The sequence below is a fragment of the Salvia splendens genome, chromosome 21, assembly GCF_004379255.2.
Source record: "Salvia splendens isolate huo1 chromosome 21, SspV2, whole genome shotgun sequence".
In the NCBI taxonomy this organism is placed as follows: domain Eukaryota; kingdom Viridiplantae; phylum Streptophyta; class Magnoliopsida; order Lamiales; family Lamiaceae; genus Salvia; species Salvia splendens.
Genome location: NC_056052.1, coordinates 26,256,945 through 26,357,992, shown reverse-complemented (window position 1 = coordinate 26,357,992; position 101,048 = coordinate 26,256,945). Strand labels below are relative to the sequence as shown.

At 39.4% G+C, this 101,048-nt stretch overlaps 12 protein-coding genes across 24 annotated transcripts; 5 read left to right on the top strand and 7 right to left on the bottom strand.

Annotated features, from left to right (window-relative positions):
* Window positions 1-11,693: 11,693 nt before the first annotated feature.
* LOC121785494 (receptor kinase-like protein Xa21) lies at window positions 11,694-16,463 on the top strand. Its single transcript, XM_042183943.1, has 5 exons — window positions 11,694-11,743; window positions 12,417-12,883; window positions 13,086-15,104; window positions 15,171-15,572; window positions 15,891-16,463. The coding sequence occupies exons 2-5, from the start codon at window positions 12,469-12,471 to the stop codon at window positions 16,286-16,288; spliced, it is 3,234 nt and encodes a 1,077-aa protein (XP_042039877.1). The 5' UTR covers window positions 11,694-11,743; window positions 12,417-12,468; the 3' UTR covers window positions 16,289-16,463.
* Window positions 16,464-19,051: 2,588 nt separating this feature from the next.
* Window positions 19,052-41,246, top strand: LOC121784714 (putative late blight resistance protein homolog R1A-10). Of its 6 annotated transcripts, XR_006046768.1 has the most exons (7): window positions 19,052-21,833; window positions 22,397-22,469; window positions 23,086-23,208; window positions 30,384-30,466; window positions 30,580-30,625; window positions 30,705-30,916; window positions 41,035-41,246. XR_006046768.1 is itself a non-coding variant. In XM_042182927.1 (2 exons), exon 1 carries the CDS (start codon window positions 19,265-19,267, stop codon window positions 21,815-21,817), a length of 2,553 nt encoding a protein of 850 aa, XP_042038861.1. In that variant the 5' UTR covers window positions 19,052-19,264; the 3' UTR covers window positions 21,818-21,833; window positions 22,397-22,713. The 6 variants fall into 6 exon arrangements, 1 of the variants encoding a protein (XP_042038861.1); XR_006046770.1 differs by lacking the exon at window positions 41,035-41,246 and having other exon boundaries at window positions 22,397-22,455; window positions 30,705-31,084; XR_006046767.1 differs by lacking the exon at window positions 41,035-41,246 and having other exon boundaries at window positions 30,705-31,084.
* On the bottom strand, window positions 23,447-27,136 carry LOC121784713 (putative late blight resistance protein homolog R1A-3). Its single transcript, XM_042182926.1, has 2 exons — window positions 23,818-27,136; window positions 23,447-23,712 (listed from the first exon to the last, which is right to left on the bottom strand). Exon 1 carries the CDS (start codon window positions 26,851-26,853, stop codon window positions 23,842-23,844), a length of 3,012 nt encoding a protein of 1,003 aa, XP_042038860.1. The 5' UTR covers window positions 26,854-27,136; the 3' UTR covers window positions 23,447-23,712; window positions 23,818-23,841.
* On the bottom strand, window positions 30,631-34,524 carry LOC121784443 (putative late blight resistance protein homolog R1A-10). Its single transcript, XM_042182578.1, has 2 exons — window positions 30,759-34,524; window positions 30,631-30,723 (listed from the first exon to the last, which is right to left on the bottom strand). The coding sequence occupies exon 1, from the start codon at window positions 34,522-34,524 to the stop codon at window positions 31,534-31,536; it is 2,991 nt and encodes a 996-aa protein (XP_042038512.1). The 3' UTR covers window positions 30,631-30,723; window positions 30,759-31,533.
* An 8,067-nt stretch (window positions 41,247-49,313) lies between the features above and the next one.
* Window positions 49,314-53,465, top strand: LOC121784813 (putative late blight resistance protein homolog R1B-16). Its single transcript, XM_042183051.1, has 3 exons — window positions 49,314-49,831; window positions 50,793-53,020; window positions 53,215-53,465. The coding sequence occupies exons 1-2, from the start codon at window positions 49,418-49,420 to the stop codon at window positions 53,001-53,003; spliced, it is 2,625 nt and encodes an 874-aa protein (XP_042038985.1). The 5' UTR covers window positions 49,314-49,417; the 3' UTR covers window positions 53,004-53,020; window positions 53,215-53,465.
* A 4,289-nt stretch (window positions 53,466-57,754) lies between these two features.
* On the top strand, window positions 57,755-59,270 carry LOC121785409 (putative late blight resistance protein homolog R1A-3). The gene is made up of 2 exons (XM_042183826.1): window positions 57,755-58,333; window positions 58,479-59,270. The coding sequence occupies exons 1-2, from the start codon at window positions 58,144-58,146 to the stop codon at window positions 58,898-58,900; spliced, it is 612 nt and encodes a 203-aa protein (XP_042039760.1). The 5' UTR covers window positions 57,755-58,143; the 3' UTR covers window positions 58,901-59,270.
* A 2,445-nt stretch (window positions 59,271-61,715) lies between these two features.
* Window positions 61,716-65,524, bottom strand: LOC121784581. Of its 5 annotated transcripts, XR_006046735.1 has the most exons (4): window positions 65,378-65,524; window positions 62,479-64,910; window positions 62,320-62,392; window positions 61,716-62,146 (listed from the first exon to the last, which is right to left on the bottom strand). XR_006046735.1 is itself a non-coding variant. In XM_042182750.1 (3 exons), exons 1-2 carry the CDS (start codon window positions 65,400-65,402, stop codon window positions 62,509-62,511), a joined length of 2,427 nt encoding a protein of 808 aa, XP_042038684.1. In that variant the 5' UTR covers window positions 65,403-65,524; the 3' UTR covers window positions 61,716-62,392; window positions 62,479-62,508. The 5 variants fall into 5 exon arrangements, 3 of the variants coding, with proteins under 3 accessions (XP_042038684.1, XP_042038683.1, XP_042038682.1); XR_006046734.1 differs by having other exon boundaries at window positions 62,320-64,910; XM_042182750.1 differs by having other exon boundaries at window positions 61,716-62,392.
* Window positions 65,525-66,522: 998 nt separating this feature from the next.
* Window positions 66,523-70,647, bottom strand: LOC121784876. Of its 3 annotated transcripts, none has more exons than XR_006046846.1 (9): window positions 70,039-70,647; window positions 68,970-69,493; window positions 68,053-68,103; window positions 67,876-67,983; window positions 67,539-67,634; window positions 67,336-67,434; window positions 67,209-67,268; window positions 66,962-67,113; window positions 66,523-66,867 (listed from the first exon to the last, which is right to left on the bottom strand). XR_006046846.1 is itself a non-coding variant. In XM_042183135.1 (9 exons), exons 1-8 carry the CDS (start codon window positions 70,523-70,525, stop codon window positions 67,048-67,050), a joined length of 1,491 nt encoding a protein of 496 aa, XP_042039069.1. In that variant the 5' UTR covers window positions 70,526-70,647; the 3' UTR covers window positions 66,523-66,867; window positions 67,045-67,047. The 3 variants fall into 3 exon arrangements, 2 of the variants coding, with proteins under 2 accessions (XP_042039069.1, XP_042039068.1); XM_042183135.1 differs by having other exon boundaries at window positions 67,045-67,113; XM_042183134.1 differs by having other exon boundaries at window positions 66,523-67,113.
* A 932-nt stretch (window positions 70,648-71,579) lies between these two features.
* On the bottom strand, window positions 71,580-76,362 carry LOC121785407 (splicing factor U2AF-associated protein 2-like). Its single transcript, XM_042183823.1, has 14 exons — window positions 76,224-76,362; window positions 75,845-75,925; window positions 75,427-75,552; window positions 75,144-75,346; window positions 74,640-74,849; window positions 74,401-74,493; window positions 74,264-74,302; window positions 73,664-73,753; window positions 73,445-73,547; window positions 73,250-73,330; window positions 72,881-72,957; window positions 72,444-72,524; window positions 72,238-72,329; window positions 71,580-72,007 (listed from the first exon to the last, which is right to left on the bottom strand). Exons 1-14 carry the CDS (start codon window positions 76,246-76,248, stop codon window positions 71,884-71,886), a joined length of 1,425 nt encoding a protein of 474 aa, XP_042039757.1. The 5' UTR covers window positions 76,249-76,362; the 3' UTR covers window positions 71,580-71,883.
* Window positions 76,363-78,489: 2,127 nt separating this feature from the next.
* Window positions 78,490-79,245, top strand: LOC121783744. Its single transcript, XM_042181913.1, has one exon. It carries the CDS (start codon window positions 78,551-78,553, stop codon window positions 79,121-79,123), a length of 573 nt encoding a protein of 190 aa, XP_042037847.1. The 5' UTR covers window positions 78,490-78,550; the 3' UTR covers window positions 79,124-79,245.
* Window positions 79,246-79,651: 406 nt separating this feature from the next.
* Window positions 79,652-83,210, bottom strand: LOC121783426 (stearoyl-[acyl-carrier-protein] 9-desaturase, chloroplastic-like). 2 transcript variants are annotated; one of them, XM_042181493.1, is made up of 4 exons: window positions 83,038-83,210; window positions 82,801-82,947; window positions 80,434-80,938; window positions 79,652-80,337 (listed from the first exon to the last, which is right to left on the bottom strand). In XM_042181493.1, exons 2-4 carry the CDS (start codon window positions 82,911-82,913, stop codon window positions 79,777-79,779), a joined length of 1,179 nt encoding a protein of 392 aa, XP_042037427.1. In that variant the 5' UTR covers window positions 82,914-82,947; window positions 83,038-83,210; the 3' UTR covers window positions 79,652-79,776. The 2 variants fall into 2 exon arrangements, with proteins under 2 accessions (XP_042037427.1, XP_042037428.1); XM_042181494.1 differs by lacking the exon at window positions 83,038-83,210 and having other exon boundaries at window positions 82,801-83,030.
* Window positions 83,211-85,762: 2,552 nt separating this feature from the next.
* Window positions 85,763-91,038, bottom strand: LOC121783880 (chromatin assembly factor 1 subunit FAS1-like). Its single transcript, XM_042182064.1, has 12 exons — window positions 90,160-91,038; window positions 89,400-89,499; window positions 88,974-89,121; window positions 88,763-88,886; window positions 88,212-88,576; window positions 87,811-88,128; window positions 87,577-87,658; window positions 87,364-87,501; window positions 86,780-87,190; window positions 86,557-86,694; window positions 86,375-86,420; window positions 85,763-86,294 (listed from the first exon to the last, which is right to left on the bottom strand). Exons 1-12 carry the CDS (start codon window positions 90,655-90,657, stop codon window positions 86,125-86,127), a joined length of 2,538 nt encoding a protein of 845 aa, XP_042037998.1. The 5' UTR covers window positions 90,658-91,038; the 3' UTR covers window positions 85,763-86,124.
* Between the last annotated feature and the right edge of the window lie 10,010 nt (window positions 91,039-101,048).

Genomic DNA, 101,048 nt, shown 5'->3' with positions numbered 1-101,048 from the left:
CAAATTATCCTTTGAACAATATTAATTCAATAGCATACCAACAATCAAACACTCCTAAACTATGTTAAAGAGACAATAGCAAAGGAAATCACAACTATACATTATTAGCCAAAAACGTAGTGAATAACATTAAGCACATTGTTGGAAACAAACATATGAATTCAATGGTGTAAAAAATATTCATACAAAGCCTAGATTACAACTTGGAGCAACATAGAGAGCTTAGCCTAAATACATGGTGATATTCACAATAAAAACCATAGGAAGCATGCTCTCGTTGAGTGGAATTGGGATTTGGAGACGGATCGTCGGAATGTTGGCCGGAACTTCTTCCTCCTCTTCTTCCTTTTCTATCTTTTTTCCTCTCTGCTTTTTCGTCCCCTCGTTTGATTATTTTTCCCTCTTTTAATTCTTCAACCGCGAGTAAACTGCCAATTAGCGGTTGAGGCTCCGAAACGCCCGACCAGGCGAAATTACAAAGGAAATTCGCCCGACCGGGCGAACAGCTACTGGGGGCGTTCCGAGACATGAAATCGCCCGACCGGGCGATAAAACTGGACTCTCGCTGCCTTCAGAAAATCACCCGGCCGGGTGTATTATTGGGCATGAAATTCACCCGGCCGGGTGGCCAAGTTTGAGAGCTTTCTGCACAACTTTTTCACCATCCGAGCTTCATTCCTTGTTTCACCATTCATTCCTCTTCCTACACCATAAAACATATTGATGAATCCGCGAATTATTGATGATGATGAATGCTCGTAAAAATAAATTACGACACGGTGAATTTACGTGGTTCGATTTACTGAGGTAAATCTACGTCCACGGGAAGAAGGGAGGGCAAGATTGTATTGCTTGATCTGGGATTACAGCTTACAACACAGACTTGCTATATGATTTTATCTCTAGAGAGCTTAACCCTTTTCTATCTGATCTAAGTTCTATTTATACATTGAACTAGGATCGTGGTTTGCAGCCCCACTAACAAGATCGTGGGTGAGCAATAACTGCTCAATAACTACTTCGTACCACTAAATAGATCGTGGGTATAGCGGAGGTCGTGGAGGCCTTTCATGAGTCCACCAACTCCTAGTTCGGTCGAATGCTGAGACCGAACTGCTGGACTTTACCGATCAGCTCTTGCCGATCTGAGAGGAGAGCTTGACTGGTCGGCTTTTACCGAGCTGTAGGCTGAGTCCGAACTCTTTGGTCGTGCCGAACTCTTTGGTGCCGAACAGATACTCTTTCTTGGGCTCTGGGCTGATGGGCCGTCACTGTTATTGGGCTTGCCATTAGGGTTTAGTTCGTACCCCATCACTACCCCCCCCGAAAAGCGAAGTGAATCACTTCGGCGAGGTGAGTCACTTCGGCATTCTGGATAATGGTAAGGGGGAGGCTGACGTCAGGGGACGTGCCTTGCGCGTGCCTGCATTAAATGCGACAGTAAAATCCGGCCGTTGAATCCTGAAAAGGTGGGATTCGAAACGGCGCAACGATCTCGAAATCTTTCCCGAATCTGATAAATATGCTCCTTTTTCCTCATTTGAACACCTTTGCTGTTGCGTCTTCTATACTCTCTCTTTCTCGAGAAATTTTCTTCCGCTTTCAAGAGCTTCTTCAGACTTTCTTCACCTTCAAAAAGTAAGAAAAATGTCTTCTTCTTCTTCGGAGTCGGGTAGCGGTAGGAAAGGGGATAAGGGGTCTTCTGGCCGGAAAGAGTCCGGGGAGAAGACCGTAGAGTATTTCCATAGTATTTTGAGTAAGGATACTGTGATATCCCTACCCGAAAAATACTTTTTTCCTGGGGGGAAGGCGGTGGTACCTGACGGTGATCATAGGGCTGACTCCCCGCCGGAGGGGTACGCCACCGTGTACGAGGCCTGCTTAGAATGCGGGCTTCGTTTCCCCCTCCCTTCTGCCTTTATAGATTTACTAGATTTTTTTCAGCTTCCCTTAGGCCAAGTGACTCCGAACTCTTGGAGGCACTTGTCGGCCTTCGCTGCCGAACTCCGTAGGTTAGGAAGGGATTTGTCTTTGAAGGCGATCCTTAAATTCTTTCAATTTAAGAGGAAGGGGTCTTGGTTTTACTTGATCCCTTTACAGCCCTTTAGAGCCTTTTGTAAAACGAAGTGGCCGAAGTGGCAAAATCGCTTCTTCTACTATGATAGGACCGCGGCTCCTAGTTTTCCCTGGAGAGGGCCGGAGTCCGTTATCCGTCACCCTCGGCCTGAACCGTTGGACGAGCTCGATGGCGAGCTCAACAAGATTCCCATAGTTAGGAAACAATACCCGGAGTCTGAGCTCGTCAAGGGCGACGTCGTGTTCGACATCTCGTCTTCGGACGAAGAGGCCGAGGGTGAGGATTTCTCTTTATCTTTATGCTCTACTGCTTTAACGAAGAAAACCTGACTTTGCTTTCTTGCTTTTTGGCAGTGTACATGCTGAGTAAGGCTACCCGAAAATCTTCGGAGTCCAAGGAGCCGGAGAGGCCGAAAACCACCAGCTCGGCGTCTGATGCCGAGAGGACTCCGAAAAGGCAAAAAACCTCTTCGGATCCGAAGAAGCCGGAGTCAACTTCGGCAAAGGGGAGGGGGAAGGCCCAGAAGCCCCCGAGAGCGCCAGAGAAAGACGTGGTCTTGGCGCCTCCTTCGGAACATATCTGTGAGCCGTTTTTATGGCCCACGGACTTCGCCGAGGTGAATTCTCTTCTTGATTTTCTGGCCTTGCTTTTTTCCTGTATTTTTTGTGGCCCCTTTGTTGACTTTTTTCTTTATCCATTTTCAGAGGAACGATATGCTCTCCAAGCTCGTCACCGTCGAACTCTCCAAAGCGTCCAATGACTATGCTGAGATGCAGAGGAAGTTGGCGGCTGCTTGTCATCGGGCCGAACAGGCTGAGGCTAACTTTGAGAAAGCCAGAGCTGCTAGGATTTCGGCCCAGGATGAAGCTCAGTTTGCCAAAAACCAGCTCGTCATCCAGCGAGAGCAGACGAAACGGAGGGATGCTGCCGCCGTGGCTGCCCAGGGGGAGGCTTTCCGTGTTTACACGGAGAAACTCTTTTTGAGCAGCCAGTTCTCGGCCTTTGTCGGTAGTCTGGTAAGGCTAATTGCCGATAAGGGCGAGCAGGGGGCCGACGTCGTGCTGCCTCTGTACAGCCGAGAAATAGCAGCTCGGCTTCAGAATCTGCCGCTCCTTGAGGAGCTCGCTTCATCTTCGGTCCTGCTTTCTGCAGACCGAGTCCGGAGTTGCCGAGCTGATCGGGACGAGAACCTGGAGGCTATCTTTGCCTCCGTGGGACCCGTTTCACCCGCTTCGACTTATAACGGAGAGGGTGAGGCCGAGCCGCCGGAGCTGGAGGCCGAAGTCGAGCGGGCCGGGCATCCGGAGAAGGAGGCCGATCAGGAGGCGGAGGCGAGGCCGGCAGGAGGCGAGGCCGAGGCTGAGGTAGCTCAGGAGAAAGAAGCTGAACCAGACCAAGGAGCCGGAGACGAAGCTGGTGGAGTATGATTTCGTCTCCCTTCTCTTAGTCTAGTTTCTTCCTTGTAAAATGGCCTTGAAGCCCTCCTAGTGTAAAAAATTTTCCTTGTGAATGAAAAATTCTCTACACTTGTCTTCGTATAGCTTTTCGTACTCGCCTTTACTCCTGTTGCATTTTACTATCTGCTCGGTACAGCTGCCGAACTAATATAGTTGCTTTGTACTCAAGGAGATGGAGATACTTCACTGGAAACGGCTGTACTCTTCGGCTTTAGACGAAGCTGAGAAAAGAGCTATAGCCGATCAGACGAAGAATGACGAGCTTCTGGCTCGTTTAGTGAAGCTGGAGGCCGATATCAAAGACTTAGAGTCCGATAAGAAAGATCTGGAGGCCGAGCTGAATACGGCCATTGCTGAGAGGACTGCGTATGAGGATTACATCCGTGTGCGCGGGGGAATGACCATATCAGATGTTCAGAGTCGAGTTGACGAACTGTGGGAGGAATATCATGTACTCCGTATGAACAATGTGCTGGAGAGCCCGGCTTGCCAACAAGTTGTGACATCACTGCGGCGTTGGGCTTCTCGGTACAACATTGTTCTTTCTCGGCGCCCCTCCATAGAAAGATTCCTTCGGCATATCGCGCCAACAGATGCTCGCACTCCAGATCAAACCTCTGGTTCCCTTGTTCAAAATCCTACTCCCAGCCAACAACGAACTCCGGAACAGCCGGAAACGTCAAGACGAGAACGGGCTCAGGAGCAACCGGAATCGTCAAGACAGGGACGGACTGAAATTCGCCGAGGAGTTGTGACTATGAGCGAGCAAGATCAGCAGATGCTTATTGCAGAGACTCTTCATCGCCGAGGTGTTAGGACTTCTCGGGCTCGGGGAAGAGGCGTTGGATCGAGGATAGCATCTCGTCGACCTGCTTATTCTTCATCTGCTCGGAACAACCGAACTCGGCTTCCAGAGGATTTTGCAGATAGGTGGCTTAACTTCAGCAACTCTGGACAGTAGAATAGTCCTTTGTAATAGCGTAACGCCATTTTGTAGGGTAGCTGAGTTGTATGCCGAACAAGATTTGAAAAATGAAATTTTGTTTTCGCTTCTAACACTGTATTTACAGCTTAGCGAAAAAATTTCATCGTACTCGTCCTCGGTCTTATGAAGTAAACTTCTTTGACCGGACTTGGTCCTTGGTCTTATGAAGTAAACTTCTTTGACCGGACTTGGTCCTTGGTCTGATGAAATAAACATCTTTGACCGGACTCGTCTTTGGTCTGATGAAATAAACATCTTTGACCGGACTCGTCTTTGGTCCGATGAAATAAACATCTTTGACCGGACTTGGTTTGTGTTCTAATTTGGCGATTTTTGTCGCCGGGATCGAACTTTCCCTTGTCCTAATTCGGCGAGTTTTATCGCGTGGATCGGACTTTCCCAGTTAACCGAAGTGGTCTTATGCAGTAAACCCCTTTGACTAGACGTGGTCGTCCCCGGTCTTATGAGGTAAACTTCTTTGACCGAACTTGGTCGTCCTAATTCGGCGAGGTTTATCGCGTGGATCGGACTTTCCCTTATTGCAGTTCGTTTCAGACGAAGTGCTTATTAAGCTGAATTGCGGTCTTGTATCCTCCTTGGAAGCTTGGACTCACAATCGTTGGCTTATTGCAGTTCGTTTCAGACGGACTGCTTGTTAAGCTGAATTGTGGTCTTATATCCTCCTTAGAAGCTTGGACTCACAATAGTCTTTAATAATCGATCTAAAAAGGGGATCAGTCTTTAAAGAACGATATACCTTGGTACCATTTGTAAGAGACGACAAGCACATAGAGACAAAACACATAGAGAAAAAATGAAAAAGACGAAAGAAAAAACTTTAAACTTTTTAAAAAACGACAAGTAAAAGGTACAAGTAAAAACAAACAAATAAAAACATGTACCCCTATGACCGAACTAGACACAAGACAGACTGACCGGACTTTGTCTCTTACAAGTGGAACTTCTTGAGGTTGGAGACGTGCCATGTTCGGGGTACTTGTTCTCCTGACATGTGAGTCAATTTATAAGACCCTTTGCCGAGGACCTCTGACACCCGATATGGACCCTCCCATGTGGGTTCGAGTTTGCCCAGCTTTTCTGCTCGGCTTACTTCGTTGTTTCTCAAGACGAGATCTCCCACTTGAAATTGAAGCTTTTTCACCCTTTGGTTATAATACCGGGCTACTTGCTCCTTATACTTGGCTGCTTTTATGCACGCCAATTCTCTTCTTTCTTCGGCGAGATCTAGTTCTGCTCTCAGTCCGTCGTCATTCATTTCTGAGGAGAAATTTAGAGTTCGGGGACTGGGTACGCCGATCTCCACCGGAATTACGGCTTCAGTGCCGTACACCAGACTATACGGAGTTTCACCGTTGGAGGTTTTGGGTGTAGTTCGATAGGACCATAGGACTTGAGGGAGATTTTCTACCCATTGTCCTTTGGCTTGTTCTAACCGAGCTTTTAACCCTTTCACCAGAATCCGGTTCGTTACTTCCGTTTGTCCGTTTGCTTGGGGATGGGAGACCGAAGTGAACCGCTGTTGAATGTTCAGCTCTTGGCACCAATTCTTGAACGTCTTGTCGGTGAACTGAGTCCCATTATCCGAGATGAGGATGTGGGGTATGCCAAATCGGCACACTATGTTCTTCCAGACGAAGTCCAATGCCTTTGAGCTCGTTATCGTAGCTAATGGTTCAGCCTCCACCCACTTCGTGAAGTAGTCCACGGCAACGATAAGGAATTTCATTTGCCGAGGAGCTTGAGGAAGTGGTCCCACTATGTCTATGCCCCATTGCATGAAAGGCCAAGGGCTTTGCATAGTGCATAGATCGGTCTGCGGCATCCTTGGGACATTTGCATGAATTTGGCACTTCGTACACTTCTTGACGAGCTGCACTGCCTCTTGTACCATGGTTGGCCAATAATACCCCCATCTCAGAACTTTTTTAGCTAAAGCTCTGGCTCCGATGTGGCTACCGCACGATCCTTCATGAACTTCTCTGAGGATGTAGTCCGTCTCTTCTGGTCCTACGCACCGCAATAACGGCTGGAGGTAAGACTTTCTAAAGAGGACTCCTTCATGAAGTTCGTACCGAAGTGCTCGGCACGTAATCTTCCGAGCTTCTCTCTTATCCTCAGGCAATTGTCCTTGATCCAGATACTGCAAGATCGGCGTCATCCAGTTCGGCGAGCTGGATACTGAATGTACCTCGGCTTCATCAATGCTTCGATGCATTAATTCTTCCGCCTTTGAGCTCGGATCTGAGGCCAACTTACTTAAGGTATCTGCTCGGCTATTTTCCGCTCTGGGAATACGGATTATCCGAAAATAGGAGAAACTTCGGCTGATGCTTTGCGCTTTGTCCAAATACTTCTTCATTCTCTCGTCACGGGCTTCACTTGTACCCAACATGTGATTTACTATGACTTGTGAATCACAATGGACTTTGAGAGATTTGACGAGCAGACTTTGCGCTAACTGGAGTCCGGCCAGGAGGGCTTCGTACTCGGCTTCATTATTAGTAGTGGGGAATAGGAACCGAAGTGAGTAGGTTACCTCGTGTCCGTCGGGAGCGACAAGTAAAATACCAGCTCCACTTCCCATCTTGTTTGAAGCTCCATCTACGAATCCGCTCCAGCAGTCCGGCGGCTCTATTTCGGATTCCAAGGGCTGTGCTAGTTCGGCATTGGCAGAATTCTTCTGTTCGGCAATAACAGGAATTGCTTGATCGAACTTTGCTTCTGCAAGAAAATCTGCCAAGGCTTGTCCCTTGATGGCTTTCCGAGGTAGGTATTCAATTGTGTGCTCTCCCAACTCTATAGCCCACTTGGCGATTCTGCCTGATGCTTCTGGTTTGGTCAACACTTGCCGAAGTGGCAGATCAGTTAAGACGCATACCTTGTGAGCATAGAAGTATGGCCGCAGTCTCCTTGCTGCATTTACTAATGCCAGAGCAATTTTTTCCAGAGGTTGATACCTTGTTTCTGGACCTCTTAATGCTCGGCTTGTAAAGTAGATGGGAAGCTGCTTTAGGCCTTCTTCTCGTACAAGCACCGCGCTGATGGTTTGATCCGATGCCGCTAAGTATAAGAATATTACTTCGGCTTCGGTTGGAGCAGAGAGAATAGGAAGCTCGGCTAGATAACTTTTGAGCTCGTCAAAGGCCTTTTTCTGCTCGGCTCCCCACTCGAACTTTGGTGCCTTTTTCAACACCTTGAAGAACGGCAGTTGCTTTTCGGCTGCTTGGGAAAGGAATCGATTCAGTGCGGCTAGACATCCGGTTAGCCTTTGCACGTCATGTATGGACTTCGGCATTGCCATGTTCTGAACGATTTGAACTTTTGAGGGGTTTGCCTTGAGTCCGTCCTTTGAAACCCAACAACCCAGAAACTTTCCCGAATCTACCAAAAAGGTACACTTTTGGGGATTAAGTTTGAGGTTGGCTTTCTTGAGCACGTTGAGAGTGGACTTGAGGTTGTGCTCGTACTCCGAAGTGCTTTTGCTTTTGACGACTATATCGTCAACATACACTTCGACCTCCTTTCCAATCAGGTGCCGAAAAAGCTTGTCTACCATCCTTTGATAAGTGGCTCCGGCATTCTTTAAACCGAATGGCATCTTTTTATAAGCGAAAATGCCGAAATCAGTAATGAAGGCCGTTTTTGAAGCGTCAATCTCATCCATTAAAACTTGATGGTATCCTTTGTACAGATCAAGAAAACAAAAAATTTCAAAGCCTATCAAAGCTTCTACTTTTTTATCTATGTTCGGAAGGGGATAGCAATCTTTGGGACAGTGCTTATTTAGATCGGTGAAATCTATGCACATCCGCCATCCTCCTTCCTTTTTCTTGATCATGACAGGATTGGCCACCCACGAAGGATACTTCACTTCGAATAACACATCCGCCTTCAATAATTGACGGACTTCGTCATGGATGACTTGACTTCGTTCTGCCGCAAAGAGTCTTTGCTTCTGTTTTATCGGCCGGACTGAAGGATCAATATTTAACCGATGAGTGATTACCTCGGGGGGCACTCCGGTCATGTCCAACGGAGACCATGCAAAGACGTCTTTATACTCCTTGAGGAGCTGGATGGTTTTTTCCCGAAGTAGGGGCGTTCCCGCGAAACCGATCTTAACCGTTCTGGATGGATCGTCTTCGTACAGCTGAACTGTCATCGAGTTCGGCTCCGGTATGACTTCGGTCATCGCCTCTGACTCCGGCTGCTGTGATTGCTATGCTTGGTGGTGCCGATCTGACTGCTCGGCACTTCTAAGCGCAATTTGCAGACATTCCTTTGCTCTCTTTTGGTCACCTCGGATGACCGCTATCCCTCCTTTAGTAGGGATCTTGATGGTGAGGTGATAGGTGGAGCAAACGGCCCGAACTGTGTTGAGCCAGTCTCTTCCCAGGATGACGTTGTACGGGGACCGAGCTTTCACCACGAAAAACTCAATCATCGTACTGGAGCTAGTAGGCGCTTTCCCCACCGTGATCGGAAGGCTGATAATACCTTCAGGGCGGGTGTCCTCCTGGGTGAAGCTCTTCAGGGGAAGCGGAGCCGGACTGAGCCGAGCTGGGTCCACTTCTAGTTTGTCGAAGCACTCTTTAAAAAGAATGCTAACCGACGCTCCTGTATCCACAAACACCCTGTGGATCAGTTTGTTTGCCACTCCGGCTTGGATGACAATGGCGTCTTGGTGAGGAGAGATGGCCGGGACGGGATCAGCAGCCGAGAACGTAATCACTTCGTCCTGCTTCAGCCTTTTATGCGTTGGCTCCTCTCGATTGGAGCCTCTGCGTTCTGACTTTAGGGACGACTTGGTCTTCCCGGCAGGAAGCGCATCAATAGTCTGGATTACTCCATCATATTGCGGCTCGTCATCGTCTTCGGGATCCGGCTGCCTTTTCGGATCCTGAGGAGCGCAGTTCGCACCACTCTGCTTTTTATTCTTCTTTGACTGCTTGCTTTGGTATTTTTTCAATGTCCCTGCCCTCACAAGAACATCGATACCTGCAGCCAAGTTTCTGCACTCCTCGGTATCGTGACCGTGGTCTTGATGGTAGGAGCAGTAGTTATCCTGGGGTCGGCGCGCGGCTGATTTCGTCATCCGCTTTGGCTTTTCGAACAGGTCAGAGTGCAGTTCGAAAATTTCCGCTCTCGGCTTGTTCAGCGGTACGAACTGAGCGGGCGACTTCTCGGGATTGAGACGAGGTCCCAATCTGTCTTGCACCGGAGCCCTTTGAATTCTTTCAAATGGAGTCCGGCGAGGATGCCCCTGATCGCTATGATCGGGCTTCCTTCTGTCTCCTCGGGTCGATGAGCTGTCTAACGACCGTTTGCGACGGTCTGCCTCATCGGCCCGGGAGTACTGGTCCGCAATGTCCCACATTTCCTGAGCTGTCTGCGGACCGCACTCAACGAGCTTCCTGTAGAGAGCTCCGGGCAAGATTCCATTTTGGAATGCCGAGATGACAAGCAGATCGTTGAGATCGTCTACTTGCAGGCATTCCTTGTGGAATCTTGTCATAAAGTCGCTGATTTTTTCGTCGCGACCTTGACGAATGGAAAGCAGCTGAGCCGAAGTGATTCGGGCTTCCGCTTTCTGAAAGAACCTCCTGTGGAAGGCATCCATTAGATCTCGGTAAGATCTGATGCTGCCCTGGGGGAGGCTATCGAACCACCTTCTCGCGTTCCCGATGAGCAGCTCGGGAAACAGCTTGCACATGTGGACCTCGTTGAGACCCTGGTTCGCCATGTTATATTGATAGCGCCCCAAGAAATCGTGAGGGTCCACGAGCCCGTCGTAAGTCATCGACGGAGTTCGGTAGTTCTGTGGTAGGGGAGTTCAGGTGATGTCGTCCGAGAACGGAGTCTTCAGTGCTCCGTACACGGCGAATCCGATATCTCGTCGGTATGGAGGAGATTGAGTTCTCCTGTGATTCCGGTACCGAGGAGGAACAGGAATATGTCGGGGTTGAGGATTCTTTCTCCTGGGAGATGCGACACTACTGCAGTAGTGACTTTCTTGTGCGGAGGGAGAAGGAGAATCCGTCGTTTTCGTCTCCGGCTGCTTTTGGCTTTTTCGCAGGAAGGTTAAGAATTCCTCCTGCTTTTCAGCCAAAAACTGCTTGACAGCCTCATTCAAATCGGGCTGCTGGGAAGACTCAGTGGGACGATTTTTGGAGCGGCTTGTTCCTTCGCCATGAGAACTGGTGGTGGATTTATCCCTAGGCTGTTTTCCCGACCTATGGGATGGATTGGCTTCCTCCTGGTTCTCACGGGCTGGAATACGGGTATTCTGCGATCTGGTATGCATTTTTTGGGTGGAAAAAATGGATCAAAAATTCGCTTTATCACAAATTTTGTTCTCTGTTTCCCACAGACGGCGCCAGTGATGAATCCGCGAATTATTGATGATGATGAATGCTCGTAAAAATAAATTACGACACGGTGAATTTACGTGGTTCGATTTACTGAGGTAAATCTACGTCCACGGGAAGAAGGGAGGGCAAGATTGTATTGCTTGATCTGGGATTACAGCTTACAACACAGACTTGCTATATGATTTTATCTCTAGAGGGCTTAACCCTTTTCTATCTGATCTAAGTTCTATTTATACATTGAACTAGGATCGTGGTTTGCAGCCCCACTAACAAGATCGTGGGTGAGCAATAACTGCTCAATAACTGCTTCGTACCACTAAATAGATCGTGGGTATAGCGGAGGTCGTGGAGGCCTTTCATGAGTCCACCAACTCCTAGTTCGGTCGAATGCTGAGACCGAACTGCTGGACTTTACCGATCAGCTCTTGCCGATCTGAGAGGAGAGCTTGACTGGTCGGCTTTTACCGAGCTGTAGGCTGAGTCCGAACTCTTTGGTCGTGCCGAACTCTTTGGTGCCGAACAGATACTCTTTCTTGGGCTCTGGGCTGATGGGCCGTCACTGTTATTGGGCTTGCCATTAGGGTTTAGTTCGTACCCCATCACATATTTTTGCAAGCATCAAACTATATAAATCATCTAAAGTTAGGGGAATAAAAATGTACAATTTGGTTCGCATCAGTAGTTAATTAATGATAATTGATACGTACATTTTTACTCACAATGCTTGATGTTGGGTTAGGAATGGATGATGTTGCGGATAAGGTGCTCGATGATTTGTGTCAAAGAATTCCTTCGTTGCTATCAGAAATGGATCAGCTGGGAACGCCATAAGGTAACTGTTGTGGTTGCAACAGCGAACATATAGTCATTTATATAAATTTGATTTATTAGCTGCGACCATCACGGTGAATTTTTTAACTATTCAGCTCATTGAGTTTTCAATTTTCAATATTTGAAAAATAGCTAGTAGCACTTCGATATTTAGATCTGTATCACTGTATGAATCATACAAAGGCAACACTATAGAGGAATACACCATGCTGCGGTTAGGACAATCATCAAAATAGGTATTCTGTTTTCTTGGCTTTCAAGTTTAAACTTTTATTTTTACATTTGAAATGTGGTGCCAATTCATTTATTGAACGCCAATGACTAGTGATTAATGCATTACTTTGAATATGTGTGTGAGTGCCAATTCATTTATTGAACGCCAATGACTCTTTTGAGTGGTCAATATGCTTTAGAAAATATCACTTTTCCTTTTTCCTTCTCTTTAGTCCATTAATCATATTATCAGTGTCGTCGTTGACGTTGGCAGCTGCTCAGGTCTCCTGGCACTCTCTCCCATCTTAACAAATGGAGAAAAAAACCAAAATTCTAATGTTTTTGGGAATATTTACCCTGAGAATCCGCTTTGCTACATCTGCATTTGTTAACATGTCCGCTGTGGATGAATTGAGTCTCCTTTCCATAAAAGCTAACATAAATTCCGATATTCTGGCTAGGAACTGGTCCAAGGAGACCTCTTTCTGCACTTGGACTGGCATCACTTGTGGAATGGAGCTTCCACACAGAGTAACAGCCATCAATCTTCGAAATATGGGGTTTGAGGGAACCATTGCTAAGGAAATCGGGAACCTCACATTTCTGAGATTCGTGGATATGAGCAACAACAGCATCAGCGGCCCGATTCCTGCTGAAGTTGGGAACTTGAGACAGCTTCGTGTACTGAACATGGAGTCCAATCAGCTCACTGAAGGCATTCCCCAGAGCCTTGGACTGCTGAGGAAGCTGCAGGGGTTGAACCTTTCAAATAACAACTTGATCGGAGTAACTCCGATTAGTTTATCAGGTTGCGTTGAACTGAGGAAGTTGGATTTGTCTCATAACAATCTCAGTGGATATGTTCCTGCAGGATTTTGGAACTGGTCACAACTTGAGGAGCTCTCTTTGAGTAGGAATTATTTGACAGGTATTGTTCATGATAGCCTGCCTTTTGTAGTTTGATTCAACGACATTATGATTTCTCTTGTTAGTGCTGTTTTATTACGACTAGTTTATTTTAGTTCACAATTGGAACAAATCACATTTCAGCCAGCTTGAAAAAAATAGTTCCTTAAATTATTTGAAACATCTTTTTCTCAAACACAGATTCTTCTCTGGGGGATTTACAGGTACAGTTCCAGCATCGATTGGCAATTTGTCGAATTTGGAGGTATTCGATATCAGCAGGAACAGTTTTTATGGGACGGTTGTTTCAGAACTGGGACAACTGTCCAGCTTGAGAATATTGAATCTTCAAGCTAACAATCTAAGTGATGAAGTACCTCAAGCTATCTTCAATATCTCCATGTTAAGATTCCTTTCCCTTAGAGAAAACAACCTGTCTGGCAGTCTTCCATTTTCTATTGACAAAGGCCTTCCAAACATTGAACATATTCTTATAGGCAATATTGAACGGAGGTTCAATCTTCGAGCTAATCAGTTCTATGGAAAAATTCCAAATTCAGTCTCAAATCTTTCCAAACTCATCACACTCGATCTCTCTGATAACTCGTTCACTCATATACCAATAGATCTTGGTAGTTTACATCAACTTCAGAAGCTGAACTTGCAAGCAAATCAGTTGATGAATAACTTGTCTGACCCCGGACAAGACTTCTTATCTTCCTTGGTAGCTTGTAAGAATCTCAAGTCTATACAGATCTCGTTTAATCCTATTACTGGTGTTCTTCCAAAATCCTTAGGCTCGAGTAATCTGTCTACCTCCCTTGAAACCTTGAAGGCTTTCTCTTGCAGATTGTCATATCCAATCCCTGATGAGATAGGGAACTTAAGCAACTTGTGGTGGTTAGACCTTGGGTATAATCACTTAACTGGAGCTATTCCCTCAACACTAGGACAATTAAGAAGCTTGAGGAATTTGAGAATCTGTGGCAATAGGTTTCACGGATCCATCTCCCCTGTCTTGTGCAATTTCAAACATCTCTACTCATTAAATGTAGCCATAAACAGTCTATCTGGACAGCTACCAAGCTGTTTTGTTAACCTTTCTTCGTTGAGAGAAGTCTATATGTCAGATAATGAATTCAATGGTAGCATTGCTTCAATTCCATGGTTTCTTAAGAATGTTAGCAATGTGAAAAACCTGGTAGCATTGGATCTGTCTAGAAATCAGCTTTCTGGAGAAATTCCAAACACCATTTCACAGCTTGAGAATCTAGTTAGACTATCATTGTCAAGTAACAAACTGAAAGGCCCCATACTTGAATCGCTTACGGTTTTGAAGGATCTGCAATACTTGGATTTGTCCCACAACAATCTCTCTGGTTTGATTCCTAAGTCTTTGGAGGCACTTTCGCATCTTCATTACTTTGATGTCTCGTTTAATGAGCTTAGCGGTGAAATTCCAGACAGAGGGTGTTTTGTCAACTTCACATCGGATTTTTTCATTGGTAATAATGGTTTGTGTGGATCACCTCGATTTGAAGTGAAGAAATGCCAATCCTTAAGTACGAGAAAAAGTTTATCATATTTATCATTTTTTATAGTCCTTGTTATTGGCCTTATTTTTGTCCTGATGTGGAAATTTTCTGCAAGAAAGCCATCTCCTTTGTCTGATGAAGTTGGACAGGATATGTTTAGGGGGATTTCACACCAAGCAATCGTTTGTGCCACAGACAACTTTGATGATAGAAACTTGATTGGTAAGGGTGGCATTGGCTCAGTGTACATGGGAAGATTTTCTGATAAAAATGTTTACGCTATTAAAGTTTATGATTTAGATGTACAAGATGCATTGAGGAGCTTCCACACAGAGTGCAGAATATTTGGCAAAGTACGCCACAGAAATATTGTCAAGATTATCGGTTGTTGTTCCCAGATTGATTTTATGGCCTTGGTGATGGAATACATGCCCAACGGCGACCTAGAACACTGGCTCTACTCATCCAGCTGTTCCTTAGGCTTATTTACAAGATTGAGAATAATGACAGAAGTAGCATGTGCGATACAGTATTTACATGAATGCTCTACAGTCCCCATTGTCCATTGTGACTTAAACCCGAAAAACATCTTTCTTGGAGAAGATTTGGTCGTACATGTAGGTGACTTTGGGATTTCCAAGTTCTTGAGTGAAGAAGAGAGAATGCTACGTTCGAGGACCTTGGGTACTGTTGGATATGTTGCACCAGGTAAGAAAGTCTTGTCCAAGAGTACTCTGAAGTTCATTATCTAAGTAAGTTTATTTGTCTTTTTAGAGTATGGATCACAAGGATTAATCACGACCACAGTGGACATTTATAGCTACGGGGTTTTGCTGATGGAAATGCTTTCAAGAAGAAAGCCGACAGATGAGATGTTTTCAGGAGAGTTATCCTTGAGGAGATGGATCTCTGAAGCATTCCCTAATTCAGTATTGCAAATTTTGGATAATGAGATGCTGGACAAAGTCGATGAAGAAGCTAGAGTTGTCTTCAGACCTTTCTTGACATCAGCTATTGAATTGGCGCTAGAATGCACAGCAGATTTGCCCGAGGAGAGGCCTAGTATCACATATGTTCTAAACAGGATAACAGATGTTCTAAGCAGTATGAGAAAGATCCTGATCCAGTTTAAAAACCTAGGAATGTCTATCTCTCTTATTGATTCTGATCAAGCAGGTAACTGTCTATTGTCGTCTTAATGTTTATGTGTGATTGTGTGCTTCAAATACAAGTTTTGATGATGGTAATAATAACAAAGAGTGATATAGTAACAGCAGATCATAAGATTTCAATTGCAATTCACTCTTGATACTTCAGTAAGTATAGGCTGTCAGTTTACTTATTCCTTCCTGGGATGCTTTATTCAGCCGTAGCTCATCAATATTGCATACTAAATGAATGTATATTATTTCCTGAAGTAAAATCTGTCTTACTATCATAATACAAAAGAAAGCAGAATAATGGTTAACTGCCCCTTTGAAATTACTGTCGCAGGACCTTCATCCAGGTCTGATAGAACTCCAAAGTTGTGGCTGCAAATTGAGGAAAATGATACGCAGTTGGCAGCAGTATTTTCTTCAACTTACAGGCACATGCCTCCAGATATGAGGAAGTGTTTCTTGTATATGGCAAGCTTCCCTGAAGATTATGAGATCCATGTTTCGGAACTCATCAAACTTTGGGTAGCTAAAGGCTTTTTGGAATGTCAAAATGAACATAAAAGCTTAGAAGACAAGGGGAAATATGTTTTGAAGCTGCTAGTCCAGAAAGGTCTAGTTTCAGTCATTAGGAGTGATGACAAAATCATAAGTTGCAGGCTCCATAGAGTAGTGTGGAACTTTTGCCAAAGACAGGCTAAGGAAGATAAGTTCTTTCTTCCTGTTGTGGATTAGTTACCTTGCCTAGTCCCTTCTTGATAAGGCATTTTCTTCCATAATTACATACCATGTATTTTCTTCCACAACAGAATGGATCCATTATCCACCTTTTTTGCTTGTGTTCCCATTACTAGATATGCTATCAAAGTTTTTCTGAAATTATATTCGCTGATAGTACTGAATTTTGTAATACTGAGGCAGTTGGGCCTTTGAATTTTGGGATGGATTTGGAAAAAGGATCCCCGAAAGGTTCCATAGAGTAGTGTGGAACTTTTTCCAAAGAGAGGCTAAGGAAGATAAGTTCTTTCTTAGCCGGTCTTTGGCGTGTTTAAACGTCGAATGAATTGGTGTTTCTAAACACGACAATTCAATTGACATTTTTCAGGTATTGTATATAAATATTTGTGTTGCCACATTAACAATCTGATCTGATAGCTCAGTGCATGTGATGGATCTTCGAAACCTTTATTCCGAATTCAAAAGAAAAACCTGGGAACCCTTTTTCCAAATCCACCCCAAAACCGAATTTTACCGAATTTTGGGTGACTCTTTCTAATATTTAAAAAACTGCACTTGAAGTTTCATGTTGTTAGTATGACACAATAATTGTACTGCCTCCGTCCTTAGGTAGATGTCACACTTAGGTGATGACACGAGATTTTAGGAGATGATGTTTTTTGTGTTAAATGGAGACAAAATATATTTTTATATTATTGTGAGAGATGACTTTTTCTGATAAAGGAAATGTTAAAATAAAAAGAAAAGTGTGACATCTACCTTGGAAGTTGGGACTGAGGAAGTATTTTTTTAAGAAGTACTCCCTCCGTCCCGCACTACTTGCACTTATTTTCTTTCTGGGCGTCCCAAGTTATTTGCACTCTTTCCATTTTTAGTAACAATTTATACTTACAGCCGTAATTGTTGACTTTGTCTATCACTCATTCCTTAATCTCCGTGCCCAAAAGGAAAGGTGCGAGTAGTGCGGGACAGAGGGAGTACTACATTAAAGAAAAGTAGCTCTAACATTCATTGAAGTTTTGTCTAAATTCCTTGGGTCATAGAGCAAATTCCTTAGTGGTGAGTTAGTATAAGTGTAGTTCAAAAATACCTACAAATCTTTTAGAATGTGTAGTACTCCCTCCGTCCCATGTTACTTGCACTTATTTCCTTTCTGGGCGTCCCAAGTTATTTGCACTCTTTCCATTTTTAGTAAAAATTATCAACTACAGCCGTAATATTTGACTTTGCTATACACTCATTCCTTAATCTCCGTGCCGAAAAGGAAACGTGCGAGTAGTGCGGGACGGAGGGAGTAATAATGAAAGGCAAAATTTAGTGGTTGGCATGTGGAAGTGGACTAACCTTTTAGTAAATGATTGTAGGCCACAATAATGTCCTTTTGAAGTTCATCGTCAGTTTTATAAAATATCTCTGTATCTACCTGATGTGTAATTTTCGAGTTCAAAAATTGTATGCAAGATCACTCAAGTTTACTAAAATAACTCTAATATTACAACGACACTGCAAGAATACAGGGTCGAATGTAGTACTTTGAGTGTCGATCCACAGGGAAGGTAAAGATTAATTAACTCTTAAACATAGAAAACACATGCTAATGAGGTATTTTGATTTGAAGATTTTGATTAAAAGATTATGCAAAAACAATTACAAAAGATTAAACAAGCAAGACGAAATAAGAGAAGAACGTGTTACTCCAAACATTCACGGATAAAACGATGATTTATTCTAATATCCAACTCTATCTTATGAATTACGGGACTTCAAAATCAATTCACAATGCTAGCACTAAACATGCTTGACATACGAAAGCTTAAGAATAGTTGAACACATATTCAATAAACCACTCTTCATTAATCTATGGATCCCACGGGAGCGCGAGACTCCAAAGATCAATTACTATTAGCACATGAAATCCATTATCAAATTATCATTTGAACAAATCTAATTGATAATTAATTACCACAATGTTCCAACTTATTCAAAGTTAAAGAGACATTCAAATAAGCCTAAAGATCTACTACAAAAGGTGCACCAAAAGTAATAGATTCAAACACTAAAATTGTGACAACGACGATCATAAGATGAAGGAGAACATTGAATAAATCATACGAACAAATTATCCGTTTACATGGTTGGAGCAACACTAGATTTTTAGCCAATCATTGTTAAACTATGAAATATGAATAAGAGATCTGAAACCATAGATATCAGGAAGGAATTGATGATGAAATATTTGAATAATCTTGCAAGCACCAATCAACAATTATTTCTTCAACAATGCTTTCATCCACCGTCAACTTCTCTTCCCAATTTCCTTTTCAAATCCCTGACACCTTTTCCAAATCTCCTCACTTTTTCGTCCCCTCTCTCCTTACTTTTTGCAGCCTTCTCTTTCTTCCCTCCTTTAACTGCAATATTGCACTTATAATTGATCCACCCGGCCGGGTAGATTATTGGGCATAAAATTCACCCGGCCGGGTGACCAATTTTGAGTAATTGCTGGAATTTTCGTGTTCTAGCCGGGTATTTTATTAGGCATAAAATACACTCGGCCGGGTACCTCATTTTTAGAGCTTTCTGGACTCACGACGCAAACTGGGCAGTCTGTCATATTGGGCAGTCTTGCACAACTTTTTCACCATCCGAGCTTCATTCCTACACCATAAAACATACTTTTGCAAGCATCAAACAATATAAATCATGTAAAGTTAGGGGAATAAAAATGTACAATTTGATTCATATCACTACCTACCTACCTATCTATCTATCCATCTATTTATCTTGCGCTCATTTTTCCATCTATCTATAATCTATCTATCTATCTATCTTGTGCTCAGTTTTCCAGCTTGGTTTATCTTGATCTGCAAAAATCTTGTCACATAAACTTCTTAATCTTGATCACTAGTTTTTCCAACGTGGTTTAGTTTGAGTTGCAAAATCTTCTCAACCTCTTAACTGTGATCAGCAAAAATGGCTTATGCGGCTGTTCTTTCCCTTGCCCAAACTGCAGGAAAAATGATCTTGGATCAAGATAGATACCCCATTTCTCGTAATAAGAAACAGCAAATCCGATCTATCTATGAACCATTTATATTCTTGCAAGAGTTTCTTGAAGATTTTCCAGAGAAGGCCAACATTTTGGATTGGCGAATCCGAGATCTAGCATACGAAGCAGAAGGTGTTCTTGAGTCTTTCATCCTGGGGGAAGCTAAATCACATTGGACAGTTTTGGCTTCCAAATCCAAGTTTAAACACCAAATGGGAAAGATCAGAGCAGAAGCAGATTCAATCACAAGGGAAGTGATGGCCATGAAGAATAATAGCTCAGATGCAGCGCAACATGGTGATTCTTCCGTACCAGGTTCGCCTTCTAGACTTGCTCCAGTTACCAAGATTGACGATGTGGTTGGTTTACATGAAGATTTGGAGGAAATAAAGTCACAACTCTGTGGAGAATCATCCAATTTACAAGTTATTACAATCGTTGGAATGGGGGGCATTGGTAAAACCACTCTCGCAAAGTGTGCGTACGATGATCCACTTACGGTGCAGCATTTTGACATTCGTGCTTGGGTCACAGTATCACAAGATTACAATGCAGAGGCAATCTTTTCAAGCCTCCTAGCTTCCATGGAAGAATTCAACACAGAAAGATCTGAGCGGAGTAGTGAAAATGTGTTCAAAATCTTGAAATACAGGAGGTATCTCATTGTAATGGATGATATTTGGAGTACAGGGGCTTGGGATGATGTAAGATGTATACTTCCCAATGATGGTAATGGAAGCAGAGTCATGTTAACGACTAGAGAAACTGATGTGGCTGCTTATGCTGATCGTTTGAGCCCTCTTCACGAGATGCGTTTGATGGATGAGGGTCAAAGCTGGAATCTGCTTCGACAGATGGTGTTTGCACATCAAGATTGTCCTCCCGAATTGGAGAATATTGGGAAAGAGGTTGCGAGGTGCTGCAAAGGGCTGCCCCTCACAATTGTGGTGGTTGCTGGGATACTATCCACGATGGGCAGCAATCTAGCTTCATGGAAGGAAATTGCACAAAATGTGAGTTCTGTTACCGTAGGAGGAGGACAATGTGAAAAGATATTGTCTTTGAGTTACACACAATTGCCTCATTATCTGAGGTCATGCTTCTTGTACATGGGAGGCTTTCCAGAAGATTATGAGGTCTCTGCCTCAAAACTGATCAAATTATGGGTAGCTGAGGGGTTCTTGAGATGTCCGAAGGGATCTAAAACCTTGGAAGAAGAGGCCGAAGAGTGTTTGGAGGATCTTGTCAAGAGAAATCTTGTTTTGGTTACCAAGAGAAAGTGTGATGGAAGGATCAAAAGCTGCAGCCTCCATGATCTGATGCGAGATTTGTGCATAAAGAAAGCACATGAAGAGAAGTTTCTTATGAATTTCAGTAGCCGGATTGTGACAAACCTCATTTCAGTAGAGGCCAAACACAATCAGCGCCGTGTAAGTCTAACTCCTTCGGGTCTACCATACTTTTCAAAAATATACTGTTTAAGTACCATCCATACGATTTTGTGCTTCCATGGCATTTCAGTAGCAAGAGCGTTGGAAAGATTTAGATTATTGAGGGTGTTAGATGCAAGAGATGTTTATGTTTCATCATTACCAGATGAAATATTCGACCTGTTTCATCTGGTATACCTTGCTATCTACTATCGTCTAAGTCTTCCCTCAGCAATTTCAAAGCTTCGTAGTCTTCAAACTTTACACCTTCGTGCAAAGAACGAATGGAAGCTTTTTAAATCCCATTGTGTCTGTTTGCCACCGGAAATTTGGATGATGCCACAGTTAAGACATCTTGTCTTCAATGGCAGGTTACCTGATCCAGAAGGAAGAACAACTACTGTTCTAGATAACCTCCAAACACTTTCTATAGTGTCACATTCCATGTGTAGTGAAAGGATTTTGAGAATGATCAGAAACCTAAAGAAATTAGAGATTGATTGCATGGATAGTCGTCCAGGTGACATTTATCTTAACAATTTAGTACATCTTCGTAGACTTGAAGATTTGAAGTTACGTTCATCCTTTGGTGGTGAATTTTGCCAAAAGGATATATTTACCTTTCCTAGGATGCTTAAAAGGCTGACCTTAAGTCGTATGGCATTTCCTTGGGACAAGATGACAATTGTTGGTTCGTTGCCAAATCTTCGAGTGCTGAAACTAACTCATCAGGCTTGCAAAGGCAACAGATGGGAAACAACTGAAGGAGAGTTCCCTCTTTTGGAACATCTGCTAATAGAAAAGTCAGATCTCTCGCTCTGGATAACTGAAAGTAGCCACTTCCCGATGCTGAAGCGCCTGGTGCTCAATGACTGTTGGCAGCTTGCTGAGATACCTGAAGATATCGGAGAAATTTCAACCCTTGAGCTGATTGAGGTGAAGGGAAAAGCAGTGATGTCACTTGTGGATTCAGTCAAGCAGATTCTAGAGATACAACGAGGATGGGGAAATGACGCCCTTCAAGTTCGTTGCATGACTCATCGCTGAATCTGCTGGTGATCAGGTACTTTCACATCCCTTATTTTTTAAGTGTTACATTGTAAATCTCTTTGTTCATTGAAAAGTATGCAATCAAATTTGATGGACTAGTCCTTACATTGAATACATTCTCAAAATGACTGTTTTGGCTTCTGTTTGATTTGTAGTAGTTGCATTTGTCATCTGAGTTGGTCAGAACCATGATCATTTTCACTCATTGTTTTCCTGAAGGATTCATTTTCTAGTTGCCTCTTTTGTTAGTTTCAATTATTGCTGCAATGTATGATCCATATGCACCAACAACAACCTTGTTTCAGTTGCTTCTACTTCTGTTTTTTTTTGTTGAGAAGAGCAAGTGTGGCAAAAGCTTTAGGTATCATGAATGCACTCATGTGTACAACGTAGTTGTAGCTTTAGAGCTTTTTTTAGTTAGTGTTGGTTATGAAGAACATATGAAAGCTGATAATTCTTGCCCAAAGAAGTGAGGGTGGAATATGGGAAGAAGTGTGTTGAGCTGGGACGATGCTAAGATTTATAAGAATCGACTGTTGTGTTATAACTTAAGAGGACTCTTAAAAACTGTTGCAGGTCCTTAAAACAAGAGACTGCATCAACGGGAAGAGAGGGATCCATTTGGTGATGTAACCGTAAGACTTCGGAGGTGATGAAATCCGATTTCTAAACCTTATAGTTTTCAGGAACATATTCAAGAACGGATGAGAATTCTGGACTGCAGGAGCTCAGGCTTAATCAATCTGTTCTCTCTCTGTCTGATTTATTTGTTTGTGGCAACTACATTCATTCTTCCCATGTGATGCTTTCAGTAGATTGTTTTAACTAAAGTTAAATGAGCAATTTTTATGATGTCTTTAGAAAAAAATCATATTTTTAATCATTTTTATCCATTCTATTGTCTTTTTTATTTTAGTATTATTTTTACTTGATTCATAGACATCAGTTCACTACAAAATAAAATGTCTTAATTAGATTGGAACGAATGGAGTAGATTTTTGTTGAAGAGACTTAGAAGGAAGAGGTATTTCCACTCGCATCAATCTAATCATTTTTGTATCACTCAAGGATCGTTACTTGGTGATGTTTATTAAAGCAAGATTCATGATTCTTCTACTTTTTTTCAATCTTCAGATAAATCAAAATGTTATTTGTGTTGTAATGCTCTGTGACGTATTTCCAGTAGTTAAATTGAGGTGGATTCAATCACCATTCTTGTGATACAAATTCTTTATGATTTGTGAAACGAATTCTACTGTGGTCAGGTGTTCGAGAAAATGCCAGAAAAATAAGTGCCCAGCAGGTGTTCGAGGAATTGCCACCAAGTCAAAGGACAGAGAGGAGGAACATGAATGTTTGGGGATTGAAATTAGCTCACTCCTCCCCAGGTTAGATCTTCGTAATATTCTATAAACCTAAAACCACAAATGATTTCTGTGCAACATATTTGAATAGAATGAGATTACAACGTATATACTATGTTTCCTGACTATGGTTCTATTTAGTGTTTGGTTTCTTGTACAATGAGATTACTCTTTTGATGATTTGGAAATGTCAACATTCATTCATAGCTTCATACAAATATTAGCATTAGAAAGCTCACTAGGAAAGGATGTAGTATGGTACTTCCACACAATAATAGAACATATTCATATAACACACCATATTAACATTCAAGTACAGAACGATTAAACAAATTGAAACAAGTTCCATAACACACAGTCTTAGAAAACCTCTTCAGTAAAGTCTCACTGATAAAGCTTTAACACACACTTAACACATTTCCATCCTCTGACCCATTTGAATTTGAACCATGAGGGTGGTACATCATCCTCGTCATAGTCATCTTCATCATCATAGACGCCTTCATCATCAAAACTCCTGAAAAGTGGCTGAAAAACAAGGTCTACATGTGAATTTCAAGCACACGCCTTAGAAAAACAAATGCTCCGATAATGTCATATATAAGTAAACTGTAAAAAGGGATCCAAAAATACCTCATATGAATAATAACTTCGTTGTCAAGACGACTTAGGAATGCAGACAACTTGAAGGGTGTCATTTCCCATTTCTTCCTGTTCCTCTCTTATCAGTTCAACTGACTCCAATAAAGATTTCTTCACATTACCCTTAACCTCAATCAGTTGAAGACTTGAAATTTCTCCAATATCAGTTGGAATCTCGTTGAGATCCCAACAAGAATGAAGTAGCAGGCGTTTGAGCATGGGGAAATGGCCACATTCAGTTTTCCAGTTCTTAAACCCGGACTGTCCAACCAGAAGAACTTCCAAAGCTGGAAATGTTCCTTCAGTTGTTTCCCATGTTCCACCACTCCAAGTGCAACCTTTCAGTTTAAGCACTTGAAGATTTGGCAAGGAACCAACAATAATCATGTTGTTTTGAGTAAGATTCAAATCCCTCAGAGTCAACTTTTTGAGCATCTCCGGAAAAGTAATATTGTAGCTATTGGGCCGAGATTCAACCCAACAACCAGCATATACTTCCAAACACTCAAGTCGATGCAGATGTACCAGATCATTCAGGCGACCTGCATCTCGACCCTGAGAACAATCAATCATCAGTTTTTTAAGGTTTGGGATCTTTTTCAGGATCTGCTCGCTACAACATGTACTGTTAACATACGAAACCGTTTGCAAATTTTCCAGTGGACAAGTTGTTTCTTCAGGATCATCAAAGTAAATCTCCCCCTGAAAGTAAACATGTCTTAGTTGTTGCATGCCCCATGGCACCAACATCCCACAAGCTACTCCAACTCCTAACTTGTCTCTCTTCTCTGCACGAATGATTAAGGTTTGCAGATTTTGAAGGTTTGATAAGATTCTAGGGATACTATGACTATATCTAACAGCAAGGTATCTCAAATGAAATAGCTCAAATAATTGAGATGGCAAGTACTCCACATCAGCAGCTTCAGCATCCAACACCCTAACCAATCTAACTCCTTCGACAAAGTCCAGTTCTACTATATGATACTTGAAGCATTTAATGGAATGGATAGTCGATCCACCATAGCTAGAAAAGAAACTTAGTTTAGAGGTACTTACCCGACGCTGATTTTTTATGCTATCCATAAAATTCTCCTTTTCAGCATCCTCATCCATCAAATTCAGAAAAAACTTACTTTCATGAGCTTTCCTTATGCACAGCTCCCGTATCAGATCATGGAGGCTGCAACTTTTAACTCTCCCATCAGATTTCCTTTTTGTTACAAAAACAAGGTTTCTCTTCACAAGTTCCTCTAAACACTCTTCAGCCACTTCTTCAAAGCTCTTGGTGTTGATCGGAAATTTGAGAAAGCCCTCACCTATCCATAATCTAATGAGTTTCGAGGTATATATCTCTTGATCTTCAGGAAATGAACCCATGTACAAGAAACATGGCCTCAATAATTGAGGTAATTCCACATAGCTCAAAGATAGTATCTCTTCAATATGCCCTTGCTCTGCTGTTTTTGCAGACTTCACCATTTCTGCAATCTCCAGCCACGAAGCTGGATTCTTAGTGACTGTAGATAAAAGTCCTGCAATCACTACGATAGCGAGGGGCAACCCTTTGCAGCTTCTTGCAATATCCTTCCCAATATTCTCCAAATCGGAAGGACAATCTTGATCTGCGAACACCTTCTCCTTAAGTAAGCTCCAACTCTGAACTTCATCCAGTAAACCCAACTCATAAGGCTTGATTGACGGACCAGGATAAGAAGCCACATCGTACAACCTTGTAGTTAGCATGATACGGCTTCCGTTACCATTATCAGGAAACACATTCCTAACAATATCCCATGCCTCGCTTCTCCAGATGTCATCCATCACGACTAAATATTTCCTGCCTATTAAAATTTGGTACACCTTTATGTCAGCTCTTTCTTTCTTTCCACTTTGGTTGTTGTATTCCTTAAGGGACTCCAGAAGGTCTGAAAGAATTCTCTGTGCACTGTAATCCTGTGATACTGTAACCCAAACACGAATGGCGAAATTCTCCTTAATCAGCTTATCGTCATAAACATTTCTGGCGAGGGTAGTTTTTCCGATGCCCCCCATACCACATACCGGTATGACCTGGAGCATGGATGGATTTCCACAGAGCCGGTCCTTGATGTTCATCACGTGATCTTCAAATCCAACCATGGAATTTTTGTGGATGGGTGGAGTAGTTGATGAAGAACTGAGGGTCAATGAATCTGAAGCTTCTAGAGAAGAAGAATCAGCACCTCGTTGAACTTCTTTGTTGCTGGAACTAACCTTTATGTTCTTCACTTTTTCAGCAATCAAAGCAATCTCGTCCGTAACTTTTTCCAGCTGGAGCTCATGCATTGCACTTCGATGGCATTTAGACGCATCAGCCTCATCTAGAAGGAAGCCAACAATATCATCAACTGGTGCAAGTGTAGAAGATGAAGTTTCTTCATTGCTAGCATTCTTGATGGACATCACTTCCTCCATGATCGAATCAATATCATTTCTTGTCTTGTTCAAGTGGTGTATAACCTGGATTTTAGAGTTCAACTTGGCCAACTCTGCTGGTAACAATCTCCACTTTTCTCTAAAATGACGATGAGTTTTCTCCCATTTGTAAAAGTCGTAGATATCTTTCAGTTCAATTTCTATCTCCCCGATTCGTCCTTTTAAACTGTTAGCTTTAGCATCATCTGGGAATTCTTCCACGATCTCGGCCACTGTCTCCAGCTTCGAATAAGCCTCATTGACTACTTTTTTCAGGTCGAGTCTGTGGTTTCCACTTGGATGGGATTCAGACTCCTCTTTACTAGGCAAAAAAACCTTTTCCAACACAAGATATTCTAGAATATCTTCTGCTGCATCAGCCAGCTCCCTCATTTGCCCGTCCCAGCTCTTGGATTCGTCTGGAAATACTTCGAGAAGGTCCCGAATGGGAGTAACATACTGGAGCAGAGATGTAATTTGTTGTTTTTCTTCAACAGAGATGGAGAATAGATTATGATTCAGGAATCGATATATGGTGTTTTCAAGAGAGACAAGAGCAGCATAAGCCATCTCTGGCTATGCTGATGAGCAAAAATTTTCTTCTGTTTTTAGCCTATTGTGAGTATCAGATGAAGAAAGATTAGCATGTGCTTGATCAAAAGCTAAGAAAGAAAGAACATCTTTTTATGAAAGTGGTATGATTTCTATGTAAAAGGGGTGCTCAACTTTGGATGAATAAAGAAATCTTGCATAGTGCAGAATCCACTATGCGTCTATGCCAAAGGTGAAAGAGCGTAGTAGAGCTTACAACAGGCAATAATGTAATGTTACAACTTTTTTCATTGTCCATAATTTAAAATGGTCACTAATAGTATATTCCAAATAGGATGGCACTATATAATATTAGTGACTCACCAAAGTAGATTGTTTCCTAGCATTGGTATGGTGGGCCCATTAATTTGGTGACAGCCCATATCTCTGCCAACTTTCGGCCTTTTAGATTGAAGATCCTTTTATGGGGGCCCATCTATATAAAGAAGAGAACAATGATATATGTCTTCAATTATATGATCAAGTGGCCGACAAAAACTGATTTCTCTTTCATTCAATAAATATTATCAACATCTTTAAAAAATAAATATTAATTTTATAATTGGTTTGTCCATTAAAATTACAAAAATTCTATTTTAGAAAAAAAAATTCACTAATAAAATTAGATTTATTCTTCATTGCCAATATTTTAAAAATAGAATTATTTCTATTTTGATTCATCCAATAAAATTAAAAAAATTAATTTTAAATTTTCTCTCTAATAAAATGTGATTCATTCTCGATTAACAATACTTCAATTACATTTTAATAATATATGTATTTTACTTTACCAATTATATATTAAAATTTGTGTTATTTTAAATAATTTTATTTTCTAAAAGACGAGGTAGTGCTATCTCGTCCATCAAAAAATAATTATAGTAGATGATTCTATTTTTCACTAACACACTTTTTTCTTTCTCTTTCTTACTTTATCAATTTTGCATTAAAACTTGTGTGTTTTTAAAAGTTTCTATTTTTAAGGGACAAAGGGATTAACTTTTTAAAGTTGAATATAAATTATAAATAACTTTTAAAAAATTCCATGGTCTTATAATAATTAAAATGGAAAATACTCCAATACTTTCTCCATCTCTTAATAATAAAAACTTTAGAGATAACATGAATTTTAATACAAAATTATAAAGTACAATAAATATAGAAAAAAATTATTAGAGTAGTTAGTGTATTAAAATTAGTAAAGTACAATAAATACCGAAAAAAATGATTAGAGTAGTGATGTGTAATTTTAGAGATTAAACATTATATGCAAGATCAATCAAGTTTAATTAATTAGCTCTAATATTACAGCAATACTGCAAGAATACATTGTCGATTGAAATACTTCGAGTGTCGATCCACAGGGATGGAATTGATTACTTAACTCTAAAACAAAGGAAAGACGTACAAAAAGATGATTTGTTTTGAAGGTTTGATTTTCAAAAGCTAAAGACAAAACAGAGCTACTAATTAACTAAAGAAAGACTATTCAAATGGGAAAGATATGCCACTCCAAGTTGCTCACTAGGTTTGTATGGTTCTACACCTATATCAAAAGCACATATTTGGGATTAATTAATCAACCTAATCGCTTGCACTGAACATGTTTGCGACGTATAGTTCATAGTCAGCTGAACACTTGTTCCATAAACTAATCTTCAATGTTTATAAACTCCTACGGAAGCGCTAGAGAAATAAGCATCTACTATAATCACATACTTAATCCACTATCAAATTATCTTTTGAACAATTCTAATTCAATAGCAATCCAACAATCAATCAATCCTAAACTATGTTAAAGAGACAATAGCAAAGGACAAAACTACACTACATTATTAGCCAAAAAACATAGTGAATAATATTAAGCACATTGTTGGAAACAAACACATGAGTTCAATGGTGTAAAAACATCCATACAAATCCTAGATTACAACTTGGAGCAACATAAAGAGCTTAGCCTAAAACCATGGTGATATTAACAATAAAAACCATAGAAAGCATGCTCTCGTTGAGTGGAATGGGGATTTGGAGACGGATCGTCGGAATGTTGGCCGGAACTTCTTCCTTTTCTTCTTCCTCCTCTCTTTCTCACTTTTCTCTTTTTTTCCCGTCTAAAATCGTCCCCCCCTGTCGTGCCCCCTTCTGATTTCGTCCTCTTTAATCCCTTCAATTGCTGAATTAACCACCAAATAGCAGTTGTACGACTAAAACGTCCGACCGGGTGAATTTAAAAGAGAGAAACGCCCGACCGGGCGAAAGGCTTCTGGGCTATCGCGGTGAAACGCCCGACCGGGCGTTCCGAGCCATGAAAATCGCCCGACCGGGCGATAAATCTGTCCTCTCGCTGCCTTCCGGAAATCACCCGGCCGGGTGGATTATTTGGCATGAAAATCGCCCGGCCGGGTGGCCAATTTTTATAGCTTCCTACGTAGATTTTCACCATCCGAGCTTCCTTCTTTGTTTCACCATTTATTCCTCTTCCTACACTACAAAACATCCTTTTGCAAGCATCAAACTATATAAATCATGTAAAGTTAGGGTAATAAGAATGTACAATTTGATTCACATCAAGTAGTCAGTGGCGAATGAGGCTGCCTTCATAAAGAGAAAAACTCCTAAAAATTAAAAGTGATTAATTTTGATGAATAGATCAAAATAAAAAATAGAGATTATTAGTTGAGAACCGAGGGGTATAACACAATCAACTAGGAGTATTAGTTAATTTATATTTTAATTTCAAAAAATGAAAGTAACTAAAATTAATAAAAATTTAGGATTTTTATGATAATTTTTTTCTAAATGTTAATAACATTTCAGAGATCACATTAGAGCATCCACGATAGAACGGACTAGCGGCCGGACTAGCTAAAAACACCTCATGCCACGTCACTAGGACTAGCCACTGCATTACCACGTCACTAGGACATCCCACTGCACAGTAGTGGATTAGCACTAGGACATCCCAACAAACAAAATCACAAATACGGAATTAAAATTTCGATATGAATACGTGGGAAATGCAACAATTTAATATTAATTAAAAAAATCAAAAAATCGCTAGCCCGTGCACTCGTCCATCGAGAGCCACAATAGCGGACTAGCGCCATATGCGATGGACGAGAGGTCGGCCGTCAGCCGCTAGCCGGTCGCAATAGTGGACTAGCGGCTCGCCGGTCGCTAGTCCGCTATTGTGGATGCTCTTAGTACTTACAATTAAGGAAGAATCGCGAAGGAAAATATGAGGGAAGAAGCGTTTTCAGAAACGAGTTATCTCTGGCACGCCAGCTCACCTCAGCCATGTCAGTAAGTTAGTTACCATCGGTTAGGAACTGAATTAGCAGCAAAGTATATAGCTTAGCTTCCATTAATAGTAGTTATCTTATATTCTTTGTAAATTGGATTAAGAGATCACTTAAAGAGTTCCTGTGAGTTCTGAAGTCAGATTAGTGCTATACAGTTTTGAATTTCTGTTTTTGATGATCTACTTGATCAAATATACAACTGTTCAGATAATCAAGGCATACAGTTGAAGGAAGAGGTATTTTCGCTGGCGTCAATCTATATATTTCATTCAACGGTCGTTATTTGTGTGGTAATGCTCTATCATCATCATCATCATCATCATCATCATCATGTATTTCAAACATTTGAATGTGGTGTATTAACCTATAGCCTAGTTTGTGATACGAATTCAATTGACGCCAGGTGTTCGAGAAAATGCCAGATAAGGAGTTGAGGCTCCGTGTACCCAGTAGGTGTTTTTTTTTTTTTTTTTTTTTTTTTTTAACTCCTATATAAGGAGGAAGGGTGAAATTGTTTGCGTCTACCAGGGGTCGAACACGCGACCACCTGGGAAAGGGACACGGATATCCAGCGGCGACCACCTGGGAAAGGGACACGGATATCCAGCGCTGGTTGCCACTAGAGCAACTTGGCTTGGATTCCGTGTACCCAGTAGGTGTTGGAGGAATTGCATTGAGTTAAAGGACACAGAGGAGGAACATGAATGTTTGGGGATTGATATGAGCTCACTCCTCCCCAGGTTAGAACTTCGTAATATCCTATGAACCTAAAACCACAAATGATTTCTGCTCCACGAATTTAATATAGTAGTAACTTACTATTTCATAGAATGATATTGCAACATAAATACTATCTTTCCTGACTATGGGTCTATTTAGTGTTTTCATGTAAAATGAGATTAGTTTTATGATGTTTTGGAAAAGTAGCATTAGAAAGTACACTATGCTAACACTCTTCGAGGAAAGGATGTAGTATGGTACTTCTAAACAATAATAAGAACATATTAATATAACACACCATATTAACATTCAATCACAGAACGATTAAACAAATTGAAACAAGTTCCATAACACATAATCTTAGAAAACCTCTTCAGTAAAGTCTCTTGGATAAAGCTTTAACACACTTGACACATTTCCATCCTCTGACCCATTTGAATTTTAATCATGAGGAAGGTCCATCACCGTCGCCATAGTCATCCTCCTCCTCATCATAGTCTCCTGACAAGGGGCTATAAGACAAGGTCTACATGTAAATTTCAAGCACATGCCTTAGAAAAACAAATGCTCCGATAATGTCATGATATATAACTTAACTATAAAAGGGATCGAAAAATACCTCATTGGAATAATAACTTCAATGTGTAGACGACTTAGCAATGCAGACAACTTGAAGGGTGTTGTTTCCCATTTCTTCTTGTTCCTCTCTTATCTGTTCAACTGACTCCAATAAAGACTTCTTCACACTACCCTTAACCTCAATCAGTTGAAGAGTTGGAATATCTCCAATATCTGTTGGAATCTCGTTGAGATCCCAACAAGAATGAAGTAGCAGGCGTTTGAGCATGGGGAAATGGCCACATTCAGTTTTCCAGTTCTTGAACCCTGAGCGTTCAACTAGAAGAACTTCCAACACTGGAAATGTACCTTCAGTTGTTTCCCATGTGCCACCACTGCAAGCGCAATCATTCAGCTTAAGCACTTGAAGATTTGGCAATGAACCAACAACAATCATGTCATTCCAAGAATGTTTTAAATCCCTCAGAGTCAACTTTTTGAGCATCTCCGGAAAAGTAATATTGTAGCTCTTGGGCCAAGATCCAACCCAACGACCAGCATATACTTCCAAACACTCAAGTCGATGCAGATGTACCAGATCATTCAGGCAACCTGCATCTCGACCCCGAGAACAATCAATCTTCAGCTTTTTAAGGTTTGGGATCTTTTTCAGGATCTGCTCGCTACAACATGTACTGTTAACAAACGAAACCGTGCGCAAATTTTCTAGTGAACAGGTTGTTTCTTTGGGATCATCAAAGTAAATCTCCCCCTGAAAGTAAACATGTCGTAGTTGTTGCATGCACCATGGCACCAACATCCCACAAGATACTGCAACTCCAAACTTGTCTCTCTTCTCTGCACGAATGATTAAGGTTTGCAGATTTTGAAGGTTTGATAAGATTCTAGGGATACTATGACTATATCTAACAGCAAGGTATCTCAAATGAAATAGCTCAAATAATTGAGATGGCAAGTACTCCACATCAGCAGCTTCAGCATCCAACACCCTAACCAATCTAACTCCTTCGACAAAGTCCAGTTCTACTATATGATACTTGAAGCATTTAATGGAATGGATAGTCGATCCACCATAGCTAGAAAAGAAACTTAGATTATAAGTACTTACCTGACGCTGATTTTTTATGCTATCCATAAACTTCTCCTTTTCAGCATCCTCATCCATCAAATTCAGAAAAAACTTACTTTCATGAGCTTTCCTTATACACAGCTCCCGTATCAAATCATGGAGGCTGCAACTTTTAACTCTCCCATCACATTTCCTTTTTGTTACAAAAACAAGGTTTCTCTTCACAAGTTCCTCTAAACACTCTTCAGCCACTTCTTCAAAACTCTTGGTGTTGATCGGAAATTTGAGAAAGCCCTCACCTATCCATAATCTAATGAGTTTCGAGGTATATATCTCTTGATCTTCAGGAAATGAACCCATGTACAAGAAACATGGCCTCAATAACTGAGGTAATTCCACATAGCTCAAAGATAGTATATCTTCAATATGCTCTTGCTCTGCTGTTTTTGCAGACTTCACCATTTCCGCAATCTCCATCCACGAAGCTGGATTCTTAGTGACTGTAGATAAAAGTCCTGCAATCACTACGATTGCGAGGGGCAACCCTTTGCAGCTTCTTGCAATATCCTTCCCAATATTCTCCAAATCGGAAGGACAAACTTGATTTGCAAACACCTTCTCCTTAAGTAAGCTCCAACTCTGAACTTCATCCAGTAAACCCAACTCATAAGGCTTGATTGACGGACCAGGATAAGAAGCCACATCGTACAACCTTGTAGTTAGCATGATACGGCTTCCGTTACCATTATCAGGAAACACATTCCTAACAATATCCCATGCCTCGCTTCTCCAGATGTCATCCATCACGACTAAATATTTCCTGCCTATTAAAATTTGGTACACCTTTATGTCAGCGCTTTCTTTCTTTCCACTTTGGTTGTTGTATTCCTTAAGGGACTCCAGAAGGTTTGAAAGAATTCTCTGTGCACTGTAATCCTGTGATACTGTAACCCAAACACGAATGGTGAAATTCTCCTTAATCAGCTTATCGTCATAAACATTTCTGGCGAGGGTAGTTTTTCCGATGCCCCCCATACCACACACCGGTATGACCTGGAGCTTGGATGGATTTCCACAGAGCCGGTCCTTGATGTTCATCATGTGATCATCAAAACCGACCATGGAACTTTTGTGGATGGGTGGAGCAGTTGATGAAGGACTGAGAGTCGAATAATTTGGAGAATGTTGAACTTCTTTGCTTCTGGAAATAACCTTTGTATTCTTCAGTTTTGCAGAAATCAAAGCAATCTCCTCCGTAACTTTTTCCAGCTGGAGCTCATGTTTTGCACTTTGATGGCTCTTCGAGCCATCAACATCATCATGATGGAAGCCAACTAAATCATCAACTGGTGTAGTTGATGAAGTGGTTGCATTGCTATCATTCTTGATGGCCTTCACCTCCTCCATGATCGAATCAATCTCATCCCTTCTCTTGTTCAAGTGGTGTATAAACTGGAGTTTGGACTCGAATTTGGCAAGCTCTGCTGGTAAAAATCTCCACTTGTCTCGAAAACGAGTGTGAGTTTTCTCCCAGCTGTAAAGCTTTCGGATATCTCCCACTTCATTTGTTATGTCCCTGATTCGGTCTTTCAATCTGTCAGCTTTGGCTTTGTCTGAGGAATCTTTCGGAAACTCTTCCCTCACTTCGTCCAGCTTCAAACAAGTCTCGTCGATAGCATTTTCCAGCTCGAGTTTGTATTTTCCAGTATACATGGATTCAAACTCATTATCGCAAGGCAAAAAAACTTTTTCCAGAACAAGATATTCTAGAATATCTTTTGCTGCATTGGCCAGCTCCCTCATTTGCTCATCCCAACTCTTGGATTCGTCTGGAAATACTTCGAGAAAGTCTCGAATGGGAGTGACATACTCGCGCAGAGATGTGATTTGTTGCTCTTCTTCAACGGAGATGGAAAACATATCAGAGTTCAGGAATCGGAGTATGGTGTTTTCAAGTGAGACAAGAGCAGCATAAGCCATCTCTGGCTATGCTGATGAACAATTTTTTTTCTTTCGTTTCAACCTTTTTTTGGGATTATCAGATGAACAAAGATGGTGGTTCAGCTATCAAGAACATAATCCAAAGCTAAGTAAGAAAGCACATCTTTGTGTGAAAAGTGTTACACTTTCAAAGTGTTCAACTATGGACCAATGTAAAATATAGCACTATATGAAAGTGTGAGTCATAACACAAGAAAGGTGAAAAGCATAATGAATTTTCCAGTCTATAATTCCAAAATGGTCTCTAATAAATTTAATTTAAATCAGAATTATTATCTTTTGGCACTGTCAGTAGTGACTCACTAAAGTATATTGTTTGTGTAATAATGGAGTGCTCATTTCAGTTGGAAGAAGAAGAGAAGAAGAAGGAAGCTCGGCTTTGAGCTCGGCTTTGAGTTCGGCTTTGAGCCGAGAAGACAGTTGGTCTTGAGCCGAGAAGCAAAGGAGTTCGGTTTGTGTACCGAGAAAGGAGTTCGGTTTGTGAACCGAGAAGGGAGCTCGGTTGTGAGCCGAAGTGAGTGCTCGGTTGTGAGCCGAAAAGAAAGTTCGGTCTTGAGTCAAGAATAGAGTTCGTCTTGAGCCGAGAAAGAAGAAGCAACAGTTCGGTCTTGAACCGAGAAGGAAGTTCGGCCTAGAGAAACTAGCCGTTGGAGCAGCAGTTAGTTAGCCGAGATGTAGCAGTTATTCTTCTTGTTTTCTTGATTCTTCTTGTAGTTAGTTAGTAGCAGTTGCTACTTGATTGTAGAGCTTTAAATAGCTCAAAACCATGTACGTAGTGAGTAGTGAAAATCAATAAAGAGTTTTCAAGTTTTCTCTCCAAGATTACCATCTTCGATACTCTAAGTGTGAGTGTGTGTTCTTCTGCATTGTGAGTTATCATACAACTGTGAGTGTGTGTGTGATTCACCTGAGTGTGTGAAAGTCTTGTGCGTATTGAATCCCAACAAGTGGCGCCGTCTGTGGGAAGGGGATATTGAAGCTGATTTGCAGAGGATCAAACGGTTTCATAGATGGCAGCAAGGCTTGATGCAGAAAAGTTCACAGGCAAGAATGATTATAGCCTGTGGAAGATGAAGATGAAGGCGGTCTTGATTCAACAAGGCTTGGCCGCAGTTCTTGCAAATACTGAAGAGAAAGGAAAGGCTCCAATGCTTGATGATAAAGCTCAGGCAAAGATGGAGGAGATGCAGCTCAAGGCACATTCTGCAGTGATTCTGTGCCTTGGAGATAAGGTCTTGAGGGAAGTTCAAGAAGCCAAGACTGCGGTGGAGATCTTGAACAGGTTAGATGAAGTTTACCTGGCAAAATCTTTGGCTAACCGGCTGTATCTCAAGAAGAGGCTCTATGCCTATAGTTTTTCTGGTGAAAAATCTATCATAGAGCAGTTGGAGGAGTTCAATAAGATCATTGATGATCTGGGCTCTGTGGATGTTAAAATTTCAGATGAAGACAAGGCCATTCTTACATTGAATGCCTTGCCTAGCTCGTATGACCAGTTGAGTGATGCAATTATCTATGGCAGAGATAAGCCTATCACCTATGCAGAAGTCTACTCGGCCTTGATGGCTAAGGAACTCCAGAAGACTACCAGCAGAGGCTCTGCAAGCTCCAATGTTCAAGCTGCAGAGGCCTTGAATGTGAAGAAGTTCAAAAAGCAGAACTTCAAGAAAAAGTTTGAGGGCTCTAAACCCTCCAGTTCTGATGCTCAGAAGGAAACCAGAGCATGTTTTTGGTGCAAGAAACCAGGGCACTTGAAGAAGGACTGCCATGCCTGGAAGAGAAAACTAGCCTCTGAGGGCCACAACACTTCTGATTGTGTAGAGAGTACTGATCCCCCTGCTCAACTCATGAATGTCAGTGAAAATGGGATCAGTCACAGGTGGATAATGGACTCAGGGTGCAGCTTCCATATGTGCCCCAACAAATCTTGGTTTCATGATCTTCAGGAAGCATCAGGGACTGTAGTTCTTGGAAATAACCATGTGTGTCAGATCAAAGGGATAGGGAAAGTGAAGCTAAGTTTGCAAGATGGCTCTATAAAGATCCTAACTGGGGTGAGGTATATTCCGGAAGTGAAAAGAAATCTCATCTCATTGGGAATGCTGGAGGAGAAAGGGTTCACCATATTGATGAGTCAGGGAAAGATGCTTGTGAAATCTGGGAATGCAGTGATGATGGAGGCTGACAGAGAGCACATTCTCTATTATCTGAAGGCTAAGGCTGTTGATGGAGAAAGCAATGCAGTGTCAGATGATTCCATAATGCTATGGCACAAGAGATTGGGCCATCCAGCAGAAGGAAGCTTGAAAGAACTCATCAAGAAGGGCCTGATCTCTGGAGATTTCAACAAGATGGACCCCTGTGAGCAGTGTATACTTGGAAAAGCAAAGAAGGCACCCTATCCTACAGGTATTCACTCTTCTACAGCCCCATTAGACTACATACACAGTGATCTCTGGGGCCCTTCACCTGTAAGCTCAATTGGTGGTGGGAAATACTACCTTGCTATTATTGATGACTACACTAGGAAACTGTGGGTGTACATACTGAAAGAAAAATCAGAGACATTCACAAAATTCAAGATATGGTGTAAAGAGGTGGAGCTAGAGAAGGGAAGGAGTGTTAAATGCCTAAGAACTGACAATGGCTTGGAATTCTTGTCTACTGAGTTTGATCTGTTTTGCAAAGAGAAGGGTATGAAGAGGCACCGCACTGTTCCTGGTAACCCCCAGCAAAATGGTGTTGTGGAGAGGATGAATAGGACTATCCTAGAGAGAGTAAGGTGCTTGTTACACAGTTCTGGTCTGAGCAACAGATTTTGGGGAGAGGCTGTGTATACAGCAGCCTATCTCATCAATAAGTGTCCATCTACTGCCCTTAAGTCTGAGACTCCTGATTACATGTGGTATGGAGCCCATAGTGACTACTCAAAATACAAGGTGTTTGGGTGCGCAGCCTATGCTCATGCTAGGCAAAGTAAGCTTGAGGCTAGGGCTCTGAAATGCATATTGCTGGGGTATCAGAGGGGTGTTAAGGGGTATAGGCTCTGGTGCATTGAGCCTGGTAGGCAGAAGGTGGTGGTGAGTAGGGATGTTGTGTTCTTGGAGGATCAGATGCCATACTTAAATAGGAAGCTGGACTCCAATGAAGTTGAGAGTGATTTCCTCAAGGTGGAGCCAGTGGGACTTTGCCAAGGAGCAGGTGGAGCCTCTGACTCAGAAAGTGAGTCTGAACCAGAGGATGATGGTGCTCTAGCTCGAGGTAGAAAAATTGATGAGCCTACAGCAGATTCTGCCAGAGAGTACCAGATAGCAAGAGATAGAGGCAGAAGAAATACAAGACCACCTGAAAGGTTTTCTGATGTGGTCTACTATGCACTTTGTGCTGCTGAGAGCATTGATATTGCAGATCCTCTCACATATAAAGAAGCCATGAAGAGTAAAGACAGAGAAAGGTGGATTGAAGCCATGAATGAGGAAATGGAATCTTTACTCAAGAACAAAACATGGATTTTGGTGGATAAATCCAGACTGACTACAGATGGAAAAGAAAGGAGGCTGATCAGTTGTAAGTGGTTGTTTAAGAAAAAGATTGAGACCACTGATAAAGATAGAATCAGATTCAAGGCAAGGCTGGTGGCTAGGGGCTTCACACAGCAAGAAGGAATTGATTTCAATGAAGTATTTGCTCCAGTTGTTAAGCACACTTCGATTAGGATCTTGTTGGCAGTTGTGAACCAGCTAGACTGGGAGCTACAACAGCTTGATGTGAAGACAGCCTTCCTCAATGGGGATCTAGAGGAGACTATCTTTATGGAACAGCCAGAGGGCTATGTGAAGACTGGAGAAGAAGGCAAGGTGTGCCTGTTACAGAAAAGTCTTTATGGACTTAAGCAAAGTCCTAGACAGTGGAATAAGAAGTTTGATGCACAGATGAAGAAGATTGGCTTCTCCAAGTCAGAATATGATGATTGTATTTACATCAAGAAGGCAGGCAGGACTCCCATTGCCTACCTATTACTCTATGTGGATGATATGCTACTTGCAGGCCCTTCTATGACAGAAATTCAGAAAGTTAAACAAGATCTGAAGTCGAGCTTTGAAATGAAGGATCTAGGAGAGTCAAGGAAGATCCTAGGCATACATATTCAGAGAGATAGAGGCTGCAAGAAGCTGTGGATGCTGCAAACTGATTATATTGACAAAGTTATGCAGAGATTCAGAATGGAGAATGCTAAACCTGCCTCAACACCCTTGTCCCAGAGTTTCAGATTATCAAAGGAACAGGCACCTAAAACTAAGCAAGAGGCTGATGAGATGGAGGCTATCCCTTATGCTAGTGTTGTTGGGAGTATCATGTACACTATGATTTGTACAAGACCAGATCTTGCTCATGCTATCTCAGTGACTAGCAGATACATGGCAGACCCGGGGAAGGAGCATTGGAATGCTCTTAAATGGATATTGAGGTACATGAAGTCAACTAAGGACTGGGGGATTGTGTTCAATGGCTGGGAAGGTGGATCTGAGGAGGTTGTGCAGGGGTATTGTGATGCAGACTATGCTGCAAATCTGGACACCAGAAAGTCTCAAACAGGTTATTTGTTCACCATGTTTGGAACTGTGATCAGTTGGAAATCAGGTCTGCAGAGTGTAGTTGCTCTCTCAACTACAGAATCAGAGTATATAGCTCTCACTGCAGCTGTACAGGAGAGCTTTTGGATCCAGGGAGTGATTTCTGATTTTGGTTTTGACCAAGAAACAATGGTGATTCATTGTGACAGCAGCTCAGCTATATGCTTGGCTAAACATCCGGGTTTCCATGAAAGGAGCAAGCATATAGACATAAAGTTGCACTTTATTAGAGATGAGATTGAAAGAGGAAGGGTGAAGGTGGTTAAGATTAACACCATGCACAATCCGGCAGATATGCTAACTAAATCTCTAAGTAGAGACAAGTTTGATCATTGCAAGAAGTTGATCAATGTTTGTGCGAAAACTGAGATGAGCCCTCAGGTGGAGAATTGTAATAATGGAGTGCTCATTTCAGTTGGAAGAAGAAGAGAAGAAGAAGGAAGCTCGGCTTTGAGCTCGGCTTTGAGTTCGGCTTTGAGCCGAGAAGACAGTTGGTCTTGAGCCGAGAAGCAAAGGAGTTCGGTTTGTGTACCGAGAAAGGAGTTCGGTTTGTGAACCGAGAAGGGAGCTCGGTTGTGAGCCGAAGTGAGTGCTCGGTTGTGAGCCGAAAAGAAAGTTCGGTCTTGAGTCAAGAATAGAGTTCGTCTTGAGCCGAGAAAGAAGAAGCAACAGTTCGGTCTTGAACCGAGAAGGAAGTTCGGCCTAGAGAAACTAGCCGTTGGAGCAGCAGTTAGTTAGCCGAGATGTAGCAGTTATTCTTCTTGCTTTCTTGATTCTTCTTGTAGTTAGTTAGTAGCAGTTGCTACTTGATTGTAGAGCTTTAAATAGCTCAAAACCATGTACGTAGTGAGTAGTGAAAATCAATAAAGAGTTTTCAAGTTTTCTCTCCAAGATTACCATCTTCGATACTCTAAGTGTGAGTGTGTGTTCTTCTGCATTGTGAGTTATCATACAACTGTGAGTGTGTGTGTGATTCACCTGAGTGTGTGAAAGTCTTGTGCGTATTGAATCCCAACAGTTTGGTAGCAATCGCATGGGCCAATTAATTGGTGACAGCCCATACCTCTGCCAACTTTAGGCCTTTTAGATTGAAGATCACATAAATGGGGGTCATCTATAAAATGAAGCGAATAATGTGTAAATATGCCAATTAAATTACTATCCTATTGAGATTATTGCTTTCAATTATATGATATAGTGGCCGACTAAACTAAAGAAAGAATCACTGAGAATTATTAAAGGATAATAGCCAATTTATTTACATAATTTGATCAAATTTTCATAAGTTTGGTGATGTTTCAATTTTTCAATTGTGTAGTCTAGATACAAAATTACATATTTGGTGATGCTCAAAATGATATTATTTGAATAATTTAAGTACTCCATCCGTTCCTAAGCTACTTTTATTATATTCTATTTTGAATCGTCCCAAGCTAAATGCACGATTTCATATTCTGACAAAAACTTTACCTTTTGATTTGCTATCATCTTTTACTATCTTTTCACTAAATATTTAAATATCAATTTCTTAAATTTTATAATCAAAAGAAATACTTGAGATGGATGAACTATTTTTTTCTCTGTCTTTTCCTTTCCTTTTTATTTATTTATTTATTATAATTAAACAATACTCCTCATTTTAAGTATCACTAAAATATCGTTTTATACACGGGTGAAACAATTGAAAAAAATTAAAAGTCCATAACTTTTGTTTTCTGATTCTTCTATTTTTTAAAATTCAAACTTCAAATAAATGTTAATGTTAATTGTGTTGTAATTTTCCATGCTACTGGTTGAACGATGACCTGATGCAGTTCAAACTTTTTCTTATGTTTTGCACTTGGATGGCATTTAGACGCATCAGCATCATCTAGAGGGAAGCCAACAATATCATCAACTGGTTCAAGTGTATAAGATGAAGTGGCTTCATTGCTAGCATTCTTGAATCAATATCATTTCTTGTCTTGTTCAAGTGGTGTATAAACTGTATTTTAGACTTCCAACTTGGCCAACTCTGCTGGTAACAATCTCCACTTTTTCTCTAAAATGACGATGAGTTTTCTCCCATTTGTAAAACTCGTAGATATCTTTCAGTTCAATTACTATCTCCCTGAGTCGTCCTTTCAAACTGTTAGCTTTAGCATCATCTGGCAATTCTTCCACAAACTCGTCCACTTTGTTCAGCTTCAAACAAGTCTCTTTGACAACTTTTTTACTGGCGGAGTCTGTGGTTTCCACTTGGATGGGATGGGATTCAGACTCCTCTTTACCAAGCCAAAAAAACCTTGGAGAAATTCCCGGATGGGAGTAACATACTCAAGCAGAGATGTGATTTGTTGCTCTTCTTCAACAGAGATGGAAAACAGATCAAAATTCAGGAATCGGTGTATGGTGCTTTCAAGAGAGACAGGAGCAGCATAAGCCATCTCTGGCTATGCTGATCAACAAACTTTTTCTTCTGTTTTTAGCCTATTGTGAATATCAGATGAAGAAAGATTAGCATGTGCTTGATCAAAAAGCTAAGAAAGAAAGAACATCTTTGTATGAAAATGGTATGATTTCTATGTAAAAAAAAAAAAGAAATCTTGCATAGTGCAGTGTTAAACGAAGGGATTGGTAATGTTTATCATTCTCATTCAATCTGCTTTGGACGATAATACATTACATAGATATATAGGCTATACTATATCTACAAAAGGTAAACCTAATTTACATTAATTGTTCCTCTATTTTAGGCTAAATATACTCTCATATCTTCTCTTGATATCTTCTAATTAGTATCCAATATTCTTGATATCTTCCAACACTCCCCCTCAAGTTATGTAACGGGATTGCCGATACTTAGCTTGTACAATGCATCTTGGAATGATTTTGAGTTCACTGCCTTCGTCAGTATGTCAGCCAGTTGATCTTCAGATTTTACATAGGGCATTTCCACCACCTTTGCCTCGAGGTTCTCTTTTATGAAGTGTCGGTCTACCTCCACGTGTTTCGTCCTGTCATGTTGCACTGGGTTCTCCGAGATACTAATGGCTGCCTTGTTGTCACAAAAAAGCTTGCACGGATAGGTCGTCCGCAGGCCTAGTTCTGTCATCACTCTCCTTAGCCATAATATCTCTGTCGGTCCACTTTTAATTCCTCTAAATTCTGCCTCGGCACTTGAGAGGGCTACTACCTTCTGTTTCTTGCTCCTCCACGATACAAGATTTCCTCCCACAAAGGTAAAGTACCCGGCAGTCAATTTCCGGTCATTCGGGTTGCCTGCCCAGTCTGCATCAGTAAAACCATGTATCTCCATGTGTCCGTGTTTCTCGAACATAAGCCCATGTTCCGCGGTTCCTTTCAAGTATCGAACAATCCTTAGAACTGCTTCCCAGTGTTCTTCCTGTGGTGCATACATAAATTGGCTTACCACCCCGACTGAGTAAGCGATATCTGGTCTAGTATGAGAGAGATATATTAACTTCCCAACTAACCGCTGGTACCTCCCCCTGTCTGTCAGCTTCGCTCCTTCCTTCATTTGCAATCCATGGTTCTGAACCATAGGAGTGTCTGCTGGCTTACAATCGATCATCCCAATTTCTGCCAATAAGTCTAGTATATACTTCCTCTGGTTTATAAAGATTCACTTCTTCGATCTGAGCACCTCTATTCCCAAGAAGTATTTGAGAAGACCAAGATCCTTCATTTCAAACTCCTTAAAAAGATTCTTCCTCAATTCGGCTATCTCATTCTCGTCATCTCCCGTGATGATCATGTCGTCTACATAGATAATCAAACAGGTGATCTTCCCATTTTTCTTCTTCAGGAAGAGAGTATGGTCTGAATTACTCTGGGTATAGTCATACTTTTTCATCACTTCAGTAAATCTCCCAAACCATGCTCTAGGAGACTGCTTCAGTCCGTATAGTGTCTTCTTAAGTCGGCAGACCTCCCATGCACCAAACTCACCAGAAAACCCAAGTGGGGGTTCCATGTAAACAGGTTTTGGCAGCTCCCCATGTAGAAAGGCATTCGTCACGTCGAACTGATGTAGTGGCCAATCTTTGTTTGCCGCAACTGAAAATAATACTCTCACAGTGTTGATCTTCGCCACTGGTGAGAAGGTCTCAGCGTAGTCGACTCCATACGTTTGAGTGTATCCCTTTGCCACTAGTCGTGCTTTGTACCGTTCAACTGTGCCATCTGGTTTCTTCTTGATCGTGAATACCCATCTGCATCCGACCGTCCTCACTCCTTCTGGTAGTTTCTCTTTTTCCCATGTATTGTTCTTCATAAGTGCCTTCATCTCGGTAAGCATTGCTTCTCTCCACTTTCTGTGTTTCATTGCCTCTTCTGCTGACTGTGGAATTTCTTCTTCCTCATACAGCGCAGCCTCAAACGCCCGTGCCATTTTAGTCAAATTCCCTTGCACAAAATTTGCGACCCCATAGCGGCTTTTCTTCCCAATCTTCTCAGGGGAGTATCATTTTGGAGGAACTCCCCTTGTAGTCCGATGGGGAAGTACATACTGCCCCGTGTCACCGTCAATTGTGTTGTCCTCGCTTACAAGTTCTGTATCGACAGGATCAGTAGAATTCTCAACTAGACTTGGTTCGGGAATTACCTCGGATATCGTCGGAGTTGGATTACCTGAGCTTGGATGAGATGACTCTTGTGGTGAGACGGGCTCGGCGGTAGTGACTATCTCTGGTTCTGTTAGGTCCTCAATCGAGGAGCTTGGCACTGGCACAACCCAACTTAGGTAGTCCATCGTACTACCTGGATCACTCTCCCCCTGACTACTAAGGTGGGTATGATAGAAAAACTCGGTTTCCAAAAAGTTGCAATTCATGGTCGTGGTAATTTTCTTGGTAAGTGGATCGAAGCAGCGATAACCTCTCTGGTTTACCCCGTATCCTACGAACACACACTTGGTCGCACAGGGTGAAAGTTTGGTTCTCTCATGTCTCGGGATATGGGTGTAAACAGTGCACCCAAAAACTCTAGGTTGAAGGTTCAAATGTTCGGGAATGTTGGCTTGTTTGGACAGTATATCAAGAGGGGTTTTCATGTGAAGAATTTTAGAGGGTAGACGGTTGATGAGGTAGACAGAGGAGGCGATTGCTTCTGGCCAAAAGTGTTTGGGAACTTTGGATTCGATCATGAGGGCCCGGGTCATTTCTAGAATAGTTATATTTTTTCTCTCAGCTACCCCATTTTGTTTTGGTGTATATGCACAAGAAGTTTGATGGATTATACTGTTATCTCTACAGAATTGGTTCATGGTATTGTTCACAAATTCTCTCCCATTATCTGACCTAAGGGTTTTGATAGTGGTATGAAATTGTGTTTGGATAAGTTTAAAGAAAGCGGTAAATCTATCAAATACTTCAGATTTATGTTTCAAGAAATAAATTCACGTCATTCTAGTGCAGTCATCAATAAAAGTCACAAAATAGCGAAAACCATTCCCCCCAACGATAGGTGTCGGTCCCCATACATCAGAATGTACCAAAGAAAACATGGATTTCATACGAGTGTTTGTCGGTTTAAAAGATTGTCTGTGGCTTTTGGCCAAAACACAAGTTTCACAAGAAAAATTAAGCGGAATAGAAAGGTTCGGAAAAAGCAATTTAAAGTAACCAGGAGAGGGGTGTCCTAGTCTTCGGTGCCAAAGCCAAGTTTCCTGTTTCGTGGACCCGTGAGCCAGCATTGCACTACCATGTTGAGCTATCTCATCCACGTAGTAGAGTCCTTCTTTCTCAGTGCCACGCCCAAGTATCCTCCTCGTCTGAATATCCTGTAAAATACAAAAATCGGGATGCATCAGTAGAGTGCAATTCAACTCCTTAGTCACGTGACTAATAGACATCAGCCTTTGAGATAAAGTGGGCACGTATAAACAGTTCGTAAGTCGCAGAGTTGGAGATATCTGAATTGTCCCCGCCCCAACAACAGTAATCAATTCCCCATTAGCTGTCTTTATATATGTTTTTGTCACCTCACTAAACTCAATAAAGTCATCCTTTTCCGGTGTCATGGTATCAGTTGCTCCACAGTCAAAAATCCAACCCTTCGATTTTTTATCAGATACATGTTGAACATGGAATGCAGCAGAAATTAAGGGGGCAAACTGATTTCTAGATACAAATTTCGGGTCAATTTGGGAAATTTCGGAAGTTCTGGGCTCAATTTTGGATATGTGATAATCTGGGGGCCGACATGAAATGAGGTGGGGTCTTTTTTTATATTTCCTATTTTCATGTGGGGCAAAATAATAATAGTGAGAGTTGTGGGAGTTAGGGTTTGATTTTAAATCAAACCCTTTACCTCTACCATCTGCACCGCCTAGCCCCTCTGTCCGTTCTGCGAAGTTTCCGGCGCCTCGCACGTTGCCGCCGGCCGGTTGGCCCTCCAATCGGACTCCGGTACTCTGTCCACTGGTTTCCCCGTCGGTTTTCCGCGGGATTCCTTCGCCGCCTCTTCCGATGGCCAATTTCGCCTGGCCTGTCGTTGACCTTGCTTTCTGTCGCTCCTCCCACCATTCTGGGTATCCCACCCGCTTGAAGCACGTCTCCCACGTATGCTTTTGCTTCCCACAGTGGGAGCACCACAATTTCGAGGTGTCCGGTCGGTTTCCCAAGCGGCTGGTAGCGGCGGGGCACGACGGTGGAGGTCCGCTTCGATTCGGAGGGCGCTGGCTTTGGGCGGCGAACCCGTGTCCGATCTCCCCCCCAAGTGATGGTTCGGTTGTTCCCGGAGCTCCTCCGGTTGGTGGAGAGGACGCAGGTGGCATGATTTTCAATCGAGCCGCCTCCTTCTTCACCATTCTGTAGGCAGCCTCGACTGATGGGGTCGGGTCTTCTTTCAGGATCTCCCGCCTGATTGAATCGTATTCTTGGTTGAGTCCCGTAAGGAACTTGATTAGTTCCTCCAGGTTTGTTATATGTTCTGTGGTTGGTTTTGGTTCTTCTGGGTCTGACATTTCGATGCACGGGTTCTGTTTTCGGATTGATTTTGGCTGAAAAAAAAGGTCGGGAAAGGTATAATCGGCTATGATGAAACGTTTCTGAGCCAAGGATCGATCTGCTCTGTTACCATGTTAAACGAAGGGATTGGTAATGTTTATCATTCTCATTCAATCTGCTTTGGACGATAATACATTACATAGATATATAGGCTATACTATATCTACAAAAGGTATACCTAATTTACATTAATTGTTCCTCTATTTTAGGCTAAATATACTCCCATATCTTCTCTTGATATCTTCTAATTAGTATCCAATATTCTTGATATCTTCCAACCTGCAGAATCCACTATGCGTTTATGCCAAAGGTGAAATAGCATAAACAACTTTTTCATTATCCAGAATTTAAAAATGGTCCCAAATACTATATTCCAAATAGGATGGCACTATATATAATAGTGACTCACCAAAGTAGATTGTTTCCTAGCACTGGTATGGGCCCATTAATTTGGTGACAGCCCATCTCTCTGACAAAGCTATCTGGCTTCAATTATAGAAGTATGAGACCATCCACAACGCGTCTCGCGCCGGGCTCGCGTCTCGTCTCGGAGAGACGAGACCCCCGCGAGACGCATTGCAGCGCCCATCTCGTCTCCAGCTCGCGACCGTCTCGTCGCGTAGCTCGTCTCGGAGAGACACGAGACGAGCTGTCTCGCCACGCGCCAGGGACACGTGGCACGTCCCCATGCGTGCGTGACGCCCACTCGCTGGCCCGCGAGTGGGCGTCGTCACTGATGACGCAATAATTCATTTTTTTTAAAAAAAATCGATTTTTAATAAAAAAATTTTTTTTTTTCAAACGGTAATATTACCGTTAAATATTTATTTTCATTTTTTAAATTTTTTATTTTTTTACTCTATAAATAATTCTATTCCATACTCATTTCAAACACAAACACACATCTATTCCTCTCAAATCCTCTCTATCACTCCAATTTCCATCTTCAATCAACTCAAACAAATGAATCCTTTTGAGCAAATGCGCCAATTAATGGAACAATCACTCGAAGAAGATCGACGACGAGAGGCGGAGGAAGCCGCACCACCCCCACGACGCTCCCGGAAGTACATCACACACCCCCAAGCCGCACCACCCCCACGACGCACCACCCCCACGACGCTCCCGGAAGAAGATGGAAAAAAAATTATAAATTAAATTGAATGAATAGTAATTAAGAGACGGTATAGAGACGGTTAAGAGACGGAGCGTTGCAGGTTCCGTCTCTTAGTTAAGAGATGGAGGAAAAAAGGACAGTGGGGCCCTCAAATAGTGCTCAAATAGTAGTTAAGAGACGGTTTAAGAGACTGTATAGAGACAGCGTTGTGGATGGCCTGATCTGTTTCATACAATAACCATAAATATTAGGAGTATTAACATCTTTTAATACCATCCACAATAAAAATAGCTCAGCAATAGCCCAGCCATAGCCTAGCCACTGCCACATCATCAGCACTAAAAATCCTCCTGTCACATCATCAAAACAAGCAAATAGCCCAGCAATAGCCCAGTCATAACCTAGCCACATAATATCCACATCACTATTAACAAATATATACAAAATGAAATAATTAACAATCACACAATATACGAAATTTAATTTACGAGACATATACGGGAAAAGTTTAATAATAATATTAAAATTTTAAAAAGTACAATAATTTTAAAAAATACATTAATTTAAAAAAAATACAATAATAAAAAGGAGTGCCAATTCACTCCTCGTCTCCGTCGTAGCCGGAGACGAGGAAAGCGCGTATATATAGTGTTTCGGGAAATGAAAATGACGAGCAAAACGCGTATATATAGTGTTTCGGGAAAAAAAAAATTTTAATTTCGCGCTAGGCGGTGCGCTGGGCGATCCGGGCTCTGCAATAGCGCCGAGCGGACCGCCCAGCGCCGGCGCTCGGTTGGGCGGTCGGCTGGTCGGCATTGTGGATGGTCTAAAAATAAAATTATTTTTTATTTTGATTTATCCATTAAAATTACAAAATTCTCTAGTTTGATTTTTCCATTAAAATTACAAAAAATTCTATTTTAGAAAAAAAAAATTCTTTATAGTAAGGTGAGATTCATTATTTATTAACAATACTTTAAACATGTTTAGTAGGGTAGATGACTCATCTATTAAAATTTCAAAAATTCAATTTTAGGAAACAAAATCTCACTCTAATAAGATGATATCCATCTCTATTAACAATATTTCATTTTTTTGCTTACTGATTTTAAATTAAAGCTTATGTTGCTTAAAAAAAATTATTTTTTAAAAGACGGATGTAGGACTATTTTGGTCCGTCAAAAATAATTATGATAGTGGATGACTTTGCCTTAATGAATTAAATAAAAAATTGATAAAATAAGATATAGATAAAAAAATAATTGAAATATTATTAATAGAAAATAAAAGTCACCTCTCTAGAATGAAAAATTACTACTAGTGTTAAAAAAATATGCTAGCGATAAATAAAGATAGTGTAAGATGTGGGATTTTGAATATCAAATAAAAAATAAAAATTTCAGCAAAGTTAAAAGTATCTTGAACATTATAATATTAACAAATTTTAAATTATAAATTCAGAGCATGATAAATAATCATCTCTTCACTCTCATTTCCATTTATGCAACTCAAAGTCATCAAAGTCATACTCTCTCCCTCCCTTAAATAGCGTCATAGTTTGACCGGATCTCGAATTTTAAAATTTTTATAAAAAGTGGATCGAAAAAGTTGGTAGGACGTGAGTCCTATTTTTGAAGTACTAGTTTTATGAAATAATAAAATGCGAGTAAGAATAGATTATAGAGATATGAGGCACTGATAAATTTTGGGGAATTGATTCAAACTAAAAAATACTCTCTCCGTCCCGCACTACTCGCACTTATTTCCTTTTTGGGCGTCCCAAGTTACTTGCACTCTTTTCATTTTTAGTAAAAAATTTCACCTACAGCCGTCATTTTTTACTTTCCTATACACTCATTCCTTAATCTCCGAGCCGAAAAGGAAATGAGCGAATAGCCTGAGACGGAGGGAGTATAACAACATTTTTGGGACGGAGGGAGTAGGGGGCGATGCTGTTAAAAGATTTTAACGGAGGTTATAAAAAAGTCGATTCAATCAGCCAATTTTTCTACCGGATTAACGATACAAGACTGGTTAACGATTTTCATATCAATAATGGATTGAAGTTGACTCAGTAGCTAGAGAGAGAGAGAGTGAGAAGGGAGAGAGATATGGCGGATGCAGCAGTGGAATTTCTGCTGAACAATCTCAAAGAGCTACTGCTCTACCACTCGAAGCTAATCACCGAAACCAGAAGCCAGATCGTGAGCCTCGACAAGGATCTCCGCGTCTTCAAAGCCTTCCTCAAAGACTCGGTGAAGAAGCGGAGAGAGGACGAGCACACCAAGGCTCTGGTGCAGAACATCCGCGACGTCGTCTACGAGGTCGAAGATGTCGTCGATCTCTTCGTCACCAAAGCCATCGAGAAGAAGGCCAAAGGCACTTCTCTCAAATTCTGGAAGCCTTCCTACGATCTCCACACCATCGGCGGGAAGGTCGAGGAGGTTAAGAAGAAGGTGGAGCGAGCGAGGATGGATTTCGCCAACCTCACAATCGATCACGAAAACAGATCTGAAAAACCGCAGGTCAGTAATCTCAAGTTCATTTATCTTCTGCTGCTTGCTGAATTGATTCATCTTTGATTTTTCCGATTCGAGTTAGATATAATTGTGTTTATTTCCTGCTTGCTGAATTGATTCATCTTTGATTTTTCCGATTCGAGTTAGATAGAATTGTGTTTATTTCCTGCTTGCCTAATTGATTCATCTTTGATTTTTCCAAATCGAGAGAGACTTTGGTCTTTGCCTCTTTGGGGATGACTCGAGTTTTATGCAAAAATTAGTGTAATACTTATATTTTAAAAAATAGAAATGGATTTATGCTGTGAGATAAAAGCAAGTAAGAAAGGGGATTACTTGTTTGGGACAAAGGGAATAACAAAATATTGAAGTATAAAAAAGATTAAAAAATGGTTTTTAAGTATTTTAATTGTTAGTATTTAGAATGGAAAATGAGGGAAAAGTAATTTGTGATGTTATTCAATACAATATGATGTAATACCTGGTTCCCAAAAAATAGTTATCTTTTTCATTCTATGTTGTACATTAAAATTAGTTTATTTAGTGTCTCTCTATTTTACTACCGATTTTTGCATTAAAACTCGTCGTCTATTATCAAGACTATTTTCATAGATGGAGGTAGTAATATTCTAAACTTGGATGTTTGCTTTCTATTTTGCTTTTGTAGTAGTGGTGAGCAATGTCGTATACAATGGTCATAAGCGACTTTGAACTTATAAACATGGTGAAATTGTACCAAAACAACTACAACAATCCTTATATTTCAGGATATAAAAAAATTAAGGTTCAGACTTGTTTAAAACTAAATTAAAGTTGTCATTGGAACAACTAACAGTGAAAACTATGTGAAAAGTTTCCCATATGATTTCAAATTTAACATTCCTTTTAATTTTCGTGCAAAATAAGCGTGCCTATTTTTTTTTCTAGCAACTGGATTCGGAGTGGTATGCTAAATATTTTTTAACAGATTTGGCCATTACGGGAAAGAGATGTGGTGGGCTTCGTAGACGTGACAAACGACCTAATACATCGGCTGACTCAAGTAACTGACTATTTGGATGTCGTTTCTCTGACTGGCATGTTTGGCCTTGGCAAGACGACAGTGGCGAGGAAGATCTTCAATGACCCAGCAATCATCTATGAGTTCCCTATCCGCATATGGCTTCATATTTCTCAAGAGTTCTCAAACAAGGATGTTTTTCTAGCCATTATCAAAGCGTTCACCGCCATAACTGAGGACATACGTCAAAAAGATGAGGAAGACCTACGTCGAGATGTTGCTGATCGTCTAGAGAAAGTATGCTTTCTAATTGTGATGGATGATGTTTGGAATACAGCTGATTGGGACAGACTTCGCTTTGCCCTCCCTGAGATAAATAAAAACGGTAAAATCTTGATCACCAGTCGCAACGAGGATGTTGGCAGCTATGCTAGTTGCCCAAGACCTCCCAAGAAGTTGCGCTTCTTTAATCAAGATGAAAGTTGGGAGCTCCTCCGGTTGGAGGCACTTCGTGGCCAGGACTGCCCTTCTGACTTGGAAAGTGTCGGGCAAATAATTGCAAGAGATTGTCATGGATTGCCTCTTTCAGTAGTAGTCATAGGTGGAATCCTTGCCACAAAGTATTCGGCCTTGGACAAAAGTGTAACTAAAAAAGCATGGGAGGAAATGTCCACACAAGTGAGTGGATTTCTTAAAGAAGATCCCACCAATCGCGTGAACAAATTTATATCTTTGAGTTATGATAAACTGCCTTATAACTTGCGTGCATGCTTTCTCTATCTGGGGGTATTTCCAGAGGACTATGAGATTCCAGTGTCGAGATTGATTCGCATGTGGATTGGGGAAGGATTCATACAACAAAGTAATGATTCTAGCTTGGAGGAAACTGCGGAGAAGTACTTAAAGGATCTTATTAACAGAAACTTGGTCACAGTCGACAAGTTTAAGCCGGATGGTAAGGTCAAGACATGCAGGATTCATGATACATTGCGTGAATTCTGTCGGACTGAAGCTGCAAATGAGAATGAAAACTTTTTCCAAGAAATCAAGTCTAGAAATGGAACTTTTGATCCGAATTTAGAGCAGTATCGCCGTATTTCTATTCATACCAATTGCTTGAAGTTTATCCGTTCAAAACCTGCTGGCCATCGTGTTCGGTCATTTGTTTGTTTTTCCAAAGATGGATTCATCTTGCCCCCAGAGAGCGTTCCACACATGCTTGGAGCTTTTGAATTGCTCAGGGTTTTAGATGTCAAACCCATCAAACTCACCAAAATTACCAGTCACATGTATGAATTGATTCATGTGAGGTACATTGCCTTGTCATTGGACATGCCAACTCTTCCTTCAAAATTCAGCGAGCTTTGGAACATACAAACACTTATAGTTGACACCACATTGCGTGAGCTTGCAGTGAAAGCGGATATATGGAAATTGTCTCGGCTTAGGCATTTCAAGACTAATGCATCAGCTACTTTGCCCAAGCCGGGCAAAGACAGCAAACACGGTGCAGAGCTTCAAACACTTGGCACGATTTCTGTGAAGAATTGCAATACAGAGATATTTGATAGGGCTTGCAATTTAAAGAAATTGGGCATTCGTGGGGAGCTAGCCTTGCTTTTGGAAAGAAAGATGGAATCATTTGATGCCATTGGAAAACTGAAGTATCTTGAAAAGCTTAAGCTAATGAATGACGTGTATCCTAGACCAGCTTCTGAAGGCGGACTGGATTGCCTTCCTCAACCTTATCAATTCCCGTCTACACTTAAGAGCCTCACACTGATCTCCACGTTCCTCCGTTGGGATTCCATGCATATCCTTGGGTTGCTAGAGAACCTTGAGATTCTCAAGTTGAAAGATAAGGCGTTCATTGGGGACATATGGAAGGCGGTTGATGGAGGTTTTCGCCATCTTGAATTCTTGCAAATTGAAGAGACGGATTTAGTTTGTTGGGAGGCTTCATCCCATCACTTCCCTAGATTGAGAAGCCTTGTGCTCAAGAACTGTGATAAGCTTATCAAGATTCCAATTGCACTGGCCGAAGTAGAAACACTTCAAATGTTGGAGATGTACGTCTGTAAATCTGCTGCTGCATCTGCTAAGGACATTCAGGTGAAGAGAAGTGCACAACCTGAAGGCTTTACATTCAAGCTCTCAATTTTCCCGCCTCCCGAATGAATGATCATTCTTGACAGGTAACTTATCTTTCCAATTTTAAGCTTCTTAATTATGAGGTCTGTTTTTCTGCATGTTGTGATTGCATAACAGTTTTAGCAAATTTGTAGTCTAGTTCATCGAGTTATATTAGTCTCGAGTGGTAGACATTTGTACTATGGAACGGAGAGGTCTCGGAATCAAACGCCACTGCTGCTAATGTTGATATTTGCAGGGGCTTGCTTGAAGAACTGCTGCCACAGTTCTACTGCAAAATGTTGCATCTTTTGGAGTAATAAGTGGTGGGAATACTTGATTATATATATATATGATGTATGCTATGCTAAACTGAAACCATTGCATGGTTGTAATATAATTTGTTTGTCAGTAAATGTGAATACATTTTCCTTTCCTATTGAAGTTGATTGAAGATTGTTTTGTAATTTATTTGAATACAAACCGAATGATTTGATCTTCTTGTTTTCATGCTTCCTGAGTATAGTAGGGAAAGTAAAATTTTGTATGGTGATTTCTTAGACCATCTCCAACCATTTACATCAAATTCAAAATTTACACTATTTTTGAGTTTTTTTCTTACAAATTTTTTGCAGTAATACTATATTTGGTGTATGGTTGGAGAAGATTTTTACATCAAAACTTATTTTTGGAGTATAGTTGGAGATGTTCTCAGTAGCAAATCACTAAAAATCATTTCCAGATTAAAAAAAAGGTGCCCAAAAAACTGGAAAAAAAACGAAAATAGAAGCTGAAAAAAGTTGAATCGTGATTGTCTCTATAAATGAGGGACGAGAGAGAAAAGAACAGTGTGGAAGATAAGATAGAAGACCATATCATTTCTTATTCAACTAGTCAATCGCGCCAAAATTAAAAATGTCAAAAGCTTACCTAAAATTCATTTTTCTCTGTGATTATCAACTCTCTCTCTCTCTCTCTCTCTCTCTCTCTCTAAAGTTATCGCTTCTTTTGATCGGCTATGATGGTTTATGCTGCTTGATGGGTTGGCGAATTTTTAATGGTGATGAATGCAGGAAAATACAGATCACGACACAGAGATTTACGTGGTTCGATTTACTGAGGTAAATCTACGTCCACGGGAAGAAAAGAGGGCAGAGTTGTATTGCTTGATCTGTTTTCTACAGCTTACAATACAGACTTGCTATTTGATATCTTATCTCTAGAGAACTTCTTTAGAACTTAACCCTTTTCTATCTGATCTAAGTTCTATTTATACATTGAACTAAGATCGTGGCTTGCATCACCACTAATGATGGTTGTGGATGTCGTGGAGGTCATGGAGATCCTGCATGGGTCCACTATCTTGCATGAGATCCTGCATGAGTCCACTATCTCTGTACTTGGTCCACTATCCTGCATGTGATCCTGCATGAGTTGACTATCTTTCAGTTCGGTCGAATACTGAGACCGAACTGCTGAACTATTGCCGAGCAGCTTTAGCCGATCTGAGAGTAGAGCTTGACTGGTCGGCTTTTACCGAGCTGTAGGCTGGAGCCGAACTCTTTGGTAATGCCGAACTGATACTCTTCCTTGGGCTTTGGGCTGATGGGCCGTCACTGCTGTTGGGCTTGTTTAGTCCGTACCCCATCACTACCCCCCCGAAAAACGAAGTGAATCACTTCGGCGAAGCGAGTCACTTCGGCATTCTGGATAAAGGTACGGGGTAAGTTGATGTTTGTCCTCGGTCTTATGAAGTAAACTCTTCTTTGACCGGACTTGGTTTGTGTCCTAATTTGGCGAGTTTTATCGCTCGGATCGGACTTTCCGTTGTCCTAATTTGGGGATCGGACTTTCCCTTGTCCTAATTCGGCGAGTTTTATCGCGTGGATCGGACTTTCCCTTGTCCTAATTCAGGCAAGTTTTATCGCGTGAATCGGACTTTTGTTGCAGTTCGTTTCAGACGAAGTGCTTGATTCTTAAGCTGAATTGTGGTCTTGTATCCTCTTTAGAAGCTTGGACTTCACAATCGTTGGCTTATTGCAGTTCGTTTCAGACGAACTGCTTGTTTAAGCTGAATTGTGGTCTTGTATCCTCTTTAGAAGCTTTGACTTCACAATCGTTGGCTTATTGCAGTTCGTTTCAGACGAACTGCTTATTTAAGCTGAATTGTGGTCTTGTATCCTCTTTAGAAGCTTTGACTCACAATCGTTGGCTTGTATATGTTCTAAGAAGGGGATCAGCCTTCGAAGAACAAGATACCTCAGTAACATTTGTAAGAGACGACACGCACAGAGACAGACAAAACACACAGACAAAACGCACAGAGACAAACAAAGACCAAGCAAACCAAAGAAAGCACATTGACCGAACAGGACTCAAGACTGACTGACCGGACTGTCTCTTACAAATGGAACTTTTTGAGGTTGGAAACGTACCATGTTCGGGGTACTTGTGCTCCTGACACGTGAGTCAATTTGTAAGACCCTTTGCCGAGGACTTCTGACACCCGATATGGACCTTCCCATGTGGGTTCGAGTTCGCCCAGCTTTTCTGCTCGGCTTACTTCGTTGTTTCTCAAGACGAGATCTCCCACTTGAAATTGCAGCTTTTTCACCCTTTGGTTATAATACCGGGCTACTTGCTCCTTGTACTTGGCTGCTTTTATGCAGGCCAATTCTCTTCTTTCTTCGGCCAGATCTAGTTTGGCTCTCAGTCCGTCATCATTTATTTCTGAGGAGAAATTTAGAGTTCGGGGACTGGGTACGCCGATCTCAACCGGAATCACGGCTTCAGTGCCGTACACCATGGAGTTCGGCTCCGGTGTGACTTCGGTCATTTCGCCTGCCTCTGACTCCGGCTGCTGTGATTGCTATGCTTGATGGTGCCGAGCTGATTGTTCGGCACTTTTAAGCGCAATCTGCAAACATTCTTTCTCTTTTTTGATCACCTCGGATGACCGCTATCCCTCCTTTAGTGGGGAAGGAGTTCGGCGAGGAAGCCTCTGATCGCTATGATCGGGCTTCTTTTTGTCTTCTCTAGATGAGCTGTCTAAAGACCGTTTTCGACGGCCTGCCTCATCGGCACGAGAAATCTGGTCCGCAATGTCCCACATTTCTTGAGCTGTTTGCGGACCGCACTCCACGAGCTTTCTGTAGAGAGCTCCGGGCAGGATTCCATTTTGGAATGCCGAAATGACAAGTAGATCATTGAGATTATCTACTTGTAGGCATTCCTTATGGAATCTCGTCAGGAAGTCGCTGATCTTTTCGTCGCGACCTTGACGTATAGAAAGCAGCTGAGCCGAAGTGATTCGGGCTTCCGCTTTCTGAAAGAACCTCCTGTGGAAAGCATCCATTAGATCTCGGTAAGATCTAATGCTGCCTTGGGGGAGGCTATCGAACCACCTTCTCGCGTTCCCGATAAGCAGCTCGGGGAACAGCTTGCACATATGGACCTCATTGAGACCCTGGTTCGCCATATTATACTGATAGCGTCCCAGGAAGTCATGAGGATCCACCAACCCGTCATAAGTCATCGACGGAGTTCGGTAGTTCTGTGGAAGGGGAGTTCGGGTGATATCGTCCGAGAACGGAGTCTTCAATGCTCCGTACATGGCGAACCCGAAATCTCTTCGGTATGGAGGAGATGGAGTTCTCCTGTGATTCCGGTACCGAGGAGGAATAGGAACATGTCGGGGTTGAGGATTCTTCTTCCTGGAAGACACGGCACTACTGCGGTAGTGACTTTCAAGTCTGGAGGAGGAGGGAGAATCCACCGTTTTCGTCTTCGGCTGTTGGCTCTTTTGCAGGAAGGCTAAGAACTCATCCTGCTTCTCAGCCAAGAACAGCTTGACAGCCTCATTCAAATCAGGCTGCTGGGAAGACTCGGTGTGTGGACCTTTTGAGCGGCTTGTTCCTTCATCGTGAAAACTGGAAGTAGCTGTCTCCCGAGGCTGTTTTCCGGACCTGCGGGCTGGACTAGCTTCCTCATGGTTTTCACGAACGGTATTACGGGTAGTGTGTGATCTGGTATGCATTTTTTTGGGGTGGAAAAAGGGTCAAAAATTCGCTTTATCACAAATTTGGTTCTCTGTTTCCCACAGACGGCGCCAGTGATGGGTTGGCGAATTTTTGATGGTGATGAATGCAGGAAAATACAGATCACGACACAGAGATTTACGTGGTTCGATTTACTGAGGTAAATCTACGTCCACGGGAAGAAAAGAGGGCAGAGTTGTATTGCTTGATCTGTTTTCTACAGCTTACAATACAGACTTGCTATTTGATATCTTATCTCTAGAGAACTTCTTTAGAACTTAACCCTTTTCTATCTGATCTAAGTTCTATTTATACATTGAACTAAGATCGTGGCTTGCATCACCACTAATGATGGTTGTGGATGTCGTGGAGGTCATGGAGATCCTGCATGGGTCCACTATCTTGCATGAGATCCTGCATGAGTCCACTATCTCTGTACTTGGTCCACTATCCTGCATGTGATCCTGCATGAGTTGACTATCTTTCAGTTCGGTCGAATACTGAGACCGAACTGCTGAACTATTGCCGAGCAGCTTTAGCCGATCTGAGAGTAGAGCTTGACTGGTCGGCTTTTACCGAGCTGTAGGCTGGAGCCGAACTCTTTGGTAATGCCGAACTGATACTCTTCCTTGGGCTTTGGGCTGATGGGCCGTCACTGCTGTTGGGCTTGTTTAGTCCGTACCCCATCACTGCTCTTGTTTCCCTTAGAAAAACTATTGAAAAGATCAGCATGAATCCAGAGCAGTATTCCAGTGCCCTTCATCAATTTAATCAAATTAGATGCATCAATGAACTATTTCTTCTGCTGGAGTTCACTGACTTTCCTCAGAGAGAAGCGAGAATCAGGGATGCAGCAATTGAAGTGCAACAAATTCTCGAGCTTCTCATTTCGAAGCAGAGCCGATCGCGATTCGGATTGAACAAGTATAACCGCTTTCTCGCCAAATTCTGGCGCAGTGCTAGGTTTCAGCACCAGATTGAGAGAATAAGAGAATTAATTGATGCAATCGCAAGGGAGATGATAGAGTTGGAGAAGGATAGTGAAGATCAATTGCAGCTCAGTGACTCTCCTTCAGCAATTGAAGTCAGTGACTCCTGCAGATTCTCTTGCAGTAAACTCGTCGGCGTCGGCATCGGCTTCAGCAGTGTTGATGAATAGCCTTGAAATCGAAGATGAAATGCAACTCGGTGATTTTCCTGCTGCTAACTCGTCGTCTTTAATGGCAGTCGCTAGCAGGATCGGTGATGTGGTTGGATTGGAAGATGATACGCTAGCAATAAAGACTCGGCTTTGTGGAGAATCCCCAAAACTACAAGTCATTCCAATAGTTGGAATGAGAGGTATCGACAAAACCACACTTTCTATAACTGTTTATAATGATCTGCTTACAATTGAATATTTTGATATCCGTGTTTGGATCACTCTGTCACAAGATTATTCTACACAAAAAATTGTTGCAATGCTCATGGATTCATTTTGTCATAGAGAAATCTGGACAGAGGGATGAAGAAACTGTGTACAAGAGTTTAAAGGGTAGAAGATATCTTATTGTTATGGATGATATGTGGAGCACGGAGCCTTGGGATGATGTGAGAGATGTGTTTCCTGTTGATCATAATGGAAGTCGGATCATATTAACCACAAGGCTGTTGGATGTGGCTACTTATGTTTCTAGAGTTAGCCCACTTCAAGAGATGCGCTTCATGGATATTGAACAGAGTTGGGAATTGCTTATGCAGAGGGTGTTTGGCGATGAAGATTGCTCTCCTGAATTGGAGAGCATTGGATTGAAGATTGCAAGAAGTTGCGGAGGACTGCCACTTGCAGTTTCTGTGATTGGAGGACTCTTATCCATGGTTGAAAGGAATCCGGTTTCATGGTTGGAAATCGCAGATAATGTGGGTTAGGTTTTTGTCAAGGAAGATGGCCCTATTGATGAGATACTATCTTTGAGCTATGCTCACTTGCCTCATCACTTGAGGGATTGTTTCTTGTATATGGGAGGTTTTCCGGAAGATCATAAGATTCGTCTCTCAAAATTGGTTAGATTATGGGTAGCTGAGGGTTTTGGAAGATGAGGCTGAAGAGTGTTTGGAGGATCTTGCCAGTAGAAGCCTTGTTTTGGTTATAGAGAGAGAGTATAATGGCAGAATCAAAAGATGTAGTCTCCATGATCTAGTCCGGGACTTGTGCATAAGAAAAGCCAAAGAGAAAAACTTTTTTGTAAATATTATGGATGGATATGTTGAAAAGAAGCATTTCTTAGACAGCATAAAACTTCAGACTCGTATAAGTGTTCGACCTACTAGCCTATGGTACATTTCCGGACGTTCTTGCTCCACCATCCGTACTATTATGTCCTTCCCAAGGTATTGGGGGGGACTATGTTCCAATTTTATTGGACTTCTCGAAGAGTGTTAGTAGGGATGTCAATGTGGCCCGTAACCCGTGGGCTGGGAAATTTATAGGGTTAGGGCTAGAAATTTCTAGCCCGATAAAACTAAAACCCGCTTAGCTCTCACCCGATTAATCCGCAATCCGTTAGGATCAGACCCGAAAACCCGATAAAAATTCTATATTCTTTTTTTTGGCTCTTAATTCGACACTTAATTGATTAATTTTATAATATAGATAACTAAAAAATGACTTTCAATTTTATATTAAATATATAAATTATATATTAAATTTTTATTAATATAATAATTGATAAATAAATTAAAAACTTTAAATTTACTAAAAAAATATTTAAATTTCTAAAATATGCATAAAAGTTTCATGAAATATGTCAAATATTAGTATTTTATATGTTTATGATTAAGTTTGAGCATATATCTCTAATTTATCATAATTAAATATTTTACACTTTATGAATATAGCTAATTTTCATCATTATTTATTGGATTGATAGCATGTTAATCTTATCGGTAGTAATCCGATTAACCCGTTGGGCTAGCCCGAAACCCGAGCTTTTAGGGTTAGGGTTGAACTTTAATAACCCGAAAGAAATCACAACCCGATTGGCCCACACCGATTAACCCGCAACCCTAGTAGGGCCGGCCCAATTGACATCCCTAAGTGTTAGATTACTTAGAGTATTTGATGCAGAAAATGATTATGTTGGACCGCTCCCTGATGCACTATATAAACTATTTGCTTTAAGATATCTTGCTACAAATACTATGCACAATTTCAGGATTCCTGCAGTGATATCAAAGCTTCAGAATCTTCAAACCTTAATCATCGATGCACGTCATAGCCCGGACGTAGGGAGGCCTAATATCAACTCTTTGCCGCAAGAAATCTGGCTGATGCCGCAGTTAAGACATCTCATCTGCTATGGTAGGTTTCCTTGTCCAAAAGAACCAACTTGTACTCTCAAAAACTTGCAAACACTCTCCTTAGTGTTGCATGATATGTGTGTTGTGGAGATACTGGAAAATATTCCAAACATAAAAAAGTTAGGAGTTGATTGTTCTTATTATGACTATGGCACTCACCTTAATAATTTGGAGTACTTGCATCAACTTCAGAGTTTGGAACTTAGGTGTGCGGACTGGCGAAAAGATAGTATATCTTTTCGTAAGATGTTGAGGAAGTTGATCTTGTGTAACATGTCACTTCCTTGGAGTGAAATGAGCATCGTTGGTTCGTTGCCAAATCTTGAGGTGCTTAAGTTGAAAAAATTTGCTTGCATTGGCAGCACATGGGAGACATCAGAAGGAGAATTTCTTCAGCTGCAATAGCTTCTAATTAGCAATTCAAAGCTGCAGTATTGGATAGCTGAAGAGTGCCACTTTCCAAGGCTAAAATTCTTGCTGCTTCATGAATGTTGGTATTTGAATGAGATTCCAGAAGGTATAGGTGAAATTGCAACGCTCGAACGGATTGATGTTCGAAGCTGCAACTTGTTGCCTGAGTCTCTTGTAGAATCGGCCAAACGTATACAAGAGGCACAACAGAGTTTGGGAAATGATGCCCTTCATGTTCACTAACCACAAAGGTGACATTCTCCACCTAACTGATCTGTGACTCTTTCTAATCACTTGCTCACCACATTTGTCTTGTAATGTTGAAAAAAATTGACTGGCTGCTTTGTATTTTGTTGTCTTACTCTGTGTAAATGTGTTATCCTTTCCGATTGAAGTTGATTGAAGAATGTTTTGAGTATATGCCTACTTGAGATTGAGAAAATGGTGATTTCTTAGTTGCAAATTACTAGAAATGATCTTCCAGATTTCTGCTAGCAAGAATGATTAAGGTTTGAAGATTCTGCAGTTTTCACTTTGCCTCCAGGAATCCTATTAAATGATAGAGCTCAAATAGTTGATGTGTTATTACCATGCCATAACCTCAAACCTAAAGCCCATATGCTAGATCTGCTAACTTAATTTGGTTCCATTTAGTGTTTGGCTTCAAATGCATAAACTCACAATTGAGTTTTTTACTATCAAATGTTTGTTTAATTCTCTTTGGTGTAGCCTAGCTCAATCCCCCAATCAAGATTATTTGTATTGTTTTTAGTAGCTTGATATATTCACACACCTATTTGGTGAATTGCATGTACTATGATTTAAGGAGTGGATAACCAATACTTTGAGAACAAAAACTAGTTTAGTTCAAACCTTTTGGAAACTTGAATCAAGAATAACATTCTTCATGAGAAGGTAAGTGATTAATAGAAGTTACAGGGGGGGGGGGGAAGGGAAATAGAAGCTAATGGCGTCCAAAAAAGAGGTGATTGTTTCTTCAATTTTCACTAAAATCCAGATAAAAAGGTTGAGACAATCACCAACTGTTATGAGACCTCAGAAATCCTAGCATAGCACTCCATTACAAACACATTAAAGCAAATGCAATTGCTCCTTGTTTATATGAAGTGAGGCATAACATCAAAGACAAGAACCTCTTCATAACCTAAATTTACAAACTACAGATAATTCCATACATCCCTCTACACAACATTGTAATAGCAGGGTCAAGTCATTCGCGTCAAGAAAGATGATGGATCTCAAGTAATAGTATCTGGAAGCATTTTATCAATCAACTATTCAAAACGAAGGCAAGTGGTTCGAGTGATGCTCACTTTGCTCGATCCAGAGAGTTACAGCTTGACCATCCCAAATAGCCCGAGATAAAATATTTCTTTGATAAACCTGGGGAATTGGACAAACGAGATTATCATATCAGACACAACAAAGTGCAATAAGAATGGTGCAATTTATCAAATTTAAGCAACTACAGAATTCGTTCGTTGCAAACTCGTTAGGCATCACATCAAGTGCATTCAAATGCGTTGAGAAACTAAGAAAAAGTGTGAAAATCATACCGATTACAGTAGATACAATTCAACTACAGTTCAGCCAAACTTTTCTTTGAACGACTTTGGGAGTTTCAATCAGCTAACGAAAGACAGAAGAGGAAAATATGAACAGTGAAATAGAATGACGATGTAGATACTGTATATCATATAATTCCTCTCATTTACCGCATTTAAAGCCTTGAAGACAGCCTTCAGTCACAGAGGGGATTCCTTGCAATGGCGGGAAGCTCTTGGCTGATCTGTTTTACGGACTCGGGCTCTTTTGTATCGACTACGTGGACGAGGAATTAACTGTGAAGTAGAACATGTCAATGTCCAGTCCGGCGTGCCCCAATAATCTTCGTGCCTTAGTGGCCTGAACCCGTCATTATATTGCTGTGACCACACTTCTTTACTATACAACTTATCAACAAGCTCAAGTATGTCATCGCCTTTGTCCCTGGCCACTGCCAGGGCATGCGAACAAGGCAATCTCCATATTTGCCACTTTCTACAGGTGCATTTTCCTTTAAAATATTTGACTGTATGAGTATTTTCTCCTTTTCCTCCAACAGGCTGCAATGAACTAACCTCGTATATTCCCTGTGGTAAGTCGCATTCTTTAACACGATGTAGTTGGGCATCCGCATCATTCTTGCTCAATTTCTTATGCGCCCACGGTGTCAACACAGTTTCACAATTTTGAATTTCTAGCGTTCTATCTACAAACCACTTCACTGTATTCCAAAACGTCCTGTCAATGCAAGCCTTGATTGGTATGTCTCTTGCACCTTTCAACACATTATTGTAACACTCCACCATTTTCGTAGTTGTCTCTCCCCATCTTCGACATTTGTCATATGCCAAGGTCCATTTACTTTTCTCCAACACTTCTAGGTACCTCACAGCCTCATCACTAACATGATTAAGTTCACGCCATCTTCGGATATATTCATGTTTCTGTGTGGCGATTCCCATCGCCCATACCAAAATTTTAACCTTTATATCCTGGTGAGTTTGTAAGACATTTTTTCTAACATGTGCCAAACAGAAACGATGATGTCCTTGTGGTGCTTCTTGCCATACACTAGAGTTCATAGCATTTATGATTCCGTTATGTCTATCAGATATTATGCACAACTCTCTATTTCTAACGGCTACATGATTTTTGATAAGACAAATAAACCAGTTCCAACTTTCACTTGTTTCATCATCTACAATGGCAAATGCAACTGGCAAACACTTCTTATTAGAATCGAACCCCACAGCAATTAAAAGTTTACCTTTATGTCTTCCTCGTAGTTGAGTTCCATCAATGGTTAACACAGGTTTGCATAATTGAAAGGCAGACAAAGCTGGTCGAAATGCCCAAAACACATACTTAAATACCTTGGTAGTCCCACGGCTTAATCTTTCATCATGCAACCACTCAACAACAGTGCCTGGATTTGCTTTTTGCATTTCTTGCATATAACTTGGCAAATCTTGAAAGGAGGACTCCCAACCACCAAACACAAGCTCAATAGCTTTCTTATGAGCATGCCATGCTTTTTTATAGCTAATTTCCACGTGGTATTTATCATTAACATCTTTCATAATTGCTGATGGATTATAATGAACATCATTTTCAATTTGATCTCTAACACATAAAGCAACCATTGAAGAAGAAAGATTTGCACATTCTCTCGAATTATAATGTCCCATACATGTGTGACCATTTTTCCATGTTCTAATTACCCAATGTCCATCGTGTTTTCTCGTTGTTGCTAGGATCTCCCACATACATGCAACGCTAGTCTCATGTCCTTTTGCACCATACGGAAATTTGCACATGGCATGCCATCTTTTACTTTTGCTTTCAACCACCGTGTATTGTCGCATAGCTGAAAGATGCCACAAAGCTATTGCAGTCTTCAAATACAGCTTGGTGGGAAATTTTGTTCCTAACCCAATATGGGTAGGGTTATTCTCATCCCAGTATGAGAGATCTTCATTACAACCATATTTGCGTGTATAGTAACTTTTTCCCTCTTCATCCTTTAGAAAACGAACATACTCTCGGCCATAGTGTGGAGCTGGTTTTGGCTTAGCAATTACCTCATCATCAGATACATTATCATCAGAAGATGCATCACTCAAATCCTCTTCCCGGTCAGATAACTCTGCGCCACTTTCATAATCAGAGTCTTGTACAAGTACTTCTATGTTTTCATCAGCACCTAATTGCTCACCAATGTCTCTCTCAGACGTCCCAACATCATGAACCATCGTCGGTAGTGCCTGTGGTTGCTCATCCTTTTCAACCTCAATAAACAATACAATATTCCTTGCTTCAATCGCCTCTCTAAACATCAACTCCATGCATTGTTCACTAAGTCGAGTGCCTATATGATGATATCCTTTTCCGAGAAAAATAGCGCGTCTCCATACTATCACAACTTTGTTCTTATTCATGTTTATTCCAATTCTTTCACATATCATATCAACAAGCTCATCATATGAGACTATTCCATCCAACATTACAAAACCATCAGAAATAGCTGGCTCATAGTCGATACCAGTAAGACCTTGAACTATTTTCCCACCCCAATACAAATTCACGCACACCGAATTCATTCCTGCAATAAATTTACATAAGATATCTCAAAATTAGTAAGAAATTTCAAAACCCTTGATTCAAAAGACGGTTTCTCCAATATAACAAATTTCAAACTCAGCATTAAACAACTTGTGATATATCTTCCATAAATACAAAAGTAGTTACCTCAAAATACAACAACCAACAAAAAAACGCAAAAAAACGTCAATCTAGCTCAATATGCTGTCAATATACTTTAAAAAATCGAAATCCAGTGATAATGAACAAGTGAGGAGGAGTATAAAATAAAGAAAAGCCCCCAATAAAACAGAATCCACTATACAAATACAATCGCAATACGATTCCAGTAAAATGAGAACTTCACCCTTGATACCTCAATGAACTTATTTCTTTTCATTATCAACCCAAAAAATTTGCTGAATACGAGACGTGTCGAAAATTGAAAGAATGGAAATGCATAAATTCGTTGAAGTAGTAATCACCGACCAGGAATTTGCGGTTTCGACGACATTGGACAGATGTTGTTCTGGTAGCTTCGGCTTCGCTTCTTCTTCTAGCTCATTTTTTAGTTCTTCTCTCTCTGTAAAATCAGTGGCAAAAATTAGGGATATCCGTTGGGCTTTGCTTGTTTGAGCAAAGTATTGGGATTCCCGCTTTTTTGAGTGTGATTCACTATACACTTAAATTTAATTTTGTTCCCTTATATTTGCTTTAAAAAAAATTTAGTCTTAAGTTATAATCTTTTGGTCTCTACCATATTGTTTTAATATTTTTTTATCCCAAATATGTTGTTTTAGTCTACAATGACCAATTTCTATTAAAATTAACAGTCAAAATGTTTGATCAATTTAATAAATTAATTATAATCTAGGACTAAAGTCCAATTTTAGTGCTGTATATTTTCCATAAAATTCTTTTCGAGTCTCATACATTAAGTTTGTGACCTTATTTGAGACAAAAATGTACCAAAACAATATATTTGGGACGAAAAAGAATTTTAAGGCAAAGGTAAGGAACCAAAATTGAACTTTAGTCTTCGTTAAAATATAGGAGTAAGTTATTTTCTTTTCTATCAAATCATTTTTCGTTTCAATCATGAATTTATTTCAATAATTTCCGTATTTTAATTGAGAAAAATACTAGTAGTAGCTCAATCCTCAATCAAAATCTTTTGCATTGTTTTTAGCAACTTGCTATACATCCCCACACACCTATTTGGTGAATTGTTATGAATTCATTATCCAAAGGACCAAAGAGTGTGATGCGGATGTCGTCCTATCTTCGTCACTTGGACCCCAAAGCAGCTTTGCGTCATCCGAATTCACATCATCTTCTCCTTCTGTATAAAAGGATTTGTCCTCAAACTCAATTCTTCTTTTCAAAAAGCTAACTCAAAAACGAAAAAAAAGACTATTTTACAAGAACAAGAATTTGACGTTGATACCAAATTATGCGAATTTCGTCCGGTCTTCCATCTCTTTGCCCCCAAAAGCAGCTTAGTAGTGGTGTATGTAAAAATAGTAGCTAGAGGTGTCCAAAAAAGATTTGATTGTTTGCTTAATTTTATATCAAATCCAGGTATAAAAAAGGTTGATTTAGTGTATAATATTTGCAAGAAGACAACCACCAACTCAGTAAATCCATTACAAATCCATTAAAGCAAATGAAACAGCTCCTACTACTTTATATGAAGTGTGAACCAATATTCAAAATAATAACATCTTCATAACCTAAAATACGAATTACATATCATTCCATACATCTCCTCCTCTCTACGCATTGTAATTGTAGGGTCATGTCATTTGCATCAAGAAAGATGATGGGTCTCGAGCAATTTTATTAATCTACGATTCAAAACGAAGGCAAGTGGTTCGAGCGATGCTCACTTTGCTCGATCCAGAAAGTTACAGCTTGGCCGTCCCTAATAGCCCGAGAGATTAATCTATCAATGACAAAACTGCTTCTTTGACAAACCTCTGAGGAATTGGACAAACGAGATAATCATATCAGGCACAACGAGTTCAATGAAAATAGTGCAATTAATCAAATTTAAGCACTACGAAGTCCTACACGGGTCCTTCGCGAACTCATTAGGCATCACATCTAAGTGCATTCAAATGTGTTCCCACCAAGAAAAAAAGGTCAAATCATACCCATCACAGTAGATATGATTCAACCACAGTTCGGCCAAACTTTTCTTGAACGTCTTTGGGAGTTTCAATCTACAAACAAAGGAAAGAGGAGTAGGTAAGGATAAGCAACTGTGAAATACAACATCAATTTAGATACTGTATAGCATATAATTCCTCTCATTTACCGCATTTAAAGCCTTGAAGACAGCCTTCACAGTGTTATGGGGATTCCTTGAGCCAACAACCTACAGGAGTTTTTTAATCAGGACAAAGTTTGAAAAGAGAAAACATATTCCTCGAACCAGTTCATACCTTTGATTTCACATTCTTGAAACCAGCTAAGCAAAGAATTATCTCCACGGTTCTGCCTGCCTTCATCCCTGCTTGTGTAGGAGCTGGCCAAAGATACACCTACAAGTACTTCAAAATTTCAGGCCAAAATCTCTAAAGAAGAGAAACAGTTTCCATAAACTTCAACCATCAATAAAGATATACAGCTAGAGATTTGACGATACCTTAGTCTTTTTATACGATGTCTGAATTGCATGTGCAATTGTATGATCTTCATGCCGCTCTACATAGTGCAGATTCTGAAAGCACTTCTCATATGCCTGTGGCAATAGGTCATTCACATCCTAAACTGTAAGTAACAGTGACGGATTGTTTCTATAAATGCAACCTTTTCTTATTTGAACAGACAATCTGATGCCCCTTTAGAGTTGACTCAGCACACTCTTAGACGATAGTATAGATTTGAATGCATGTCTAGTTCTCAAGCCATATATTTACACACATATGCAGCAAAAGAAGCATGATGGTGTATGGATTTGAATGCATGTCCAGTTCTGATACCTTTTGAAGTGCAATCGGAACTGCAGGTGCCTTTGCTTTAGCAAAACCAATAACACCACTGTAGTTCCCACAAGCTAACATTGCAGTGTATTTGATAACTTGTCCACCCTGTTTCATTTATCAGTCATAATTGTGAAAAAATTGGCTACTGAATAGTAAAAGAGGAGGCTATATTACCTTTGTAACTTTACATGTTCTATTCACATCGACCAGCCTTACATCAAAACCCTGCACACAATAAGACACCCAGTTTAACATATTGATCTGATGTTTAAATGACTACCAGAAGCTATAATCCAATTGATCCAGGAAACGAAAATGGTAAGAATTTGATCAAACGTGAAGAATACCATCATACGATTCCATAGAGGTCGTAAATAACCAATGCATTTACTGTGTCGGTAATTTTAGATATTCATTATAAGCACTTCACTAATTGATCATGAAAAGTCTACACTCAACGATACTCTGTATACAAAAAAAAATACTCAACTACACTTACATTCTAAGATTTGGTTAAAGCCCACAACAAACACACAAATCTCTTAAAATATAATAAAAGCATGATCAAGAGCATATAAGTAAGGACTGCTACAGGCCTTTTATGGTTAAAGTAGAAAATAAATCCACCACCACAATAAACAACAGTAGCACAGTAGTTTGGTAAATGCAATATTAAATTTAAAGACCCTACCACGGAAGACTCAAACCTGAGACCTTTGGCATCAAGGATTAACCACTCTATCGTTCAGCCAAGTCAAACACACAACTCAAATGAGAACTTGCCTTTCAAAAAATCTCACATCTCAAAATCAATCATTTCATGCAAGCATATCATAGAACACATGATTTGAAAAAATGGTAAATGATAAGATTATAAGAATAGGGACCCATTAATACTAATACTCTCATGCAATAGGTAATTGGATTTAGGATACAAAAGCAATTTAAGCAAATGGTGATAAGTAGGGCAAGAAATCCAACAGCTTTGAAAATTGAAATGGTGTGGCCTTTGACAAGTGGAATAAATGGACAGGGAATCATGAGAGAAAGAGGAAAGCTGAGGAAGCATATTTATAGATGCATGTATTTACCTTCCTATAAAGAGGCTGTCTCTTCTGTTCGATCAATGAGTTCCTCTCTTCAGCAAGATCTCTAATTTCCTCCTCCAATAGTTTCCCCTTCTTTCCAAAAGTATAATCCAATTCTGCCAGTTTCTCCTCAAGTTTTTTATCTATTTCATTGATCTTTTCCATAAATTTATTATCCTTCTGTTTCAGATCATCAAACTCCAATATGTCAATTTTCCCTTCCATTTCTTTAGCTTCTTGATCCTCCTCCATGTCACGCTCCTCAACACGATCAACAGACGCACCAACATCTTCACGCTCGATGATCCCATAATTGGCTGGATCATTTGGATCAAAGGCATCCCTCGCCTCCGCCAGTCTCAGTGCCCTATTCAACTTCACTTGAAGAAGAAATTTATCCTTTCCTTCAGCTACTCTCAACTTATTCATCAACTCCCCTATAACCCGATACTCTGGCCTCAACACAAAATGCTTCTCCTCAAACTCATCAATTCTTTTCATCCATTTGAATGCATCATCGAAGTTTTCTGTTCAACTCTATAAAGTCAGACAAATATCTAAGCATAAAGTGCATTAAAAGTACCAAAGAGAGAGCAAAATGGATATTGCTCTAAAAAATATACTAGCTATTATGAAAAATATAATCTGGAAAATCACAGAACAACACATGAATGCCATTACACTAATAGCCGTGACAATAAGACCGTGCAATGGAACTCCTCGTAAAAAGGTATTGTCCCCAAAATCTCATTAAGAACTGTCACTGACAAGATGCTCGAACTCAAAATCAAAATATGCAAGTTCGGCATGAATTTGTGATCCTTGACACCAACAAAAACACTCACAACTATGCAAGGAAGCACTCAGCATTCAAAATACTACCACACAATCATAAATCCATACAAGCACATCCACAAAAACTAACAATTTCAGCTAGGCACAGGCGCACAGCATCCACCAACAATTTCAAACATTTCCTAAAACAACAATGCATCAAAATGAACGTAATTAAGCACAACCTGAAACGAAAAAACAGTATGCTCGTAAAAAATGTTTCAACAGAATCACGAACCAGCTTTAGAAAAATTATCAAGGAATTTCTCAAACTGGTTGAACTTCTTCTCAAACATTTCCGAACGCATGTTAATTGCCTCCTCATCTTCCGGTTCAGAATCCGAATCAGTCGCCTCCTCGTGTTGATTCAGCTCGGACACCTTATCTTTCGCATTCCGCTTCTCCAATCTCTCAATAAGCGGACCAACTCCCAAATAATCCTCTTCATCTTCATCGCCGGCGACCGCAACCCCTGCTTTTCTGTTCGCCTCCCTCTCCCTGGTCGCTTGCTCTTCGATCTCGTCGAACGCGCGCTCCGCAGCGGCGAGGCGGGCAGTTGGGGATAAATCTAGGAAATTGGAGCTGTAATTTCGAGTGATTTGAGTGGCGAAAATGGAGCATGGCGGAGGAGGAGAGGGCCGGAATGTGTGGCTGCAGTATCTCGGGTTGGTGAAGAGAGTGCGGCGGCGGAGGAGGACGCGGCACAAGGCAGTCGTTTTGCTCATTGCGGCGGAGATGCGATGGAGGAGGTGGCGGAACGGTTTAGGGATTTAAGGGTTTTGGTCGTTTATCATATGATTCGCCGCCGATCGGATTAACAGTGTTTGTGGAGTTTCTATATTTTTTTTTAATATTTTGGTTTAATTTGCAAAACATTAATACATTTTACTCTTAGCATTTTATTTATTTATTTATTTATTTATTTATTTACACTTTTTACTTTATGAATTATCTAAATCTTATAAATAAAAAATTTGGTCAAATTCTGTTCAATCGCCTTGTTATACTATTCTTTACTTGTTTCATGGAAATAGAAAATAAAATAATTAGAAGTATTATTTTATGGAGGACTATAAAGATGAGTCAGTTGCATAAAATTATAATTTAATATTCAATTGTCAAAACTCTATACCAATAATTCTAATTTAATTAAACTTCATGAATTAAATTACTATACTTACTAGTAGTATATACTCCATATTATTACTAGTAATTCGAGTATATGCAGTTAGGTGCATTTTTTATTAAACTATTCAATATTTGGTGTAAAAATTACGAATATACTAGCATAATTTTAGCTCTTTTCCTATATTTGCATTTACATTTCAGTATAGAGGATGCACTTCAAAAATATCACATTTTAAGTTCATAGCATCCTTCCAACCATACATTGTCATTGTCACTGTCACGTGACACTTATAAGCAACAAAATAATATTATTAAGTAATAAAAATAATGGATGACATTGATGGATTTTCGAGAATTGCATAAAAGACTATTAATAATGCATTAAATGCAATTTATTTTGCTCTGTAACCTAAAAAGCAAAATAAACTGCAATTAATGCAACATAAATAGGCTTTTATGCAATTCGCAGAAGTCCGTCAATGTCATTCATTAATTTTGTTGTCTAATAACGTTGTTTTATTGCTTTTAAGTGCCACATGACAACATGTGGTTAGAAGGATGTTATAATTCTAAGAGTGAAAGAACATAGTGCTCCCATAACTTTTACATGATCCCATAACTTTTACATGAGAATTCATCCAGAGTTTCAAATAAGAAATAAAAATAGAAAATCCCATTAATTTTCGATCAACAAGAAGAGTTGACTGTCACTTGCTCTCTCTCTCTCTCTCTCTCTCTCTCAAATTGTAAGAGAGAGATAGAGAGAGCTTTGATACATTCTGCAAAAACAATATACAGAATCCATCTCTCCAAAGAGCAGAAAGTGTAAGTAACTATAAATCAGCAGTGAATCTAAGAAACTGCAAAACTAAATCAAGAAACTTGCAGTATTCAGGCATAAGACTCCTCATTTACATTTTATACGATATGTCTGTGCCCTTCCTACAAGAATCTGTCACTCGTTTTCAAGCTCTTCCCCGAATTTCTCTAATCTGTCGGTTTCTTCTTCCAAATCGCGTACTAAAGCATGGTTAACTGTACCATCATCCAGACATGCATTCACCTGCTTCCCACCAAACCTGAAAGAATATCGAGCAAGGTCAGAGCTGTAGACCGACAATGGATCTTCTTGAGTAAAAAATACGCACATTGCGTTTAATCAGTAAAAATGCAACCTAAACTCGACAAGAGGAACACAGCCATTATCACTCTGTGGTGTTATGTGTTAGTGGACTAATCATGCTGATTTTGTCATATTTATGAATTACACAAAATCTAAGGTAGACAGTAAAATGAATGTGAATATTACCATCGCCTGTTCATCAACTCTATGCATTTTAGAGCATCCTTACTATCCTTATACTTCACCAAGATAACACCCTGAGGGTGATTCTCACAGATCTGAAAATCCATGTCAAAGTATTAGTACATGTCAAAGTATTAGTAATTAGAGATAAATCATAAGCTTAAAGTAGAAGTATTATTCAGAGCTTGCTTACGATAAACTGGAATTACCTTGACAGCATCTAATGGACCGAGCTTTCCACACTCATCACGGACATCCTCCTCCAGTTCAGTGTGTAAAGTCTCATCGGCCTATAAGAAAAACCAGAGCGATTGGTAAAAGAAAGTTTTAAGTGACACGCTAGAGCCTATAGGCAAAAGTACATACATAACGATATATAATATCAAGATCACTAAACTAAAGCAATGACCATAACAGACAGGTCTCTCAGAGCAAGACGTTTATTACTTATGGCAATACTTCAGTGGTGTTACTTCACTAAATCTTGACATAGTGCTAGCTATCACTGATTTAGCATAAATAGGTTTGCGAGCCAACAAATTATGATGCTAATATTTTATGATAACTTTGCTTTCCAAGATTGACAGACAGCAGGCAACTCACTAGCCGAAGTGCCGAACACAGAAAGATAGGCACGGTGCATTACCCTCAATTCAGCGGGAGTGAACATGTAACGAAGAAGGACAGTTGCTGGCATAGAAACCTTCGAATCATCACGGCCACCTGTTTGCACACTTAACTGAATAAACCCACAACAAGTGAAATCGAAAACATGGAAATGCATATATTGATGGACGACGAGCTTGCATAGAGATGAAATCAAGAAGACCTACTCAGGTAGTCATTCTCTCTTATAATGAAGGAATGAATGTTAATAACCCTCCTTCATATGATCGAGATGAAATACACTTAGGTGTCATATATATCAGTAAAGAAATTGCTATATATGAAATCCTAGAGTTAAGAAGGGAAGTTCAAAACACAAAATTACAATTTCACTTGCCACAGAACTTACCCCAGCCCAACATCTTCTGCTCAACTTTCTGAAGCTTTCTCTTCTTCTTATTGTCTACTTGCTTGGATATAAATTTTTCACCTGAGATGAAATGTAAATTAGATTAAGTAACAAAACCCAAAACTACAACAACAGCAATAATGAAGCTGATAACAATCTTCCACCCATGTTAATGAAGCTGATAGCAATTCCTACCTTTTTGCTCAAACTTAGCAAGTGAAACTGACATGGGAGTCTTCTCGTCAGGCCTTAGAGGAACTCCGTCCAAAATTTTGATAGCTAGGTCTACAGAAGGTTCCTAGTGAAAACAAAAAATTATATCACCACTAACCATACAAACAGATAGAAGAGAAAAATCATTCCATTCTCATGATCATAGTCAAAACAATCTATCCTACAAGAAAGTAACATTACCTTCAGATAAGTTACCAAAGCATCTCCCTTTTTCTTTCCAGTTTCTTTGTCAACATAGATCTTTATTCGAGGCCTCTTTGTTTCAGGATCCTAAAGTGTTTCAGTAATGAAAGCCATAAGTATCAATTACCCATAGGGCCCAACACCATTTTGTGTTCTTAAGTGAAGAAACTAGCTAAACGTGTAATAAGTATGACAGAAGGTCACACTAATTGGGCCGAGGCTCAAACGTCACCAAAAAAATTAAAATATTTACAGGTAATTATCAACTTTGGTATTCACACCAGTGGAACTCCAAATTAAAATGTGGTCCAAGTAATGTATTGATGACCCCTAGAACTCGGAGGGATCATTCCAAAAAAAAGACCCCGAGAACTCAGTGAAATACTAGGACCTCCCGTATCAGGCAACAGTAGATATCTTCAATGTTTTAGAATGGTTACAAATTTAGACAAAAAAACAAGGGTGACAACAGAGCGAAATGTTTAAAGAGATGGATGGCATCTTATTTGGATGGAAGTGAATAAGTAAAAGTGCACTAAGGTATCATGAATATATTAGTTCCAACATTAAGTGATATATAACCAAGATGTCAATTACCTCTTTTATGATCCCACACTTCGAGAACACTTCAGCCATCTGTATCAGAAAGTGGTGTCAGTCTCATTCTCAATGATGATAAGTTGGGAAGGTGTAACTGCAGACTTCAGCTAGCAACAAATTCAGTCAATACTAACCTCTTCAATAGTGACATCTTCAGGCAAGCCATTTACATATACATGTGTATTAACTTTCAAATCAAACCAAGACTCAGGTGGTTTGTTGGGTTCCTACAGGGCATGAATAACAAATCAAACCAGTTCCTACAGAATAAAGTGCATAGTGCAATCTAGAGAACTAAGGAAAAACTTAGTGCTCTTGGCATAGAGTTCTAGCTTTCTTCTGAATATAAAAGAAACTACTATTTTGAAAGAACCTTCTTTTCAGTAGTAGCTTGCTTATCAGCACTTTCCTCTCGTTGCTTTCGCTTGCCATTTTGTTTTTCTTCAACAGCTACAACAACAGCATCATTGTCCTCCTTTTTCACTGGCAGATCACTAGCATCCACTATTGGAAAGACTTCCTCTTCTTGCACAAACACCATATCCTCCAGACCATAATCCTCTTTCTTCTGATCTGTTTCCTCCTATCAGAAGCAAATTTAGAAACAAGTTCAATAAGAATATATGCAACACCTATAAGCAAGTAGACAAATCAAAGTAACTCAGTATGTTACTAATACCAGGGAATAAGAAATAATGACTACTCTAAACATTAAAATTAATCTAAAAGGTAGAAGACATAACCAATTACTCCAATGATAGACAAAAGGTGTTCAAGTATTATTTGTTCTCAAACCCAGGAGGTAGAATTGAATGGAAAAAAATTAATAATAAACAAATCAAATTATCAAACATACTATGTATATATCAGAACCAACCTGAGGTACCCAAGCCCTAAGAGTCCGATCCCATTTATATATAGTTCCATCATCATCAGTAAATTCCTCCTCGCCCTCAGGAGGAGTTGAAGGCCTATCCGGATCGTCATTTAAGTTGGCCTCTGCCTTTGCTGCTGCTTCAGCCTCCTTAACCTCCCTCTGCCATTTTTCAAACTCATCCTCTTCGTTAGAGGTAGCAGGAACTGCAAAAAAACCAAATTTTAATACTCCTAACTATTATAATACTCATCACATAAAACAGTAAATTGAAATGTATCAAAACCTTCACTAGGAGCATTTTGCTGTGAACCGGTTGCAGCCCCAAGAACTGATGACAGCGGCTGCCAATCACTGCACCCTTCAGCCCATGCAAGTGTGCTTTCATGCAAGTAGGCACTCGAGTGATGCTCTGTCCAGACATATTAAACGAGCTTAGGCACCGCACACATCTTAACAATACAAAAGACCAGCCAAACATCACACATAATAACCGACTGTCTCAATACCAAGTCCTCTGCTTAGTTGCAAAATCAAAATCCAGTTAAAAAAGAACAAGTAATATCAAAAAAGGCCCCCAATAAACCTTACAACTAATTCCTATACAAAACCTAAAACAGACCATACCATACAACCAGCACCCTAATAATTCAGCACAAAATCATCAAACAATATTACTCCTAATATATAGACAAATAGCTCACCTTGCAACTCAGATATTGTGTACGGACCAATAAGCTGCTGGTCCTGGCCCAGAACGTACCATCCAACTCCAGTGCTCATTTCTGAATTCATAAAATCGTCAGCTCAAACCACTAATTTCAAACAATATATTACAGAAAAGCAAAAATTGACAGTGATAAAAAAAATTCATCGTTTTGCATGCAATATCGAGTCCAGTTAAATGATGTATTTATCACTAATATCTCAATAAACAAACCCCAACTGAGCCAACTAAACAATTTTCAACTTATTTCTTTTCATTGTCAACCGAAAATATGTGCTGAAAACGAGTTTTTTCTAGACATGTTGCAAATTGAACGAACGAAAATACATAAATTCGTGAAGGAAGTAATCACGGACCAGGAATTTGCGGTTGCGACGACATCGAACCAATTCTTCTGGTAGATTCTTCTTCTTCTAGCTCGTTTTTTGTTGTTCAAAATCCGGCAAATTGGGAGATTCGATGGGTTTGTTTGACCCGTTTATGTATTTGGGTCGGATTCTAAATAACATAGCTTAGTATTGGGCTTTTATTCAACATTGGGCTTTTTATTAGGCTTTCTTGAGTTTGATTCATAAGGATGATCCAAAGTAGGGGTTAATTGTTGTAAAATCATTTAAAAAAATAAAAGGTTAAATTTTGATTTGTGGAGTGTCTTTTAAAATTGAATAACTAATTACGAACTTTAAAATTTTACTATTGACTCATGACTTAATTGTAACATTTATGTGATGTTGATGAATAGTTGCGTAAGTATGTAATTAATAGGATGACGTGAATCACTAAACAGTTGTTTTTTATTAAAATACTATAATAATAAACCAATTTCCGTCGAGAGAGAATAAGTAAATAACTAACAAATTAGCAGTTTAGTGTTTCTCTAAAAGAAAATTTCATAAAAACTTGACACGTTTTTTGTCATTTTAATCAAATAAAGATAAATTTATTTTTTTATTTTTAGGGAATGGGCCCACATATCACTAACTTATTATATTCATATTTTATTATAAAATGTAGTATATAAAATAAGAATCATATTTCACTAGTTTTTTTTCCTGATACTTTTTATTATAAGACAAATTAAAACATGTCTTTTATTCACTCAGTATATGTAAATTGTAAAGAACATTAATAAATTTAGAGGTTTCATCGCAAACATACATTAAAAAAGATAAAATAGACATTAATTATAACCAGGGACGAAGCCACATTGCCACTGGCCCCCCAGCTATTGAAATTATTACTATATATGGTGTATACATTCCTAAGATATACAAGCATGTTGATAGCCGAGTTGGTTTGATATTCCCTTTCCTTCTTGAAGTTAGTTGTTCAATTCATGGAAACAACAGGGTTTTTGTTCATTTTTATTTTAGTAGTAGTATTTTATTTCCTCAAAACAGCTCATTTCAATTACTATTGAATCTTAATATATACCATTTGTATAGACTTTTGAAAGCTTTATCACTCATTAAATATTAGACTTTATTTATAGTCTATTTTTTAATTTAGTACTTTATTTATAGTAGTTACTATTATTTATTCTGGCTACTTTTTTTTAATACTTATTTTAGTAGTAGTATTTTATTTCCTCAAAACAGCTCATTTCAATTACTCTTGAATTTTAATATATACCATTTGTATAGACTTTTGAAAGCTTTATCACTTATTAAATATTAGACTTTATTTATAGTCTATTTTTTAATTTAGTACTTTATTTATAGTAGTTATTATTTATTCTGGCTACTTTTTTTAATACTTTAACTATAGTAATTAGTTATTATTCTAGTCTATTTTTAAAATTTTTTATGAATGATAAATGTAGTAATTATTTTAAAACATAAGTACATTGTTAGTCTACTTTTTAAATAACAAATATTTGGTTAATTTGAAATATAAATTGATCGAAAAACATGAAGAGCTCTACCGAAATGATACTATAAGCTTTCGAATAATGAATATGTGTGAAAATGATATTATATGCTTTATTTCATGTTACTATTTATAATCGTTAATAAGAAATGTTATTAATAGTATATAAGATGGAAATACGGTCATTTTCACGACATTGTGCAATTTTGATGTCGGGTTTGATTTTTACTAAAGTTGTTGTATTTGTATATATCTCTAGTTTCTATCACTAGTATTTATTTCATTATCATCTCCATCTCTCACTATTCCTTCCATTTATGTTGCAGTTGTTTACGGGGATATTAATATCGATGTAAAAAATAGCTCACAATTATAAACAGTTTATGGCTCCCAGACAAAAAATCTTAGCTTCGTCACTGATTATAACCACGTTGTGTGTTAAAACTTAAAAGTACCATTTATTTTCAATGATTATCCTACTTATTTGTTTCAATAAAGTTCAATTTATTTTTCAATTTCACCTTTCTCGAACAAGAAATAAAACAAAACAATTTTTTAATAAAAAAAGGATGAGAATAAACAATGAAAATGAAAATGAAATATGGCTTTTTAAAATCAATAGACTATCCGTTATACATCTCCCACTCCCACTTTCTCTATTCAATTTCTTCTTCAATCAAACGGTCATATTCCCGTTGCACCGCAAATCCTCATCCTTACCTTATCTATCTGTATATATACATCTCCTCCTCCCTCTCCCTCTCAAACCCTCTCTCTCTCTGAAAAACCCTCTCTCTCTAACAATCGATCAGAAATGGGCGGTTTATCAATCGACACCTCCGGCGACTGCTCGCATCCTCACACACACAAGGTCTTCCTCCTCAGCAACTACGTCCTCCTCGGCGGCGCCTCCAGCTGCATCTTCCTCACCCTCTCCCTCCGCCTCTTCCCCTCCTTGATCGGCTTCCTCTTCATCCTCCTCCACGTCGTCACCATCGGCGGCGCCGTCTCCGGCTGCGCGGCCGCCTCCCGCGCCTCCTCCGGCTCCTCCGCTGGAAAATTCTACGGCGCGCACATGGTCGCGACGGTCCTCACCGCGATCTTCCAGGGATCCGCCTCCGTCCTCATCTTCACCCGCCCCTCCGATTTCCTCGGCCACCTGAAATCCTACGTCAGGGAGGAGGACGGCGTCGTGATACTGAAGCTCGCCGGCGGATTGTGCGTGCTGATTTTCTGCTTGGAGTGGGTGGTGCTGACGCTCGCGTTTTTCCTCAATTACTACGCTTATGTGGAGAGGAAGGGCGGAAATGGCGGTTACGCTGCGAGGAGCGGGAAGGTGCAGGATGATGAGGATTTGAAGAGCTATCCATGGCCGTTTCAGGTCTAAAATGCGCCTCTGATTTGGGGGAAACTGATTTTCGTATTTGTTTCTGTATTGTATGGCGATGGAGGTTTATCGCTGTAATGCTATTATTCAATATTCAATTAATTAATTTAAAATTCTGATTATTTATTTGCTTTTCATTTTCTGCTGATTTAAATTTAACGAAAATTATCATTAAAATTATAGTAGTACTTATTTTGATCAATCTTACTATAATTTTCTAAACTAATAAAATAAATCTTAATGTTTAAACTTTCTCCAAGTCTCCCATAATATTCAATCTTATAATTTTCAAAACTAACAAATTACTAAATCTTAATTTTAACTTTTTATGTGGGAAAATCGGCCACATATCACCACAAATTCCACTGAAATAAATTATAATTGATTGGGACATTGCAAAAATTAATGTTTAATTCGCTAGTTTTCTTCAATTGCAACATATACAAAATTCGTGTTTAATTAGCTAGTTTTTGAAGTATAAATTAATTATGAATGGCATACCTAAATTTTGCAGTAGCACACACTATATATATATATAACAAGCAAATAATTGATAAGCTAAATAGTCTTTTTGCGTAGCAAAAGCAACCTTAATGTGTTCAAACCACGCCGGAGAAGAAACAGATAAAAACCACATAGTTAGAAAACACAGTTTAAAGCATCACTTCTCGGCCGTGAATCCAGCTGAAAGGCACCGGGGCCGACTTCTTCGCCCGTGCTTGCGCCCTCTCTTCAAGCTTCCGAATCCGAGGTGGCAAACCGCATACGTAATCTTGAGCCTTCCGTCCCTCACCGGAGAGCCCCGTCATCTTCTCCACCTCCCACCTCGTGACGAGGAACTCCAAGATGTCGGCGTAGTCCTTGGCGGTGTAGACTCCGAGCCGCTGTGCTACGGAGGAGAAGTGCTCGAAGAGGTTGTCATCTGCGCCGTCGTACATCAAGTGAGCAGGCATCGAGATCTTCTTCCTCATCATGTCAGCGAGTGCGAGCACTGTGCCGTCCGGGTCGACCTCAAACAGCTTCTCGGTGATTTTGGTGTAGGCCGTCTCGTGACGCTTCTCGTCCGCGGCAATGATGCCACAGATCTGAGCCAGCTTCAGGTCGCCGTGTTCCTTGGCGAGCCGAGCTGTGTTTCCATGAGAAACGAAGGTTGCCCTCTCCTGGAACGAGGTGTAGATGAATCCGAGATAGGGGTTTTTGTCTGTGCCTGGATCCTGCAAATTATAAACGAAACGAAAACAGTTCAAACCACAACATAAGTAAGAGTCACGTATCCAGGGTGTGGGTAAGCGAAAGTGGAGCAGTCTTACCATGCCTGAGCCGATCAGGTACTGTATGGTTTTCTCGATTTGCCTCATGTCAACGCGTCCAGAAAGATAAAGATATTTGTTAAGAAGGTCGCCGTGCCTATTCTCTTCAGCAGTCCACGCCCTCGTCCAGATAGCCCAAGGAGTGAGGCTGGCACCAGTCTCGTCTCGCACTCCATCTAGAGTGTTGAGCATAGTCTGATACGTTGGAAGAGCTTCCTCTGTGATCATATCCCCGACCAACACGACAAAATAGTCATCAGGGAGATCCTTGGTTCGCTTCCTAAGTTCTCTGACCTCTTCTTCAAAGCCCTCCGAAGATGGATCCGGAAGAAAATCATTTGGTTGCCAACACTTCTCAACAGGCTTCAGGAGTACCAGGATGTTCTCTTCAGCCCAATCTTGCAACGAATTGAAGATCTCACGCTTCTCCGGTGGCAATGGGTGGGTGACTTGGACACGAACCTCACGAGGGGGAGTAAAAGGCTTTTTAGCTTTTCCAGCATCTCTGCTTGCAAAGAATGAAACTGTCAGAGTAAATAACAGCAGAGCAGTTGAATAAATCACAAAATTCCAATGAGTTCATCAAATACAGGTGTTATCTTCTTCACACAAATTGCAAAAAAAAAATTATGGCTTTCAATTTTTTCAAAATACAAATGCAAGGTTTTTCCAATTTGGTGACAACAAAACCCACGAATTCGCATATGTGGGGAGAGTCCAACAACAAATGTAAACCAAGAGTTTCAACGGACTTTTGTATGTCAGCATGTCCAAAGCGATGAACACATCATATATAGATCATATAGGCAGTTCCCAGATCACGCCTTAGCGTAGTAAAAGTCAAAACTAAAACAAACAGGAAGTGATAGGTAATTGCAGGACGGTTTGATGCATAATGCTTCATTCAGAGTACTAAGTTGTCATCCTCGCAGTCATCATACTTTTCTTTTCGAGTACAATTAATGTGTGAAGATGAGAAAATAAGATTGCACTAGTGTCTCAATCAAGAGAAACAGGAAATGTTGTAGGAGTACCAACCACCAGCTTATGCATAGCTATAAAAAGAAATAAAATAAACAACGATGTCAAGAAAGAAATATAGTGTACTAGTGCAGTAGGAAGGAATAGAACGAGTCCAACCTTAGAAGAAAGATGCGGGCAGAAATTAGGCATCTCTTACACACCAACCTATTCCATCTAGTTATTACCAACTACATAATACCACCCCAACACTTTATACATGCACTTCAACTCCATTTCTATATCACATTTCAAAGAGACACGGTAGAGCATTTTTCATACATGTAATGAGCATTAGTGATAGTGAAACATAAATGTGATTCAAAATTGTCCCAAAAAATCATATAACAACACTTCCCCGTCAGTGTGTTTTATAAGCTGAATTGTGACCAACACTTCTATACATGCACTTCAACTCGATTTCTATACCACATTTCCATGTGAGATGGAACAGTATGTCTCATACATGTAAACAGCATTTGTGATAGTGAAACGTAGATGTGGTTCGAAACTGTCCCAGTAAATCATAATTCATACAACGACACTCTTCCCCCTCAGTATGTTTAATAAGCTGAATTGTGATAAACATGTTGACTGCCGACCAACCGGCATTTAAAAATGAAATCACTGTTAGCTAGAACTCATAAAAACCAATAGATAGGAAAGAGACATCAATTGAGCATGATATAGTTGAAAATTTAAATACTAATATAAAAAAGTAAGATACTTGTGCTTAAGATAATCAGGAGCATCAAGATTTGCTGGCAAGTCAAAAAAAGACAACCACAAGATCAAGTGTGCATAGCAACAAAATCAACTGGAACCTGGCCCTACCACAAGAATTAAAAAAATGTCAAAGTATCAACCTCAGAGAGAGAGAGAGGAAAGTATGTGTCAAATTGGATGTATCTTATGAAGAACATGATACAGAGCAAGCACCAATCTTAATGGCAGGACTCAATCAAGATAACTCTGCAGCATAAAGTCGGATGTATTTTATGAAGAAAAGAAAGAAAAAAAGACAAAATCATCAACTGAAATAGCGACTGATATTTGAAATGAATTACTCATACCTAAAATTACAAAAATTGCAGAAAAATGGAAATCGGATTCCTCAGAAAACAACCGAATATCACTATCCACATGCAACTCGTTAGGAATACAACAAATCTAGATCAATATATAACTAAAAACCAGCGAAAAATGAAGAACAAAAATACAAATCACATACGAGTGTAAGCTAGCCATTTCAATTTATTGACCTCACATGCCTCTAAAACCACTCATCGCATCAAATCAAACCACACACACGAAATGAATCACGATATAAAAATTAGAAAAGCTTACAGTGAGGGAGAATGAATGGTGGAAGCCATAGAAACCCTGTGGCTGTGAGATCTAAGCTGAAAACCGGGGAAATTAGGCATCTTCATCGGCGTAACGCTTAGCTTCAGCGCCATTTCCAAGTATATTCCGGCGGAATCAGACGAATCGCTAGATTTCAATCACAGAAATCAAAAGCTCAGAGCGAGTGTAAGCAGAATGGAATGGAGAGAGGCAGAAATCAGAAGAAAGAAAGCTTACGCAGCTCAATATATGGCGATGGCTGCCAGTTGCCACCGACCAAGGCGATGCTACCTATGTTTTCGCTAAATTGGAGTGTTCTTCGCCAAGGTACAACTCCCTGATGCACGAACCGTGCTTTGTTGGTATTGTACCTTTCCACCCGCTGATGTTGAAGTGATCTGCGTTGAGACTGAGACTTCGTATAAAAATCAAATTAATCTATTTTTTATTCTTTTTTTTAAAGTTATCGATAAAATAGATAAATTGAGCTTTATATTTATGTAAATGAGTAAAATTAAAAATATTTGTAATAATAAGTTTTAGTAGTACATAAATGAAGTGGTTAAATATTAACGTGAACCAAATGAAAATGATGCTAAGAAATAGTAGTGCTTAAATAAGCTATTTAATCTACCATTTCTCCATATAAATATAACATGTAGTGTCACAAAATCTGGAATTAGGCGTGACTTCAATATACATTGTGCACGAGTAGATTGACTTTTTTTTCCTTTTTTTTTCTTTTTGAGAGCCAATTTTTTAATTTTTGGTGATGAAAATCTTTTTTATATCCACAAATTTATTGATGTTATTTCATTTAATTTGATAAAAATACCTCAAATATAAATGTGAATCTCCGACCAAAAGAAAAACATCTTACCTTCCTAGTTACTCTCTATTAATAACCTAATGGTTTGTTAGATGGGTATTCATATTGTATTTATATGAATAAATAATAAAGTAGCCTTTTGGCGTGTACTCCATTTGGTTCCTATTAGAGTCTTATTTATTACCTACACAAGCATTAAAAAAATGTACTTTATTGAAAATAAAAAAAAATAATGAAATGCTAATCATACATTTTTATATATTAGTTTTATAATAAGATGTAAGTTGAATATGTTAGTGAAATGTATAACTCACTGACCAAAAATACAAAAATACTAAAAGTGTGAATCTTCTAATAAGAATCAATCGAAAAATAAAAAAATAAGACTTCTAATATAAAGAATTGAAGAATACTAAAAGTGTGAATCTTCTAATAAGAATCAATCGGAAAAAAAATAAGTCGAAAAAAAATAAGACTTTTAATACTCCTATAAAGAATTGAAGAAGTTCCGTGTTTGGTTTGGGCTCAATTTAAATTTTAAATGATTTGGATTACATATTTGTCACCCAACTTATAAATTGATTACTACTACTATGCATAAATAATTTTGGTATGTGGATTAGAACTTGTTTGATTTGGGCTTATCCATTTAAAAGATTTTGATTACATCAATTTGTCAGACACAGCTTTACTTGTTGTGTACACATATGATTTGTTCACGTTATATAATGTGGCACCAGTTACTGTATGATACTATAAACTATCATATGAATAAAATACTCCTCAAATTTTGATGCATAGCAACTTCTTTCGTGCTCATGTTCGATTTTGTTGACGGTTTATTTATATTTTCTCTATAAATATATATAGGTGAGCGGAGGCGGACACAGAAAAAGTTGGCCATAGGGGCTGGCGCTGGACTCCACTATATAATTTTTCATAATCAAATATATTATATATATAATATATGTATATATATATAATATTATATAATGCAAAAACCACAATTACAACAACAGTAAAAATGTATATATATTTAATACGAACTAGTCCAATATATATCTAATAAAAAGAACAAAAAAAACGTGTCATAGCTGTGTTTTTACATCTAAAGCGGGGACAACTGAATTCTACGTGTTCTCATCGATTGAAAACGTTGCAAGATTTGTTCGTTTTCAATTGTTAAAAACAGGTTCTTTTCAATATACATAATTAAACTGTCATTCTTCCACTCTTCTTCCATCGATTTCACAAGTCAGTCCAGACAATCTCATATTTTTGATAAAAAGTAGCTATTAGAATATGTGCATTTGACAAGAATTTCAAAGTTCAAGCCATAGAATTAAAAAAAATAAAAACTTTAAAATAACTATTGTTTATAACTTTTTTTACAAACTTGCAACTATTCTCTGAAAATCTTAAAAAAAACAATAGATAGAATACAAAATTAACACTTTAATAAATTCCTTTACTTCACAATTTGTGTAGAATTTGCATTTTAAATTCGCTAAAATCTCAAAGACTCAAACCCTCTTTTCACCGTTTCTGCGTGCCACACTGCCACTGTTATAAACACTTCAGTCTCTCTCTTTTTATTTTTCTAAATTGCAATATACAACTTAAAGTACTTATATTTTACAGAAGACAAATTTTTTATTTAATTATTTAAACAAAGCGTGTTCCCACTTATAAAAGTGCTAGCACTTTTACAAGTTTCAAGTCTATTTTATCTAAGCTAAAAACGCATCAAACAAATTAATAGAGGTCAGTCTGACTTTTTTAGTTTTATTTTTAAATTACTCGATCTTCTTCCTCACCCAGTCACTCCTCATTGCGCCATGATTATACTTTTTCTTTGCAATTTTTAAATTTTCCCTTCTTCCTTCTTTAATTTCAGCCCTTACAACTATTCATTCCAAGATAATTTCTTCTATAATACCATTAGTTGGTAAGGGCTTAATATGATTTTTCAAAATTTTTTAAATTTTGAAAGTAGAAATTTAAAAAAAAAAAAATTGGGTAAGGGCTTAATCCCTACCCTCCGCCCAAGTGTATCCGCCCCTGTAGTTGAGTGAGTATTTGTTTGGTTAAAATACATCAGTATTAGTAGCAACGATAAAAAACATATGAACATTTTGCAAAATGCTTAATAAGATCCCAAACTCAAAGAATAACAAGAAAATTGAACTCCAAAAGCGATACTAGTATACTAGAGAGTATTATTAAACTCAACTCAATTCATTTTCTATCCTCCCAAACAATCCCTATGCATACCTAGTGTTGCTCAGTTTTAACCGAACCAGCAGTAACGAACCAGAACCGGCAGTTTCGAAACCATGAGCATCATCACTCTATGCATACCTGCTCTACACTATTTCTAGCACATAGTTCACTTTCGAAAAGCAGAAACTGTCACCAAACACAGAATGATGGATCACTACCTAATTTACACATGCAATGGGCAAAAGCAGAAGAAAGAAATACCCTATTCCCATTCACCGTTGCTCGTTCAAGCAGTCCTGCTCTGAGGAGGCAATAGCTGCTGCATGTTTCTGTGGCAGCTGAGGCAATGTCAGGCTCACATTCATAGTGGTATTCTTAGATGGAGGCAAGCATCTTTTTGAGAAGAATGAGGCTATGCCCTTTGCCTTGAGAGACTTCCTTTCTGCATAGATAAAATAGCATGTTTTAGTGTAGAAAAAGGAATGGACTTTAATTAGAGATTAAAGGCTAACCACATGATACCTGGTGATATAGATATGCCAAACTTGTTCAAGATTTCTTTCTTGACCTGAAGTATCATCATAATAAACATGTTAGAGCATAAGATCTAGCAAATTTTTTGTAATTCACAATCAAAATTCACAAAAAATCATGATTGTTTCTAAGCCAAGTTTGAATAAGTTGAAGAATATGAGGCTAATGACCTGCCAACGATTTTCTGAGAAATCTGATATTTCGCGGACTTTTTTTCTCAGTAGAGATTTTGAAAAAGCCGGGAACGTATTATGTAGAGCATCGGATAGTTTTGCAATGCCATGTGGACATGAATTGATGATGGAAATCTGCAAAATATAAGTAAACTTCATTTATGGTATCAATACTGTATATACATAATGAATCACACAACGAGGAAAATGAGAAACTTACAATCTGAGGCAAGTCTGAATCAGGTATACCAGCAGCAGCAGTTGAAGGTGTTGGAGTTGATTTGTTTGGTAAAGATTCTAAATCCTCATCTACCTCATTGTTATTAATTGATATTTCTGTTGCGGGGAAATCAAACAAAGGACGGATACAAAGAGCTTGCAAGCACATTTTTTCGAGTTTCTCTGAACCAGATAGCTCTTCAGCTGGTGACAATGTGGTCTTTTCATGCATAAGATTTAATATGATCAAGGGCTGATTCTTTTTAAGCGCGTGCTCTGTCATATTATTCAAATACTTCTGCTGTCGGAGCAGGGAGCAAAATTCTTCACTCTGTACTTGCTCTTTGATGTCAGGATGATCTCTCGCTTCCTCGACTAGTTCATCACATTCCATCTCATCAGCCTGTACTCCCTGCAACCCACAATATGATAAGCTCTGAGAAAAAGAAAGGAAGATGGAACAAACTGCGAACAAACTTTGAATCCCTCGCTTTTCTATAATTTCCAGTAGCTCTTTTGGAATAAATGGACATAATAGAAATAACCCAGAGAATGAAAAATAGGCTATCAGAAATTAGAGCTCACCTCACTTTCCGAGAGATAACCATCTGGAACAAAAAATCCATCTTCACTTTCATCTTCATCATCAACCTTTTGCTGCTCATCCATGCTTTCATCCTCCTCGTCCTTCTCACAGTCAGATAGGCTTTCACCAGGTTCTTCCTGCTCAGTCAAATTTCAGATGAGAAAAATCTTAATGAGAATGCTTGTACTGAATTAGCTACTAGCCTAGTATACCTCTTCCCACTCCTCATCGCTGTCAATCTCATAGTCTATATCTGGATCCTTTGCCAAAGGGTGGCGCCCTCCAATAGCTTGACTAGAGAAACATAAGACTTATAATCAGATAGAAAATATTTGTAGTAACAAGCCATTGCAGGTCCATACACAAAATAGAGAGATTAAAGTGGCATGCTGCAACTAGCTTCAACAATATTGGCTTTAAGTGAAAATATAATACTACCACTTTACCTTTTTTTGGGCCAAACACCATAAAATGCAGGTCTGTGGCTCTTATCAAATTGCAATAGCTGCTTACTGCGTTTTCTCTTTTGGCTTTGAGAAAGAGGCCGGTCGATGGTAATTTGAGACTGTCTTCCATGAATATTGAGGTCAGTTGATCCATCCACATTCTTCTCTTCAACTTGGAGCTCATCACTAGGTATTTCAGTGTTAGTTGTAAGCTTAAGTTCCTTGACCAGCTCAGTCTTAGGCTTCTGACGCATGCCCCAGTGAACTTTCTTTGAACGAATAGAGTTTCCGATGTGGCGCCATGAATTCAAGTGTGACCTGCAATAGAACACAATATGGCACTGAGACTTGGCACATAATAAGCTGGAAAAAGATATGGTGGAAAAGGGAAAGGACCCTACTTCCAGATAGCTTTGGCCTCAATTTCAGCATTTCCAACCAAAATAGAGTCCATCTTTTCTGTAACAGTTTCAGATTCTAGTTCAACCAGGTTTGGAGATGGCATAGATGTGGTGGCTTTGTTTGAAGAACTGTCATTTTGAGAAGAAGTAGATTTCTTTCTTTTAAGAAACTGCTCCATCATTGATGCTTGTTTCTGAACGGCAAGTTGCTTTTTCAGTTCAGCTTCTTCTTTGGCCTTGCGTTTTTTATCTTTCTCTGCCTCCTCTTGCTGCCTCCGCAGTTGTTTCTGCATGTCACTTTCTTCTTTCTCACGGCGCCTTTCCTCCTTCTCTGCCTCTTCTCGCAAGCGCTTCTGTTCTTTTTCCTGCAGGGTGAGTTTAATTAAAAATAAACTTATAAGAAAGAAACTAAGGTTCCATAAGTTATTAGTTCATGCAATAACCTTCTTCATGCTACTATTATCTAACAGGAGTAATCAATCTATTTTAAAAAGAAAACCAGGCCAATAACTAGAGAAAGTAAACAACTAAATAACTGCAATAACATTTACATTCTGCAGCATTTCCTTCTGAAGTTCCCTCTCTCTCTTCTTCTTTGCCTTTTCCATTTCTTGTTTGTCCTTCTCCATTTGCTTGATTAACATTTTTTCATCTTTCTTGACTTCTTTCTCAGCCCTTCACCGCCAAATGAAATGATAATAAGGCAATATGCCATCTTACAAAAGGAATTGTATGTATATAGCACACTCAAATAACACTTACATTTCAGCAGCATTTTTCTGTGACAAGTTCTGCATTAACATCCGAATATCTGTCTCATTTAGAACTTTACCAATCTTTTCCAAAGCTTTTGCCAAATCCTGCGGGCGATTTGGATGGTCCTCTGGCTTTTCAAGGGCACTAATCATTGCTGACAAAAATCGAATTTATCATGAATGAGCAAACCTCAAAAAGAGACCTACTAAAAAAGTGTCTCTCCCACCAAGCTTTGAGATCATAGAACAAAAATGTTTGCGAGCAACAAGACCCTTCTAAAATGGCTGCACAAGTTAATCTAGTGAAAGAACAACAGAATTGCTAAACAAAGATAGCGTGTAAAGAATGAGCCAACCAGCCACAGCTGACCACTCAGCAACAAATATCAACTATGATATAACTATCCAAGTACCATAATTACATAAATTCTACCTGTAACAGCTGCAATTCTCTCCTGAGTTTTTTTCCGGCAAGTACGGCGAACTTTCACTGATGCACGCTCTGAATTTGGGATCAGTTTCAAGTCTCTAGTCTGCAATAGAACAAATTATGCAATAAGTATAAAAAATCTGTATCTAAACCAAAGGAGGAACATAATACTGTAAGCAAGAAGGAAACACAGACAGACTGGCACATAGCTAAATGGTACGTAGATGTTGGAAGGTGTGTGTACAAGATTAATGTCCATTAAAATGAGCAAAACCTCTGCAATTCAAAAGGGTGGTTTCAGAGACAGGGATCACAATTTATCACAAACATAGTATCCCAGTTTGAAGGGAACAACTAAATTAGAAATTGAGCTAACCAATAATCAGCTAAGCATTTAAGACCTAAACTACATTAGCATTTAGTCAGGAAACCATGACTTGAACGGTTCTCATGGAAGAAACATGAAGTCCAATATCTTTGGTACTTCAATCCTAACAAGCATAATAGATTGAACAAGATTGAAGACAATAGACAAACCTATGGTCACAAGGAGAAAGATCAAGAACCAACATAAGTACATAACTCATCAAATGCAAAACTAGAAATAGTAAAAATACAATGTGATGCAACAAGCCAATCAACACCAAAATCTAAAGGAGAGTAGAAACAAACCCTATAATTATATGAAGAAGAAGGTTACATACAAGATACAATACTACTTAATCACAAAATCATCAAAATCGACATTTCATCAAAATTATACCTCCCAAAACCAAAGAGCATGCTCCGCCTCATCCTCTAAAAGATCTGCATCTGCACTAGCCACACCATAACACAATCTCTGCCCAATCATAAGCACACTACTCTTCACACTAGCTCTAGTAACAGTGTCGCCATTTCCAATCCTACCCTTAACTTTCTCAAATATTTCATCCACGAGTGTCGACAATGGAAGATCGCTCTCCTCCATTAAACACGCAATCACACTATTCAGAGGAGCAGAAGAAAACCCTACTTTCTCCACATTTTCGACCAATACCTCTCTGCTTCTACACGCTAAATCTTTACCAAATCTAACAAGGCTATTGATTTCACCGCGCAATGCGTCGATTTTCGCCTGTTTCTCACCCGGGCTTACAGCGTACAAACATGGCTCCAACCTTTTCCTTTTCTGTGGCCTCTTCTTCTGGTCCGAACCGTCCGATTTCCGCTTCATTTCATCCGCCGCAGGGTCGATTTTCATCGGCTCAACTCCCGCCATAGCTAGATGCAATGAATTAGTCTTTTTTTTCAACCAAGAAAATACACCCAATAGATACAAAAGGAGATCTCGAACTTTTTTAAATTGGGCCAAAAATCAAGCAAAAACTACATATAACCTCTCGAATCAAGTGTCGAGAAACTATTTTAAGCAATATAAACGAGTGATTCACTTTCTGTGAGATTTTTAAGACGCCAATCAGTGAAAATCATCTGAATTTAACTTGGAACCAATCTGAGATTCGAGTGGAATGAAAGACCAACACAATTTCTCTCACGGTGAATCGATTTTGCAGTGAGAATTTGGGTTATGTGTGTGGATTTGCTGGCTTCCCGCTTAGTTTTGGCGGAATAATTCTCTATTTGCCGCCTAAATTTTTGCTGTCCGCCATTTTTGAAGTCACAAAGATTCCAAAGCAAGGCAATTTTATTATTCTATTTCAATATTTACCTTTTATTAAAATAAAAGATTAATAACTGCAATTCGTAATTTCAGACTATTAATGAGAGAGATACATGTATGTTAATAGTCCCTTAAATTACTATTCACGGGTCTCACTGTACTTTTTTACTCATCTCTTAACTAATGGACGGAACCTGCAACCCTCCATCTCTTATCCGTCCCTTAACCGTCTCTTAAATTACTATTGATTCAATTTCATTTTTTATTTTTATTTCCAATAAATTTAATTAATAAAAAACACACTTCATTAAATAAAATAAAAATACAACTTAAAATCCTAAAAAATTTAAAAACCTCATTAATAAGATCCTAAAAAATTAAAAAATACATAATTTAAATAAAAAAAGATATTTTTATGGTGGATTAATTTGTGAGAATGATTTGATATTTATAGAAGTGATTGGAGGCTTAAAAAATAAAAAAAATTAAAATTTTGCAAAAAAACGCCTATAAACTGCTATAAACGACTAGTATATTTTTTGAATTTATTTTAAAATTTTTGAATTTTTCCTGAATTTTTAAAAAAACAAAAAAATATTTTTTCGGATAAAAACTACGCCCACTCGAGGGCCGACGAGTGGCGTCACGGACGAACCAGAGCTCGCCATGTCGCCAACGCGCGCGGCGAGACGTCTCGCGAGCTGTCCCTCCGGGACAGGCGTTTCTCCGTGACGAGATGGAGACGGAAGGCTGCAACGCCGTCCCTTAACCATTCCGTCACTCCGGGACGAGATAAGTGATGGCTAAGGGACGCGTTGCGGAAGGCCAATTCGCATGTGAGGCCACCCGCAACGATTCACGCGGGTGGCTCGTAAGGCCACCCGCAACGCGTCATGCGGGTTGCCCGTATTCAGTCACTAAGGGACAAGACGGCGGCGTGTCGCGTTGCAGCGCCCCGTCTCGTCCCCGGCCCGTTTCGCGTTCCGTCCCGCTGTGACGAATGGCGAGACGTTTCGCCACGCGCCGAGGCGATGTGGCGCGCTCCGGCGCCATGCGTGACGCCCACTCGCCGGCCCGCGAGTGGGCATCGTCACGCTGACTCAATAAATCATTTTTTTTAATTAGAATTAAAAAATGAAAAAATGGCAATATTACCGTTATATTATCGTTTTTATTTTTTTTTACTCTGGAAATACTCCTAATTCATCCGCATTTCACACACAAATACACATCTATGCTTCCCAAATCATCTCCATTTACTCTCCAATTTTCATCTAACCTCTCATCACAAAATGTCCGGCGACGGAAACTCTAGCAGTGGCGGTGGCGGTGGCGGCTCCGGCGGGTTCGACATCAACGCGTTCGGTGACTTGGGGCATGTACAATGTCCTCGGTGGTGGTTCCGGTTCGTCGACGCCGGGCACCCAGGGTTCGTCGACGCCGGGGGTACCAACCACACCATTTTGATGTGGATGCATACGTCCGTCCCTCCGCCCCGAGGTATTCGCAGGGATTATCCTAGATTCGGGAGGATTATTCTGTTGAACCCACTCCGGAAGAAGGCCGAGGCGGTGGAAGCTCCAGGGCGGAAGCAGAGGTAGACGAGGAGGAGGAGGAGGAGGCGGAGGATCTAGGCCGGCATCCGTACGGCCCTAAAGAAACACTGGCGGTGTACAGCGCCTGGATTATCTCTCGTACGATCCAATCGTCGGGAATCAACAACCTCGGAAGTGCTTCTGGGAAAAAGGTCACCGAGGCCTACCACGAGATTAAGCCGAAGGGGTTCCGCCGCCGCACATATTAGATGCTCCGCGCTCACTTTGACCGAGTCGACAGAGAGGTCAAAAAATTCTTCGCCATCTACAAGAGTGAAGCGGCTCATTACCAAAGCGGAGCCACGGGAGCCGACATTCTGAGGTCGGCTTTGCGAGTCTACTTCGACGACACCGGCAAACAATTCAAACATGTCGATGTTTGGGAGGTCGTCAAAGACGAGGAAAGGTGAGCCGACGGTTACCGGTCCAGCTCGGGCTCGACCTCGAAGCGCACGAAGCACACGGCGGGTGGCCAATACCCGTCTAGTGAGGGCGGTTCGGGCAGCACCGCACAAGAGCTTGCCTCGCAGGAGGTTGAGTTCACGACAGACGATGTCGGAGGTCCTCCCGTGGGCTCCGTCGGCCGCAAGGGAGAAATGCAGCGAATGCAGCTAGAGGGAGGAGGGGCCGAGCCGAATCAAGCCAAGCGGGCTCGGGGGCACCCTCGAACTCCCTAATGTCCATGTACATGACCGCCACAATGGCGGACACTTCCCGCATGACGCATCCCCAATACCAAGCCTATCTTGCCAGAATTGAGTTTATGGCAAGACAACTTGGTATTAGCCTCCAGGTGGCTTCAGTGCACTTCCACCGCCTTCGGGAAATGATTCGCCGGCGGAGTAGTTTTTTATTTTCTATAAAATTGTATTTTATATTATGTACTTTTTACTTTTTAGGATTTTAATTATGTGTTTTTTTATTTTTTTGAATTTTAAGTTGTATTTTTATTTTATGTTGTAATGTTATTTTATTTAATGAAGTTTGTTTTTATTAATTGAATTTGTTGGAAATAAAAATAAAAAAATGAAATTGAATGAATAGTAATTTAAGAGACGGTTAAGGGACGGATAAGAGATAGAGGGTTGCAGGTTCTGTCCCTTAGTTAAGAGATAAAATTACAGTGGGGCCCATGAATAGTAATTTAAGAGACGGTTAATGGACGGATAAGAGACAGCGTTGCAGATGACCTGAGTGACACTGTATTTATAAAATCAAAATATATAATAAAAAAATGATTCAAATTAGTTACATGGGATGATTATAAATTATATTTTCTCCGTTCTATATTAGGAATATCGATTATTTATTTTTGCCCATACTACATTAGAAGTTCTAGTTCACTTCTTTTATAAATGGTAATAGGCCACACTCTCCACTAACTTAATTTTACTCATATTTATACTCCATTCAAATAGAACTCACATTCCACATATTTTCATCAACTTTGTTTTCTAGTTCTTAAAATTTGCGGCAATTGCAACTCCTAATATGGAACGGATGAAATAATAGGGTTATAGACTTATAGTAATTTAATTTTTTTTTCGAAGTTATGAATTGGTACTATGATACAATGACAATTTTCTTTACCATGAGTCACCGAAAACGGGCCAGCTCATCATAATATTTTATTAATTTGGGTTGAGATAAATTAGCCCTTACCGAAATTAATAAAGTATAATGTGAGAAGAAGAAATTAGTATTCTCCTTAAAAAAATGAAAAATTTATCTCAATTTGAAAATTTTCTCTCAATTTATTATATTTTTCATCGATCTCTCCCCTATTTTATACACATTTTCTCTTTTTTTCTTTCTTATTTTACCACTTTCTTTTTCTTTCCTACTTCTCCCATTTTATCTTTTTTCTCTCATACTTTACCAATTTCATAGTATTAAAACTTGTGGTATCCACTATATACTCTAATCAAATAATTTAGCCAATTTATCAACTCAATACGTAAGATCGAAACATTATCATACTTGAGACGGTGAGCGTTGTACCTTAGACGATGAATAGTTTCTAAATTTAGAAATTGCATATTTTTGTGAGACGTACTACACAGGAAAGAGTGCATACTCTTGTGAGACGGGGGAAGTATAAAATTATTATTAATATTATAATTAAAGTAGGCATCAATTTTTTTATTTTGAAATTGAGATAATAAAGTAAGAGATATAAGAAAGTAAGTGATCGATTTGGGTAAAAAAAACTCAACTATAATAAAATGATCCAAAAGGAATGCGGCTCTAACACTAGTGGAACAGATGAAGTACATGTTGTCATATAACATTATGTCGGGAGCCATAAGGAGTAGTATTAATCTGTGCCATTATATGCCGAAAAATAAAATTAGTAAGGAAAAATTTATAGAAATCCATGGGTTTCATTCTAAAACTAATTGGTGATAGGAGCAGGAGCCCATGAGACTTATATACGAGTTTCAGTTTTCTTTTGACACCGATGTGGGACAGTTATATGTTATATTTTTTGTTTCAATTGCCAACACCCTCCCTCAAACCCTTCAAGGTGAACCTTGGAGGGGTTGGACTTTTTTCTAATCGATTGGACAATCGGCCCAATTTTTTTTCGATCGGTTGGACCACTTGGCCCAAATTTTTAAGTCCAGATATACTGCTGGGTCAGTCATTTTTTCAGTTTCGGCCCAGATATACTGCTGGGTCAGTTAAATTTGACCCACAGTCGGCGACCCGCTCTGATACCATGATAGAAATCCATGGGTTCCATCCTAAAACCAATTGGTGATACGAGGAGGAGCCCATGAGACTTATATACTAGTTTCAGTTTTCTTTTGACACCGATGTGAGACAGTTATATGTTATATTTTTTGTTTCAATTGCCAACAAAAATTATTATTGAAAAAAATATTTATTGTTAGTAGATAATGGATTGATCCCATCTTATTAGAAATAGAAAAAATTATTAAAAATAGAAATAAACTATTTTTATAGAAGAAAATAAAGTATAGAAAATGTCTGGAGTATATGATTCTTATGGAAAATTATTTAATGCAAGCTACGCATTTTTGTTACTGGGATTCAACAAATACAATTGCTTGGTTGGATCTGAATGGATCTTACCACATTTTCTAATTTAATTGACAAAATTATTTATGGAATTGATCGGCGTCAGTTTTTTGTTCTTATTTATGCAAAGTAGCATATGCATATAATAGGCACAAAATCATGTGAGATTGAAATTTGGATGCCAACATTTTTTTTGTTTTTTTTTATCGCGGTCAAAATCTTGTTTTGTGGTGGTGGTAGAAGTTAAGACGCATATAATTTTATGAAAAGAATATTTTAATAAATAATATCTACAATTTAAAGAATTCTCTTAAAATGTTTAGATATTTTAATATCTAGAAAATTCACATAATATCTAGATATTTCTATAATATATAGATATTTTCATTACAAAATCATGTTTATTTATTAATATTCTAACATAGCCTACATTTTGCAATCATATTTCAGTCTCGGATCTCGTGAGAGTCACTATAATCCCGATCATTGAAGTCCATGCTATCTTGTCCACCAATACTACTTAATAAAAATCTGACATTTTCATTAACATTTTAGAGCTACTGGTCACAGTCATCACACATATAACACGCTTTAAATGGAGAAGCAAGTAAGAATTTGCAATGAGTAACATGCCTGGTATAGTAAGATTAATCTTGAAACATGAGAATTACACAATACAGACTTTTGTCATTCATGTTCACCCTGTATCTTCATGAGATATACTTTCTCCACATTTTACCCCTGCACATAATCATATTCTAATTAATAAGCTGTACAATCCATTTAACTAAAATACATTCAGTCTCACATTAAATTTGAGCTGATATCTAAGGAGTTGGGATATGGTCAAGCTGCTATTGTTTGTCCACCTAACTTTGACCGGGGTATACCATGTTGATCTTGTGTATTAAAATCACCATCTAGGGGCACGGGGCATCCCCACAGCCTATCTTGATTGTTAAATGCACTTCTGCTGAGCTAAATTTCTCCAAGAGCTCCCTCAAATTTCTGAACCATGCATGATTGCCCTCTGGACATTCTATGTCTAAATTGCACACACATCCAACTGAATTACTAGTTTTGAAGAAATTAACTTCCAGTGTGCTTTTAGCCACCACTTTGAACTCTCGAATGTTGGGAAGTTCAAACTTAGTAGGAGTGAGTTGACTTGCATACAAGTTAAGAGTACTGTGTTGCAAGGAGGAGCTACAAATGGTTAAATCAGTCCAATTAAACCTAGAGTGAATGTCCAGAATCTCTATAGTTTTTATCAAATACATACTCCTTTCTTCCCATTAAATATGTAACATTTGCTTTTCGGCATGAGATTTTATGTAGTATTGTTTTGTGAGTTAATAAAGAGGGAGTAAAGTAAGAGAGAAGAAAAGTAGAGAGAGTATTGTTTCCATTTTTAGAAACGGTTCATTTTTAATTGGACAAACCAAAAAAGAAAACAACAATGATACTTTACCAATTTCGTATTAAAATTGGCATCCACCATATACTCTAATCAAATAATTTAGCCAATTTATCAACTTAATGCGTAAGATCGAAACATTATCATACTTGAGACGATGAACGTCATACCTTAGACGATGAATAGTTTCTAAAATTAGACCGTGCATATTTTTTTGTAGGACGTACTAAAAAGGAAAGAGTGCATACTCAATGCGCGTCGTCTATAATCTACTATAACCAGAGAATTTAGACAATTTACCAACTCAATGTGTAAGATCAAAACATTGTATGAGACGAGGAGGCGAGATGATGCATATACATATATACTGATCCTTGAGAATAATGACTTTTTTGGAAATTTTAAGTAGATGGAAATCCATAAAACTGATAGATTCATGAGATTAAAAGTATAGCAAACAAATCCATACAATTTTAATTTTATTAAAATTTAAATGTCACCTGCTTAGTTGATTTCCGTTGCAAAATAATCTCGAAAATTATATCCTGGGGGATTGGATCACTAGTTTTGCAATATAGCACCTTGCTGCCATAGCACCATCTAAGAGACTTTTTCATATATTTAGAGCTACGGCAAATACCAAGAGAATTAGGATGGAACCATAGATCTTTAATTTGGTGGCAGCATCTTTTGGCTAGACTCCCTTGTAGATCAAGACCGCAGCGTTGCGGGAGCACCAGTGATTCGAGTCGGGGGCAGCCATCAAGAATCGACACTAGTCCATTAATTTTCATAATGTTACTTACAAAAAGTCGGAGGTGTTGCAGATTAGGCATGCAATTTCCGATTGCTTCAGCAAATTGTGAAAATTCCATAGTGTCAAACCAACAAGAGTATGTAAATGATTTCAACATGGGACAAGAGATGCCAATTGCTTCAACATGCGTGGATTGATCAAGTGTATGGTTCAAGTAAATGTGCAACTCTTCCAATTGTGGGAGATCTTTTATTTCCTTGGTAAAACCAAGTGTATCATACTCATGCTTAAAAGGCATTGTGTCATACTCTAAAAGTGTAAGGCGTCGAAGATGACTTTACCTATTAAGAGTAGAACATAAACAATCTCAAATTAGAGGTTCTAAAACCAAGAATAAGGTATTTATTACTCGTTTTCATAGTAATACTCAAACTGTTAGTAATTTTGTTCTTACTCAAGTTAGTATAATCCACAAAATGATTAATCGTTCGGTTTTTAAGACTGTATCTTATGTTTTTAAATATAAAATGTGTCTGATTCATGAGATTGAATCCCATAACTCAATTCTCTATATATAATCATGTGATAGTTAGTCATAGGCATCCCTCCCACTAAAACAATCTCACAACTTAATCCTAGATTACATCTTGATACTATTTTATTTAGAAAACCAAACACCATCTATGTGTACACACAAGCTACTTATCCTATGAGGAGAAAAAAATATTTACTAGTAGTTGAAAAGGTAATTAGAAAATGACAATTATACTTAGAACGATTGCCAGACTGAATATTAATTAAAGACCCAACATATCTCCCTAACCATGCGTCTAACTCTAATTAATTTCCCAATATCTTTATAATACTCACCATCAACAACATTAATATATACTACAAATCATCACATGCATATAAACTAATAAGGTTTGGTGTTAGAACATAGAAAAGCACAAAAAAAGGAGGACTAACACGTATTAGGGTATTAAAACTCACAATATAATTTTCGATGTATGATAGCAAAATAATGATTCATAGTCACTCCTTCTAACAAAATTAATGGTAGCTTCATATTTTATATTACGTGCAAAACACCTTTTATTTCTTTCATAAGAATTAAAGCTCCTTCAATTAATGCTATGTAAAAGTAAAATAGTAAGTAGAGTATGTGTTTTATAAATACGCAAGTCATATTCAATCTTTACTATAAAATTGTCAAAACAACAAGCATTATACCTTTGGGCTACGTAGGTTAGCAATCCATGGACATAAACACCGGAGAGCTTGAGCTCGACCAACTGTCCCTCGCTACGATCCACTGCGTGACGGCAAATGTTCCCAAATTGGTCGCGGTTCGTGCAACGTGCATAATCCACATCAATCGCGCGCCACATGGTGGGAATTTTGCAGACTCTCCACCAATTACTACACACTTTCTGCGCGCTCATCAGTATCTCTTCAGTATGCAACCTTTGCAGGATATTCGTCGTCAAATCATCCGACAGTTCGGTCCATGGCGCCGCCACTGTGGGAATTGAAGGTTTGGATTTCTTTCCCATGCTCAGCTCAACATGACATGTAAGTACTCACTTTGTTTGTTAAGGTTTCCTCGTTTCATGGATTTTGTTACTTTTAATTGATCTGTTTGTTTAGAATTTGTGATTTTGCATTAATTTTTATTTGATGCTCAATATTTTCGTGTGATATGTATATTAAGTTGTTGCCTAACATTTGTTACTTGATGTTTTAAATACGTGTTTCTATAATAATGTTTGAAATCTTGATATCTCAGTTACTTTATTAAATTGAACAAATGCTATATAAAGAATATAATGGAGTAATACAATTTCAAACTCAAAATTCCATTTCCGAATAGATAAGAATGTAGTGAATTTACTAATTCCACGTACGCTTTCAGTCGGTTCCGGTTCTAATCGGACTAGTTGACCAGTTAACTGGTTTCAAATTTTCATAAATTTTTATATGCGATCGGTTCCGAACCAAAACCGATGTTTAATTTTAATTCAAATTTATTTATAACTTTAAATAATTCAATACTAATAAAATAATAATTCAACGTCTAAAAATATAACAAACAATATCTATAAATTCAAATAAATATACAAAAATACAAACCAAGAATACAATGATAGTCATGTATGAGTAAGGGTGATGCCAAGTGTAGTAGGTCGGTCGGACTAGTTTATGTTGGCAATTCTTTTAAAAAAATGAGTTCTAAAATTTAGCAAATTTTTAAAAGGAGTTTTTAAATTGAATTTCATTTTCCTTTTCTTTTGGCTTAACAAATATTCAATGCAATTTCTAGTGCTAATTGATCTTATTGTGACCTTTTGGTTTAATACAGAACAATTGATAAATCGTTCACAAACAAGTTAAAATCTTATGTTAACTCAATTGTTACATAAATTTGTTATAGAGTTAAATTTCTATTATATGAAATGATATTGTATCTGTATAAGTTATTTTAAAAATTAAAAATAAACTTATGATGCCCTAGTCATAGTATATAGTGCATAAAAAATAGATTGGAAAAATAATTGTAAATTCAAAGCATCACAGTTCAAATATTTTAAATACTTCAGAAGATAGGGTTCGCAAATTTAACACTGTTTAAATCAAAAAATCACCCGGTCTTTCAAATTGTTTTATTTCAATTTCAATATTAATTTAATTAAGTTAGATTTATTAGTATATTAAATTAGTAATAAATTAAAATTGAACATTAACCAGGTAAAATTACCTTGGCTTAATACTTGTATGTGTAGTTTAACTATCACATATTAGTGGACTTGGTATGTGTATTTTACTTGCTGTATGAATTTCATTCCAGCTCACTCTTTCTCTTACTTTCTTCTTGAAACAGGATTCAACAGAAACCATATTTTACAATTATTCATGTGTGCAGGCAAAACAATAGAGAGTATTGCCTTCTCTAGCATCTCTTTATGAGGATAATATATTTCCTCATCTTGTGATTGCTCCTCTTTCAACATTGAGGAATTAGGAATGTGACTTTGCCACATGGGCTCCTCATATGTATGTTGAGATTATCAATATCCATTAATGCTGATTGGCTTTGATCCTATCTCATACTTTCTCTGAAAGTCAGCTGATTACCTCTTTGTAGATTATTCTTAAAGAGGTACAGAAACTCAGT

Coding starts and splice junctions, on each gene's coding strand:
- LOC121783744 (XM_042181913.1), top strand. CDS start 78,551: ATGGGCGGTTTATCAATCGACACCTCCGGCGACTGCTCGCATCCTCAC.
- LOC121783880 (XM_042182064.1), bottom strand. CDS start 90,657: ATGGCGGGAGTTGAGCCGATGAAAATCGACCCTGCGGCGGATGAAATG. Junction 87,191..87,363: donor GTTATCTCTCGGAAAGTGAG/GTGAGCTCTAAT, acceptor TGTGGGTTGCAG/GGAGTACAGGCTGATGAGAT. Junction 86,695..86,779: donor ATTCAGACTTGCCTCAGATT/GTAAGTTTCTCA, acceptor TATATTTTGCAG/ATTTCCATCATCAATTCATG.
- LOC121783426 (XM_042181493.1), bottom strand. CDS start 82,913: ATGGCGCTGAAGCTAAGCGTTACGCCGATGAAGATGCCTAATTTCCCC. Junction 80,939..82,800: donor ACCATTCATTCTCCCTCACT/GTAAGCTTTTCT, acceptor CTTTGCAAGCAG/AGATGCTGGAAAAGCTAAAA. Junction 80,338..80,433: donor ACCTGATCGGCTCAGGCATG/GTAAGACTGCTC, acceptor TATAATTTGCAG/GATCCAGGCACAGACAAAAA.
- LOC121784443 (XM_042182578.1), bottom strand. CDS start 34,524: ATGGCTTATGCTGCTCTTGTCTCACTTGAAAACACCATACTCCGATTC.
- LOC121784876 (XM_042183134.1), bottom strand. CDS start 70,525: ATGAGCAAAACGACTGCCTTGTGCCGCGTCCTCCTCCGCCGCCGCACT. Junction 69,494..70,038: donor TGATAATTTTTCTAAAGCTG/GTTCGTGATTCT, acceptor AGAGTTGAACAG/AAAACTTCGATGATGCATTC. Junction 68,104..68,969: donor GACAGCCTCTTTATAGGAAG/GTAAATACATGC, acceptor TATTGTGTGCAG/GGTTTTGATGTAAGGCTGGT.
- LOC121784713 (XM_042182926.1), bottom strand. CDS start 26,853: ATGGCTTATGCTGCTCTTGTCTCTCTTGAAAACACCATATATCGATTC.
- LOC121784714 (XM_042182927.1), top strand. CDS start 19,265: ATGGCTTATGCGGCTGTTCTTTCCCTTGCCCAAACTGCAGGAAAAATG.
- LOC121785409 (XM_042183826.1), top strand. CDS start 58,144: ATGAATAGCCTTGAAATCGAAGATGAAATGCAACTCGGTGATTTTCCT. Junction 58,334..58,478: donor TCCAATAGTTGGAATGAGAG/GTATCGACAAAA, acceptor ATTTTGTCATAG/AGAAATCTGGACAGAGGGAT.
- LOC121785494 (XM_042183943.1), top strand. CDS start 12,469: ATGGAGCTTCCACACAGAGTAACAGCCATCAATCTTCGAAATATGGGG. Junction 12,884..13,085: donor GAGTAGGAATTATTTGACAG/GTATTGTTCATG, acceptor GGGGATTTACAG/GTACAGTTCCAGCATCGATT. Junction 15,105..15,170: donor TGTTGGATATGTTGCACCAG/GTAAGAAAGTCT, acceptor TTGTCTTTTTAG/AGTATGGATCACAAGGATTA.
- LOC121785407 (XM_042183823.1), bottom strand. CDS start 76,248: ATGTCGTCGCAACCGCAAATTCCTG. Junction 74,303..74,400: donor AAGATGTCACTATTGAAGAG/GTTAGTATTGAC, acceptor TTTCTGATACAG/ATGGCTGAAGTGTTCTCGAA. Junction 73,548..73,663: donor CTTTGGTAACTTATCTGAAG/GTAATGTTACTT, acceptor TGTTTTCACTAG/GAACCTTCTGTAGACCTAGC.
- LOC121784813 (XM_042183051.1), top strand. CDS start 49,418: ATGGCGGATGCAGCAGTGGAATTTCTGCTGAACAATCTCAAAGAGCTA. Junction 49,832..50,792: donor ACAGATCTGAAAAACCGCAG/GTCAGTAATCTC, acceptor ATTTTTTAACAG/ATTTGGCCATTACGGGAAAG.
- LOC121784581 (XM_042182748.1), bottom strand. CDS start 65,402: ATGTCGTCGAAACCGCAAATTCCTG. Junction 64,911..65,377: donor GTCGAAACCGCAAATTCCTG/GTCGGTGATTAC, acceptor AATTTATTGCAG/GAATGAATTCGGTGTGCGTG.